Genomic DNA, 144,179 nt, shown 5'->3' with positions numbered 1-144,179 from the left:
CACAGACACACAATGAGAGGATAAGAGCTGAGGGCAGCGTGCTCATCGGCTTTTTGTCACAATAATGGGTTTTACCGTTTAAGAAAATTAATGTAATGATTCTGAGCTTATCTCCGTTGACAGAAAGGTATTTGTACACTGAAGGAAAAATATTTTTAATCCAAACACTGGAGCTCATTAGCGTGGCTAGTCGTCCGGGCTAATAGCTGGTACTGTGTTGAGAATGTAGCAGCTGCATGCTTTTATTTGTTTAAAGGTGGTTTTTAATGAACTTGCATGTTGGTGATACATTTATTGTCCATGTAATTAGTAAAGATATGTTGTTTGTGATGAATGAGGTGGAGGTACAAACCGGTTTCTAACCCTGTGTAACTAAAATACTGTGGCCAAGGCACTATTTTTCAGTTTTGCACTGTATGCTGCATCCTTTCATTCGGATCTCAGTAAGAGGAAGTTGTAAATAAATCTGTTAAGATGTGACATAGGCTGCACATAAAGCATGCTGCTGTAATATTGCTGTACGTGTGGCACAAAGCAAATAGATGGCGATCAAGGCTGGGGTTATGAGGCAGAGTTTATATGAGCTCTGTGATCACTGGAATGCATTTTTATACTCTGCTGTAAATAAACCAATGGCCATGGATAGATGAGCATCTGTAAAATAGCAGAATACCATTAATTTTTTTTTTCTTTAACAAAAGTGGCCATGTTTTATGAAGCCAACTTGACTCGTTATTATTTTCATGGTCCATTGCTTGGCTTTGGGATGTGTGTGGGCACAGCAGGATCCCATTACAATGTGTGTAGCACAGGCCAGTACAATAACAAACCATAGATCATAGGCTGCCTAGACATGTAAGCCAATGTTCTGCTGTCAGACTCTTTCTTCCTTTATCGTGAGCTTCCTGTCTCCTTTCTGTCATATCACAGGCCATCAGATGTTGTCTTTCTGTTGAGTTGTAATAGAATTTTAGAAAAATAATGTTATGGAGCTGGAGCCAGGATGTGGTAGGGGTGGGCAATATATTGAATATACTCAAGGTAACACAGTTTATTCCACCTGCGATATATAAAATGCAAACATCCAGTATTAATATTTATGTTGTTATTATAAGTCACCTGCATTTTGGTTCTCTTGCTCTCTTCTACTGCTCTCTGTCTCTCATTGACACACACAAAGCAGGGCTTTTGCAGAGCTCCAGACCGTGACTATTAAGTCATATGTTGCGACCACGATGTGCTTTAAAAATAAATATTAGTAAATATTAGCAATATATGTACTGGAGAACTATTAGTTTGTTGCACGCTCAGTTGCCCGATTGAAGGCGTCGCCCGGTCTGCTAATGTTAAAATCCAAGTTGACCGGAAGCTTCAAGTCCACAGCAAAAACGTTGACACTTCCAGCCTTGGACGAGCCAGGTCCTTCAAAATGAAAGATATGAACTTAAGTTTGCAACAGTGGTCTCATTTTAATTTATTTAACTCTAACAATACTTTTTAAAATCTTATATATGGTATGCATTAGGGCTGAGCAATTTAAAGATATTATAATGATTTGAGATATGAGACTATATATTGTCTTAGATATTGGATATTTTTATATGGTGACATGGAAGAAATTGTGTTTTTTCCCAATTTTAAAGGTTACATTACCAGAAAATGATGTACTTTTCTGAACTTATTAGACAGTTCTACTTGTTTTGAAACTTGCCTCAACCAACCTAGTCTTTATATGTACATTACTAATGATTATTGATCAAAAATTGAATTTTGTTAATATTTTTTCAAAGTACCAATAGTCAATTCTACAATATTCTCACATTAAATTAGGGATTTGGTAAAAAAATAAATAAATAAATAAATAATGTTTGATTCTGTCTCCCAGGTCAAGCAAAAATGACGTGCTTTTAAGGAGATTTAAAATATGGAGATATATATCAGGTATGGAGATATAGCCTAAGATATCATGGTATGCATCAGTGTTAGCACCAGCTTTACCAAAATACAAAGTGTAACCACCAGGAGTTGTTAACTGGTTACAAAATAGTTTAAATAGTTGATAAACATATGGGGCATTTCCAGCTGTGACTGTGACACCACAACATTTCCACTACATTTTAAAGTACAAATACTCCGTGTTCATGGTTTGCACAAATGAACAATGTCAGTCAAAGAAGACAAATGAATGTCCTGTCCCTCCTCAGGTGCCTACATGCCTAAAAATAGTAAATGCAACCTCAGCTGAATTTAAGCAGCAGCTGGATATAATGACCCGGTGAACAATACGGAAACGAAAACTAAATCACATAATGAGCAGCTACTGACGTGTCCACCTTTCATGCATATCCGTATGAGTTCAAGTGTGTCCCACACAATGAGCCCCATCTGTTTCTTAATAATTAGCTAACAGGAGTGTGACGTTATGGAAAACACACACCCTGCTGCAGACTTCATCTCACTGTAACATGCATATAATGTTTATTTGAAGCCTGCCTTATGGCTACACTGGTCCAACATATTGTTCAGCATATTTGTACTTGAATAAGGATTGCTGTGTAAAAAAAAAACAAATTAACTTAATGTTGTAACAGTAGTGTCTTCTTTTTCAGTATGTTTCTCCCTCAACACAGAACTCCATTTGCAGATGTCTAAAAATTTCAGTAATATTTACTGAGATCAGTATCATGACATTCAACTATGGATTTGTTACCTTGTCTATTTCAGCTGTTTTACAAATAGTAATGGCCTACTTTACTGTCTTTATCAGATATAAGTCACCTAAGTGGTTAGTTTGTTTATACTAGGGCTGGATGGTATGGAGAATTTAAAAAATCCCAATGTTTTTAAACAAATACTGTTGTATTGATATTGTGACAATATAGTATAGTTGACAAAATATATAATATAAAATATAGATTTTTGATAAATTGTATTATTTCCTAGATGCCTATGATTAAATGGGTAAAAGTAAGTAATGGAATAGTCTGGCAAGTTCAGAAAATTGCATCACTTTATTGTAAATGCAGCCTTTTGAACCAGGAAAACACTTATGATATCACAGTATCCAAAAGTGAAGACGCTATGTCTCATTTAGCTGATATAACATCCAATTTCTGAATTTGGAGTGTTTTGTGGGTGCATAAACACAGCACAGTTGGAATATTTTGGTTTTTTTTTCTTCTGCAGAAGTTTTTTGAGATTGAGTCTTTTGTGAAGAATTGATCAGCTGATCAGTTTGTGGTAAGATTGATCAGAGCTGACCTGATCGGATCAGAATGATTGATTAGAGGAGCAGCTGCTGCAGAGGCACGTGAAAGCAAGAAATGAGAAAACTAAGAAATGGAAGGTTCTATTCTTTTATGTTTTAGCAGTTAAGTTCAGTTTTAGATGCTCAGCTGCTCCATCTTTGTCCAGAGTATGCTCTGCGCTCCGCAGCATGCTCTGAATAATCAAACGATATATTCCAACAGTGCTCCGCATGAACGGTCCAGCTCCAAACATATAACATCAATGTGCCGCTGCAAATGCTGATATCATGGTGGGCCACCGCAAATATATGAATGTGTGGGGAAACCCTGGCAGGACTGGGAACATTTTTTTTTTTTGCCACTCGGTATGGTGGCTATTAGATGCTGTAACTTCAATTGCAGGACTAAAATTCAATTCAATTCAATTTTACTGTTTGTCACAGAGGGCAATTTGTGTTGCAGTAAATGTAAAAACATACACATTTAAGACATTTAAGCTCCACAGGAGAAGAATAATGAGTGTCCACCATAACTCAATAGGGCCTGTAATAATTCAGTGAGCTTTAAATTATAATAAAGCCAGGCAAGCTGCTTCCAGTCTTTATGCTAAGCTAGGCTAACTGCATCCTGATTACATCTCTGTACTTCACACACAGACAGAAGATTGATTTTGTGCTCTTGGAAGCATTGCAAATAATGTGTTTCTCAAAATGTTAATATATAAAATATATAAAACTATGGTATACAGTTTTTGGGCATCATTTATTGATTATTATAGTACTTGTAGTCACTACAGGTCTGTCTGTCTGTCTGCACTCCAGCCAGCAGGAGGATGTTGTGGGTTTTCCACAGCCAGTGATGCATGTGTGTACACAGCACACACGCTGCGCTTTCTTCACCGAAATAACTCCTGATTCGACTTCAGTGACTCGATGTTTGGCTGCTCACGTTGACGTGATTTACTCCAGGCCCCCCAGCTGATGCTCTCCGTGTTATTTGTCAACACAGCAGTGCATTACTTATTAACGAGTTCTTCATGCTTTATTAAACTTACTGTCATAACACCTCATCTGGGACCGTGGAGGGAGTTCGCTCGTCCCTGCTCCTGCTGGTGAAAAATAACTCTTTAAAGCTGAAACCTAAAGTTGTTTATTTCTCATATTTACTTCATTTTTTGCTCTGGGGGATGTGACACGCCACCGTTTACAGAGCCGGAAGGAGGTTAGATCAAACTTTAAAGGATGCCAACAGACGAGACCGTGTTACTTAAGAGGTGTTTTTGCATCCGTCAGGCAGGCAGGGCATTGGCTTTGGCCAGCTTACTCATCACCATTTATCTTTCCCGTTGATGTCCATTTACAGAGCGTCACGCCTGATGATTTCAGCAATCTAAAGTTATCGCCACCTCACCAGCGTGTACAGTTATGCCAAATGGGCCCAGTGCCTGCCAACAGGACCGCAGCTACCCCTGCCACTTCTTATCAGTAGGCGCTGCCGTCAACCCCTGAACAGCTTGGTTATTTTAGGGCAGGCCTCACCTCCTGTGTCCCCCCCAGCGTCTCCTGCAGGACCGCTGTCATCTTTATGGATGTCACTCACAGCAGGAGGACAAAGCCATGCTTGCCTGGGCCTGGAAGTTCTCTGGAGGGGGCATAGTGCCAGGGCCAAATTATCTGAAAACTTCCTAAAGAGCCCGCTGTGGCTTTACGGCAGCTCTGCAAAGTCATTCTGTCTTTGAGAGTTTTCTTTTCTTTATTTTGTTTTTGTGTGATCATTTGTAGTTTTTACCAAAAAGAAGAAAAAAACAGGTCTTTGGGCAATATCAGAAATGCTCCTTTTCATGTAAGCTAGTGGGAGAAATGTGATGATGTGGCACTGTAGGGGACTAGACAGTGCTTGCGTTAAACCATAGGGAACAAGAGCAACAATGTTACACCACAGGGAACACGAATGTGCAAATGTTAGACCCTAGGAAACAAAAGAGTGCTGATGTTAATCTCAGGAACTGGAGAGTGCTGATGTTATGCTATAGGGAATAGGAAAGTGCCAATCTTACATCAAAACGAAAATGAAACAAGAGAGTGCTGATGCTTCATAGGGAACAAGAAAGCACCAGTGGTGCATGGTCGGGAATTAGAAAGTGCCAGTGTTACTCTGTACGGAATGCGACAGTACCAGTGGGGCATTTTGAGGAACAAGACAGTGCCGGTGTTACACTGTAGGGAACGAGAGAGTCTCTGTGTTGCATGGTAGGAAAAAAAAAGCTCCAATGTTACAATGTAAAGAATAAGAAAGGACCTGTGTTGCACAGTAGGGAACGAGAGAGTCCCGGTGTTAAATGATGGAGAACGAGAGATAGCTGGTGTTGCACTGTAGGGAGCTAGACAGTAACGGTGTTACACTGTAGGTAACGAGAGGGGCCCATTGTTGCATGGTAAGAACAAAAAAGCAACACTTTTGCAATGTAGAGAACAAGAAAGTGCTGGTGTTAGACAGTAGGGAACCAGAGAGGGACGGTGTTACACTGTAGGTAACAAGAGAGTCCTACTGTTGCATGGTAGGGAACAAGAAAGCACCAGTGGTGCACTGGAGAGAATAAGAAAGTGCTGGTGTTAGACATTAGGGAACCAGAGTCCCTGTGTTACATGGTAGGGAACAAGAGAGTGCCCGTGTTGCACTGTAGGGAACAAGAGAGAGCCAGTGTTTGTTACAAGGTAGGAAAAAGAAAGTGCCTGTGTTACCCCGTAGGGAACTAGCGAGTCCCGGTGTTACACCATAGGGAACACGAATGTAATGGTGATGCACCGTATGGAACGAGAGAGTGCTGGTGTTGCACCATAGAAAACTTGAGAGTGCTAATGTAATGCTGTAGGGAACTAGAGGGTGCCATTGTTACACTCTATAAAACTAGAGTGTGCTGGTGATATGCTGTAGGGAAGGAGAGAGTGCCAGTGTTACACTGTAGGGAACTAGAGAGTGCAAAAGTTATACTATAGGGAACTAGAGACTGCTAATGTTATGCTGCGGGGAACTAGAGAGAACCAGTGTTACACTGTAATGGAACAAGAGAATGCTGGTGTTGCATTGTAGGGAACTAGAGAGTGCCAGTGTTACGCCATAGAGAACAAGAAGCTACTTTTCTCTTTTGAGACTATCTAACACACAACCCCGCCATTTAGTCCACTACAAAGTATTGTGGGTGATATAAGTTGATGTAAGATATCCTTTAAAGCATGTTTGTTATTCTTACTGCTGGGATCCTGTTAATCTGCGGTGCCACTTTGAAACACCTGGACACATAACGACAGAACAGATGCGATCTGGTCCTGATGTCTGCTTTTACACACAGACAAAGGAGATAATCTCATCATCACCTGAGTGTGGCACGATGTTGCACCATCTCAGCTCGGATGATCAAAGACAAGAAAAACAAGCTAATTGGCACTCCCTGGAGACTCGGAGCTGGAGGATACATCCAGCCTGTCTCAAAACAGCAAAAAATATTCTCTTTGAAATTATGCGCTGCTAAAGTTTGCAATGCAGTACAGTGTGTCATTTAAACAGGCAATTTAAAAATGAAACCAGACAGAAGATTCTAAAACACTCTCTGAACTCCCTCTAAGTTTTCACTAAACTGGGGAAAAAATGCCAGCGTTACAGAATTAAAGTTGCACTCAGCAAGATTTCTGTACATAAAAATACAGCTGTCTTGTTAGTTGGAATCACAAAGTGAGGCCGCGATGGAGAAGAATGTCTCGCCTCCCATAGATTCATCCAGTGTGCCCAAATGAAACTGTGTCTGGTATAGACGCTCATCAGAAAACTGCTGAATCAAAACTTACAGGGCCATACCGCATGTTTCCCCACTAACTGTACATTATAAACTTTAAAGTAGTGCTGAGTAGTTTCCAAACTATTTTTTCACATCTCCAGTTATTTCAATATATCTAGCTAAGTCCATATAAAGACCTTTGACCTTTGCTTGGTTTAAGTTGTACATATGACCATAATGTCCCACAAAACTGTTCAATCATCTGTTATGATTGTGTATGTTTGCTAAAGAGATGCTCCATGATTTGACTCAAGGTGGTACCTCACATTGCTGCTTTTGATAATCACCTCAGTCTCTGATTGGGTTCGACCGATACTGGTTTTTCAGGGCTGATACCAATATCGATTCTTAGTAGTTAATGAGACTGATAACCAATATTTGGCTATGATATCCATTTACAATAAAAATTAAAATCTTTCTGTAATTATTTAAATTATGGAATATTACAAACTCCAACACAAAGCTTTGTTTAAAAGCCTTTAGTAAATAATTAATCGAAAATGAAACATTCAACATCATATACAGCAAGTTTCCAGCAACTTTTTTTTCACTAAAGTCGTGAAATTTTAAATGAAAATGAATAAGTAAAAATATCTCCCTGAGGTTTTACAGAGTAAAAGTTCCCTCCATGCTGACATTTTCTTTGCACTTTTTAATTAATTAATTTTAAAAGGCTAAAAGACCAGGTAATAAACAGGGCCCATTTGAAGGCCTTTAGTACTTGCGATTTGCAACCCTATACCTTGCAGTAAAAAACACAGGATTTTGGGGGCAAACTATCAACTTTTCATTATAATAATGACCTAATTTACATAAACCCTCCTTTTTCACAGTACCCAATGCTTTTTGTGCAAACTCACAGACCTTGCATGTCTTTGCTCTGGTTCATTGATACCATGTTGATGTAGATTGAACAGACAGATGTTTTGGACATCTTGTGTCTCGTGTGAATTTTGGAGAAGGATAGAGGTTGTCATATGTCATATGTACCGATTTTAATGTCCACTGGGATGAATTTCTCATTTTTAATTTTATAGAATTGTATCTGCTGCATTTCCATGTGACGACAGCACAACTTCAAATAACAAACAACAACAAAGGCAATTCCATTTTTAATAATCATTCAAAAATATCATGATGAGTTTGGGCAAATGATCAGCAGTAATGTAGGTGTGTGTCATTTGAAAGAGGCAGTACCACAGATGTGGTCTATTATGACTCAAACACAGCCTCGCCAACTTTAGACCGTGCGCCCCATCGCCTCCTTTGATAACAACAGCAGATTCAATGAGCTTTGCTTCCCGAAAATAAAAACAGCAGATGTGCCGAATGTGTCCCTGTCATCATAGCTCTAATATCAGACTACAATCTGGTGTTGATCCATTAACAGCGCAACACTTCATACTCCAAGAAATAGAGGCAACAATGAGTTTTGATCCTTCAAACTTATCAGGTTTATTACCTTTAATGTTATTTCGTCTCTAGCACCCTTCATTTAGCCTTATTAAATGTTTGGTGTCTTGCAGGAAATTGATTTAGCGAATGATTTAATTACTGATTAATTATGATTTATATTTTTCTATTTTTAAGTGAAACTTGAGATCAAAGCAACAGTGCAGCAGCTCTGAGTCAGCCTTCACTAATTATAACTCCATGAAGGAGGTCAGAGCTCACGAGAAAGGAGGTGGAGCACAAGTTTTATGCAACGAATATCTGAATATCTGCCAGTCAAGTGGATGACATTTCAAAACTTTTGCATACTATTTCTGGTAACTTTGTTTGTGTAGTTATGACTTGTGACTCTGATTATCAGATATTTCCAGTGATTGTGCTAAAGAACTCTCAAAGTATACCAATAGCTCTCAAAATAGAGAAACTGATTCTCCCTTATCTCTGTTTTTTTCTTTATAAGAATTTCAAAGTACATTTCAATCAGAGCAAATACAAGCAGGGTAATCATGTTGGGGTTTCCTTTTAATTTTAAATTCTAAAACTACAAATGCAAATGTTGGCATTGCACCTGCTACTGCAGGCTATATGTTATGTATTTCAGACAGAAGTACCAATACAGAAATGACACACTGGTAAAAATTCAATAAAAAGATTTCTGTCATAGAGGAGGCCAGTAATTATTTAAATGGGGATAATTAAGCATCCTTTCAGACAGTCTCTCTTTGAAGGCCTTAATGGTGTTGCACTCAGTTGTACACACAAAAATGTTATGTGAAAAAGAAAGCTTGAGACAGACTGGCCCTGAAAAGTTACAACAGTTGTTGGATGCAGATCCTCAACTGACATTGGAAAGTGTGGGAGGAGTTGAAGTTTGACAGTCTACCATCCACTTCATCTAAATTTACCTTCAAGAGTTCCTCAAGGTTCAATCAAGGACATCTGTAATTCCACATTTACATTAAATCACAGTATGACAAACAAGGCAGTTTTAATCAGAACTTTCTATGGCACGGAATATAAAATGGTTTTGGTAAATGGATTTGCACTTCTATAGCTTGTATAGCACTCCACTTGTACAGCACCTTTGTAGTCTTCCAACCACTCTAATAACTTTTATCATTTCACAGTCATTAACTCATTACATTAACTCATTCACACACTGATGGCGGAGGCTACCATGCAAAGTGCCACCTGTTACTAAGTTTTTTTAACACACTCAAAATTTGGGATTCAGTATCTTGTCCAAGGATACTTGCATGCTAAAGGAGCCAGGGATCAAACCACCAATCTTCTGATTAGTGGACAACCCATTCTGCCTCCTGAGCCATAAGCTCAATCGTCTGGTCTGTCAGTTTAATCAAACTTGGGTAGTCACTATGCTGCACAGATCCGAGATTTCAGACTAACTTGTAAACTTTAAACCAAAACCAAAAATGCACAGATGACTGACTCTGATCTCACTACGTTTTCAGAACACTTCAAGTACACTCATCCATGTTGTCTTACAAGATTAGATTTAAAGTTAATTCCTGACATTAGAAAAAGTTGACATAATTATCTAACCACGCGGTTAGTCCAAAAATGTACGTTTAGCAAAGCTTTGAGCTCGCTTTTTATACCTTTTGTGTTTTCTTTAGTCTGTAATTTTTAGCCATGTTAGCAACATGGCTCTCTGGATGGCAACCTCAGTCAGTTGATCATATATCTGCTTTGGTAAAGACTGAAACATCTCAGCAACTTTGGCACATACATGTCCTGCTTAGGATAATTTTAATAACTTTGGTTTATGACTTAATCCCTGCAAACCAATGACATTCCCATCAGTCTCAGCTGCACTTTGTATTTATTACTAATAAACAAATGTTAGCATGCTAAAACCCTTAAATAACTTGGAAAACATGGTGATTATATTATACCTGCTTCATAGGCATGGGTGGTATCACAGTCATATGGATTCTATTAAACTCATTGTATCTAGTGCACAGCACGCACCACCAGAGCTTAGTCCCTGATCTCTATTGGTTGAACGGACAGCTGAGCTGACACTGTGACACCTAGTGGTGGAGGAATAAGTTACAGGACTGGCAGAGGGAAAAGACATGATTTTTACAACTTACTTGTTGAATTAAGGATTTATTTCGACCAAACCAGAGCTGGTGATTGTTGGAACAGGGGAAGGGTTAGCACTTAACACTTATAACTTCATATACCTTATACCCTGGTGAAATTTCAGGAAGGTGTGAAAAATAAGTTACCACCCCAGCCTACTGCTTAATGTTAGCATTTAACCTGTAGCAACACTGTGTCTAAATACAGTTGCAGTCTTAGTTACACTTTCCCATAATAAGAGTCTAGCATAGCTATAGACTTTGAGATTTGTTTTCATTTGTCTCAGTATCTAAAGCACTTTGAATTATCCTGTGCATGATATATCCTGTACAAATAATGTTGCCTTGCTTTGCCTTTAATATCAATGTGTCACTTCAGGTTTGTGATGAAGAATTTGTGTTTACTGCTCCCATTTTTCAGTTACCTCTCACCATCTTGTAAAATTGCCAGTATGAGCAGTGAAATGTATTTATACAGGCGCATTCGGATCGAGCGAGTGCCTCTCCTGCCACTCCAGACTTGTTGAACCACAGTTAAAAACACAGGCTAAAAAAGCACTTTAAGTTGCCACTCATTTATCTTCAGTGTGAGTGAAACAGGCAAACACAAAAGACCCCGCTGGCTTCTTAGTTCTAATGAGCCTAAATGGGTCTAAATGTCAGGGAACAAGAGCAGCTGCTGCAGCCTGGCAGGCCGCTGTCATACTGGTAATAGTTGACTGGCACATACAGTCTGCCACAGGAGCTGGGCAATTACGTGGGCAGACAAACTCCCTTATCTCTAATGAACACTTGCAGTTGCTTTAAAAGCTTTCACATCTGGCCTGGCAGGAGGGGTAGGGGGGAGTGCTAGTCGTCTCTTACCATCATGCAGTCTCCTCTGAAGTGCCTCTGCAATTTGTGTCTTTTTTCGAGAATGTGGGCAAACAGTTGATCGTTTGTGTAGAGGGTTTTGAAAGGTGAAACACAAAGTTTCGTTGGCAAGCTGTTCTCAAAATTATTGGCTTTTAGTCAAATAATCCTAAATTGTTTAAACTTGTCCTTTCACAGCCCAAACCTCTCATTACGACATCAACAGCAGCACTTCTATTAGATCAACCTGCATCAAAGATATAGCAGTTTCTGTGGTTGCAGAACTATGTGTGTAGAGAGTTTTGTAGCTGTATATCAAATCATGTGTGTGTGATTGGATTTATAAATGTTTTGAAGAATTTGTAAATGCATACTGAGATGCATAAATATTTACAGGAATCAGCAAACGTGAGAGCGCATTATCAGATTTGTAAATGTGAGAAAAAATCTCCAAATTCAGATTTGCAAGTGTATTGAAGACAAATCAGTCATCAGTTTTTAGGAATGTGTACATAGATACACAGATCTATGTACGCATTCACAGATTTGTCTATGTGTTTTTAAATCTCAATAAATTTGTAAATCTTAAAATAGTTTGGATTTTTTTTTTACATATTTACACATTTTATAATGCTCACACATATTCTAAATACATAACTGCAACTTCATGTGAACATTCAGATATCTCAGTACACACTAACTGGTTCTTTTACGCATTTACAAATATATGCACATGTGGCTCTAAATGACATCACCCTGGCAAGATGGCAATGCTCGTATCTGAGATATTTTAACCCCACTTCAGCATAGCCGGGGTAAGTGGGGGGGTATCGTCCATCTTTCTATACAGTCTATGGTCATGCACAAGGGAGACAGTTCCTACCGCCAAGCACATAGCCATAGCATCATGTGACCTATAAAAGCCAAAAAGCAGTTTTGCAAATTACGGCCTTTTCAAAATGCCTAAATAACACCTCATCCAACGAAAAACCTTTTTTGTGATAAATGGGAGTTTTTTTTAAACTGACTCCATAAGGCGTTTTTTTTAATTCACAATGTTAAATTGTGCAATTTTAGGATTAATGTAAACCCACCAACTGAAAACAGTTGGCTGCTGCTGGAAACCAGGTTGATGAAAGAGACTGAACCAGCTATAAAACAGGCCAAAACAATGGGCTTAAAGATGCTAAACCGCCATAAAGCACAGTGGAACTGCAAAAGTGGGTGATAATGTTCTGTGAGTTTATTACTATGAGCATCACAGACCTGTTTGCTCCATTGTAAGCATAGAAACTTTGATAAGTGTAGCTTCAAATCCTGGGCAAATCAAACTATGCAAAACCAAACACTGTTTGATATATGTGAGTTGCTGTTAATTTGGGTGAACTGACCCTTTAAAGAACAAGGCTGTAATTAACACATATTCACAGTATAATCAGGCTGCCAGTGTTATCTGATGCATGGGAGATGAGGTATTGATTTCGAAACAACAACATTCATTTATTCATCTACCACATCCTGATTAAGCTTATCCTCGCACGCACAGCCGCTAACAATGCTCCCTCTCCCTTCAAACCTCAAACCCTATCAGCATACACGACACTTGAGAATAACACTCGACAAACAAACAGAGAAAAGAGAAAACACATTTGCATAACTTGGCTTTGACTGGTCTCATCTATGTGCCTTACAAATTGCATCAGCTCAGATCGTTAGCATGAATCAGTGTGGTGGTCTGACACAGCAATATGAAAGGCTACAGAGAGGCTCAACACAAGGAGATTATATGGAATCTCAGAGCGCGCCTATCTCTGGCACACACACTGCCGCTGTACGCCGCACTGTCGCAAGACGAGCTGTTGCCAGTCAGCAGACAAGCGTGTAGACGGCGAGGAGACAGAGAGCGGCTGGTGTTTACTCTCCATGAAGGCGGTGCAGCCCGACTAAAGGCTGGGGCTGCTGCTGCTGCTGCTGCTGCTGCTGGTGACAGGGCAGCGTGACGTGATTGACTGCACGGCCTGTGGAAATTATCACTGGGGGCTGAGGAATAAAGCAGAATAAGCCTGGTGCTATCACATGTCAGCGTCCCCTCTGCGGAGGAATACGCATGTCACCAGAGTCTGACGGACTGTCTGGGCAAATGTAACGGTGCCGTCTGAGATAGCGAGGGATTACATTTTTCATTAAAGCTGCGCGAGGCAGCCTGGGATGTTGGCAAGCTCTGCACATCATGAGGTCACATTATGTGGTGTGATGTCAGTGAACTACACACAGTGTGCTCACATTTACACCGTCAGCTGGACCACAAACACAGCAAAAGGACAGGAGGTGGAAGGTCAGACATTGGTCAGTTGTGCTCTCAGTGAGCAGATTGCTCACCTGCTGCTGTTGTGAAGATAATTTTACTTTTTCCACATTTACTACTTTTGACTTACTGTAGTTGGAGAAGGTGTAGGTCTTCAATATATTTTGTTTATTATGGATCTGTGTGGGCACCAGCCGTGTCAGGAGGCATTATGTTTTTGGGTTTCCATCCGTTTGTCCCGGAATTTCTTCAAATTTGGCACAAATGTCCCCTTGGACAAAATGATGAACTGATTCAATTTTGGTGGTCAAAGGTCAAAGAAACTGTGAGCTAGTCTCTCTCATCCTTGTGAACGTGATATCTCAAGAACAGCTCAAGGGAATTTTTATTCAAATCTGTCACAAACATTCAGTTGGACACAATGAAGAATTGATTTATTTTTGGTGGTCAAAGGTCAAGGTCACTATGACCTCACCCTTTTCATTCTTGTGAATTCGATAACTCAGCTCAAGCCAATTTTGTTTTCTTTCAAATTTGGCTCAGATGTTCAGTGGACTCAACAATTAATTAATTTTATTTTAGTGGTCATAGGTCCAAGGTCAAAGGCCACTGTGACCTCACAAAACATGTTTTTGGCTAACTCAGTCATACACTAATAATGGCATTTCACACAATTGTCTAATATGATATAATGATAAAGTGATGAAATTTTATATTGGAAAAGTTAAAGGTCAATTTAACTGTGACATTAAAATGTTCTAAAACTTTTCCGGCCATTACTCAACTTCATAACTTAGAATCAGAACAGGAGACATTTAGTCAGATACTGATGATTGTGTACAGTAGATCGTCTGTGCTGTTGGAGGAAAGATGTGTGTGCTAACTTGCTATCACAGAAAATGGATGTAAACTGTTCAGTCTACCTCCACCGAATGTATCATTACACAGCTTGTGCTCTTGAGAGCATGAGATCTAAACATAAACACGAATGTGACGTTAGTCAGCTCAGTGGTGCTAAGTGAGCTAGCAGGAGATGCACTTTTCATTCTACGTGGTGATACGGTTGGTGGGTGTAGTTTGGAAGACAGAAAATAGTTCCTACATGAAAAACAAGGTCTGTGGATTATCTTGAGTAAGCAGGTCATGATTTCTGCAGAGACATATTGCTGTTGAGTTAATTATTTTTTTGGCATTTTGAGCACCAGAAGCCAAGTGCAATCTAGTTCCATACATTAGAAAGAAGGCAGACATCTCTTCAGCTGATATCTCCTAAAAGTTCAGATTGATAAATAGCACTACAGGTAGGAGAGACAAGATATAGTTTTGTTTTGAAGTTAACTTTCCCTTTAATAATTACATCTATTTACAAAACTGTTTATTTTAGGATTGTATAAGGGCAAATGTTATGGATGTCATGAGGCCTAACAACATTTTATGCTGAAACTCATGTAGCATCCAAATGTTTTTTAAAAAGTGCTGCAGAATGAAACTAGAGGACTACAGTGATTGGTGTCTTTGACTTCTACATCTTTGTTTTTGTGAGTAACAAAACTGTTATGGTTTAGAACTGGAATGACTGATCATGTTAAAGTTTTAACTGTAACTGGAAAAACTTCAACTCTTGCCAGGGGGTACGACAATGGCTTCTTCTTCTTCTGCAACCTGACTTGTGATCATTTTTAGGCCTTTGGGGTTGCTTTTGTTTTTCTCACAACAGATCCGTTTTCTCATAGTGGATTTTAATTTAGATCTCTGGAGCAAATACTGTTCTTATATAATAGCAGATAGTAGACTTGTACCTCTTCTGAAGGTTTAGACTCAGCAGAAACAGACCTAACAAAAACAAAACATTGCATAGCCTTTGTTTTGGATCACGTAGCCATTATAATTTAATTTTCAACTTTTGTGCCTTGATAAAGCAGTGTTTTTTGAGGACAATTATAGTAACAAAGTGAATTTATTTAGCACTTTTCCAAATGTCACAAAGTGACATATAATTAAAACCCAGTAAAACAGACAAAAAACAAAGATACACAGTGGATAATGAGCCCTCATGGGAAAGATACAGTCCCCTCTGGTTTTAAACCCAGACAGAGGAACAGCTAGCAGGTTCTCGTCTGAGGCCTTGATCCGGCTGTGCACAGTTAGGTACAGAGAGCAACTCTGAAATAGAATCTGGATCCAGGCCATAAAGAACTCGATAAGATTTTAAAACCGGTCCCAAAAGAAATGGGTAAACAATGAAGTGAGGCTAAAATCAGGGTTACGTGATCTCGTCTAGGTTTTATAAATCAAGCAGCCACATTTTGTACTAGCGATTTTTCACCAGATAAAAGACCACTGCAGTACTTTGGCCACGAGAAAACAGGTGTTTATGACAAAATCTGCATCTTTTGAAACTCAAATCCAGTTAAACCCTCAGATCATTTGAGATCAAATTAAAAATAAATAAATAATTAAATAAACATTTTTTGCAGAGATTTTGCATGCCACTAACTGTTACTTTTAAGTAAAAGTTAAGTATTTAAGTAAAATGTACTTTAAAATATAGTAAAATATTTTGTAAGGGGAGACTCCCCAGGTTAATAGATCAACATTTTTATTCAATTTAGGCATTATCTAGTTAGATTAGCACCCTTTGCATAAATATCCTGAACAGCAATCTGAACTATAACAAATACCTAAACGTGGATTTTGGATGTGTCTTTTCCACCAGTCTGAAAGATAACGTGTTGTTAAACTAAAATAGCCCAAAATCTCAAAATTGACCAGTGCATTAAAAAACTTGTAGTGTCTTGCCTTCAAAGAAGCTTGTATTTGAAACCTTTTCTTATTGGTGTATCATTGACTGGGGTCAGTTTAACAGCATAAAACATCCTGAACAACCAAAGGCTCTTGACCTTCACCAGTAAAGCTCCTTGACGACAGTGTTGTCTGAATACATAAATAAGATCTTGCACCGTTATATGGCACAGTGTGTCGTGGTTCAGCAGCGGCACATCAAAGTCCTGCAAGAGCAACATTTCTTCCTTGTGGTTAACAACTGCTCATAATTTCTGCTCCATAAATTAGATTGGACGATCCGAGTTGGCTAATATACCTGATAGGAATAGCTTGTAAAAAAAGATTCCAAGCACTCGCCTCAGTTACAGGGCATTCATAAAATTACAGTGGATCTTTGCTGATTGAATTTGCAGCATTTTTGTCAATGGAACCGTGATTTCAGCTTGGAAATTAAAATAATGTTGATATTGCGGAGAATGTCGATGTAGGAGCAACTGGTATTTTTCAAGATTTTGATGAACAAATTCTTTTGAGTCAACAATCAAATTAAAATGGACTGTCTTTGCTAGATTCACACAATCGATAGACTCTGGACTCATTAGGGACCAGTAAACCCAGTAACACCTTTCACCAGGCGCCACACAAGAGCAAATCACTCTAACGGTTCCACCTTTTAACTCTTTATGGAAGCTGCCAAGTAATGGGCTGCCCTTAGTTATGAGTCGTCTAAAAGTCTGCTTAGAGACTGACCATCTTTTATTGGCCCAACTTTAAAAGGCCCTCACATGGGACTGGGTCATGCTCCCATTTCAGCTGGCCAGACGATGGGACAGGCTGATAAAGTCGGATGGCGCTTTCTTGATGAAGCCTCGGCTGACAATGTTGAGCCGGACTGGGCTTTGCTTGAAGGCTGTCACTTTTACAGCTGACCTTGAGCAGAGATCCTCGTCGTAATTTATGGCAAATAATGTTCTAAGGAGTCCCATTTCCAAGATTCACTGTCACTTTGCACTCAACCATCACTCTGCCTCAAAAGACAATCTGCACTCCTGACAGGGAAGTCCCATAAAAAAATATTGCCAGCCACCTTGGTGTCCTATCCAATTACGTGAAGAGGGAATTAATACTTTAAAAAGCTGCTAGTTTCTAACAGTTATTGCAATTTATGCTACCTGTTTCACAGGCACATCAAGACCGACTGACTAGAGGCATCATTACTTTCCGTGTGGGCGCCATGATGTCTGATGAAATCGTTACTGAATATTCAAATCTTTCTCCAACCCAAGTTGGCAACGCGGGGAGCTGGAGGAACTGTGTTTATAATCATGTCTCAGCTTAGCATACTGTTGCTGTTGTTTGTTAAAAACACACAAACCTCTCTGATCAGTTTCTGACTTTTTTTGATCAGAGATGTGGGTGGATGTTGTGCCAGACTGCTGTGCAGAGAGGGAGCTGAGCCTGAGGGCGAAGCTCTTGATTTACTGGTTGAATCACATTCCAGCACTCATTTATGGACATGAGCTTTGGGGGGAGGGGGTGACCAAAAGAGGGAGATTGCGGATACAAGTAACTAAAGTTAGTTTCCCTTGCAGATGGCTGGGAATAAAATTACATTTTTGATCAGCTATGTAAGCTGTAGTGCTGGAGAAGGAGCTGAGCCTGAAGTCAAAGCTGTCAATTTGATCTACATTCACACCATTACCTGTAGCCATGAGCTTTGAGGGGCTGACCAAATGAGTGAGATCGCAGACACAAATAACTGAAATTAGTTTCCCTTGCAGTCTGCTGGGACTGAAATAACTTTTTTGATTGGTCGTGTAGATGTTGTACCAGGCTGTAGTGCTGCAGAGGGAGCTGAGCCTGAAAGCAAGACTCTCAATTTGATCTAATTTCTAACCCTCATCTGTGACAAAAGAACTTTGTGGAGTGACAAGAGAGTGAGATTGTGGACATAAGCAACTTGAAGAAGTTTTACTTCTAGTCAACCAGAGATGACATGACTTTTTTTTGACAATGTAGGTTTTGTGGAGGAGCTCATAGTAGAGCCGCTGCTGGTGGTTTGGGCATCTGATCAGGATGCCTCCATTAAAGGTGCTCTGGGTACGTCCAACTGGTAGGAGGCCCCATGGCAGACCCAGAAAATGCCAAAGGGATTACACATGTCATCTGGCCTGGGAACGCCTTGGGGTTCCCCAGGAGGAGCTGGAAAGTGTTACTTTCCCCCGTGCAACCTGGCCTCAGATAAGCAGACAACAATGGATGGATGGATGTAGGTTTTGTACCAGATTGCAGTGCTAAAGAAGGACCTGAAGTCAAAGCTCTCAATTTGATCTACGTTCCAATGGCCACCTGTAGCCATATACTTTGGTGAGTGACCGAAAAAAGCAAGATTGCGGAAGCAAGTAACTGAAATTAGTTTCCCTTGCAGTTGGCTTGTAATGACACGGCTTTTTGATCAGTTGTGTAGATGTTGTACCAGACCGTTGAAGAGAGGGCTGAGCCTGAAGTCAGAACTCTCAATTGGATTGACATTCCTACCATTACGTGTAGCCATGAGCTTTTGGGGGTGACCAAAAGTTTGAAACTGCTCATACAAGCAACTGAAACTAGTTACTTTCACAGTTGGTTGAGAATGAAATGACTTTTTTGATGCGTCATGTAGTTGTACCCAGACTGTGGCGCTAAAGATTGGGCTAAGCCTAAAATCAAGTCTCTCAGTTTGATCTACATTCCAAGGTGTAGCAATGAGCTTTAGGGTGTGACAAAAAAGTGAGATTGCAGACTCAACCAGCTGAAATGAGCTTCGAGGAAAGTGACAATGGCATATCATGACGAGTTGAGGTTCACGTTTTTGTGGGTTTTCATTTGATGGGTACGGGTGTTTGCCCTTTAGATAATTCCTCAGACATCCTGCGCACTAAGTAGACTTGCTTTTCTGCATGAAAGGAATCAGTTGAGGTGGTTGCACCCAATTCTCTTTAGAGGTTTTGGCACTGGGAGGAGAACCTTGAGGACATAAAAAGTATACTGGATTCACTACAAATCCCACCCAGTCCATCTTGGAATCCCTCAGGAGCAGCTGAACGACATGGCTCAGCCTGCTGCCTCTGCATTCAGGGCACAGAATTGACTGATAGATTTTCTGATCAGTTGTTGACCAGTAAGGGTCCTTTCAGTCAAAGAAATGCATGGTGCACTGAAAACACTCTGGCCTGCGTAAGAGGGGGTGCATCGTGATTGACTGCAGTGACAAAAAGAGCGGAGACACAGATCATTTACCTGGATCCATTGTCTGCAATTGGCTTTCCGTGTACGGGAAAACAGCAGTGTGTCTTTTCAAAAGTTTGAACTATTTTCAAACTTTTTGTCCTCGCAGTCACCTGGGCATAATGTCTCTGTGTGAACTGGTCCATCATTGTAGCAAGTAACCATCTCCAGCTGCTGAACACAGATTTTTTATCTTCTCTGACCCATTTTAGATCCCTTTTGTAACACAAAAAGCTGTCAAATTGTAAATTGCAAATTTATGCATTCTATTTAAAGAAAATGAGCAGTCTTAAATCAGTTATTAAAAAGAGCTAATGTATTTCATATATATTTAACCTATACTTAAAAATCCCCTGTGACTCTGTGTGCCTTTTAACCTTTTGAAACCTGGAGCGACATCATTTTCCTTGTGCGTCTTTCAGACACCTTTCATAAGTATTTCAAGATTTGAACTCTGAGCAAAATGGTTTGATTTCTTTCAAAAAATATAGGGAAAAGAGCAATTAGAAATTTGATAATAAATTAAGGAAATTAACAAACAAATTAAGAAAAAAAACCATAGATTTAGAAAAACATTCTTAAAAGGATAGGGAAAATATCCAGGGAAAGAGGAAAAACAATAGGGAAAACTATATTTATATTTATTATTATTACACACATAGACTTATTTACAAAATATGTGGGGTTTTTTAAACTTTTTTTTTCTTTTTTTTTTTTTAACTTTTTCATGTAATTTTCTTGTGCATCTTACTAATTTTGGGTAATTTCTTCTTTTGTTGCTCATTGCGTTTTTGCCATGATTTTAAAAGACATCATGCCAAATTGCACAGGTTTTAAAGGGTTAAGCAGCTGCAATTTTGACCAGGACCCCAAGGTTGAAAAAAAACATGTCAAGTACAGGGGGTTATGGTATAAAATTATCCAGAGTACATCAAGACTCAAAATCATCTTTTTCATTGCTTAAACTATATTTCCATACAGGCATATACAGAGATTTGTTTCTGTCAAAGTTTGAGGTTCTTATCTTTCCTTTAAAGATACTGTATGCAGCTTTTCACCCAAAGGCAGGATTTGTATTATTTACCCCTCCTTAACCTCACTTTGTCAAGGTATCATTGTGACACTTGATGCTCATTTTGATGAGCTTTCGACTTTAAAATAGCATCTAGCTCGAGGCTGAAGGAAGAGGAATCTGTAAAGACCCCACAGGTGTTTACTAAAATATTTCACAGAGCTCCCCTGTGATTTGTTCACTTCACATTTAGCTTTGCTTTTCTGACATTTCTTACCGTTTTCCATCATTCTTGTTCCTATAACTTCCTTACTGATAACTCAATGCTGGCTGGCCGACAGCAAATGCCATGCGTCCCAAAATGCCCTAATCATTGATTACATTACACAAATTATGTTTTTTGTGATTTATTATAGGATGTTCCTTGGCATGTTCTCTTGGATTTTCAAAGTGGTGGTTGTACATGGGCTATTGAGATCTAGATCTATATGATCTAATTCAAATGCAATTCATTTTCCACTTTACTTAAAAAATGGTCAGTCCAATGACAATATATTTTCCTGTGAATCAGTAAATGTCATTATTAACTCCTGATATTTGTAACATGATTGATTACAGCGTGATCAGATAATGGATACGGAAAAGTATTGTGTGTCTTTATTGTGTGTTTAAGTATATACATCATCTTCCCTACTATAGAGCTCCATTGTTGTCTAGAAACCATTAAAAACACACCAGTGAGCCCCACGGTAGCACCAGGTGACATGTTTTTTCATTGCTAAGAACGTTCACACTTGTTTATTTTGTTTCAATTTCCCATACACCATCCTGCTGCTGAATATACTTAGAAGAGTATTAGATGTACTATATATTAATCCATGGATAAAAATTGTCTGAAGACACCTTTCACACTACACTTAGTCATTTGACCCATAAAAAAAAATTAACAGAGCAGCTATAAGGCCACTATGAAATTTAGCATTATAAGTTAGCATCCAAAAAGTATTAGAAAGTAGTTTCACAGCTAATTTAAAATTTACTTTTGTGAACTTTCTGCATGACACAGGGTTTATGTGATGTTTTCTTGTGACCTTACAGGAATAAAGTTGCAAAACTAAACTTAACAATTAGTAAAATTACCTCATTTTAGCAAAGTTAATATAAATTAAGATTAATTGTTATATTTATTTACATTTTTCAAGGTAATCTGTATCATACTTTTTTTTTAAAAGTAAAATCAACATGTCATATTTTACAGTGTGCTAAATGAGTTGTGACTGATTCTGTCATGTCGCTGCGTCGTCCTCATGTCAGTCACTGAGACATCAAGCCTGCATGTGGCGCCCTCAGCTCACGCTTTGATGAAACCAGCAAGTTTCACCCATTAATAATTACAATCGGGCACACAAGGACATCTGTTTCCCGGGGCTGTATCAGCGCTTACACAGTAACCTGATGCAAGGGGGCTAAAAGTGGACTTGTGGTGACACTGCAGTTTTTCACACGACCAAGCTCTCTCTCTCTCTCTCTTTCTCTGAGCGACTATCTCGGCCCGCTGCCAGGTCATGTTATAAATTAATGCATTAGCAGTTTTGGTTAGCTCTCGTGGCCTGATAAAAACAGGTTGCAGAGGAGCGCGATCCCCACAGCTGCGGAGGTGGGATAAGCACTAGTGGACACGAAAGCTATTTGTCATTGTTAATTATTTGACTGCTATAGCCCCACAAAAGACATCCAAACTAATTAACAAACACAACTAGGGGAGCAGCAGGGGACACCGTGGACGCATTAACACAGGGGATTGTTTTGGGAGTTCTTGGGGAAGAGTTTGACTCCAGAAGTGAATGACTTCATAAAGTAAACTTTCAAGTACTTTGGGGGACAGATTTGGCCGACTTATAATCCTGCTATTTTCATCTCGAGAGAGCTATTTCTTTTCCCGCTGTAATACAGATAAGTAATCTTATGAGATTAAATGTATCGTACATCTTTTCCTACCCCTTTTTTTGTAATTGTTTTTGTTTCTTTCTATTAGAGATGTTTCTTAGCAACACAATGCACAATCACACACATGTACATCGTATGAAAAAGTACTACTTTAAGGATGATCTTTGTCAGAAGATGTGAATTTCTTCCTTGGTCTTTCTTCTATGACTCCTGGTTGATAACCTTTGACAGTTTTCAAGCTTGGGCTAGTTTTTAAGACACGTACCTTTTTACCATTCACAGATATGGCGATATGGCATCTGAGACAGCTCCATTCACTGAATGATAACTGTGAATACCCTTAGAAGCTCAGAATCATTAGGTGTACCTATGATCTTAGATTCTCTGCAGAGTGGAGGGCATTATAGTGAAACGTCAAGAATGAGCAAAAACATTGAGTGCAAAAGGTTGACTCACTGAGATCTTTGAAATGTCTGGATTACATTGGGATGGTCAAGGGCTCTGTTTGCTTCAATAAATTACTTTGCACGGATTGTCCGAACATGTGTAAGAAAAAAAGTATTTGTACTTGTTAAGAATGGCCATGCTTGAAAGCAGGCAAAACAGCCTGCTGTCACAGAGAGGGGTAAGGTTGTCAAAAGTATTGATACTTTAATCCTTTTCAATATCACATGTTTAAAACAATACAGTCTATGATAAATCTATATATGATCGTATATAAAAAGTACCAAAACTATGAGATTATGGATCTAAAATCCGAAAATTTATCATGGCTAAAAGTTTAACAACAGCAGAGAAGAAAATCCACTGGTCCTTAACCTGTGGCTGTTACTTTTTATAAACTATCACTGACGCCACTTAGGTCACGCCGCACACAGCGTTTGGGAATTATTTGCATCTCACATGAGCTGATGTGATTTGAAACTGCGGTTTGAATTAATATAGCCTGCTCATCGCAGTAAGGAGGAAACTGGTAAAATGACAAAAAGACAATGAAGTTTGTTGAATTTCCTCAAACTAGCCAACCAGTTGCACCCAAAGCAGGCCAAAGTAATTTCAGCGGATCAGCAGTGTGGACACCCCAGTGTGGTGATTGCAAAAGGACATAGAACTGTGTGAGACACAGGGAGCGAAGAAACAAGCAGGGGACAGGAGGCAGAGGGCTCTGTGGATGTTTTATGGGCTGGACAAAAAATGCATGAAAGTAGGGAGGACTTTTTATTGTTGAACTCTGCTGTGTCTGTGTTGATGATTGACACTTGAGTGTTGGTGCGGTGCTGTCCGTAGTGCTGAAACAGGATGGAGGCACGGACAGACAGATGTCAATTAGCCTGCTTGATCTTCGGGATTCTAAACAGAAAATTCCACCCCAATTCCTAATTTTCCCTCATTGTAGAAACCTGGCTGAAGGTACAAGACAGAGTTATGAGAGAAAGCATGCGCTACAAAGTGAACTTAATACAATGATTAATAAATAAAGTTTGTAATAAATAAATGTTGCTCTGTTTGTGAAGACGGTGTAGGTTTAAGTTTTAACAGTGAGCACCCATGCAGCCCAATATGTTGTAAACGCTGTGGATTTTTTTTTATGCGTTCCGTGAGGTGGACGTGCTCGTCGGATTATTGTTTTTGGACACTGGTGAAGGTATCCTGTAAACAAAAATGCTTGCACTTTGTTTGAACCAAACTGATGTCTTAAATATATGTATTATGATGCCATGTCATGTCATTTGACATGATTACGCTTTGAAACGGGCTAAAACTATGATACCTGGCTCTGCTAGGCTTAAGTATATTCATCCTACGTCCACAGTGTAGTCATTTTTAGGTACTCCTATGAAGTAGTTCTGGGGTTTATGTCTTGCCAAAGGATACTTCTATTTCCAGACTAATTATCTGTGCCTTGATAAACTACCTAACAGAAAACTGAGCTCTGCTTGGACACTTTCTGCCAATTATCAGCACAAGATGTGCGTTGGTTCCAGAGGTACTTACTGTTGGGAAATGCTTTGGGGACGCTCTATCAGCAAGTAAAATGTAAGAAATCCAATTGGAAAAAAAGGCAGAAAGGCTAGTTTGAGAATTTGCAAGCATTTCTTTTTGAAAACCATGACAAACATGTTCCATCTAACCCTTTGCAACTTAAGCAAAAGAGGAAATGACTCAAAAATTCGTAAGACTTTTTAAAAAGTATAAATGATTATCTGAAAATTACTTTAAAAAACAGAAATAAAAAACAACAAGGAAATGACCTTAAAAACCCAGAAAGATTATAATAATTCTGTAGCACAATTTTAATATTATTTTATTGTGATAACTAGGAATATTGTTTCTCCTGAGCTATTTTCTTTTTTTCCCTAGACATTTTTTCCCAAACTTTTTTCTTTTATTCCGTATACACTTTCTCTAGCTTTTTGCAAATAATTTTCTTCTGCTAAATCTGCTAAATTCTTGAGCAAAAAGGCTTGCTTTCTTTAAAAAACATGGGGAGGCGATGAGGAATTAAAGAAGAAACAACTCAAAAAAGTGTAAGTTCACTAAAAATTATAAGCAAACTACCTGAAATTAAAAAAAAGAAATAAAAAACAAGCAAACAAGGAAATGACCTAGGAAAAACGCTCAAAAATTCTGATCATTCTGTAACACAATTTAAAATGTGTAATTATGATAATTATAATTGTAGCTTTTCCTTAGCGTTTGTTCTTTTTTCCCTAGATATTTTTCCATAGCTTTTTTCCTTTATTTTCACTTGACATTTTCACCAGCCTTTTACAAACAGTTTTCTAAATCTGCTAAATTCTTGCATTTATTATCAAGTTGCTCAGTGTCTTACTACCAATATTTTTAGAAAGAAAGAAAGAAATTGCACCAATCTACTTAGGGTTCAAAGGTTTAAATCTTTGAAAAAGGCATCTGAAAGAAGCACAAGAATAGTGATGTCCCTCCAGATTTTAAAGAGTTAACCTGCTAAAACTCCAAAGAGTGGTAATTAATCTGGAAGGTTCACTTCTTTTTATGCGAGGCTGTAGGAAGTTGTGTAAACCACATTTTCTGGATAGTTTCTTCAACACTTAATATGATTACACGTAATAAAACTTTTATATTTTTACCAGAGGGAGACATTTTTTTTATAAAGAAAGATTCTTATCAGCACATCAAACAATAGCTTCTATTAAATGAATCCTCTAAATGAAGTGCCTTTGTGCAGCAGGACAACATGTTTGTTAGATTAATCTTGGTAATGCTTCTCATAATAATATAAGGCATGGGAATTTTATTATTATATTGTTAAAGTAAGCATGTTGTTTTACGAGGAGTCGTCTCTCAACGTATTGAGCATTCATTCATCATTTAGTGATAAAACTTCTCTCTCTCTTTCTCACCCTCTGTCTTTCTCCCCTACTCCCCTTTTCATCCATGATGTTTTGGCGTCAGTGAAAGTTCAGTTTGGGCAAAATCCAAAGGAACACACCTGGCCACTGAGACTAAAAGTTAAAGAGGACAAGTTTAGAGTCCCAGAAAGGAGTTTATTGCAACTTGTTTTATGTTTATGATTTTGGCTGACATTTATACTTGTTGTAACAATAGTTTACACATTTCTGAGATCTGCGACAATTCATTTAAATGACATAGTATGCGTTTCTTCATTGTTAACGTTAGCATATAACACCCTTTCAGACTTTTTATTCTCAGGAGATATTCTTACTCGTCAAAGCAGGGAGATCACTATAATATCAACAATGGCATTGATTCAAGTGTCCCGGTGTGACAGTGAGCCAGCAGGCACAATACCAGCAGCCTGAACCTGAAGCGGCTTATTGGTGACCCTTGTCATAATAAATAGTCAGGAATCTGAGCAAATACTGACTTCTGGTTTTATTTTCTTGATTGATCTTTCTTTGAACACGGCAAAATTGCAGCCTTTTAATCACATGAAAGGCTGACTGTATCGAGAGGAAATGTGGCAAAGAATCCAAGCAGTCGGGCAGGCTGCAGATTTATAACTTATTATTACTTTGCATGGCAGTTTTGTGTTATTTGTTATATTACTAATTCTAAATATTGTCGGAAAGATTTTCATTTTTATTTAAAAAGTGTATTGTTTACAAATATCGGTTATTGGTCTCTTTAACTACTAATAATCAATGTCAGTATCGGCCCTGAAAACACAATATCAGTCAACCCCTAGTTTGTAAAGAACTTGTCTTAGTGATGTCTTCTCATAACTCTGGAATTAACTAAGTGTGTACGATGATATTATGACTAATAGAATTGATGGACAGAACTAGGAAAATAAAACCCAAGCTGTAAAAAGTTTAAGCTCATCTGTGCACTTTGGGGAGCTTAAGATAGAGACAGACGGCGTGAGGGGAAAAGAGAGACAGACAGGAGAAAGCAAGAGAGAGCCACAAATCAGCCCAGCATCAGAGAGAGTAAAAAACTGTGTTATCTCCTTTTTGACTCACATTGTGTGCCAACCACAGGGAATCCTGCTCTCCCCCACTTCTGTTCTGTTTCACCGAGTACAAGTACAATGTTGCTGTTAATAATTAGAGAGGAGGTGTAAGACGCTGCCGATCCACCCGCAGAACAATCTGTTGCACACAGAGCTGTCTCATTTTAATAATTAAAATGAATTTACTCTTGTGCATATTTGCATAAAGTAAATGAATATTTGTTCTGCAAGGCTTGGCAAACACATTCCCTTCACCACCGTGTGTGTGCATGGTCATGATTGGCAGCGTCTGTTGTCCTACAGGAGCGGTATTCTGCCCACTGCCGCAGTGATACCACGGCACAGGTTCACTGCCTCATGTATGACCCTATCATGTGATTTACTGGATTTCCTCCTAATGCAGTCACTCTTTTACGTGATTAAAGTGCTCTGTGGTCCTCCTGGGTGCTTGAGCCGGTGGGATTTGACCCCGAAGCCCCTGACCTCCTTAGGTTCGCCTCCAGCGCTGTAATCACAATAAAGCTCTACCTCCTGGCTCCCTTTAGAGACGGGAGGAAATGAACTGAAGCACAATATAATTCTTATTGATTGCTACGTGCTTTGACTTCAACGTTGATGTTATAATATTCTCATAACTGGATATTGCCGCACTAAATTACCCCGCATTGGATAACTTATAGCCTGATTTGAAGCAGAAAATCAAAAGGAAGTGGCCTGTAGATTATTTATTTTGTCAGTAATTTCATTTTTTTCCCCTTAGAGGCAGCATTATTGCCTTAGTCCTCAAGTGGACCTAGAAGGCATAGATTCTTGTGATATTCTTCTTCTCAATTGCAAAAGACGTATCAGAGTAGGGCTGGGCGATATGGCAAAAAATCTTGTCATAATAATTCTCCCCATTTTGATCGATATCAATATTTATCACGATATATAATTCGATAATGCTGCTCTTTCCCCGCCAGGGTATTTTTCTTAAGTTGCCAGCCAGCGCCAGCATTTTTGGTCATATTTACTAATCTTTCAAGACCTCCAGAATATTTTGTGTTTTGAATATATAAACAATGAATACACTGAGATAAAGAACAGATTTCATACACAAGAAAACATTTAATTCTAGCTACTTCTGTTCCTTTTTTTATCAACCCCTGAATTTGTGCATTTCATCAAAAACCAACATTTCAAACAAAAGGCTGAGAAAATCGCATTTTTGTCAAAGAAAGTAATTATCAGGAGCAAATTCATTCATTCATTCATTCATTGTCCGTAACCTCTTGTTCTCGTAAGGGTCGCGGGGGGGCTGGAGCCTATCCCAACTGTCATTGGGCGAGAGGCGGGGTACACCCTGGACAGGTCGCCAGACTATCGCAGGCCGACACATATAGACAGACAACCAGTCACACTCACAGTCACACCTATGGCAAGCTAGAGTCACCAATAAACCTGAGCTGCATGTCTTTGGACTGTGGGAGGAAGCCGGAGACCCCGAAGAGAACCCACACAGACACGGGGAGAACATGCAAACTCCGCACAGAAGCCCCCCCCCCCCCCCAAGGTCCGAACTTCGCCCTAAACTGGATTTGACCGAGGACCCTCTTGCTGTGAGGCGTCAGTGCTAACCACAATACCACGAGCCCCTCAGAGCAAATTCAATTTCATTTTAAATTTTTTTTGTTTTTTTTTTCCCTATTTTCTTATGTCAACTTGAATTGTACAAAAATAATACCTAAAATAGTATTTGCCATAGGTCAAAGGTCAAGTTCATTGTGACCTCACATGTCCCATTTTCATAAATGCAACATCTTAAGAAAACCTTGAGGGAATTTTTTCAAATTTGGCACAAACACTCAGATTCCAGGATGAACTGATTAGATTTTGATGGTGAATAGTCAAGGTCACCATGACCTTGTACCTGTCTCATTCTGTTAAATGCAATATTTTAATAAGTCTTTATGGGAATTTCAAATGTGTAATTGGACTCAAGAATGAACTGATTAGAATTTGGTGGTCAAAGTTTACTGTGACCTCACAAAACATGTTTATTTGGCCAAAGCTCTAACACAAATACGTTTTTCATATCAAAAGGAAGAACAACAAAGGTCTTTGTAGAAATATCACAAACAGTACTTTTTCTTTTAACTTCTGGGTCTGGGCCTGTGTGCATGTTAGACAGAGTAACACCCATTGCTCGGAAATCCTGTTTCTCTAAAAATACACACAACCTGCAGTTAGACAACCTAGTTGCTAGAAAAGTGTTTGCATTGTAGCTTATGTTTATGTATGCACATTATTTTGTAGCGGATATGATAAAACTTTACAATTCTCAACTATGTTGTTGAATGTGTAGTTTTTGTACCACGCTTGGTGGTACAAAAACTGAAGGAAAAGCAGGAAGTGGTCATTGAAAAATGCTCGTGTGCTCAAACGCCACTGGAAAACTAAAACTAACTGCAGGGTGTGTTTATTTTTGGAGAAACAGGACTTCAGAATAATGGGCGTTTGTTTTTGGGATAACGGGCTGTTTGTTATTGGGATAACAGGCTGTTTGGTCCAATGGGGCATTTTTCCAACAAATAGGGCTTCGGAATTTGGGGCTGTGGGAACAATGGCAATAATATTGGCCCACCCACATACCAGCCAGACTCTAATTCCTATAAGCTGTTTCTGCTTCTGCAGCATGTGTCTTTGGGTGTATTCTATGCTCCAAAATGCACAGACTTTGCAGTACCATTAGGGTGCCCATTTTTAGCATAATTCAACCCGATGGGAATTCACCTCCCAACCTTTGCAGTGGTTGTGCTTTGCTCATCCCAGCACTGCAGTTACAATCAGCTCTCTGCACATTTTCCTAAAAACACAGGAGCATATATAACCATTACCCACACCTGGAGGAAAGCCCATGCACTTGCTCTGTGAGACAGTTAATGTGAGAACAGGGTTTTTCATCTGAAGTTTTTGCACAGCAGCGGTCACTGTTTACATAACCACTTTCTGACTTTCCAAATATAAAACTCGTCTCTTTCCAGAGCATCCACACACTCAGTGGGCTGGCTTTAATTAACTGAGGAGAGGCACAATTTTACACCGATCAGATGTGTTTTATTCTCATCTGTGGGTATATTTTAACCGAGCACGCAGTCTCCCGACTGGATGCCAAGCGCTGCATCCCATTTGTCATGCAAACTAGAAACTGGATGAGCCTTTCCCCGGGCTGCGAGCTGAAAATCAGTCAGTGGGTTTGTTCAGACATTTCCATGGTGTGATGGTTTGTAATTCAAAATGGGTGGAGGCAGGACATTTTTCATTTAAGTTTCTGCTCCATGAACTCCTCACCAAAGTTCTTTTTTTCCTTTGTAGAATGGATTTTTTAAAATAGTGATTCTCTTTTTGCTTTAGTCTGAATATTACTTTCTGTGTTACAGATACTGGATCTGCATGTGTGCTTGAAGAAGTATCCAGGTGCAAATCATCACCTCTGGCAGTCATGAGGAATAGAGGGTATGTACTGACATCTCTTATTCACATGATAAGACACCCTTCACTCCTTCTGAACAGCTAAACAAAATCATTTTCACCGCTATGAGAGAGAAGTAAAAAAAAAACAATATCTTGCAAAGGTAAATGCAATTAGAATTAAAAAAAAATAAATCTACCCAACATTTTAAAGTATGTAAAAATGCTTTGATATGACACAATATTTTTTTTTGACGTGGTTTTTCCCACATAAAAAGGAAATTGTAAAGGACTGGGCTGGAAGCAGATCTACTCTTTCTATAATACTGAGAAACTGGCTGATTATTGGGGCCAACGTTTGGCATTTTGCCAATTACCTGTATCGCAGTTTTATCTTATTGATCACAGATAAAATTAATTAAAAAGTGCCAGCATGGCAGGAACTTCTACTTTGTAAAACCTAAGGGAGCTATTTTTATATATTAATTTTTATTTAAATTTTCACTTGACTTTATAAAAAAAAAAGTTGCAGGGACCTTTCTGTATGACTGAATGTACGTATGATGTTGAACATTTCAGTTTTGATGCAACATTTGCAAAAGGAATTTAAATTAAGTTTTGTGTTGGAGTTATATCCCAAATTCTAAATATTGACAGAAAGATTTTCATTTTTATTGTAATTGCATATCAGTTCCAGGTCTCATTAACTACTAACAATCTGTATCAGCCCTGAAAAAACAATATCAATTAAACCCTAGTAGGGAACTGTAAAAACACCTCTCTAATGGCAACTTTACACAGATAGTCAGTCTAATGGATGTCAGACATTTTAGGTGACATAAACAGAATAAAACACATTTTTTAAGTGGAGAGGGACATTCATTTTCATATGCATAGGCTTGACGCTAAGAAAGATTTAGTTAAACAGTCTTCTGGATGCATTTCAACATCTCTGCATTTCAAAACAAAAACAAAGTCTGAGGATTTGCTGTTTTTCTGTTTTAGCACCAAACTGATTAAATTTGAATTATTGACAGCTGGATGGACAGAGCAGGCAATCTGAAGAAGTCACACTGTGCTCTAGGAAACTGTGATCTGCATTTTTCAATATTTTCTGGCATTTGTTGTGTAAACAATTGAACCATTCAGCAATTAACTGGGTGATCGAAAAGGGAGTAACTTGCAGATCCTGTGGATCATATTTGAGAGTTTAAAAACTGGAAAACATTGTGTTTTTTAGTCTGTTTGTTTTTTTTACAAAAGCACGTTCTACAGAAGTATCCTTTTCTTACAGTTGGACTGAATTCATAACCTCTTTTAAGGAAATAATAATAATACTAGTCCAAGTATTTTTCCACTATCTCAAGACTGCCTTGAGGGACTTTCTCAAAATGTGGCACGAATGTCCATTTGGACTATTCGATAAATTCATTAGATTTTGGTGGTCATAGGTCAAGGGTCAAGGTCATTGTGACCTCCTCTGTCCCATTTTTGTGAACACAATATCTCAAGAATGCCTTGCTGGAATATTTATTAAATTTGGCACAAACATCCACTCTAATTCAAAGATGAACAGATTAGATTTTGGTAGTGAAAGGGCAAGGTCACCATGACCATTCTCATTATAGCAAATGCAATATCTTAAGAAGACCTCGAGAGAACTGTGAGTGAATGTATCTGCCTATCTTTTACCAACCATTTAACTGAAGGGGTCACATATAATTAATCAGCATGTCTGAGAAGTAATTTATTCAGACAATGCACACTTTCTCAATGATTGCTAAGTCACAGTTTCAGTGTCAAAATACTATCATTTCCAGTGATGTACTATTGCTCTTTCCGACACAGACTCTGTTATAAATTTGGAGTTTCAGAACCAAGCCAAGAAAACCCTATTTTTCAGACTACAGACAGCTCCCCCTGAGTCACAGAAGACATTACACCACAGTATCTGCGGAATAAGTATTATTCCTCGTGATGAGTGAATTGAACTTCATGTGTAAAAAGGTGCCCCTGATGAACACTGGAGCAAATTCTATAAATTATACAGGATATAAATTCCTGGTCTTATTTTAGTGCAGGATTTTTTTCAGTCTGCTCAAAGTTTGCAGGAACAACTTCATACTGGTTCTTTACCTTAATCTTCAGCACTCTGTAAAAATACTTCTGCCTGACTTCTCGCTGAATCTGTTTTGCAGCTGATTGCACAGCAGCTCTTTACCACTTCTGTTTTCATGTTTACTTTCCATGTGGCTGCAGGCTGCCAGATGCTGGCTGTGTTTTTGCCGCTCAGGTGGGAGTGACTGTGGTGATAGGTATCTTCTAATCATAGAACCACAGCTATATTTGTAACCCTCGTCAGGGTTTAAAGGATAGTTCCAGTTTATTAATTTGGATTATATTTTTGTATTACTTCTACTGGTTATGAAAACATTGAAATTGTTTAGGTAAATGCTGGGATCTGGGAACACAGCAACATTGCAACAAAGTCCAATTGGACACGAAACACACTGGTTTAAGACAATCAGAAGCAAGCCAGTTTACAGTCGTCAAGTTATCGGTATGATCATGTATTTTCGACTCCTTCCATTCAGAATGCTTATACTGGCTTTTTCAGTGGTTTTATCCATAACACACAGTCCTCATCAACAGATGAAGTTTGCTTATTTGTCACTGAATAGCAACAATATTGACAGAAATAAACACGTTGGTCGATTTTGATGTTTCATCTTAAAACCAATATCTGCCGATACTGATGACGTGCGAATGTCATTGTGCATCTCTTCTTTCAACCATATCACACAGTATTCTCCAGATCTTAAAGGTTGCTGAGAAGTCATGGAAGTTGAGTCATTATCATAAACACTTTTAGAATTCCCATGTTGACTAAAATGTTATGTCAACTGCTGTGTCCATTGTCATGAATGAACAGTCAAGTATTTCCATAAAGGTTTACCAGTACAAATGTACAAATTGGGTAGAACAAGTTTTAAAGTGTTATATTTTCGTGATATGTTCATGAACAGTCCAAAAAGCCACATCATTCTGAACAGCTCAGACTAATGAATTGGTCTGCTTTTGTCTCTGGCTGGTATGCAGTAGGTGACTGTACTCCTCGAGCTGACCTTGGCTTTTGACTTTGCCCTGTTTACCTGCCCTGCTTAGCCGGCTGATGAGACGTGCCGCTGCCTCGCCTGGCACGTGCTGTTAGTTTAGTACCAACCTCAGCTGGATGGGGGTGGAATTGAGCGTAGGCAGGGAGAGCAGTAAATCCACACCGCACTCATCCATCAATGTGCCCATGTCGCTGCGCTCTCCCTCCCTCTCGCTGCCTCTTCCCCTCCAGCTTAGCCGAGCTACGTTCCTCCTTATACACGAACAGTGGCACATGATTAATCCCACCTCTCATATCTCTTCTCATGTGTCAGCACCTTCGCTGCTTTATAGGCTTATTCTGAAATGAAGTGACAATTCCGCTCTGAAATATCACCAAATTAAGACTGCTGGCATGTGTAAACAACGCAAATATACACCAAAAAGCATAAATCAAACAGAGGGCGCTGCCTAACTCTGCTGTTAAAACTTTGTTGACCCTGTACTATTGAAAGGTTCTTTCAGCCGATTCTACATCCGTCGTCTTTCAGCTGACTACTCTTTATTGATGATATTGATGTTGTGGGCAATTGTTTGTGAAGAATTGTATTCATGATGGGCATTCGAAAAACTCTAGATCTTAAAAGGGCCATTTCAGTGTTACAACTGCATTTATTTGACGAAGAATAATATAAGCCATGTAACAGAGATATCAGTTCAAAATACAGTGTGATACAAAAAGTAAAAGACAACAATCTCAAAAGAGTTTTTAGGTTCTTCTGAAAAAAATAGAGGACGGGAATTTGGTATTTTCTACCATTTCTGTACTTTGGATTCTACATTATTACCCACCATGTATATGATCATTAGTTTCTTCCATATTTGTGTTATTTTATGTTCTTCTGAGTACACCCTCTTTACATTTACTTGCTTGGAGTTAAAATGAAATTTGAATTCTCTTCACTTTTTGTCAAGGGAGATACAAACAATAATTTGGATTTAGAGTGTATTTTGTAGGCATTATTAAGACGTCTGTCCCTTTACAACATTAAACATTCAGGAAATCCTATTTTTTTTTTAAGTCTGTGTTATACTTGGAAAGTAGAGGCTAGTAATCTAGTTTAACTGGACTCCATGCTTTGTTGTTTGCATCTTTGTAAAACTGTAGAATAAATCAGCTAAATTAGACTGAATTATACACAGAATATACTGTTCATTTTTTCCAATAACGTCTGATTTCTGCACTATTTAGTTGTGCATATTTTTCACTTTTATGATATGATGGTCAATTTGAAAATTTATCAGCAATCAGGTAAGACTTAAAAATCTGCAGGGAAGTCTAATTTCGGTTGTAGCTCTGCCCGCAGTACAAGGAGCAAGAGTATCTTTGTGAATCAGTGATCAAAAACATAAAAAATCATATTTGTTTGAAGTTACAGTCCGGTGTGAGGCCTTCTGGGGGTTTAATCTTGGGTCAAAGATTAGGTTAATATAGACCTACAACTTTTAAGGTTAGGTTTTTTCCTATCTTATCAAAGACCTAATGAGATGACCCAATGTCAGCCAATTAGAACACACAGCGGACACACTAAACTCTGTGTGACACAGGATGTAAGGTATAGTGCATGGATGAAATATCAAATTTTTAGGGACTGCCCTAGGCTATGTAGCTTCCACTGGGAAAGTTGGTTGAGTAGCTTCCACTTTATGAGCGTAAGTTAACACAAATTCCAGATTAGCTTTATTTTTTATTCATGTTTTTTGAACAGTAGCTTTGTCATTGATAACTTCCTCAAAGTCATTGTTATGTTTGTCCCATATTAAGGTGGGGTGGTCTCGCTAGCAGTAGCGCTCTCTCTTTTATGGATGGCAACAAATTCACAACAATAAGTACTGTAACTTCAGCTCTCTGTACTTCCCAGTAATTAGAATCACTGCACAAAGTAAAAATTGTATGGAATAACATACAGAGTTCTCAAACCACAGCTAGTCTACAGACTAGCAATAACATGACCAGATTCCAACAAACCAAATTTGGCATAGACAAGCCTATATTTATATGGGAAATGGCAATGCTGAGATGTAGTCTCAAATTTTGATATATCTATCGAACTAAAAAAAAAAAAACACTCCTTTGTTGTACCCAGTTATAATTAAGCTTCTTTTCCAGGCTTTATGGTAGCTGCATTCCCTTTCCTTTGAGGTAGTTTCCATCATATTCTGCTTATAAATCTGCATAGCTTCATGACTTTGTGGTGACTCGCAATTTTCCCCACTGGGTGTAGCATAGTAGAGACGGTGACAGTTTAACCTGCATTTGACCCACGTGTGCGCAGTTTGATTGACAACAAACACAGCCCTGTGATGACAGTCTTCTCTGCCGTCTTCAAAGCCATTGGACAAAAGCCAGATTTTAGAAAAACGTCTGGCCTGCAGTGTTTTTTTTTTTTTTAAAACTAGAGCCAATCAACATGCGGGACATCGTCTCAATATGTGAGAAATGGGACAGGGGATAAAAATGTTGTGCACCTTGAAGAGCAATGGCTAACAGTGTCAGTCCCCAAGCTGACTCTACATTTAGCTGCTGGAAGTCAAGTGATATGATACTTGTGTCTGCCCACACAGTTATTCCACCAACAGAATGACAGTACAGTCAGTTGGAACCGAGAAGTCACGCTAATTGACCAGATAACTACATTAGTAAACAAACATCCAGGAAATATACTGCATAATGATTTCATAGTGTGACTTTAATAACAGCAACAGCTTCAAGACATGATTAAGTGTTATCAATTTAGTTTCTGTCAGAAGGACTGCAAAAAAAAAAAAAAAAAAACATCTAAATTTGAAGTCACAGAAAGTTTTGCAGGTTTATAGAGGAAGTGAGACATTTGTATGGAAAGGAGGAAAAATATCTCTGGAGCTGTGGAGATGTGTGTGTGCGTGTGTGTGTGTGTGTGCGCGTGCAGCCTGCTGGGGATGAGACAGCTGGAGAGCTCTCTGAAAACCCTTAACTGGCTCCTGGCTTCAGAGGCTGACTCGCCTGCATATGCATGAAGTCAAACGTTTAGAGCGGATGGAACTGATTGAAAGGAAATATGACAAGCTTCGTCGTACGGCCGCGTGTCTACAGGCTCAAGATAATGCACATGTACACACCCGTAGACACACAACTGCTCAAATGTACGGCTCAGCGCTGGAACCAGCTGTTCCACTGTGTTTAAATTATCACCTGTCAGCACAAATATAGCCTGCTTCTGAAGGGGCTGGAATTCAAATGTTCAGATCTGCCATAGAAATCACCCGCCACCCCTCCTTCCGCTGTCATCCATCATACAGTGCAGGCAATGGAGGCCTAGCCATCAATTTTCCTCATTTTCTTTCAAGATCACAGGGATTTAGTTCAGTCTTACTCAGGCAACTCTGCACAGCGACTGAAGACGGCGTAGGAAGAAGTTTTAAATTTCTTCAGACACAAATGCTGCATCTCAAATTGGGTACTTCGGTTTGTAAACTTACATTAAGTATACTGTAAACAATATATCCCTACTTGCATAGGACGCACATTTTGACAAGGTGGTGTTGCCTCAAATCGAACAAGATGTTGCACACTTACTGCTACTTCTGCTTGAAAACCAGACGGGGCATTATAGCCAATAACACTATGCACTATTAAGATCAAATTTGTTTCTAAATCTAATCCACTCACATCTTTGCTTTGACTTTGTATGCTAACACGTCACCTCTAAAATTTGCTTTGCGATCAGTGTGAACGCATGTTTATGCTCACACATTAGTCACACTGAATGTCGCAAGCTTGACAGGTCGGAAAAGACCAGTTAAAGTAAGCAAGCGGTGCATTTGTCCAATCATGTGCAGGGATGGTTTATTTTGATGTTTTGCTTTAAAAAGGGCTAAAATCAGAGAGGTGAAACTGTTCATTGTTTGCAAGGTAAACTCTCCCTGGTCATTTACCTCTTTACATTTCCTTTAGCTGTATTAGTGATTCTAATGAACTGATCAAGCGTACAGAAGCAGCCAGGCCATTTTGGCCATGAGGTGAGCGAGGCTTGCATCTTTCTCCAAGCAGCGCCAGAGTTGAAAGCACGTCAATAGCAGAACGTCCTCCGAGGAATCATCATTTTGATCTGGGTTGTGACTCTGACTCCTGCTTGTCCTCACTCAAACCTCTGCCTCCTGTGAAGGCCACTGGCAATGAGCAAGTGGTAATAACTATAATGATACAATTACCCCTAATTCAATGCAAATGTCGCACCGTAGACCCGCGGCGCTCCGTCTGACCCCAGGACATCAAAGATGGCCGTCATGTTGCGGCTTAAATGTTCCCGAGTAACCATAAAGGCCTGAACACTTACTTTTTCCACGCCTCCAGTCTGGATATTTCACCCCAGCACAATGCAAGATATTGTGTAGTCGGCTTATTTATGGATTGACGCTGTTCCTTTTTAGCTTGCAGGGCAGAGCTCTGCCACGGTCTAATGAGGCAGAAGACAACCTGAAATCAATAGCAGCTCCCAGCGCAATGCAATGAGAACAGGCCCAACAGAGGACTCCAGTAATTAAATGTATTTCACCATGTATAACGGCCGGCTGGTTAAAGGTTGGAGAGCAGGAGAGTTGTTTTGCAGAGTTTGTCAGAATGTAGGTTAAGTCCTTTTTTTTTCTCCTTGCTACTTTTTGCCAGCTGTGAGGTGCTTTTAGTCTGCAGGGTAATGTCTTTTCGAGCCTTGTTAGTCTTAATGCATAGAGGCCGAGTCCATTCCCTGCAGTTGACTACTTTGGCCCCCAATGTAAATGCTTGATGCAGTGCAGATGTCAATGCAGGGTGTTGGTGTTTTTTTAAGAGTATTTACCTTGAAAAATTCTCCACGGACATGTGTTAGCACCACCACTCACCAATCTACAGATAATAGTGTTGCAAAGTGGGATTTTCTGCAAGTGTTTTTCCGTAAATTGGCACTTTAAGTGATAACCTCAATATCCCTTGACAGAGAATTTAATGGTGTGCTGCTATAGATCAATGTTATGGCCATCAGTTTAATTATTTCCTTTGTTTCTGTGAAGTTTTTTCCGTCAGTTTGATAATGGCTTTAAAGACTACAATAAACATCAGCCTTATTGATAACTGTGCAGGGATAGAGACTAGTAAGAGGCACAATAAACATGAGAAATTCTTCATTGTTGCAACTGGGAAAAAGATTCCAGCTTTTTTTTCTTGTTTGCTATATTTTGAGTTTTCTGCTTGATTGCCTCTGAAAATGAGGTTGATGAGAGCAGTGCTAGTGAACCAAAACAGTAATGTTGCAGTCTGTTAAAAAAAACAATGAGTTTAAAAGTCCAGTGTATGTAATATTCATAACTCTGCTTTCATTCATCTGAAATCACCTGACAATAACAATCATGTTTTTGTTACCTTAGAATGACCCGTTTAATGGAGAAATCCAGCAATGAGTCGTAAACCTGGAAGTGAGTTTGCATTTCAGCAGGTTCTCTTGCCTCAAAGTCATTGGGTTTTTTGGTTAGAAACCTGAAATAAAGTCTGTAGTGAACACAAGCTGAAGACTTTCGTGTTTTGTTCTACGACATAATCAGTAAATACCCCACTGAGAACTTTAAAGCCCAAATGTGTCTTGTCTTTAGCCTTCCTGGTTGTACAGCTGCCTCTCAGAAAGTTTTGACTCACAAATAGTTCTCTTTTGATGCAAATTTTAGTGCTTGTGAATTTTGTTGTCCCCTTTGGTGTCTCTGTCTGGAACTTTGGGTTTTCACTGCTGACTGTCTTGGAAAAAGAGATTTTTAATCTCAATAGGATGGCACATGTCAGCAAAGTGCAGAGTTTGTAATAAGTCTTTCAAATCACACAATAGTCGTACTATGCATTGTCATGTGAAAATAAGGTATTTTTGTCGCTATGCAGTCCTACAACTTTTTGCTAACATTTGTGTTCAATCGTCAAAGAACAAAAATACATAAGTTGAACAGATGACATGATGAGCTAATGTTACAAAGCTGAAGTTGGCCATCACAGTAGTGACTGTTGACTAACATTAACTAGTAAAGTTTTCTGCAAAGTGACTTTATACACAATGTTGTCGACGTTATATATACTCGTGACTTTGCAGAAAATTTTGCCAACACTTTTTGCCTTACCAAATGTCAACATCCTTTTTTATCTTCTTTAAATTGAGTTTACTGTGTGGTCTGCCACACAGCTTAATCCAGAGGAGACACTTTGCTCTGTTTATGTGAGGTTTAGGGAATACGGTCAAATACGCTCCACTCTCTAGCCTCTCAGGATACCTTGTATCAGTGTTGCATTTAACCCATGCATCAGTTGACCATTTTTTAAGTTATACCTGCATAAATGTAAATAAAACCGCAGGAAAAGCAAAATGTTTGATGCTTTTCTATGATGGTCTACGAACAAGATGTCCGAGTGCATTGTGTAGATGCACAAAATGTGATTGGCTCATGGGGTTAGATGGCAGGGCTTAGCTATAGACAATTTGGACAATTTCGTTTTTTAAACTTTGTTTAAAAAATTACTACTAAATCTACCGTCTACCGTCTTAACTGGTCTTAAGATTGAACTGTGTCCCTGTAACCTAAGTCATAACCCCATGGACTACCCCATACACATATGTCTGGTATTTTCAAACTTTAACTGGTTAGTTTCAGTCAATACAGAGGGTAAATTGTTCGCCACTGTCACCAAGGTCAGCTAATCTGATATTGCTCTTTATTTCTTTCAAATCATTTATCTGTATTATTGAAGAGATAATTCACCTTGTGTAAAGTTGTGAATTAAGAGGCAGAAATACTGTGATGAAAGCACCACAAAAGCAATATGCAGGGCCGTTGCCTCTGGCTTTGTGGCTTTTTTTATTGCTGCATATCGCTGACGGGCAACTCAGACAAGCTGCTGGTATTGGGCCATAATTGAAGTTGATATTAAAAGACGGGAGCAATGTGTAAGTCATGAGAGGAACACAGCGGGGTCATCCCAGCCAAATGACACGGCGGTGTAACTGCAGTCACCTTCCCTGTATACTTGATAAACGGCCTGCACAGGGCTACACAGGGAACAAAACAGATACATAAACCACTGCCCTTCACACAAGCCCTTGACTTCAGTGATTTTGCATTATGGCATTGTCACCACTTAAGATGTGCTCACAGGACAATAACCTGAAGGAGAAAGTAGAATGACATCAACCTTACCTCAAGCTGTTTGTATGCGACGCCAAGGGTAACTGCTGCATTACCGAGACACCTGCCGGGCATGGGACACATTAGGAGCCTCACCCATCATTTTTCAGCAACATTAATTTTTGGCCGTGCTGATTTCAGCCTGCATTGTGCTGACGATGTGATTCAAACGCAAAACGGAGAGCGAGAAATGGCTCATCCTAAACAACAGGTGTGCAGCAACAGCGAGATGTAATGTCATTTTGTTAATGATGCGTAATGCTGAGAGTGACTCCACACATTCCCACTGCCAAAGAGAAAATATCTTTGCACTTCTTGCATCACATGCTGCTCTGACTCAGTCTATTTCTAGGATCATGTGCTGTAAGACAGGAGGCGCTGGTTCACAGTAATCTGTCATAGTGGGCTACTAATGTCACTGGCAGCAGCACAACTCCCAAAGCATGAGGCTGAGCACAAAATACACCCTGTACAACTGTTATTTATCTAAGAAGTAATTAAATTTTTAACTGTTTAAAAGTTATTTTTGTGAAAAAAAATGTTATGATCCCATTTCAGTTGTTTAAAACTTTCTTGACACAATTTGATTTTCTTTGAAACATTCAAAGCACTTTTTTGCAAATCAGATTAAAAGTACATTTATACTGTAGGTGGTTTCGAAATGTGATTAAACTTAACATTTCTAGAGATGCTGCATGTCTCAGACTGGCCTCTTTAATCAGATTTCCAGCCGTGCTTTATGTCACTTTGCAGCACTTAACGCTGACATCGAGTTCAGTAGTTGGCGTGACATAACTGCATCATCAGACTCACTCATGCAGTGTGGGCCTTTATATTTACCTCAACTGCAGAGAGAACCAGTTTTATTTCCATTTAGTTTGAAATGGGTTTATAGTAGATACAGGTCTTTTTTAACAGAGATTTTGCTAGCAAGCCTCAAATAAGTCCCCTTATTACGTCACCTTTGCTATTTAATTTTGTTTTTACACAGAACGAAACGAGGCAGGATAATGTCAACCTAGTGTGTGATTTTAGACAGCATGCCAATGTCCAGAAGCAAACCAGGTGTGACATTTAACACAACAGCATCTGCGGGTAGTGTGACGTACGGCAGCGTGTTCTGAACAATAGCAATGGCACAACATGGCAATAACAAAAATGTATCTTCTAATTTGTTTATCTATTCCCTTTCTTTGAGTTTTCTGGTAACTGGTATTATCGCTGTTTAAGTCTCCTTTGGTGGGTCACATGAACAACATGCCTTCAAAACGCTGCACCCGTCCCATCCATGGTCCTGTCCCACCAGCTGTCCTGTTTATAAATTCAGTGCTGTAACTACCTCTGCTGCCGGACAACTTTGCCTCCCCATTCCCTGATTGTAGCTTTTATAAAATACTGAAATAATGGCACAACACTCCTGCTTTTGCTGTTGATTCCATTTGCCCACAATGTCCTCCTTCCTCCTAATGATGAATACATTATTAGGTAGTACAGCTTTAATTCCATCTGTACAATAACAGAGTCATGGTGTACTCACAACTCTGCTGCTCTGAGTTACACACAACTACTTTTTTCATTCAGTAGTTAATTCTTATCACTTCTACTTTGCAATTCCCTGAGTATCCACAGGTGTGAATACTCCGCAGGCAAAACACATTGCTCGCTCTGAATAAAGTCACAGTAAGTTCTTCAGTGTGTGGTGGTTGACTTTGTTTTTCATGATAAATACTGTTGTTTGTGGGCCCGGGGCAAAGCAAGTGGAGTAATCTTGCTCAGTGTACTGTATGTCCACATTCATTTCCTATGGTTAAAAATTCAGTTCTTGTAGGGTTCCTTACACATTTACTTATTTATGGCCGGTTATGATTAAAACATCTGCCACCACAAAATAATTTTCCTTTTTTGGAGCTGGACTGTAGGAGCACTGTTGAAATATGTTTTCCATTCATTCATTAACACTTGAGTTTTATTATTAAGCCAGCTAGCGCCAGCTTTTTTAGTCATATTTACTAATCTTTCTAGACCCTCAGAATATTTTGTGTTATAAACAAGGGGTTAATCAAAATAAAGAACAGATCTTCTGATTTCATGTACAAATAATATTTATTCGAGCTTTTAACTTTTCTTTCCAACAACACCTGAATTTGTGCATTTTTATATAAAAAAAAACCAACAACAACATTACGGACAAAAAGTTTCTGAAAAGTTGCTAAATAGCAATTAAGCCAGCAAGTTAGTAGTCCTCTCTTCCTGAAATTTTGGAATCGTCCTATTTGTTGGTTTTTGACACGGAAATGTTGTTTTATTGCACAACATCCGTAACCGGGCCCCCAACAGTATAACGGTAAAAACACAGATTGACGTAATACCTCATCAATAGTGGGGAAGCGCTGTGTTGTAAATGATGGAAAAGCATACAGATGGAGCAGTTGAATGTCAGGTGCAGTGAATCTGAAAGTTTGCAGAAACACACAAAAACCACTGAATAAAGAGAGGGGGCACAGAACGATACAAAGGGTCATTGCCCTGCCACGCATGCCACCTGACACTCTCATCCTGTAGGAAACAGTCTTGTTATTAAAAAATTTCAGTTTACTGAGACACACATCCAGTCATGGAGGATGAGCAATCAGTGACGCATGTAGTGACACTTATATTTTTGCCCATAATCTTTAAACACCAGCTTTTGTTTGAGAAATCCTGGAAATAAAGTTCAAAAGACAAACCAAAGTTTAGATTCGCCATCTGACACCTGCTCCCAACCAGGTGCAGCTGAAAGCAGCAAGCTCTCGCAGTGATGTCACTACTGTGCGCCCTTAAAAATAGAAATAACCGGGATTTACATAAATAACCTTACAGCTTCAGTTTGCTTTGTGAACTACTTCACAGACTGCAGTCTGAGCAAATAGTCTTTCCATCACTTCAGTGGCAGCGGAAAGAAAAATGGGATTTTAGTATGCAGCACAGAGACGAATGATGTGCTATGATCTTATTTTTTGCAGCGGGGGGACATCTGTCATCGTCTCCTACTTGTTTATTTGAGGTGATACTTTGGAGATTAAAAACAGCCTATATGTATCTGAAGCATGTTCTGAGTGCCGTGTTGAAAACGACACAGAGAAGGGGGGACGTCATCATTCAACATCAACATACCCCATCTATTATTCATGGCTCATGTACTTGCTGCAGTCTTCATCGGCTTGTAACAAGGCTTTTCGATTCTGTCTCCCCCCAGCTCTGACAGTGGTGCCCCCGTGCACACACATACTCCACGGCTGCCATGTGAAATTGTGGATTTCGCCTAGTTAATGCAGCCATATGAATTATTAATTGTAATAAGTGGAGCTTCCAGGCTCTGTGTTTTATTGCGTCCTCCTTCACTGCTCTGTGACATTACAGAAATGGCAAATGTGTCCGAGACAGACTGAGCCCATTAATAACGGAGCGGAGCTTTGTTTCCTCCGTGACTCCAGACCTCACTCGCCTTCAATAAGGCTTCTGACGTCTGGCTGTGTGGGATCCGGAGCATTTTAATGGATTCCCCTCCAACCCCTGCATTATAATCTTATGAAGTATTTGTTTAAGGGCAACAAGGATGCTTTTAAGAGTACAAAGGGTGTTTGCACCAAATAAAGTGGGAGTGTGTGTAGCTTGAGCCAGTGCACATGTGTGCACCCCTTAAGATCTTTAAGGATGACACTATTTTCGCCTCCAGCACAGCTTTTATTGTCTTTTTTAAAAGGTGCATTATCATCAGTGGTGTCTTTCTTATTGTCACCAAGATAAATGCTTTCTCATAAGACACTCTAATTAAGTGGGGGCCCACACCTCATGTCCCGGCTAACCAGGGATCAGAGCACAAACTCTGATTTATTACCTCTTGTGATAAATGAGCTCTTGCATGCTAAGGTCTTCTGTTGCTCGTATAACCCCTACTTTCAACCTACTGACCAGAGAAATAAAAACTACACTCATATACCAGAGATGAGAGCAATCATTGAGTCACATGGACGTCTCTGGTCTTTAAACTCAAGTCCCAAATCGAGAATAGTATATACTAGGTCAAGTCCCAAGTTGAAATTGACAAGTCCCAAATCAAGAGACACAAGTCCCAAGTCAAGTCCCAAGTCAAGAAAGGCAAGTCCTTAGTCAAGTCCCAGTTCAAGAAAGGCAAGTCCCAGGTCTAGTCCCAAGTTAAAATTGACAAGTCTCAGGTCAAGTTACAAATCAAGTCAGGTCCCAAGTTAAGACTGACATGTCCTGAGTCAAGTCTCAAGTCAAGACAGGCAAGTCCCAGGTCAGTTAGAAATTTAGAACTGACAAATCCTAGGTCAAGTCCCAAATAAAGACAGGCAAGTCCTGAGGCAAGTCCCAAGTTAAGACAGGCAAGACCAGAGGCAAGTCCCAAGTGAAGACTGACAAGTCCCAAATCAAGACAGGCAAGTCAAGAGACAAGTCCTGAGTCAAGTCTTAATTCAGGACAGGCAAGTCCCAGATCAAATCCCAAATTAAGAAAGGCAAGTCCCGTGTCAAGTCCTTAATCAAGACAGGCTAGTCCCAAGCCAAGTCTCAAGTAAGGACTGACAAGTCCCAACTCAAGACAGGCAAATCCCAAATCAAGTCCCAGTTCGAGAAAGGCATGTCCCACATCAAGTCCCAAGTCAAGGCCCAAGTTCTAAATTTAGAGTCCTGAACAAGTCATAGTGTGCAACTAAGCTCTGATTGACTCCAAGTCATAACCACCAGATGAAATTCCATTTTAACAATGGTATAAAAATGTATTGAATTTACAAAAGTCATGAATGCTTTTTAAAAATTGTATTTGTTAAAACGAGTGTGACCAAACTTAATCATAAAAAGCGGTTCTGTACTGTTACCAGTTCCACAATTAGCTGATAGCATCCCATTAGCTTGCTAATTAGGTCAGACCAGTTTAAACAAATTGGATGTGGGAAACTAATTGTTAACGTGCATGGATTGAATTGAATGTTAATTCAATTATGAAAAGCATACTTTTTAGTCATGGGCTTGGGGGAAGTTATCAAATATTTCCAAGTCAAAAGGCTCAAAGCCAAGTGAAGTCATAACTCGTGGTGTTTAATTCCAAATCAAGTTTCAAGTTTTTTTTGATTTTGTAAAACTGAGTCTAAAGACATCACTGACTCGAGTTTACACCTCTGTCATATATCGCGCATGCGGATTTATACGAGGCAGAACTATTTTTCAAAAACACATGAAAAACAGTTTCAGGGTTCGGTAGACACAGCACAGACAGTGAATAAGTCTGGCTCCCTTGGCAGTTGCACAAACAACCAGGATGAATAAATATTTCATTCTTTGTTGAGTGGCATTCCAAGAAAAGCAAATCAAAGGTGCATCTATATTTGGATGCATTATTAATAAAGAATCAGTATTTAAAGCATGTAGTAACTGCAGGTTCCAGGCTTTTGTTGAATACAGAATGTGTCAGTTTTAATTTCCTGCTCGAGAATTATGTAGACATACAGGTTTGCATTTTTGTTATTAATAATTTAAAACATTTTTATGGTTTAGAAGATGATTTGCAGATGTGTACTCAGAAAAAATCTGGGGAAAAGATACCACATATAAACAGAATGTTTAGTTGACAAGTGATCAGCCATGAAATCTATTATTTTGATTCTTATCTTAATATTTATTAAAGATGTATCAAGTTTTTTGACTATATCTTGTTGCCTACAGTCATTTTGCTCCGGTAGACGTTGGACTAAATCCCTGAAGTCCCCCCAGATTCCTGTTAGAGCTATTTTAGTCTCCACCAAATTTCAGTGAGAATTTCAGCTTGCTAGCTTTTCAACATTTTTTTGGTTCTTGCTAACTTTGTATCTGATGTTTGGTGTAGTGGTCGACACATTATTGGCCTGGCTGATTATTTGGCACGTTATTTGGCATATTACCGTTCAGAGTTGATTGTTCGATGTGTGTTCATCACTATGAGTGAAACATTTCACATAATACATGACCATTTGATCCATTGTTAATATGAACAGCATTGATCAATGCAGCTTTAAACCTCACTCATACATCTTCATTTCATCCGTCTTCTTTTGATCACATCAAAGCGGCATGCTCTGGACTCTGATGCTGCCTTTCCTCTAGACTGACATCTCTCTGGACATTTAGACATGTCTGTTCATACTTCATTGCTGCCAGGCTGATGCTTTGGACGGAGACACAGTGAAATGGACATGTGAAGAGGAATGCGCCTAACCAAGCAGAGCTCGCTGCCCTGACTGGCAACAGCTGACTGGCTCCCTGAGCAGATGATGGGCAGCTCATCGCTGCTTTCTCCACTCTTACAGCACTGAAGTGGGATCCTGTTGAGTCCTTGAAAACTCTTTTTTTTGACTACCTTTACATTTCACCTCCTACTTAAACCATTTTAGACATAAAGTGCACTTCCAGAGTCACCTCATCTTTCAGGGACATCTTTAAGAGCTTTATGGGCGGAAAAACTGCTTCATCTGGGTAACACGATGCTGGTTTTGTCCCTTGGTGTTTTTGCCTAACACCCTTGTGGTGTATTTACGGCCATTTATCCATTCAAGTGCCACTCCGTGATAAATTTTCTACTCACTGATGCAGAGTGGGTACTGGCAAAGCGCACACACACACATCCTGACTTTGAGTGTCTTTCCTCCGCCTATAGAAGTCCTCATCCAGATGTGATCCACACTGTGTGGGGAACTAACTGCCAGTTCTCCCAGAGGATGGAGGGGAAGGACAGGACAGGACAGGGTCCTGTACACATCAGAACCTACATCAGGTCACTAATAGACTTTATTATGGTGCCATTTGTAAGGAACTGTCCTCTGAAACATTCCTCAAACTCTTGTAATATTCCAGTCATACATTATCAGGTATATATTTATATAATGACACAGCTAACTGTTTTTAGTTGTGGTTTCTGAGTCATTTGGCCATCATAAACCGTTTGATTCATGCAGATTTGATTCTAATATTCATGTACATTTCACAGTCATTCACTTGCTACTTTAGTGTATAACAAAAATAATTTTAACCCCTTTGAAATGCAAGCGGTATGACTTGATTTCTTAAAAAAAAAAATAGGAAGAAGGTGATGAACAACTGAAGAAGAAATGACCCATAAATTTGTAAGAAATTAGTAAAAGGTACCCCCCTGACACACACACACACCCCACCCCTGAAAAATATCCCCAAAAAGTGAATAAATTGATAAATCTGTAAACAAACAAAACAAAGCAGAAAGTAAAAAAAAAAGAAATTACCTGGGAAAAATCCTTAAAAATGATATTAATTCTATGAAAAATAATGAAAATATAATTATGATCATTTCAAATATAGTTTTCTGGAAATCTTTTCCTAGCTTCTTAAAAAACTGTTGTCCAGGTGTAATGTTTTGCAATTTGTGGGACATCTCTTGCCAAGTTGCTCATTGTTTTTTTGGGTTTTTTTTTAAGAAATCAAACTCATTTGCTCAGGATACAGAGGTTTAAATACTTGTGAGAGGCGTCTGAAGGCAGCACAAGAAAAGTAATAAAGGTCCAGCTTTCAAAGGGTTAATAACAGATGAAAAGCTACACCAGCTAAAGCAGCGTGTCAAACCTCAGTACCTTGTGTGTACTGATCAAACTGTGTCAGCAGCACTGGGTATAAAAATTGAGTTTAAAAATGTCTTAAAGGAAAACTACACCCACAAAATGATCATTTATAAATCTGTTGTATAAATCTCCCACGCTTTGCAATGAATGAACAAAGAATCAAAAAAATGGATAAAACTGTTGATGAATTGAAGCAATAGGGGTCCACATTTAACAAAACCAAAACCATATCAAAACATCTGTTTCCAGACTCACAAAACACTATTGCATACAAGCAGCACGCCTGGTGCATGCACATATTATTGTTTAATAGGAATTCTATCAAAATAGTTAGCTTTTAAGGAAAATGTGTGTGTTTGGGAAGTGCTGAGCAGGCGATTGAGACTTGGATTATACTGCACCAGTTGTTTGAGTTTGCAAATAGCTGTTTATTTTTGTTTTTTTTTAAACACAGCCCCCTTTTACTTCAATTAATCTAAAATTTTCTCAGCTTTTCTCCGATATTGGTCCTCTTTTTTGACAAATAGAATAAAGATGATAAAGACAAAGAATATAGGGAGAGCATGTGGGGAGATGTGGCAGCTGAACTTGCTTGCAATGGCGAATAGCTGCCAAAAGAGGAGTAAAAGTACTTTACCCCAAGTGCATTAGCTGATGATATGCTGTGGACATTATATTAAACGTGTCAGAAATTACATGTAGTCGTTGTGAGATGTATACTATACCTGACCATATAGGATAAGCGACAGCGTCACATTGAGAAATTTTAGTATTTTTACCAACAGAAGTCCTCAGGTAATAAATCTACCAAGCCCTATAAACCCAGTAATATAAGCTACCCATTATAAACTGACCTTGTATTAAAGGACATTATTCACAAATGCATACTAATAAACAAATTTGGACTGAGTGATGAAAACCAGTGCAATGAAGCATTCACACTCACACTTACAATAACATGATGTCACCGGAAATGTGACCATATTGTTATTTTTCGACATAGTGTCGCACACTTGGAATAACGAGCCAGTATTTCAGTGTGTGGAGCTGAGTGTGGGTTTATTTGTAAAAAAAAAAAAACAATAAAAAAACAAAAAAACAAAAAAAAACAAAGATGAACTGGTAATTGCATCATGGGGTGAACATTATTTGTTGGTGGAATGCACAAAATGTGAATATTCCTTTCCTGAAAGCAAACAATTGTCACAGATAATATTCTGAAATATTATTGTTTCGTTTTTTTCATTTCCTCCCCGTTCTGAAAGGGCCTTTTAACCAACCATTCAAAAACAAAATAGTTTTTGCACAACTGGTGAATTGTGACTCATTACTTCAGTGCAAGACATTGCCAGCAGTCAGGTACCATACCAGGGTGACCTCTCATTAGCCGGGATTGACGTCACTTTTCTTGTGCTGCATTCTTACACCTTTCACAAGTATTTCAAACCTTTGGACCCTGAAGTAAATCGGTTTGAATTCTTTCAAAACAGGCAAGAAATGTCTCGCAAACTGCAAGAAATTAGTAAAAACTGAAAAAGCTAGGGGAAAATGTCCAAAGAACTTTAGATTTATATTTATCTTTTTTTTTTTTTTTTTTTTTACAGCATTGTCATTTTTAAGAAGTTTTTTCATGTCATTTCCTTATTGTTGTTTTTTTCCTGTTTTTGTTTTGGGGGGGCTGGTTGTGGTGGTGGTTCTTGTACTTTTTACTTATTTACTTATTTCTTGCTCATTTCTGGGTCAATTCTTTTTGTTGCTCATTGCCTTTTTTCCATGTTTTTGAAATAAATCAAGCAAATGTGCCCAGGTTTTAAAGGGTTAGTACAGATATAGCCTGTAGCAAAAAGGTCATTGATTTGATTCCTGCGATAGACAGCATATCTATCACCAGCTGTGCACACTGTCATAGTGTCCTTGAGCAAGACACGGCGCTGCTTCCTGTTCACTTCCCCATACGTCTCCCTGGATCAGTGTCGGCTGAATGTAAATGCAAGCCAAAGGTGCAGCGATCGGCCTGGGCAATCTGTGACTGACACGAGACAATGATGGGACGTGACAGACTGTGATAGAGATGGAATAGCTCCGGTCTGGGAATGCATGTAGCCAATGTTTGTCTCAGTATCAATGTTATTAAGTGCAATATGGATGTAGTGTTCTATCAGGCAGATGCTGGATATTGAGTGTGTGGACATGACAACTACCTGGGAGATGTGTTGAATATGGTCAGTATCCTTGGGACAGAGCTCAGGGACAGAATGGAAATATTTGGAATCTATTTGTGTGTTTACAACAAGCATGCGTAGAATACTTTTATTGGTTTAGACTCTGTAGTTCTTTTGAGAAATGTATACCAACCTCAGAAAATACCTTAAAACTCAAGGTTCTCTTGGTATGTGAAAACCCAATGGCTAGAATATACTTGAAATACTTGAAAAGACATAGCATTAGTGAATCGAGGGACATAAACAATCCGAAAAAATGCTAATATCCATTTACAACCTCTTGTGTTCTTAACATAAATGCCAGAAAACACAAATAGCATATCCATCAATGGTCAGATGCTTTTACCAAGATGGTGCGGACCAAAATAAAAAAATGAGCTTGTGTCATTACGCAAGGGCTGAAATACTTTTTCAATTGATTGAAAAATTAATAGTTTTGTCTAAAACTGAAAAGAAATGTATGTCACAGTTTCCCACGGTGCAAGGTGGTGTCTTCAAATAGCATTTTTTGCTGAAGCTGGAAATGTAGTATGGACTATCTTCAATTAGCATTTAAAGTAGTCTGCGGTTCATTTTTCGTTGATCAACTTGTTGATGAATAAACAAATTGTAACAGATAATGTCTTGTAGGCATTATGTTGGGAAACAGGTGGCTGGAGACCAAAATACACTCCCCTGTGGTCTACATATGAGACCGATCCCAATTTTGCAATGATTCTCAATGACCATTGATCAGATGAAGAAGTGACACTAATGCCCAGTCTCATTTCTTTCTTTTTACCCCTAACCCTCGTTTTCTTCCCATGTGAAATGAGACAACCCTTCAGTACCCCGATACTTCATCACCTAGTCATCAGTGGAGTTTATGAAACAGGTCGAAATGGCTTTATCACAATTACATTTGCCATTTATCTGATGGAGATGGAAAGCATGGACCCTTGACTCAGTCGACTCTAAAAGAATTTCTGTAAACTTGCTGTATATGATGTTGAAAGTCTCAGTTTTCATAAAATATTTGCCAAAGTAATTTAAACAAAGTTTTGTGTTGGAGTTTATTATATTCCAAATTGTAAATATTGACAGAAAGATTATCATTTTTATTGTAAATGAATGTCAGTTACAAATATCAGGTATCGGTGTCATTAACTAATAATCGGTAGTAGCCCTGAAAAACTAATTACAGTCAAACCCGTAACATTGGCCCTTACATGTTTGAGTCATATCTTTTTATTGATTTGAACAGTCTCTTAAGAGAATCACAATCTGAGCAGTCTGAGTAAGGGTTAATTAGAAACCCAGACGATAGGTTTGTCCTGCTGAGCTCTGCTGCTTGCCAACAGTCTGATGGTGAAACGATCCCAGGCAGTGATAGGCCTCTGCTGAGGGAGGCGGATGCAATTTTAAACACCCACACCGGCATCTTTATGCAAAGCAGAGCTGAGGGCCTGTCACAGGGAATCACAAGGTGCTTGATGGCTGGAAACAGTTAAAAGGTTTTTTTGCATAAGCGCTGCGTGGCTAATTAGCTCCACGCATATGTCGACTCCCGCTGCAGGGCTGCCCGAACACCTAGAGCCACCTCTGGTCTATTCCCCCCCACCAATCCCCAGGACGTTCACACGGGCTGTCAAACCCCCGCTAACATCCTATCTGCGTCAGTGTCACTTACAGTCGAGCGCGGCTGAGGAGATGCACCCAGGCTCTTGATATGGTTTTTCGAAGGGCGTGCACATAAAATATCCATGGCTGAGTCTCTGATCGAAGCGGCGCAGCAAGGATGGCCCAAGGTTGCTGCATTTCAAGTCAACAAAGAGGAGCTGATCAGAGGGGCCGAGCTGACGGACCGGGAGGTGAATGGCGTGAGCTGGTTGTTCAGCGGGGAGATATCTCAGCAATCCCTGCAGTGTTTTCATGACTCAGAGCCTCATCGCTTACACATTACTCAGCTGTAACCTCTGCCTGCCACCTTCCTTCCCGCGCTCCCCCTCAGGGCCTCTGCCAGTCGAGCTATGAAATGAGATGACATGGTTTTTTCCTGTGTGGACGGGCTGTCCCTGCCTCAGCCTGGAAGGGACCAGGAGTGTTGTTTATCCCACTGTGTGCGTGTGTGTGTGTGTGTGTGTGTGTGTGTGTGTGTGTGTGTGTGCATAATGTGCTGATCAGATCTGGTCTTCTTATTACTCTTTCATCTGTGCGAACAAAAGGAAAAGCAGCCAGCGTGTTTGTCTATCTCCTGGTGGATCTCGGGGAAAGAGACGCTTGCTGTTCCGTAGGATGATCAGGTTTTAGTGTGCTGACTGAAACAGATACAGATATTTAGAGATGAGAAGATGTGGTTTATCTGCTCTAACCTCTGCAGTCAGATCTGTCCTCTGATCCGTTTTAAAGGAATAGTTTGAGATTTTTGTGAATTAAGGTTATTCATCACACTCTTTCCAGTAGTCGGATGAGGTATCGATCCATGTGTTAAAGGGACACGTCACCCACAAATCAAAAATGTGAATATAAGTTGTTATTAAAAAAGAAATTACTCTAGTCTCTGATCTAATCTCTAGTTCAAATTAATACACTGTTTTTAAAGTCAGTTTTAGCCAGTTGAGATAAGTTCCTGTTAGATTTCATTATTTTAAATAACATTTGCCCATATACAATCCAAAAATAAACAATTTTTGAAATAAATTTCATTCTGAAAGGGACAATGTATCCCAAAACAAAACATATTTTTCCTTTACCTCTAGTGCTATTTATTAGTCTGAATTGTTTTGGTTTGAGTTGCTGATATAAAATAATTCTCGAAGTGCAGAGCATACTCTGGGAACAGACGGTGCAGCGGAACACAAGTCACAGTGAAAGTAAAACTTAACCATTTTTTTGCGTTGCTGCGCTTCAGCAGCAGCTGCTCCTCTCATCCATCTACGTATTTGATCAGCTCTGACTGGATCGACAGATCAGTTATCCTCCTTGCAATTTAAACTCCTCAAACTGATACTGTGGTAAAAAAAGAACTCATGATGAGTTCCTTCTGCTCCGGGTTTATGGACTCACATAAATGTCTTAATTGAGAGAGGGGACGCAGGATGTTCAAAAGGGGCACACAAATGATAAAAACAAAAAAAAAAAAACAGGAAGTGAAACCAAATAAACTTTTTAGTTACTTTAAGGTACATATATATCTAACTTTACTTTCTAAACCGGACCTACGTAACTTCACATTAAGTATTTAACTTTATGTTAAGTACAAAACTGTGCTTTCCTAAACCTAACATCTGTAACTTTACATTAGGTATGAAACTTTAATTTCCTGAACCTAACCTATGGTATGTACCCTTACAATAAGGATGAAACTTTAATTTTCTAAACCTAATCTATGTAGCTTAATTTTGCTAAACTTAATTTAAGTAACTTTACTTTCCTAAAACTAACATATGCAATTTTACATTAAGTATGAAACTTTAATTTTCTACACCTCACCTAATGTATTTAATTTTATCTTAAATATAAAACTTTATTTCTGAACCTAACATATGTAACTTTACTTTAAGTACAAAACTTAAATTGTCTAAACCTTACCCTGAAACTAAACTTTCCTAAACCTAATCTAAGTAACTTTACTTTACTAAACCTAACCTTCGTAACTTAACTTTCCCTAACCTAGCCTACATAAATATACTTTCCCATACCTAACCTATGTAACTTCACATAAAGGACGTAATTTTACGTGAAGTATGTTATGTAACAATCCAACCATGATTCTTTTCCTAAATTTCACTGGTATCAGCGCTTATTTATTGTACATTAATTCATTAGATATCATATGAACCTTTGAGGATACATAGGATAATGACTGGACAGTGGTTATTGATGACAGCCAATCAGGAAAAAGTTCCACTCTGGCTCATTGACTCGAGTTGGTCGTAAATAGCCTTAGAGGAAGATAAATTGTTGAAAATGTAATGTGTTTTTATTTCACAGCTTGGATTAATAATAAAAAAAAAAAGTTCAGAGATACAAATAAGAGTTTCTCTAGAGTCACTTTAAAATGAAGAGCCACTTTAACAGAAATAGAGTCAAGCATCCATTGGATCATTTTGCTGTCAGCAGAAGAAACGGTTATCTGTGTGGGTGGTAAAATGTCCAGTATGAGTGCTCAGAGTACTTCACAGGGTCTATCAAAACAGCACACAGAGTCTAGACCACAGTGTGGAGGTTCAAGTGCTAACTCTTGAATTGAGTGAATTTGACTTTCTCCAGATATATCTGGATTTAGATGTTTTCAGCTGACAAGCCAGCGTTTGGAAGGATGCCCATCTTTGCCGCTACCTGTCCATAGTGAGGAGATGCAGCTGTGCACAGTGTAGGGAACAGCACGTCAGGGTAATAGAAGAAAATCAGATGAAGTGAAGCTACAGAGGCAAGCTGCTGCAGGGAATGCTGGGAATTGAGCACAGACGCGACAGGCAGTGCTCAGAGGCCTGGCAACACTGCCTGCCTGTGTGTCTGTCTGTCTGCCTGTAGGGCCAGAACCAGGCAGCAGCAGCAGCTCCCTGCTCCACCCAGGGCTGCAGGAGACAGAGGAGAACATGGAGCTGTTTGGTTGTTAGGACGTCAGCATCTCCTCTGGAGGGCGGGGGCGTCGGCTCAGCAGCTGTCAGAGGCACACAGCTGCTCTGGAGACCTCTCCACTGGCAGGTGTTTGTACCTGATGTGATTCAGGATTCTCCCAGAGGTGGAGAGAGCCCCTCCTATCACACACACACACACACATACACACGTCCTCTCCATCACCTCCCTTTTTCTCCATAACACATGCCCTCCGCTAACAAATCCCATTAGTGCACTTTACTCTAAAGCTAAAAACAGGCCTTCTTACTTAATCCTGTTAGTTGTCACCATGTACAGCGATACAGGGGCAGATGTGGCACGGAGCGTACAATCACAGCCTCAAAATAGACGGTCACAAGCCTGCTGGAAATAGCTGGTAAAGGATGAAATCTGACACTTGTTAGTCAGGCTTGAGTGGAGTTAATAGTTTACTTTTAGAGCCAAGTTCAGACGCAATTTTCAGAGCTGCATCCCACAAAAGTGTAGAATGCCTGCCTCTGTTTACTGTAAAACACACACTGCAAAACTGAGAAAGTAAGACAGTGGAACATTTGAAATTACAGCAGTCATTTTACTTGTAAGTGCAGGATTCACTGTAGTGCAAAGTCAGACTGTATTATCTGCATACAGTGATGCAGTATATTCAATCAAGTGAAAATCTGATCGAATTAAAAAACACTGGGGGTAAAAAAAACAAGAAGTCTTAAACTCCTTTTGATTATAATATTTATAAATATAGTTTTCAAGATATTTTTTCTGAGGTTTTTTTTGTGTGTGGATAATATCTAAAAAAAACACCCCATCCCCGGCCACAGCTTATTTTTCAAGGCATTTCCTTGTCAACCTACTTTTTGTTTTCAATTTTGCAGGTAGTTGCTCATTCTTTTCCAGGGTTTTGAAAAGAAATGTAACTTATTTTCTCATTTGTGAAAGCTTCCTGCAGCACAGCCCTTGATGATCTCTATGACAGACTTGTACCAGGTGAGGAAAGATGGCATTTTGTCATTTCGGTTAACGGGTAGTTGTCACTTTCCCCTCCACTTCCCTCTCTATTCCTGAACTTCACAGAGAGACTCTTCTCCTTAAGTTGGTGGAAAGTTTCTGACCGCTCATCACATGATCACATGTCCTCCTTGGACAAAATAAAAGCTTGATGTCTGAATGTATCTGCAGAAGTTTGGGACAGATGAGGCATGAAAAAGATTCCTCTCAGTGTAATTACGACACATGACGATGCTGTTTCAAGTGTGTTTTTTGCTTACTTCTCAGCCACTGGCCTATTTTGGGAGCGTTTGATTCCCTTTTGGCGTGTCCTCAAAAGCCGAGAGTAAAGAGGAGAGGAGATCATGGTGATGGAATAATGTTTGAAGTGATATGTACTCAGCTGTATGTTCTCACTGCTCTTCAAAGGATATATCCTGTCATTCATCTGAACCTCTCAAAGGAGCATCTTTGTGTTTGTCTTTGTGAGACAGGAGCCTGTGTGTGTGTGTGCGTGTGTGTGTGTGTGTGTGTGTGTGTGTGTGTGTGTGTGTGTGTGTGTGTGTGTGTGTGTGTGTGTGTGTGTGTGTGTGTGTGTGTGTGTGTGTGTGTGTGTAGGAGTTGTGTGTCAAAATGGAAGCTACACACAGGGCTGTGAGATAAAAAAGTAAAAACCTTGTGGGAACATCTCTTCCTGTTTGTCTTCCAACTCAAAGTTTCTGATTTTTGTCTCATTTGTTGTTTGAAGGTCACACGGCAGTCACGAGTGAGGCCATATATTGCTTTCTGAGTCTCTAACATTCACTCCGTATGTTGTGCTCGTTCGCTGTCATGTCAGAGCTGTCCGTGACACATTGTTAGATTTAGTAATTAACCACTTTGGGAATGAAAACAGGGTTCACTCTGGGATTACATGAGAGGTCAACCACTCTCACAGCAGCAGAGCCTGCAAACTCAGAGAGCTAATCAGGTTTGGGATTTCTAATAAGTGTCTGTTTACTGAGATGCTGCAGCTCTGAGTGTTGTGACGGCGCTCGCCAGGCTGCGAGAGTTTTGGAATCCGCACCAAGGACACTGAGAGGCAGTTTGATACACTTAAAAGTGTAGCATCGTACTTTGGAGAAGAGTTGTGTGACCTCTTTGATGAGCAGAAGTACTCTGATTTCAACTTAACCCCTAGGGACTGTTTGGCACACTTTACACACTTCTTATTCTTCATTTTTTTGATAATTTTGGCTGTGTTCATGCATATGACATACATTTTTGGCAAGATTGGGTATTTTTGTTCAATCTTGGAATTTCCAGCTCAGCTCGTACAATAAGTCTAAAATACACTGTGTAAACAAAATTGTTAATTCATACTGTTAAGTGCAAAAAATGTGCCATTGAAACCCATTTAAACTGCAGTTTTTGATCCCACAGCCATCAAAGCATAAAAACATGCACTGCGTTATTTCTGGGTGTCACTCTGGGCTTTTGCCTTAGAATTTGCAATTTCTGCTATTTTCCACCTGATAATGTAATTTTTACCATATTTGGCATATGGAGAAAATACTTGCTATTTACACTCAGTGCACTGTCACAATCAATATTGGTGCAAGTCACTGACAAATCCAATAATAATAAAAGAAATCTACTTTGCATGTAGTATATTAAAAATAATTATTTTTTTGTGTGTTTTTTTTCACCTAAAAACATCATGACATGGTATTATGACAAAAACCTGGCATTTAAAGGGTTAAAATTCTGAAAATTGATGAATTTGGACTGATGTTGGTTAAAGAATTAAACTCAATGAGAGTAGAAGTTTATGTTAATGTATAATATTTTTCATAGCCTGATTTTGAAAAGCGCATTTTGTTTACAGAACGGTATGAGTGTGACTATCTGACACTGCACAAAAAAGTAATAATGTCTAAAAAAAATCAGTGTTGCTGCTAATCATTGACATCTCAAGTCTTTTTTTTCTTTTTTTAAATCTAAATACATAGCGACCTTATGACAACAACCTAGCATTTAAAGGTTTAAATTCTGAACATTAATGGATATTTGATATGTAAAGTTATGGCTGATGTTGGTTTTAAAAAAAATTAACTCGATGAAAGTAGAAAATAATGTTAATTTTATAATATTTTTTAAAGCTTGATTTTGAAAAGTGCATTTTGTGCGCAGAGCGATGCGAGTGTGTGTAATATTAAAGCGGACCATAAGGGTTAAATAAAAGTAGCAATACCACGGTTTAGAAACTAACTAAAGGTAAATGTAAAGGAGTAAAAAGTATATTCCTCTCTGAGATGTTGTGGAGCTCAAGTGTAAAATAGCATGAAATGGAAATACTTAAGTAAAGTACAAGTACCTAAAAACTGTACCCAAGTACAGCGCTTGAGAAAATGCACTTAGTTACTCTCTACCAATGTGATGGCCAGGTATTGGACCCCAGACTGGTGTGTGTCTTTCTGTGTTTGTGTTCAAAACACTTTGAAGTGTAGGTAAAGTTTCGATCCAGCAGAAAAGTCTGGTGTAGTGAAGGTGTTTAGTGCATGTAGATTGTCTACAGCTGACGGCAGCGCATGTAGATGCAGCAGCCTGTAGCTCCTCAAATCCTTGCTACTTTTTTTATTACTTATTTTACTATATTTTTCTATTTTTTCAACTCCATGGCCCCTTCTCCAAAGTTGTGTGGAGTGTGGACTGAATTGCAGCAGACCGCGAGAGGATCCCCACCAATGTCAGATGCCGAGCGTCCAGTGAGACCTGAGGGGAGAAACGAAACCGAAAGCGCCAGACGAAGAGAGAGGGAGGAGAGCTGGCATCGGGGAGGAGCTGACCTGAGTTGGACCGAGAGCTGTTCCTCTACCAAGCATTCCTCTTGCTAATGTCCGCTCGTAAGAGAAAAAAGTGGATGAGTTGCGATTGAGGCTCACTTAACAACGGGAAATCAGAGACTGCTCTGCGCACATCTTCACAGAGACATGGTTAACCCCCAACATCCCAGATCAAGCTGTTGCACTGCATAGACGGACCTTGTTGGGAGCCATAAGGACACAAGACTCTGATGCAAATTCAAAAAATGAATTGCAGGAATTGTATGATGCCACCAGCATCCTCATCCTTCAACTCCAAAGATGAAGCAGGATCAAGGACAAATTAAATTTCATTTTTCAAACTTTGTTTAAAAAATTACTTCAACCATCAATAAATCAACCATCTACCTTGTATTTGCTATACTATCTGAGGCACATGTGCAGTCATACAAGACACGGACATGTATAGATACATACATGTACCTGTGTGCATTTCTTACCTCCGTGTTCCCTGTAAAGTGTGCAGTGGCAGAGGATAAGAGGACGCCAGAGCAGAGTTGGAGACAAAGGGATCTGCAGCAACGGCTGATAAATAATGTAGGCGTAATATCACAAAATGGACGGCTGGGTTTCGAGGAGCGAAGTGGAGGTCAGCGGAGGGCGGAGCTCTGAGCTGAACAGCAGAACGGTTCCCTTGCGCATAAGCAAAAGATCAATAACAATAATAAAGCACATCGTGGTGAATTATTCATCAACGCTCTCCCTGTCCTCCCTACTCTCTTCTCCCTCCACCACGTCCCCAGCTGACTCTCCTCTGTCTCCGTCAAACTTTGGAGAATTTATTTTCTCCAACAAAGAGCCAAAAGCACATTATTATTATTAACTCTGTCTTTTCTTCCATGTAAATGCCTTTAATGAGCGGGTGGCTTCGTCTTTGATCGCAGACAGTCTTTGGAGTGTGCACCAGATCTGTCAGAGGATAACATTTGTGTGAGGCAGACTGTGGTGACTGCCAAATTATAGCTGATCACTTAGCTGAATGTACTGTCCCCCAAATTCGGGGGAATTCAAATAGTTAAAGGAAAATCATTGTGGGAGTGATTATCTTTTGTCATGAGCCAAAGCTAAAGTTAGCTGCTTGGCTGGCAAAAGTCTGTAGTGTGCTTGCTTTTTGGACCCAACAATGCAGTTTCTGGGTAAATCATAGCCACGTGGTCGAACTTTATTGGCTTCATGAACCACCTTTTCGTAGGAATGGCTGCGGCCCTGCCTCCAACGTTGTATCCAGTTCTCTTTATACATCCATGACTGTAGCTCACTTTAACTCTCTGGATGCCTGCACTACCTGTTTTATTCATGCACACTAATTTGTTAAAGTCCACGTGTTGCTGCAGCGTCTGTGTTTTATGCAAATCCAAGAGAATTTTGTGCAACGGGGATCATGAGTCATTTGTCATTTTCCATTTCTCCCTTACTTTCTCCCCATCAGTGTTATGCATACTGTTATTTATCTTTTTCTTTTTTTTACTCATGCATGAATGTGAAAGCAGCACTTTGCCACTGTAGCTGGTTGAGGTGGACCTTACTTTGACCCTTTAAAAATGGATGTTGTTGTTCGCATGATTCTGTTTAAAAAGATCTAGCACGAGAACTATAACAGCAAGAGCATTCATTCTTTTTGCTGCAGGAAGCTAAGGCGCTCGCCTTCTGTTTCATCAGGTTGTATGCTTTTACTGATGTCACAGTGCTTCATCACTTGCGAGCAAAAATGTGCAATGCCTGAGGAAGGAATGACGAATCTATCACAACACCTTTGCACTCTGCTCATAAAAATGAGCGCATCTCAAACACTAAATGATATAAATAGTTAAAATAACTTTCCCTGCTTTTCAGAATCTATTGGATTGATATGTTTTGTGTTTTTATTTTGTAAAATTTGATTTTCAAAAAAAAGTCTGATTTTTTTTTTGCATTTTTCAATGACACATTTTCAATACTTTTATCATCTATTATGATTGACTTACATCATCCTTTAGCTTAGGTTGTACAGATTTTAGGGATATGAAGCAATCAAGGATACTCCAAGAAATGACATCACAATAAGCAAAAATACCACAGTAGGCACTTGGTGGAGCATTTTTGTAGCAGAGTTTAAAAGGTTAACTACTTTACTGTAAGGTACAATGCACCATATTTACATAAACATATATTATGAGGAAAAGGATGTTTTTAAAAAACTTTATTTGTAAATGAGATGTCAGCGTTTATGCCTTAATCTTGATTTGCGTAAGGTCCATTATTAACCCATTAATTTTTTAAGCGTAGAGCGTAGGGCGACTAACAGACTGTGTTTAAAATGCCGTACTGGACTGAGTTTTAGAGCTAAAGTGATGATACTGTGCGGTAGCATATGAAACTAACTAATGGCCCCAACCATGTCATCTTAGCTTCTCGATAAGGGGGCAGAATAATGCTCAAAAGTTAGGCTAAATTTTGGCGATGAAAAATCGCCCTGGTCATCTCACAGGGTTACTATAACTACTAAACGTGTTGTAAAAAGACTGATATTTCCCTCTGAAACGTAGTTGAGTGAGTTGTAATAAAAATATCAACTCTACTGTTACTACTGTAACATTCTGTAGTAAATACTGTTCACAAATTAGACTGATGCAGGCAGTTTAACTTAATACATGCAATACTGGAGTTGTCCTTTAATATGTGGTTAAAAAAAAATGAATACAGGAATAAAATGAGTCAGTATTAGAAATGCAAATCTGTCTAGATATTTCTCACACTTGATCTGACTTGAGGGATCTATGTGCAGTATGGCACAAGTCCCCTCAAAGGTTTTCCTGTCACACCACCTAACTGCTGCTGTCCTCATGAGTCCCCCGGCTCCGCAGTTTAAAGTGTCCAGTATGTGTGATAGTAGAGAGTGGTATTCTGAAGGGACAGACGGTACTTTTTATTATTCCAGCAGAGTTTTCAGTAACACAGTAAATCAACAGAATAGGAGGGAATCTAATGTTGTCTATTTTTACCAATGGCCTCATGCACACCTCTAAAAATGACAACGGAGCAGTGCAGATTATTACCACAGCAAGCTTCTTAATAACTAAACACTTTTTGTGCAGTGTCACCGCAAACAGACACTTTTTACATTTTTTTTTTTTTTTTGTTATCCAGCTCATATATTCCACGTTCCAGTATTTGGAAACTAATTATAGTTGTTATCAGGCCTGTAAACAGCAGCGCTTTTCAGTGTTTTAATTACACGCAAAAAGGCCAGTCAGCATTTCCCTAATCGCTTAGTGTTTTGTTTTTTTTCCTGAGTGTTTCTGCAGCGCCTATTCTCAGCCCATTAAGCTGAGGAGGCTGGGAGTTCACGTTTGATCGATCACTGATGACACATGTCGATCTAAAAATAAATAAATAAAGTGTGTGTGTGGGGGGGGGGTGAAGCAAATTACCTGCTCCTCATTTTATCCCATTTTTTTTGTGTGTAGTGAAGGTAGAGGATACTAGAAGGGTGATGTGAGACACAAGAGAGGTCAGGAACTGAGATGACAGCAGGGGCACACTGTCAGGAGAGGCAAAAATCTGGGGGCGCTCCAAAGAAAGTTTGGGAAAAGGGGCCCCTATTATGGGCACATTTAAGGCATTTACAGCTATAAACTCTCATGGGGCAAATTTATACTCCCTTTCACTGCCATCATACTTCCATATATTCTTTATGTTCCTTCATTTAAACGTGTGTCATTTGTATCGTACCTCTCGGACGTTTTTGCAAGTTCGGGAACGCAGCACAGGCAGAGCTATTCAAGAGTTCTTTATTTTCTCAGCAGCAGTTTTAGGAATTTATGTTGCAGTTTAGATAAGTGATCTGTTGAGAGCTGATCAGATCAGATCAATGGATGAGATGAGCAACTGCTGCAAGTGAAAGCAAACCTTTAAATCCTGCAGACAGAATGGTGAAGTTTCACTTTTACTGCACCTGAAGTTCTGCTGCTCCATCTGTGTCCAGAGTACACTCTGCACACTGAGAGTGTGACACAGTGAATACTCGTAACCAGAGAATGTGGCTTTTCTGACCATAACTCACCATCATACCTCAGACACAGAAGGGAAGACATTTGGTCAGACACTGAATTTTGAGTGTCTACCTTGAAACTGCACTGATTGCAGAGATTTTCTGTGCTGCCGGAGGGAAGATGTATGTGAAACATGGATGTAAACTGGGAAAGAAACTTGACTGGTGCATGTAGACATACAACCATGCGGCAGTAATTCCAGTCTTTACTTTAGACTTAACTCACTAGTCAGTTTCTTCTTGGCACGTAAACTGTGCAGCTGAATGCAGCTTTAGTGCACCTGTGAAACTGTAAACTAGGCTTCTCTTGCTCTTTTGCAAATCCCCTGCACTCATGTCAGCTCCCTCTGCAATCTTCAAAACTGTATTTTTTTTACCAGAAAAAAATTCTTTGCACAGTGAGAAACTTTTCAAGTGCTGTTTGATTTATTTATTTATTTTTTTTTTCTGATCAGACACCCTGTGCCCATGTGCTGCACGGAAAATTCCTCCCCAGATTGTTACTGACAGCGCGCTTCAGTCTAAAGCATCTCCAGACAAATGTTGTCTCCCTGCCCGACGATATCAGTGCTCGCTGCATCACGCTGTGCATTTTTCTGAACAAGACTGTCACCATTTTGTCTTCTTTCTCTCGGCGATGCTAGTACCCTCTGGTTTTTCGATCAAAACACCCCTCTGTCTTGAAGCCCTACAAGGAGAGAGCAGCAGAGTTTTTTTTTAGGTCACATTTTCACACTTTCCTTTTATGAGTGAGTGACATGGAGCGTTTTCAGCACTTTAGATTATAATGATACTGTCGTTTTTTATTTACATTCAGCAGGGAAAGGGGATTTTTATTCTCTCCGTATGATATGATTCCAACTGTATACTGCAGTTAGTCAGAGCCGCTGTAAATTCTCTTAACACCTCAAACAAAAGGTTTTAGCCAAGTACATAGGTTGTGAAAATAACTGCTCCATAATTGATAATTCTCGTATGGCCCCCTCTTGTGCTCCCGACCTGGCACAGCTCCTCGACAGGGCAAACAATTAATTTCTCTGTTTGCTTATAAATAAGTCATAAAGAATGCGTGGCGAGTGGTCCTCTCTATTCATTAGCAGAGCAGTGTAGTGTCTGCTGAGAGCTGCTGTGAATCTCTGAGGTCAAAGACTCGTATGAAAAATGGAAACTGTTTTGGAGTATCGACAGAGTTTCCATTTTTAAAAATGTTGAGTCGTACTCTCCCTCAACAGTAGCCACGAGTGGAATGGAGTCACACGATTTAAACTCGAGTCACAAATTTGATGACTGTAGGCTCAACAAAATAAAACTAAACTTGCAGCTAATCTCAGATGTTGATACTAATGACTCATGACATGCCTTGAACTGGAGCCTGTTGACTTGAAAACGCTTGATGCCTTACCCCAAGCCCAAAAAATTTAAAGTATGTTTTATACACAGTGTGCCAAGAAGCAGTTAGTTTACCTTCTGAATCAACAAGTCATTCCAGCAAGTCAGCAATCAAACAAACAATCCAGCAGCATCCAGTCAAGTTGCAGGAGGGAAGCATGAAGAACATTAAGTTACTGAGTGCAAGTAAGAAAAAAAAACTTTTTTTTTAAACTGCATGGTAGTCAACAAAAAACAATTTGCAGTATGCAAAAAATGCAAATAGAAAATTGCAGACATAGCATCATGGATCAAACCACACTACGGCAGACTTTTATAACTCCACTACTGTTTCAGCTTCCTCTCCTTATTTCAGTAGGACCTGTAGCAATGTACACTCCCTCCAGATCCAGTGTGTAGTTAAGCGTACTTACTGATATTGGGATGGACAGATATACAAGAGCATGTAAATGCTTAAGTGCACATATGCACATGTGTAAGTGAGTGAGCATATATATAAGTAGTGCATATTTGATTTGATTTGATTTTTTATTTATTTCGAACATGTAAAAAAGGAAATAAAGAAATATTGCACAAAAACAAACCAACGAAAAGCAAAGTATTAATTACAGTGAAAAACATAAAGCCAAAGAAATGTCTAAATACTAAATGACTCGCTTCACATATTCCAAAAGGAGTGAGAAGTAAAAAAAACTTGTTTTCTCTTTTAACAAAAAAAGAGAAAAAATGAAAGTAAGGGAAGGAAAAGCAATGCAATTATTCTGTAAACTGTACTATATTTACATTACACAGGCATTATAATTGTAAGAATATGGATTTTTTTTGTAAAAGTCACAAATTAAAAAAAAATATGTAAAATAAAAATTAAAAAACACTTGCATAGCCTCACTTTAAATCTTAACGGTAAAATTACAGATAATATAATCTCATTTGTCTCCACTTTTCAGTGTTACAGTTACAGTACACTCTGAGAGACTGGTAAGGCTGGTCTTGCCACTTAAAAATAAAAATTGAAAAAAAAAAAACAACTTGCATAGCCTTACTTTAAACATTAACTGCAAACATAATTGATAATATAATCTCATTTGTCTCCAAATGATTTTTTTAAACAAATGACACTCTGAGAGACTTTGGATTACTTTATCAGGCTAGCGTGTCTTGCCACTAAAAAATACAAAACAACAAACTGTATTTTCATCTGAAACAATTTAATTTATAGCTCCCGGTTGCTTCAGAGATACAGGCTATAATGAAAAACATTTCTTTTCTAAATGGGACTCCACAAACACAGGGCTGGCCCCTGGCTAACTGGCTTTATTCTTCTGCTTTGTCAGACTGATGAAATTGCTATTGCTCTGCTGGTCTCCGTTCAGAAGTCACCACGAGGCAATATGAGTGAAATGTTTTCCAGTCACACCAGGGTCAAAAGCTCTCCACTTGTTTATGAGATGCTCTGGAGGATCTGCTCTGTTGGTAATGGCAGGCAGTTTTAAAGGCTGGATTAGAGTGCAGTTGGCCCTTTCGTAATAATGCTGCGACTTCTGTATGGATCTGTTATTCCATAATGTGATTTAGCCAGTCACACTGTGATAAGCTTTTAGATGCAGAAAGGGCTCAGGTATCGATCTGTAAAAAAAAACTGAAGAAACTCTTTTTCTTTAATTACAGTCAGACAAACATTTCTGTACTTCATGTGTATGAGAGGATGTAGTGCCCTCTATTGGATAAAGACACAAATTCTTTCATTTTCTTTGAAGGTCAAAAGAGCCATAAACATCAATATAATGTGATCATTCATAAACTTTTTCTTCGTTTTGTCCTTATCTGTGCCTGTTGTCTGACTATGTGGATTAGGGGGAGATTTTGAGGTTCATCCTTTCACTGAGGCCAGAAAGAAAGCAAAACAAGAGTACTTCTAGGATTGAGTCCCCTGTGAAATAACAGATGGAGTTGAAAAATATTTTAGAAAGTGTATTTTCTCTTAAAATTACTTTTTGTTGTCCATACATTAACCCTTTCAAACCTGGGCAAAATGCTTTTATTTTTTTTCAAAAACATGGGTAGAAGGCAATAGCAATGTAACAAGTCATGGCCTTAAATTTATTTAAAAAATTTAAAAAAAAAAAAAAAAGTTTAAAAAGTTACAAGAAAATTACCTGAAAATAAGCATAAAAAAACAACAAAAAAAATATCCAAAAAAGAAAAGAAAGTGCTGACAATTTAAAAAAAAAAAAAAAAAAGAAATGTAGCAGAATTTCAAATATAAAATTACAATAATTAGAAAGTTTCTGGACTTTGTAAAAATAATAATTTCCACGTCATTTTCTTGTCACCATTTAATTTGCTCAGGTTTCAAAGGTGTAAATGGCTAGTGAAAACTGATGCTGATCCCGGTTTCAAGGGGTTAAAATTAAAGCATTTTTGCATTCCTTTTTTTCTGATATTTTATTTATCGAGCTTGTGATTTTGTCTCATTTGGAATCGACTTCCACCACTCCAGTGCTCAGCTTTCTGTAACGATAAAGCTGCACTAATCAATATTTATGTATTGGCAATATGTGAAAAGTGTTACTCATGTAAATATTGAACCCAAAGAAAATTATCACCTGACTCTGCAGCTCCAGAAGTGTTCAGTGAAAAAACTCACTTTACACTGCTCGCCCAACACCACCACAAAAAAATAGCTTTAGGAGAACTGCATTTCTCTGTTGGTTTGTCACTTCAGTAACCTCTTTTAGAATACAAATTGGATCTATCCTTAATATGGAGATATTGATTAGTGCAGCTATAACTTGTGCTAGAACTTTCAACTGGCACAGACAGAGTTGGACTATTGGCAAACAGTCAACTTAAAAAAACAAAACAAAAAACAACGTTACTTCGTGGCCATAATTCATTTTAGACATCCCCATAGCTGGGCCCTCACAGTACGCCGAAACATTAGATCAAGTCTAATTCTTGAGTTGTCAGAAATAAATAAATAAACGTAACAAAGTGGTGGTTGGTGGGTGAGCATTTCCTCTAATGGCACTGCAGCACTTTTCCGGCGTGTGTGTGTGGCTTAATCACTTGTAAGACTTGATTGAGTGTGTGTTAATAAACACTAGGCTGTCTCTCTTCCCCTGGCGATTAGTGGTTTATGTACTCTGCTCTCTGCAGGCTGAAGACGCAGTCCTGAAGATTGATGGAGGGCCATGCTATTCAAACAGCAGGCATTGCTGAGACAGAAGCTCTTCGTTCTGGGCAGCCTCGCTATCGGAAGTGTCCTCTATCTCGTGGCCAGGGTTGGGACCTTGGATAGGTATGTCATCACTGTTATAATGCAGCCAATTGTCCTCTTTATGAAGTTGGTTTTGGTATCAAACATGGTTTTTATTCCTCCATGCCAGTGATAGCTGAGACTCAGCGATAAGATCAGATCAGATCAGATCAGATCAGATAAGATCAGATAAGAAAAGGTACAGTTAAAAACAAGGTGCGGTAGTAAAAACCAACAAGATGCAATGATAGATTTTAATGGTCATAGGTCAAAGGTCAAGGTCACTGTAACCTCATCAGTCTCATTATTGTAAATGTGATATCTTAAGAAAACCTTGTGGGAATTTCTTTAAATTTGGCACAAATGTTCAAGTAGATTGAAGGATGAACTGATTAGATGTTGGTGGTCAAAGGTCACTGGCACCCTGCGTTCGTCTCGTTCTTGTGAATGTGATATCTCAAGAACATCTCGAGGGAATAACGTCAAATTTGGCACAAACATTCAAGTGGACTCAAGAATAAACCGATTAGATCTTGGTGGTTAGAGGTCAAAGGTGACAGTGACGTTTCATTGGTCTCATTCTTGTGAAAGGGATATCTCAAAAACGCCTTGTGTTCATTTTTTAGATTCGACATAAACATTCACTTGGACTCAACGATGAGCCTATTAGAGTTTGATGTTCATAGGTCAAGGTCACTGTGACCTTGCATCTGTCTCATTTTTGTTAACGCAATATCTGAAGATGGCCTTGAGGTAATTTCCTCAAATTAAGCACAAACGTCCACTTGGACTCAAGAATGAACTGATTAGAAGCTGGTGGTCAAAGGTCAAGGTCACAGTGACCTCATACAACACTTTATTGGCTATAATTCAAGAACCACCTTGAAACTGTGCTGACTGTATAGATCTACCGTGTGTGAAAGATCCATGTTTTCACAGACATAAATGTAAACTCTAAGTGCACTTTAAGCGGCGTGCAGAGGCATACAACAGCATGGCAGTAAATCTAGTTTAGTCTATCATATACTACAAAAATGATGACCTATTTTTTATTTGATTTGATTTCTTTGAAATTGCTTTCTTAGTTAATCATCCACCAGCTGTTGTTTAGATTGTTGTGGTTTTGGTCAATGTACTGTATATATATTTTTTTTAGTTTAGGGTAAATTTGTGGATAAAGATTTATAACTTTCTCTCAGACAGAGAGTAAAAAGGTTGTTATCACTCTCATGCCCGTGTGTTAAACATGCCGCAAGAGCAGGTTAAAATAAGAAATTAAAAATAGGCCTAACAGCACCTCTAAAGCCCTCCAGTTAACACTTTGCATCATGTTGTATGCATCATGTTATGTGCATATGCTATGTGGTGTAACTATTTTGAAAATGTCAAGCTACACCCTAAGGTTTTGGGAAAGTCTTGGTCTGTATGTGAAATCACGCCTCATTCACTATATAGTGCATTCTGAGGTTTTAACTAGCCTACAGTATACAATGCAGTGCCATCCACAATTCTATAGTTGAACAAAAAAGTATTGTCACACTGCACTACTTATGCTAACAATATCACATCATATTTTATAGATGTAAAGTACTGTTGTGTTGCCCAGCACCTGTCAGCAATGATGGAAATTATATTAAATCTCCAAAAGCTCATTTTACTGCTCACTGACTGGAGTTAAAGGGTATGTTTAATATTTTCCAACCTGGATCCTATTTTCCATTTGTTTTTGTACTGAAGTGAGTAATGGGAACAACAGTTCAAACAGCAAAACAGGCTGCAATGTAACCACTTGGGAAATGTTTGCAATTTACATTCACTAAAACTGCTTGTTTTGGCCACTAACAGGCTCAGATGATTATTCTAAATGACTGATAACATTATAAAAATGATCCCTACAGAGTTAGACCTTTTTGTTAAAGAGTAAAATCCTTTTTGTTTAACCAGATACAGACCCAACATTGTTATCGCCAAACACACCAGACCCCATATAAATCAACAGTAATTTCAGCATTTGTAGAATCAGCCCATTTTCATAGGATGGATTATGGGTTTAATTCAAACCAGCACTGGTGATTGTTGAAAGAATATTGTTGGAAAGACGAACCTAGACAGTTTTTGAGTTTTATTTTGTTTCTGTCGATTTTGTATGTTTTACAATCATAAAAGGACTCTTTATGTAAATGGAGTCTGGTTGTTTTTTTTTGATGGAGATTTTGTGATTGTTTCTGGTTAACAGAAAAAGATGTTACTCTTTAACCAAGACCTCGCCCTCTGTAGGAATTCTTTTCATAATGTTGTCAGACACCTGAAAACATAATCTCCCTCTGTCTGTGGCAAAAACAACCACTTTTAGTGGATGTAAATTGGCATTGCTGATTATATTACAGCCTGTTTCGCTGCTGCTGGCTGCAGCACTCAATACTGGACCAATTTCAAAAATTGTTGTTCTGATTAGTCACTTAGACACAGAAACATGGGGAAATAGGGCACAGCTTGAAAAATGTCAAAAATTACCCTCTTACTACTATTGTCTATGGGGAGTTGGAAAAAAATGAATGGAGTGATTTTGGAGACAGCCTTTGCTCAAGGTTTATCCTCCGAAGCACCTTCGTTGAGACTCTTCGTCTTATTAAGTCAGTTTTGTCTAATATTAAAACCTAATTGTCTCTGAAAAAACAAACAAGTGATGTAAATCTTGTTCCTGTAAAATGCCAAAACATATCAATTTGTATTAAGTATTTACTAGCTTCAGTGGCATTTTGCGTGACTTTAGTTTAACAATTTCCCTTTTGTCTCTTTTCATGATCTCATTGCACAATCGATTTTTTTTACTTGGTTTAAGAATAAAATACTTTTAAATTTCAATAATAGACAAACTTTTCTTCAGGAGATGGAAATTGTTGATATCAGTGTTGATATCAGATAAAACAGATGGCATGTACTTTTTTTTGTTTTAAGTTTTTTTTTTTAGACTGTGTTATTGGCTGTTGATGCTAAACCAGCAAAGTACCGCCCATAGAATCTCAGATTCAACAACATATACAAGGCACAGGGCACCTAATAGTTGCTCAACATTAAATATGTTTGTTTGCTTAACCAAGCAACAACCTCTGGGGCTGAAAGATGAAGCTCAGAAGTGCCAACATTTCCAGTTCCTCTAATGGTAATTTCAGGCTGGCTCCAGAAGCGAGTCAATCCCCAAAGATCTCAGTGTTAAAATGCCCAACCTTCCAGCAGAAATAACCATGTTAACAGCCTGCTAGGATTCTTGGTGAGTAAGTTATGATAGTGTTGAGAATGACGAAGTTTTTTTTTTGCTTTTGTCTCTTTCAGGCTTCAGCCCATTTGCCCCATTGAGAGCAGACTGCCCCCTCCTGAACCCGAGCAAATCCCTCTCCGCACCCTGCAGTTTAAGCGTGGCCTGCTCCATGAACTACGCAAAGGCAATGCCACCAAAGAGCAAATCCGCCTGCACAACCTGGTCCAGCAACTTCCTCGAGCCATCATCATCGGGGTGCGCAAGGGGGGCACCCGTGCCCTGCTGGAGATGCTCAACCTGCATCCAGCAGTGGTCAAGGCCTCGCAGGAGATCCACTTCTTCGACAATGACCAAAACTACGCCCGGGGCATCGACTGGTACCGGGAGAAAATGCCCTTCTCCTTCCCTCATCAGATCACCATTGAGAAGAGCCCCGCCTACTTCATCACAGAGGAGGTCCCTGAACGCATCTTTAAGATGAACTCCTCCATCAAGCTGTTGATCATCGTCCGCGAGCCCACCACTAGAGCTGTGTCCGACTACACACAAGTGCTGGAGGGCAAGGAGCGCAAGAACAAGACCTACCACAAGTTCGAGAAGCTGGCGATCGACCCCAGTACCTGTGAGGTGAACACAAAGTACAAAGCGGTGCGGACCAGCATCTACACCAAACACTTGGAGCGCTGGCTGAAGTACTTTCCCGTGGAGCAGTTCCACATTGTGGATGGGGACCGCCTCATCACAGACCCGTTGCCAGAGCTGCAGCTCGTGGAGCGTTTCCTCAACCTCCCCTCGAGAATCAGCCAGTATAACCTGTACTTCAACGCCACCAGGGGATTCTACTGTCTGCGATTTAACATTGTTTTCAACAAGTGCCTGGCAGGCAGCAAGGGACGCATCCATCCAGAGGTGGACCCATCCGTGGTGACGAAACTGCAGAAGTTCTTTCACCCATTCAATCAGAAGTTTTACCAGATCACTGGTAGGACATTCAACTGGCCATGATGATCTTCAGACTCGTCCAATGAGATCCTTTGGATTGGTGTTTTCTTTTTTTTAAACGCCAAGCTACGAGAACTCAAAAAAAAAAAAAAATTAATAGCACTTTGACTGAGTTTAATACAAGAATGACAGTGTGACCAAATATAAACGGGACTTGGTGTTAAGATTGTTTTTACGTGTGTGAAAATAAAAACTAAATAGTTTAATGGTTTGACTAATAGATTGAGTTAAAAAGCACTTGATCTTGCAAATGAATTCACCTGTCTATCACTGTTCCCCCTAAAGAGAAAAAAAATGAACTGTGTGATTACCTGAAGAGATTATTTTTGTTGCTCTTTAAAAGACTATCAAACACTGACATTCATGCTGTTAAGATAAGCTTTAAGTGTGATGCTTTTCTCATGATGAAAACACCTTAAAAGATGACAAAATGACATTCGATAAACGATGAAATTGTTCATCTGCTCCCCCATCATGTTGTTTATTTGATCAGAACTGCATGTGCAATCAAGATGCCATTACAACATCGTACACTCTTGTATTAGCCGTCTTCTGTTTGTTTAATACTGGTTTCCACCACGTTTTATTTTCGATTCATGCTGTGAATCATCCATTAGAAGGTGACCTCTTTTAATTCTCGACACAATGCCCATTTTGAAGATCAGAACAGGCTCATCAAAGTAAGATCTGTTGTTTCAAGCTTAACTCATGTCCAAACCCCTCAAAGCATTTAAAACTCAAGCTGGTGTTTTTAATGTGAGTATGTTGGTTCTTCCCCCACTTACAGCTTTTTCATTGGTTCGCGAAACACCCGCCAAAAAAAAGCCATAGTGGGGAAAAAAAAATGTTGTCCTCTGATGATTGTTGTCAAACCAACTGTTTATTCTATGATGATTAGCAAAATTTGTCTGTTTCTGTGCAAATATTCATTCTGTATCATAAGTGTGTTGTTAAAAAAAGATTAAATTAAAAGAACATGTAAACATTGGTCTGCTCATTTGATGTTTACTTTTTATTTTATTTTTGCAATTTAGGGAATAGTCTAACATTTTGCTGTTGCATAGTGTTCAATTCACTACCATAAGATTACTCCAATGTTGTTATAGTAAAATTTGGCAGTACATCCAACCAGCTGCACTGGTGTGGCTGCATGTGATCTGTGGTTCTGAGGCTGGTTGGATGTACTGCCAAATTAACAGAAATTACTTTGGAGATGGCTTATGGTACTGAAATGAACATTCAGTTCACAGACAACAGCTGAGGTGGATATTTGTGCTGATTTTAACACATTTCTGACTAAAATTTGAGAGAAATATATCTACTGAGTGCATAAAAAGTCTTAGACCTTTAAGAAAAATGGGAACAAAAACAAAAGTGTTCATATTTCTGTTCAGTATGTGCATATACCATTACAGTGCACTATAAATTCCAATGATGGTGGAACTACAGGCTCCTGCATTGTATACTGAATTGTGAGGCCCTGTCTTGGGTAGGGGCCCAGTGTTAAAATCTAGTTTTTAATTTACCTGATGGGTAGCCTACTTGTACACAACAGGATAAATAAACAGTGTAAAGACATGGGGAGGGTGTCAGTGAGGGCTCAGAGACTTTTTTTTACCCTAGCACTTTCTAGCAGGTTATTACAGCCCTGGCCTTGTCCCAGGATCATGAGCAAAACTTTACCTGCTTTGGGAACATTTGCTTGGAGAAAACCGGGACCGCCTATAGTTTTTCAAGTGGACTACTGGTTATTTATGAGGGGGTGATACAAAAAGTGGGAGGCATGTCAAATTATTTTTAAAGCACTAGGGATGGATTTATGTTTTTTGTCTTAGGGGAGGGGGCATACAAAATTAAATGGCTGTGTTTTGTACTTATTTTAAGCCTTTTTTTTTTTTAAAGAAAGCATGCCATCATGTAAAAATTGGCAAAGCTACACTATATATCATGGCCAAAAACTTTAAAAACATTAATTATTGCTGGCAGTTTAAATATCTGTCTGCCCTTGAAAACATCATGTGCAACAATACTTCCCTTAGAAAAAGAAAAAAAGCATAATCTAGTTTAATATAAAATAGTGGTATTTTATCAAAAAATATTTTATTCTGTGTCTCATTTAAAATTTGGCCAAATTTTAAATGAGACACAGAATCAAAGGGTAAGTTTTAAAACCCCAAAATGTATTTATGGTGGGTGGAGGGTCACGCATTTTCTGCCAGTCACTCACTATGTAGCTTCAGGGAGGGTAAAAACAAACAAACAAAAAATACGTCACATCCCAGCCACTCCTTCCTCTGATAAATAAAGAACAGTCCCTGAAATATTTAGGTAAATAGCGAATAAAGAAACATTCTTTGCACATAGATGGATGATTTGGGCATATAGTGTTCGTTTGTGGATTAAGGTAGAAGAGATTGTAACAAAGATGATGCTGACATCTAGTGTTGCATCAGTAAATAAACCAGCATTGGTGGATTCTTGCCTTCTTTTTTAGTCAGATCAACTGGGAAGTAACAGTTGTTGTCAACATAACCACGGTGAGTATATTTTGATACTTTGTGTCTAAATAATGCTGACTAGCCTACTATGTACAGTTATCTGCATCCCCCCATAGATTAACTGTCTTCCCGTATGGTTAAAAAAAAAAAAGACATGTAATGTATACATGGAGTTTTTACAGCAGCATAAGGCAGTATCCTTGGTGCTGTGTGGGGCCCGGGGCCACTCTCGTACTGACCGCCACGCCCCGGTACAGTTGCGCCTCCCATTCACAGCCGCACGGCTCCGTCGTGTGTTCATTCTCCTGTGTTGATGCCGTCCATCCCACTCTCCATCCGTGAAAGCAAATTTAAAGCAACTTTTTGAAAAAGTGCCCCAAACATGGCTTACACGACAGCGGGAGGGACTAAGAAGAAGGTCTGCTACTACTATGACGGTATGGGACATCCCGAGTGTGTGAATGAGCAGCCCGAGTCACTGAGGCAGCTGGCAGGCTAACGCTGTTAGCCGCGGAGCTAGCCGGGTTAGCTGGTGCTGCTGGTGAATGTATGGTGTTAACCACTAGCTAGCTAACCATGAAGCTAACGACATCGCTTGAATGGCCTTCGTGGTGCTTATTTAGTAATACCCAGCGCGTTAACTGGTTAAAAAAATCATAAAGCTCACATATATGCACATTATCTGGTGAGAGAGCAAAACTGAACGTAAGGTAATGTTAAAGTAAATGTGTTTAATTAGCTAGACATGAATGTGCTTTTACATTCTAATCCCAGCACTCTTTATTGGCTCATTGTTTGAGTCATATCGGACACCGTTGGGCAGATTTTGAGCACCGCTCTATTCATATCAACCTCACAGTAAATGAGAAATGGCAAACTTTAGATTGAAATAGTCAAAGTGGAAATTTTGACTCCTCAAAGCGAAATGTGCAACTATCTCACGCACAATGTGCACAGGCCCTAATTGTTGCGGAAGGTTACTCAGCGGAATGAGTGTTTCCGCCTGTGTGGGTCCAGATGAGCAGAATTAACAGTACAGGAAACAATTTTGACCCTCAAAGTTTACCCGAGTCCTCCCCCCAGAGGAATCACTTATTTTTAACTCAGCACTTCAGGTCAGTGAGGACATAATTAGTCACAGTATCTGCTGAGCTGGCTTTCCTATTCATTTACAGTGGTACAGTCCCTAAAGGTGTCACTGTGTGCCATCACAATGGACTGGCTTTCTGTTTTGGGGCTTCTGGGTAGAGATATTGATGTACACTAATATTCAGGGTTCCCGAAATCATGGAATACCTTAAAAAAAAGTCATTTTATTCCACAATCACATTTTCCATGTCTGGAAAAGCCATGGAATCGGTAAAAGTCATTGAAAGTTTTGGAAAATTCATGAAAATTTTGTTGTGTGTAATAAAATTGATACAGTAGTCATCAGGGCAGACACTGTTTATTTGTACCTAATGAAATCGATGACTGATCTTAAGAACTGATATGCATTTTTTAATAACAATGACAATATTTCTGTCAAAATTTTGAATTTGGAATATAACAAACTCCAGCACAAAACTTTGTTTAAATGCCTTTGGCAAATTTCATATCAAAACTGAAACTGTCAACATCATATACAGCAAGTTCCCAGCAACTTTTTTTTTTTTTTTTACAAAGTTAAATGAAAATTTAAATTAAAAATGACTAAGTAAAAATAGCTCCTAGAGGTTTTTAAAAGTGAAATTCCAACCATGCTGACACTTTCTATATTTAATTTAATTTATTAATTAATTTAATCAGCAATCATTAAAGAAAATACCAACACTGATACATGGCAAAATGCCAGATATCAGCCCTAGTAATCAGCCAGGCTGATAATTTGTCGACCACTACAAACGCAGTATTGAGAGACGCATGAACACTTTGTCGGTTTGAGTATTTTCTTAGGATTTGCGGACAAGAAATATACAGAATAGTGACACCCTCTTCCTTTTATGATCACCTTGAGACTGCATATGGAAAAGGTATTTGGTTACTGTATGTAGATATTTGAATCTGTGAAGCATGTTTTGCATTAATGATGTGTTTTTGGATACACAGTTGAATTAGTATTCAATACTGGTTTATGGCTGCTTTTCTTAGCATGCATTTGTTATTAATGGCCCAGTTTGAGGCCATGGAGATGCTCATGAGCAATAAAGCTCAGTAGCATCAGGATATGTATAAGTATTGTTATATGAAGCTAGATAGCATCAGGGATTTTGGTCACTTTAAAATGTGTTATGATACTTGATTTGTATTTGTGTTCTATTGCGCTAAATGTAACTGTTTTTCTTTCCCTGGTCAGCATATTATCATTTCTCAAAACTTTATTACGTTTATATATTCTGAGAAGTCCACTAGACATCCCTAAAATGTTGTAACAGCACTAATATTGAGCATTTGTTAAAAAATAAAGCCAGTATTTGTCAGGATCCATCAGCCATCTCTGTTAGACTAGTTAGTACATGACATATAATATTGCTTGTGAATTAACTGGTTATGTTTCCCTTTGCAGGTGACATTGGAAATTATTACTATGGACAGGGACATCCCATGAAACCACATCGTATCCGAATGACTCACAACCTGCTTCTCAACTATGGACTATACAGGAAAATGGAGATATATGTATGTTTCTAATCACTTCATTATTTAATTACACCCTGTGTTGTCTGCTGCGTGTTCCAGCACAATGTAAAATGCAATTAAAACATAGCAGTAGTCGTCTTCGCTTCCCTAATTTTCACGCAGCTGCTTTGTTTTGTGTTTCAGAGACCGCACAAAGCCACAGCAGAGGAGATGACAAAATATCACAGTGACGATTACATCAAGTTCCTCCGATCCATACGGCCGGACAACATGTCCGAGTTCAGCAAGCAGATGCAGCGCTGTGAGTAACGTGCACGCTCCTTGCGTGGGGGTTCTCACTAATGCTGCATTATCTACTTATCTATTTTTTAAAATTAATTCTTGGTCTTATACATTGTCACAAAACACCCTCACAATGTCCCAGACTCCAAGAAAACATCTAAAAAAAAAACTCATTTTGTCTGACAGACCCACATTCGAGTACTAAGTATTTAGCATTTTTTAAAATTTAGATTAATAATTATTAACAAATTAGTATTAATTAATTATTATCAAAATTGCACGTTTGCTTTGTGGTGATTAGACCAGCATTGCACTATGTCTGGGGGGAGGTCTTTTCCCAACTTTTTCCAAGTTGGGAAAAGAGATTAATAGAAAAGGGGTTGTTTCCAGCACATCACATAGGTGCAAGGCGATTAAAAAACAGCGTACGTGAGGACAAAAGTAACACCTGCACACTTACTGCATGCTGCACAAGTTTATTTAAGTCAACTTTTTGATCCTGCTTGGCTCTTCGTCCGGTCAAATGTTTAAAAAGATGAAACCACACCTACAGTATATTTATACATAATGCACACAATTAGGCTGACGAGCTCAGTGGTGGAAGGTGTGGTTAACCATCTGAAGCACAAAAGGTGGTAAAACAATTGATAATCAACAATTAAAGAAATTACATAGAAAATACAGAGAAAAAGCACATAGGCAAAGAAAAACAGTGATGTCAACGCTCTTTCACAAAACATCAAACATGTCTCAATTATTAAAAACAAGATTCTTTCAGCTTTAAAGCACTTCCAATAAAGGACAAAGGTCAGATTCCAATAAAGGCTGAAAGGGCATACTCCAATAAAGGAATAAAAAATCTAATAAGGGAAGACACGCAGCTGTTAGATAAAAAAAACAGCCCTGTCATATTAATAAGCACATTTTCAGAATGTCTGTTTGAATTTATGTCTAGAAAAACATACACAATCAGAGCTATTATCATTTAATTTAGAGAAAACGTTTAATTTCATTCTCTTCGTTTCAACATCTGAGTGTCAAGTTGGAAAAAGAGATGAAGGCCTCAACCGGTCATATTCTGGAGGGATGTATATGTGAGAAAAAATTCACACGCAGATGAAAGGAGGCAGTTCTGCTGCTCAGACAGCACCCTGAAGATGATCACTATCTGTATGCGTGTTTTTCCTGTCGTGGTCTGCATTGAGTTTAAGATTAAAGTTAGAGACCAAAGCTCTCTCTGCTCCTGAAACACAACCTTTGGTAAATCCACAAATTTGGTAATCAGCTTCATTCTCTGACCGTCTTTACACTTTGTGTTAAAATGCATCTTGTATTCAGACTATATCAAGGTGATTTTAACCTGACCGCTCGATTTTATCCCAACTTTGTCTACAAGTGTCTTGAATATACATAAACTGTCTTGCTGCTTTCTTGTTTATCGGTATCAGAATCAGAATCCGGTTTTATTGCCAAGTACATTTACAAGGAATGTGACCAGATGTTTTGGTGCAAAACAATTAGAATAAAGGACGTAATAAAAATAGTGAATTTAAACAGAATAGAACATAAGATACAAATGTAGAAGCAATTTGAAAAAAATAAAAGGAAAAAATACCATATAAAGGACACTATGTATGTCCATGAGGTGAAATGGAGGGATTGTGCAGTTTTTCGGATGTAAGTTTAGCTTAGCTTAGTTTAGCTTAGCTCACTGTCAGGCTAATTGCTGCTACCGCTCTGGTCTGCTACAGCCTTGCACTTATAGTATGTATTTGTTGTGCGTGAATCGACAGCTCAGATGCATTAACACGAGTGTTCAACATGGTCGCAATGTGTCCCGGATCACCTCTGGAGGTGAATCGGCCAAAATCTGTCCTCAGTGCGATGTGGGTGTATTAAACGTTCATGTGGTCAAGCAATATACGATTGCAATCTGATCACCCAAAACACACATTAAAGCAAGCTTTAAAGGGGGTCTCTGAACACGTTTTACAAATGTCTACACTTCAACTGCACGCTGTTTCAGTATGAAAGTCAGGGTCAACTCACTGATTTTAGTGGTGTTGCAGTGGGAACCCTGTTCATCAGTAACTGAGTACTAACAAAAAACAAACACGGTCAGTATTCCCTCGGATAACGTCGCGTACAGGTATGGAATGATAAAGTATGTGTAATCAAGAGCTCATCATCTTGAAAAGAATTTAGAAGGAAATTATCATTACATTTAGATCATGATGTTGAATTATTTCTGCATATGTACACACACACACACACATATACTTTTTTCCTTTGCACTTTGTATTGTAATCTATGTACTTCTTGTTTTTTATTTGATTAATATCTATCGATTGGTTATTTTCTCTGCTTCATGCCGTCATTTATCTTTTGTATTTTTCTGTAGAAAAAAGTCATTTCTGTTTGTTCATATGAACCTCTGGCTTCTTGACATCTCCTGACAAATTCTTTTTTAATTTATCAGGATTTCATGCAGTTTTTAATAGTGTGCAAATAAACTAAACTAACTATTGTCTAATTTTGCAGTCAACGTTGGAGAGGACTGTCCTGTGTTTGATGGCTTGTTTGAGTTCTGCCAACTCTCTGCCGGGGGCTCTGCTGGTAAGTTACAAGAAAATGGATTTATACAGGACATTTGATTGACTTAATCACCTGGAAATTATGTAACCTAACGTCAAGCACACTTACGGATTGCATTTTGCATTAGACACTGCGTGCTGAGATAGACCTCGGCATGCAGGGGATGAGAGGCACCATTCACATGTCCCCAGACCATCAAAGGGTTAACATATGCAGAAAACACAGTGTCACCAGTTCACCTGGCCCTTGTGTGTGTGGACGACATCTTGTATACAGAGACGATGTCAAATCCGTGAGCATATGAGACAAGCTGACGACGCACTTTATTACAGATTATTAAACCACATTTTATTAATACACTCCTGTCAAACTTTTTCAAATAGCATGTGTTACATTTTACACCGAGTCATTAGTTATACAAGTGAGTGTAACATTATTATAACAGGACCATTATTTATAGTGTTCAGACTGTTGTATAATCAGTGTCCCTGTTTAGAGAAAAGTGGAGAGGAGCTGGTGCTCCTTTCAGAGGGGCTGCTGAAGCGTCCCCAATTTGTCTCTCTGTAGCTTTCAAGAGTATCTGCTTTTTATCTCTGAATCTTTTAGAAATGTTGACATTTCCAAAGCAATCTTTGTGTTTCACTGAAGATTTTTTTTGATATATAAGCTATAATAAAAATACTAAGAGAATAATTTCTGCTTAAAATCGAAAGTTTGTCTTTCTAACATTCAGTTGTTATGACTAGATAAACAAAAAAGTTTTAATTGGGGGAAAAAAATATAATTTTTTATCATATAAGAGTTTTTACACCCAAAGTTAGCTAAAGTGCACAATCACAAGTGTGTGGGTGTGATTTCTTCACCTGGCCATTCAGCAAACAACCGTCATCTAATCCTAATTAATGTGCCAGTTAATGTGAGACTGACAAATTTTGAAATCCCTTTGGGAAATGAGTACAGGAGGCCCCTCTCTGTCTTTCTCTCAAACTCAGACTGAAATCCAATCAGACAGTAAAACTAGGCAGTGCCAACTGGACATAAATCAAGATTATGTCACTGCACTGCTTATTTCTCTTCTAAAATGTTCTCAGAAACGTATTTCAGTGCCCCGTTTTGCCGTAGTGGTGAGCGTTTGTGAACAGGAAGTGGCTCCCACACTGCTTCCTGCACAGTGAAAATGGAGGCCAAAACAAACAAACAGTAAAACTAAGTAGCGCTGATCAAATATAAACCGAGAATTATTATTGAGCTGCATAATTCTCACCTCAAATGTTTTCAGAAACATGTTTTAGCTCACTATTTAACTGGAATACCAGATCCGGATGGCCGCCATTGTTTCACACGGACCAGTCCATAAGGTGCATTGCATTCTGGTAGTTGTAGGTTTTCTACCTCTTGAACCAAAACAAGCTTTTTTTCTATTCCCTCTGGTCATGTAGTACCAATATAACCAATTTATAAGTATTATGTGAGGGGTCTTCTTTATATCAGTGAGATACTTCTTTAAGTATCAGACATGCGCATATTTATTTAAAACTAAACCAAAACGTGTGTTTTCTTCGCTCACAGCTGGTTCGGTGAAGTTAAACAGACAGCAGACTGACATTGCCGTGAACTGGGCTGGAGGACTTCACCACGCAAAAAAGTCTGAAGCCTCCGGATTCTGCTATGTCAACGACATCGTGCTGGCCATCCTGGAGCTGCTCAAGTGAGTTTTACAAACAGCTTGAAACGCCCTTCGAGTAATGTTTATGCATGTATGTAAATGAAAGCAAGCACACAGATTCTTCATCAGAGCAGAGGTAATGTACGTCTCAGAGCTCTGATTTGTGGGTCGTTTCTCTTGAAATTCAGCATCAATCAAACAACAGACTGTGAGCACTTATCCCAGCTGTGTCTGCGTTGTTCCCGTCTCCCAGGTACCACCAGAGGGTGCTGTACATCGACATAGACATCCACCACGGGGACGGAGTAGAGGAGGCCTTCTACACCACAGACAGAGTCATGACTGTGTCCTTCCATAAATACGGGGAGTACTTCCCTGGAACCGGAGACCTCAGGGTGAGCCACAGCCTCTGTCCTCACTTAGATCTTAACCCTTAGGGCCCACTTTGATATAACACACCCTCGTGTAGCTCTGCACACAAAACGCCCTTTTCAGAATCAAGCTTGAAAAAATGTTACACATTAATATGATATTATAAATTAAGACGATTTTCTGCTTTCATTGAGTTTTTTTTTTTTTTTTTTTTTTTTTTACCAACAGCAGTCCTAATCATAATTATCAAATATTCATTCATTTTGAGAATTTTAACCCTTTGAATGCCAGGTTTTAGTCATGGTGCCACAATGTTTTCAGATTTAAAAAAAAACACAAAAAATGAATAATTTTTAGTACACTACATGCTAAATAGATTTTTTTTCTAATTATCTCAGCCTGAGGTATGTCAATGATTTGCAGCAACATTGATTGTGACGGTCCACCTTGTGGAAATAGCATGTCTTTTCTCTCATGCAAAAAAATGGTAAAAAAAAAAATGTTTTTGTCATGATACCATGTCAAAATGTTTTTAGGTGAAAAAAAAACGCACAAAAAATAATTATTTTTAATATAGTACATGCAAACTAGATTTCTTTTATTATTATTGGATTTGTCAGTGACTTGCAGCAACATTGATTGTGACAGTGCACTGAGTGTAAATAGCAAGTATTTTTTTATATATGGAAAAAAAATACATCATCAGGTGGAAAATAGTAAAAATTAAAAATTCCAAGGCAAAAGCCCAGAGTGACATCCAGAAATGATGCAATGTGTGTTTTTATGCTTTGGTAGCTGTGGGACCAAAAACTGCAGTTTTAGTGGGTTTCAATGGCAGATTTTTTGCACTTAACAGTATGAATGGAACATTTTTGTTTACACAGTGTATTTTAGACTTACTGAAGGAGCTGAACTGGAACAAAAATCCACAATTGTGTCAAAATGTGTGTCATAGGCAAGAACACAGCCAAAATTACCAAAAAAAAATGAAGAATGAAAAGAGTGTAAAATGCACCAAAGGGTTAAGAACAAGCTGGAATCTGTGCATCAGAAAAGCAATACATTCAACTGCTTGTGCTAGAAGGTTTTATACATTCAATTAGACCTGAAATGAAAGAAAGGAGGCTTTTTGTGTTCGTTTTCTAAAAAAAGCCTAATAGGCTTGTAGGTTTGCTGCAGCTAACTTCTCCTCTCTCACACTGATAAAATGTATGCATTCAGAAAATTTAGTGATGTATCTATTTTCTCTGTCTTTTTACGCTGTTGTCCTCTGTTTCAGGATATCGGAGCTGGAAAAGGCAAATATTACGCTGTCAACTTCCCCCTGCGCGACGGCATCGATGATGAGTCATACGAGCAAATCTTCAAACCTGTGAGTAGGAAACTGTAATCATAAGCATGACCTGACGTCTTTTAGATTCCACTGCACATATTTTTAACATTTTCAAAATCCACAAGATCTGATTTTATAAATGATAAATTAATAATAAAAAAAAAGAAGAAAAAAGATGTGATTCAGTCGTGACTTGTCTGCTGTGGTCCTGCAGGTGATGGCCAAGGTGATGGAGATGTACCAGCCCAGCGCCGTGGTGCTTCAGTGTGGTGCAGACTCTCTCTCAGGAGATCGCCTCGGCTGCTTCAACCTCACCATTCGAGGTACGGATACACCGTAGCAGTGTGAAATGACTGATAAATGGAAGTCATGAACCCTGCTGAAAGTGATATATTGTGGGTCTCATGTTCACCAGGTCATGCCAAGTGTGTGGAGTACATGAAGTCCTTCAACCTCCCGCTGCTCATGCTGGGTGGAGGAGGATACACTATCCGCAACGTGGCCCGCTGCTGGACCTACGAGACAGCCGTAGCTCTGGACACGGACATCCCCGACGGTTTGTCACAGATTTTTATGTCTAATATCTGCTATTGTGAAGGATGTCAAAAGTTGCACTTTTGTCTGTGTTGTGTTGAGCGATAGACAATAGTGACAATAGTGATGGATCAGAGAAGGAGCTGTAGACCTTTTTAGCTTAGAGCACCTGAACCCAACACTACTGTTGTTATCCTTCATGTGTTCAAAAATGATGTTTGTACACCCCTCAAGTGCTCTAGAAAGAACAATTTCAGAGCACAAATTACTCTTCAATAGAATGGGAGTGAAATCAAGGAAAAGTTCCTAAAATGATGAAATGTTATGTTTCATGGTCAGTCAGATTCATGCTCAATCTCTTAAGAGAAGAACAGGAAAGATGTAGAGCTGATGTAGGATGTATATGACTTTTTAATGCCTCTGCGTCAGGGACAGCCACAGATGGAAGCATTATGTTTTTGGGTTGTCCGCTGGTAAATCCATTCCTTTCTCATGGATGGGATATCTCAAGTGCACCTTGAGGGTATTTTTTTCAAATTTGGCACAAACGCCCACTTCGACTCAACAATGAACTGATTAGATTTTGGTGGTCAAAGGTAGAGGTCGCCGTGACGTTGGGGTCGTCTCATTCTCGTGAATGACAATATCTCCAAAACACTCTGAGGAAATTTCTTAAAATTTGGCACAAACATCCACTTGGACTCAACAATGAAATCATTTGAATTTGGTGGCCAAAGGTCCCTCTGGCCTTGTCTGACACTTTCTTGTGAATGCAATATCTCAAGAACGCGTACAGGAGATTTTTTTTCAAATTTGGCACAAACATCCTCTTGGACTCAAGAGTGAAAATTTGGTGGTTGAAGATCATAGGTCAAGTTCTCAGTGACCTCACAAAACATTTTCTGGAGTTTATTCGCAAATTATGACAAAATTTTACACAAATGTGTAATAGGATAAAAGGATGAAGCGATTTTATATCCAAAAGGTCAAAAGTCCTCTTCACTCTGACATCATAATGTTCTGCAAAAACACTTTTTGGCGATTTTTCAATGTCATGACTCAGAAACAGAAGGGGAGACATTTGGTCGGATGCTGACTTGGTGACAGTGATCTCGATGTGCTCACCTTGAAGCTGTGAATAGTTTTTCTGTGCTGCTGGAGGAAGATGTGTGTGACTTGATTAGTTCACAGAGGCACACAACCCCCCGAGTGTTAATTCTAGTGTGGCATCAAGTTAGTTTTCATTATACAAAAGGAGGAATCAAAACCATCTCAGAATTGAAGAACTGGAAGTGGAAACTAGAAAAAGCTGGTCAGACTCCTGCAGCACCTTTGCTTGTCCTTACGTTCTTTTTCGTCTGTGGTGTGGGGGGCTGCAGGATGGGATCTGAATGGCGATCTGGGGTCAGTGGTGAGCGAGTGTTATATGACTTGGCCTCTGTGAAGGGACAGCCTGCCTGCTACCTCTCCTCGCAGGGAGCTGACTCAGCAGACTGCCTCCTCCACTGAGTGTGTGTAACATAAAGAGCGAGGATGTAATCACAGGCTGTCGAATGGGCCAGCAGTTCTCTTAATGGAATTTCAGGACATTAACTGAACTCCCTGCTCATTTCAATCCATCCTCCATTCAGCGAGGATCAGTGCAGGTTCTAAAGGCTCAGTAAATCATATTAACAGGTGTGTTATTGCTGCTTTTTCATTCCAAACGGCTGATAATTTGACACTTTGTTTTATCTGCAGCGTATAAATCTCCCCCAGCCGTGTTCATCTTGGCTCCGTTTGCTTGCTTTTCTCATTGATGTTTCCATTGCAGAGCTGCCATACAATGACTACTTTGAGTACTTTGGGCCTGACTTCAAGCTGCACATCAGCCCCTCCAACATGACCAACCAGAACACACAGGAGTACATGGACAAGATCAAGTACGTGCACTCCTTTTCTGGAGCTGTTTCTTAACAAGGCTGAAGTGGGTTTTAAAAGTGTCAAGAATGTTTTTTTTATTATTTATTCTGATGATCTAGACATCGAATCTGATTATGATAATATATGTTTTACATGTAGCTCTTTTCTTGTCAATTATGCTCTAAGATAGCCAATCAAAAAGCTTTTTCTGGCCACCATCATAAGGGTGTGAGGTGTTTACACATTAAAATATTTTAAGCCAAAATGTTCTTTCTTGAGATGTTAACTTTGGGTCCACTTACAGGCTTTTTCCAAAGCTTTCCACTGTATCTCACAGTCTTCTTCAGCAGATGGATTTTTTTGTTTAAGCATAAGCATACTAATAAACAGTCAGTACTGGCTCCAGTCCATTCATTTCTGCATGTTCCTAAATGCAGAACCAGAGCATCTAATGTGATGATGTGAAGTATTGGGGTGTTATTGGTAGGAGCAGTCCGAGGAACCTGATCAACAGATTTTGGCCTTACTTTGCTGGGTTATAATAGTATAGAAACCAACGCTTCCAAGATCCTCTAAGTTATGATATAGTTATTGAAATAATAACTTTGTATCTCAAAATAATGATTAAGTATCTCAAAAATTATATCTCAAAATATATATATATATATAAATATGTTAGTATCTTCAAATAATTTCAAACATTTTCAAATTATTGAGTTATTATCATTTCTTAGTGTCGATACTGAGTCATTATTTTGAAATACTACCTCGTTTGTGAAATTCTAGCTCATTTTGAGATGCTACCTCATTATTGTTAAAAGCTAAGTCAGTATTTTGAGATAAAAAGTCATTGTTTAGTGAAGCTATCTTATTTTGAGAAAGCTTGTCATTATTTTGAGATACTTAGTCATTATTGTAAGATACTACCTCAGTATTTAGATATAGAGTCAATATTTTGAGATATAACCTCATTTGGAGCTACTACCTCATTGTTTCTAAAATACTACGTCAATATTTTTGAGATACCACCTCAGTATTTTGAAATACAAAGTCAGTATTTTAGATATCACCTCATTATTTTGAAATGCAAAGTTAATATTTTTAAGATACCACCTCGTTATTTTGAGGTACTAACTCCTGGTTATGCTCATTTTAAGAAAGATTCTCATTATTTTGAGAAAGTTTCTTATAATGTTGATGAAGTTTCTCATGACTTACAGCATCTTTTGTCATCGCACCGATGGAAATGAGGCTCTGTTCTTCTATGTAATTGCAAAATATATCGTTTTTAAATGTAACGGACATGAATGAAACAGAGGAACAAATCTAGCTTTCTACATGACATACATCCTGTGTCCATGTTGATTTGCTGCTTGTTATTTAAATGGCTCCAGAGTTACCTGAATGCACTGACGCTCTGTGTGTGTGTGTGTGTGTGTGTGTGTGTGTGTGTGTGTGTGTGTGTGTGTGTGTGTGTGTGTGTGTGTGTGTACACATTTTTCAGGCAGCGACTGTTTGAGAACCTGCGCATGCTGCCTCATGCTCCTGGAGTGCAGATGCAAGCCATCCCTGAGGACGCCATCCCAGACGACACCGTGGATGAGGACACAGAGGACCCTGACAAACGCCTGTCCAGTAAGACTGACGTCCATTCTCACACAGGACGACAAATGTTAGCATGCTAATGTGCTAAAAGGGTGCAGATGGTTAGCAGTATACTTGCTAAGCATAAAAATAACAGTAGATGACACACTGAGACAAGACAAATGTCCAAACTGATGAAGCGTCCCGACTGTTTACACAGGGAACTGAGGTCTGTCTGCAGGTTTTCGTCCTGTACCGTCATTAATCAGAGTGTGTGCTGTGATTGCAGTCCGCGCCACAGATAAGAGGATAGCCTGCGACGAAGAGTTCTCTGACTCTGAGGACGAGGGCGAGGGAGGCAGGAAAAACGTGGCCAATCACAAGAAGGGAGCAAAAAGGCCCAGAGTGGACGAAGAGAAGAAGGAGGGAGAGGAGAAGAAAACGGGTGGGTGTCCTTAACCCTTTAACATCCTGATCAACGTCAGTTTTTTTGTGCTGCACGCAGACGCCTTTCACAGTCGTTTTAACCTCCGAAACCTCGTTGATTTCTTTCAAAAAGGCGGAAGAGAAGATAATGGGCAGCTTGGCAAGAAATGTCCTGCAAACTTTTAAAAAATTGGTGACAAGAATATTAAAAAACAAGAGAAAAAATGACCAAAAAATTATATTTATAATTCTCTTGATTTTATATTTCAAATTATGTTACAGAAAAAAGAAACATATTTATTTTTTAACACTTTTTTCTTGGTTTTTTTTGTGTTGTTTTTTTCCTTTTTTTAAATCTTATTTTCAGTCATTTTCTTGTTACTTCTTACTAATTTTCTGCCAGTTTTTGCAAGTTGCTCATTGCGTTCATTACGTTTTTGAAAGTTATCAAGCAGATATGCTGGAGTTTCTAAAGGTTAACTCAAACAGAGAAATTTTTCCACAATGCTAAAATGTTAAATTTATATTTTTTTTCTGTGCCTCATCCTCTTCCAGAGATTAAAGAAGAAGAGAAAACAAAGGAGAGCAGCGCTGAGAAGACTGACTCAAAAAGGTGACGCATCTCACTACGTGTTTATCCAACGACGACTTCACACACACACACACACACACACACAGATATCCGTGCAACATTTCTCCTCTGTAATTCTGAATTTAATTAACTTCCTATTAAGGTCCAGTTCACAGCAACTGAATGCTGTTTAAAATTCATATATTCAGTCACAGCCTGTGTTTACAGCTGACTGTGCTTTAACATTCACTCACATTCACTAACAGACACAGTTTCTGTGGGCTTCCTGCAGTAAAGGTCTCTATAAACCTGCTTTCTGTAATCAGGGAAAGAGATTAGAGAAACCTGATCGGTGGAACTCGATTTTTCTGCCATGTTTAAACATCAGCTTTTCACATGTGTGCATGTGCATGACAAAGACAAGGGGAGAGCGCGTCGCTGTGACAGCAGAGAAGCAGCATGTGAGGAAAGATCATTACACATAGCATGAATCCTTGTATTCCAAATAATTCACTTCAAAGTCTGATTAAAAACCACACAAAGTTACCTGTAGAGGTCAGCTGAACATTAGACAACCTGACAGCTCCAGAACTTGTCCTCATTGTATCAGTCGAAATGCCCAGACGCACACATGCACACAAAAAACAGGGAATCTTGTATCACCAAAACACTTTTCAGAAGTAAGTCACCGTTCCTTAACTCTTAGAGACTGTTGGGTGCAGTTTACGCTCTTTTCATTCCTCTTTTTTTGTAAAATTATTTTGTCTGTGTTCATGCATGTTGCACACATTTTGCCAAGATTGTGCATTTTTGTTAAATTTTGGAATTTCCAGCTCAGGTCCTACAAAAAGTGTAAAATACACTGTGTAATCAAAATTGTTACATTCATACTGTTTTGTGCAAAAAATGTGCCATTGAAACCCATTCAAACTGCAAACTGCAGCTTTTTAACCCACAGCAATCAAAGCATAAAAACATGCATTGTGTTATTTCTGGGAGTCATTCTGGGCTTTGGACGTCACTCTCTACATGCCATTTCCATTAGGTGCACTGTCACAGTCAATGTTTCTGCTAATCATTGACGTATCTCAGTCTGTGACAATCCAAAAAATTGTCTAGTTTGCATGTAGTATATTGACATTTTTTCATTTTTCATTTCATTTTCATTTTTTTAAAGGGTTAAAATTCTGAACATTAGTGAATATTTGATATTTATGATTAGGACTGATTTGGTAAAAAAAAGTCAATGAAAAAAGAAAATCATATACATTTATATGTATAGTTTTTTCTAGCCTGATTTTGAACGGCGCAGTTTGTGAGTGGTTTGAGTGTATTTGACACTGCACAAAAAATAATAATGTATAAAAATCAATGTTCCTGCAAATCATTGACATATCATAGGCTGTGATTATTGAAAAATAAATAATAATCCACTGAAAATGCAGTTTGATTTTTTTTCATCTAAAACTTAGTGGCATGACAAAACCTGACTAATATATAATATTTTTTAAAGCCTGATTTTAAACGTGTGTTTTGTGCGCAGAGAGGTATTTGTTTGTTTAACATTAAAGCAAGCCTCAAGGGTGAGAATGAGGATGAGAATTTGCTGATGAAATGTTAAATTTGGTCAATTTAAATTTTGTCTATTTCTACTCACTTTGCATAATGCAGTGCACTTTTACCCTATAAACTTTAAAATAAAACTTCAGCTTACATCAACTTTTATGTTTCTCTTGCAGTGTGAAGAATGAGCAGACCAGCAGTGCCTGAAATCTTCTTTCGATCCACAGACACACACACGCAGTGCTGTCCCCCCTGAAGGATCTGTCTCCTCACTGAATCACCGTCAGAAGCATTATATTTATTATGACTCTCTATTTTCTACCTGTAAATCTCTTGTGAGTTGTGTCTTTTTTGTGTAGTATATCAGTGGATTTCTTGGATCCACCACTTGAATTTTTTTGCCAGACTCCAGTTTGTCTTTTGATACCCTTTGAATCATTTTATTCCAATGTGCTTTATCTTCTGAAGGGAACCTTGACTTTACTTGTTTTTAGGAAAGTGTTGGTGAACCTGTAGATGAACCCCTGATGACTTCATGTTTAAAATTTAATATTTTGTATTTGTCAATAAAACTTTTATACTAATTCGTTGACGTGTATTACTTTAAACATGGTGCTCTTTTTTTTTATATCTGTGTAATGATAATCCTTAGCCACATGGGGGCGCTGCAAGCTAACAGATAGCATCTCAAGCTACGCGCAGGTAGAGTGATTACTGGGGAAGCACGCTGGCGTAGATACATTAGCTGATAATAAAACGTTTTTAATAAGCGTTAATTTATCATAAAGTACAATAAGAGATACTTATAATACGATCCCTTTGTTCTGGAGAATTCGGCGTGCAGAAAACTCCCCCGAGGACGACACAAATGCATTAAAATGGCATTAATCGGTGAGAAAGCTCCTTGCTCCTGCCGTCCACCGTCTCTGCTAACACCAGGCGACTCAAAAGTGAAGTTGAAATTACTCCAAAGTTATTTCTTCTTTGTCCTTTTAAGACATGCCGACTTGAAAATTGTCCCCTATTTATTCGAAAACTGTCGTAAAATGGTCCCTATCCGGAATACTCACGTCGTAACTGCCAACGAAACTTAAAATTGATGGCGTTTTGAACGGAGTTTGGCCGGTGTTGGGGACAGCCGCATGAAAGGCCCAAAGGGAATGCTTCCAGGCTAGAGACATGCAGTGACTGAGAGGTAAGCTAACCAGAGGAAAAGCTAGCAACCTTTCATTTTAGCCACTAGCTTAATGTTATTTTCTGTTTCCAGAGACTCTTGCTAAAGCAGCATTTGGAAGCCACAGAGGACGAACATGAGCCATGGCTGAGGTAGGGTGATGTTTGTCCTGGGATACTTTTGTTTGCCATGAAATGATGCAAGGTGAATTCAGGGACTGGGATAGCTTAGCCCAGACTTCTGGCTTCAGTCTGCTTTACGTGCTGACTGTAAATCCTCACTTTACTCTCTATAATCAGCATTACTACTTTCAGCTGTGGTCATTAATTTGAAATACGCCACTCTTGAGGAGAATGGCACTTTGTTTTTTGGTCTTTCGTTGATCTTTCATGCTCTAGAGAGAGTTTAATTTGACTCTGGAGTTTAAGAAAGGATTGGTTTTGCAGGACAGAGGAGAGAAGTTGCATTGTCAAGGTCAGTGGGTCCCTGAGTTTTATCCTGGTTCGTAATTGTGGTTAAAAGTTGGAGCATTGGAAGAAAGGTAGCCTTTTATGGCAGGGTTACTCCAGTTGTTTTGCCTGGGGGCCCACTTTTGCAAAATGACAGGAGGCTAGGGGCCAGTCGTAGCAGCCACAGTGTTTCTTGAGGACATTCAGGCTTTAGCTCGGACCTCTTTTTTGATGTTTTGTATGTACTCTTGTACCTTATTTAAATTCAGAGTACAAGAAAAGATTCACTGTGATCAGTTTACTTTCATTTTGAATTAGAAAATGGTAGATGGTCCACCCAGTACCCAGTATAAGGCCCACTTCAAACTGGATTATCACTGCTGTACTGTATTATTCTTGCTGTCTCGTTCTGTCCTGTCAGCTCTATTAACAACATTCTCAGGTAAAACATCAGGTGTACTCGTATTATGTTTAGGCTCGACTAAAACATTTTGATTTGGAGGTCTTGGCTTGCATTACATTGAGTATCTCAGGTCTGAGATTAAGACTAGAAACATTTAGATCTCACAAGTCTGAGTTTATAACCCAATCACTTTGCATCTTATATCATTTAATATTTGAAAGTTCTAATTTATATCTTCTGTGTGTTGTACTTATTAGGGCATGTGCTCAGTTTTAACATCAGTCTCTATCGTCAGCATGAACTGCCTTTCAGTGAATTTGAGCTTGCAATGAAAAGATTGCAGTAAAGTCTTTAAGAGGTTGTTTACTTTCCTCTTTTGAAACTTGTAATCACTGACGATGGCTCATGGTTGCACTTGAGATGCGTGCTGTAGTAAGAGGCTGGTGCTGACTGCAGTAAGCTTTTGTAATCAAATCGTAGTCAATATGTAGTCACATTACTCTGTTGTGCTGTTATTTGTTTATTTCCAGTAAAGCCCGTAACAGTCATGAATGCAAGTGATCACTGCGTGTTTCACTGTGTTGTCCATCTTTGACTGCAGATGTGCACGTTCGGCAAATAGAAGCACTAATGCTGTTTATGAATAGACGTGTTATTATGGTGGCGATTCTAGTGACGTGCCTTGTTTTGTACATTTTTAATGCCAGACTTTGAAGTGCATCATCACTCTCACACACTGTTCACAGTTTGGGATCGCTCCAGTCACTAATTTCGTATTATGGGACTATGACATCACACCCTTTTTGGGGGACAATATCATTGTACAGCCTTAAAACCAGCTTGGGTGCAATTTGTCAAAATGAAATTTTGTCACGTTGACATAAAACAGAGCTTAGATTGGTGTGTTAAATAGGTCTGTCACAGTAACTTCTTTTGTTAGAGGATTTATTGTCCCAGAAATAATAACAATAAATGGTATTATTCGCAGTTCACGAGCAGTGAGTGAGAGCTGTGTTAGATACTCCTCGGCCTTTGATTGGTTGTTTGGTTGTTGTCAGTCATGTATGTTGAACAAAATGCCATTAGAAGCACTAAGAGGACAAGGATGGTTTTTCACAATGTGTCTGTTTCATGCACTACTGTCAGGATGCAGAAACAGAATATTGATTCATTTTCTATCAACACTGACTAGTTTAACAGTTTGACCGCAGTTCACAAACAGTGATTGACATGATTGACAGTTGCGTGATTTCTCAGCTCTGATTGGTTGGTTTATTAAGGCTCCGTGGATTCCTGCAAATGCCTTTAGAAGCACCAAGAGGAGGCAGACAAAGATGATTTTTTCACAGATTACCTTACTCATGAACTACTGTCTGGGTTAAGTACCAGTTTCAGCATATATGATAAAAAGTTTTTTTCATAAAAGATACCAAATGCAGCTTTAATGCTGTTTTAGAACATGTTCAACAGTTGCACATCATTGTATTGCTGTTGTCCACATATTTTTGGCCATACACTATAGAGCTTTTATGTCATTAATCTATCTAACCCCTTGAAAGCTGACTGACATCAGATTTCTTGTGCTGCTTTCAGACACCCTTCACAAACATCCTTAAACTTTTGAAACATGGGCTCATTGGATTTCTTTCAAAACATCAGAGGAAAAAGAAATAAGCAACTTGGCATGAAATTACCAGCAAAATGTTTTGTAAAAGGTGACAAGAAATGACCTCAAGATTAGTTGTTTGTTTTTTTTTAAAGGAAAGAATTAATACAAAATTATCAAATAACTAGGAAAAATAATCAAGAATTCTATATTTGTTATTATATATTTACAATTAGGCTACAGAGAAAATCTAATTATTCATATTTTTTTGTATTTTTGCACTTTTTTTGGGGCATTTCCATTTTTTGTTCTTGGATTTTTTTTCATGCTAATTTCAAATGATTGTCTTGTAACTTTTTATTAATTTCTTGCACATTTTTTGGGGGGGTCATTTCTTGTGACCGTTGCTCATAACCTTTCCATGTTTTTGAAAGAAATCAAGCCAGCTTGTTCAGGTTTCAAAAGGTTAAAAGCCTTGTGAATTAAAATGGCACTCTCCCGCGTACACAAATAACGACAGATGCGGCTCAAATTTTATTCACATTTATTTTTGCTTTTAGTGTGCTCACAGAAAATTAGAACACCTTAAGCAGAGGAGTTTAATAGCATTTTTTTTGTAAGCAAAGTTACATTCCATCTCTAAGTCAAACTGGTCAAAGCTTCTCCAGTATTTACAAAAGGAAAAAGAGGAAAGAGAGAGAGAGAGACAAGATGCTACACAAACATTTGCATCTGATAGATTCCTTAAATTTTTGTCAAAGACCACTGAAAAAGCATCGCCTGCTGTAATCAAAAAACATACCACAGTATATAAACAGTTAACCATTCCACTTATCACAGCTTGGTTTTTTGAGTTCGAAAATTGCTTGCGAAGGTCTTCCGGGATGACTCTGTGTGTATGTGTGTGTTGTTATCTTACAAAAATGAGCGGGTGGAAAAAAGAGCTGCAAACTTCATGTGCTTCTCGAGATCAAGATTTTTCATTTTGTACAATAATCACAGTTAAAAACACCCCGCCTATACATACTTACATTTTTATTAAGGTCATAAAACCAACAATAAACAATAAAGCCTATACAACTTGTATTCCTACTGAATCACTGACTGGTACAGCTAATGAGAAGTGAAAAGCTCCTATGAGTTTATATGACTTTCCTAAAAAGCTAACTCTGGGACTTCTTGGATCGTAAAAATGACTTAGTGTTGTAAACCGCATGGTGTGTGTGTGTAGATGTTGGTCTCATAGTTTTTTTAGACTACTCTTTCCGTTAATAGTCTGTGGCACATCTCCCAGGCCCCTTCCTGACCCGCCCCCTGCCCTCCCTGAACTCGCCCCCCCCCTCGCTTCATTTACAACCCGTCTCCTTCATACCATGGGCATGTCCATACCATTTTTGTTTACATTTTGTATAAAAATTCCCAAAAAAAAGGAAAAAAAAGTAATACTGATGAAAAAATATATGGCAAAGTGTGGATGTATTTAATCTGTTGTACATATTGAAGCCACCCACCTCCCTCGCCCGCTGGAATGGAGATGGGTTTTGTGTAAGGGGGGAATGGAAACCAAAAATTAAAAAAAAAAAAAAAAAGAAAAGCTTTAAAATATCCCTGGTTGTAGACAAGTTCTTCAAAGCCACGACCTGGCGTCACTCCACCATACAAACAGGGAAATGTTCTTTGATTATCTTCTTTTCTCCTTTTTTTTCTTCTTTTTTGTTTTTTCAAATTTCTTCCTCTTTTCTGAAAACTTATTCGGCAGCCTCTGCAGCTGGGGCCTCCGCTGATGCCGCTTCCTGCGAGGCCGGGGCGGCCTCCTCTGTTTTGGGCGCCTCCTCAGCTGGCTTCTCCTCGGCCGGCTTCTCCTCTGCCTTTGGCTCCTCTGCGGGCGCGGCCTCTTTGGGTGCCTCCTCAGCAGGCTTCTCCGCCGCCACCTCTGGCTTGGCCTCTACCTCCTCCTTCGCTGGCTCGGCAGCAGGTGCGGCCTCCCCCTCAGCCGGCTTGGCCTCCTCATCTGCAGCCGCCGCAACCTCCTCTGTGCCCTCAGCCTTGGTCTCCTCTGTGGAAGCTGCAGCCGCCTCTTCGTTCTCTGCTCCCTCTCCTGTCTCCTTTTTGGTCTTCTTGAAAGAGAACCCGCTGAGCTTGAACGACTTCTTGAAGGAGAACCGCTTCTTCTTCTTCTTCGGGGTTTCGGTGCTGGTGGAAGGCGTGGCGCCCTCCTCCGTCTTTGCCGCCTCTCCCTCGGCAGGAGCAGAAGATGCCGCTTCTACCTTCTCGCCATCCGCAGCTTCCTTCTCAGCGGGGGCAGCCTCGGCCTTCTCGGCCTCCTCCTTTTGGCTCTCCTCGGCTGTTGCGCTGCCGTTGGCCTGCACCTCCTCTTTGCCATTCTCAGCCGCTGTAGGAGAGGCATCCCCGTTCACTTTGACATGACCGTTTTCCTAAAGAGAGAAACAGTGGCTGTTAATGCCAAGAACAGAGCTGGCACGGCTTCAAGACTCAGTCCGTACAGTGCCGCTGGCGGACACCAGGGGCAGCAGACACCAACAAATCAGCAGCGACAATAGCTCTCTGACTCCAGCCTGGACTCAGCTGCTGCTTTCACTCTTTTACAAACTTCACTTGGACATAATCAAACCTCAAATAGCAGCCGCGCGCTAGACTAAAAATGGCAACGTGTTTACTCATCTGTTCGCCTGAATTTCAGTCACTTTTAGGGTGAGAGGGAACGCAGTGCCCAAACTGGGTCGCAAGGGGTCGGTGCGCGCTCGCTCCAGCAGCGGAGCGCCAAAGCAAAGCAGCTGCTCATTAAAACAGCAGATGCTCATTAGTCCTGCAGATCACAAAGAGCACAGTTGGGACAAATTCCTCAAAATGTGTAAAATCTAAACGGTGTTCTGAAATGTATATTTTTTTAAAAAACTCTAAAAAGGAATAACGAGGAGCAGAAAAAGCCTCACTCTGTCTCTCCCTCCCTCCCTCTCCTCTCTCTCTGGGGCGCACCGCTGGCTCCGCGCCTCTGTCTCTCCCCTCCTGTGTGATAGCAGGCTGCCATCTCCACTTTCTAGTCGAGCATCTGTAACAAAAGGAGTGTTGCTCCGAGCGAAAACAGCCTTTCTGGATGTCGTGGTTCTCGTTTTATTCAGCAAATTCCAAATTAAGAGGCGACTTCATTCAAAGCAAAAAATATGTACATTATGATCCTGACATTATTTTTTGGAGCCCATTTATCAATCAACGCATGATTTCACATACATTTTACAGTTAATAGTGATTTGTATCTACAAAAGATCTAATTTGGCATCGTCTCCAAAATGTAAACGCTTGTTTTGTCGAATTTCCTCCAAACATATGCATGATATTGCGCCCTGTTTTATATAAAAAAAATAAAGTGAATTTCAAAAGATCAACTGTTGCTCATGAGCTCTGATCAATTCACATTTAAAACCGAGTCTTTCCATTGAGTTTTAACTCTCTCACCGCGGATCTCCATTCAATCTATCCACAATTACGCACGGATTGCGCCCTCAGAGCGCAGCCCCCTTTCTCCAGAGCGACCGGTTTCTCCCGTGATGGATTCACAGAGCTGGCTGATAAAATATCATTTACCTGTCCGTTAGTCTTGGTGGGTGAAGCAGCAGCCTCTCCGGGCTTTTCAGCCGCGGTTTCAGCCTTTCCAGCTGTCTTGGACAATTGCGCTCCCATGCTTTTTCACTCCAACAAAGAAAAACCCAACCGATCCAAAAAAAAAAAAAAAAAGGACAAAGACCCACAAGCCTCTTTGTTGAAACGCAAAGCTCCTGTGCTGTCTCCCTGTCTGTGCACGAAGAAAAAGTTCACAGGGAAAATAGAAAGCAAAGTCCAGTCAGAGTGTGGAGGATTTTTCAAAATCGCAGGAAAAAGCGCAGGGCTGAGGAGGAGTAATAAAATCCCAGATTGGTGGCCGTGTCGCTGTAGACAGGCTGCAAAATGGAGAAATTTCCCTTGTTGCTAATAAGATGCGGAGTCCAACGCCCAAGTGAAGAGATGAATGGGCGCTCCGAGCGATGACGGCACCGCACTCCGATTCGGCCAATCAGAGGCTCCGCTCACAGCGTGGGCGGGGTTTGTGAAAGGGAGTGAACAATAGATTGTAGCGCTGCGTTCAAGGGAGGTAGGGATAATACAGCTTAAAAAAAATTCAAAATCATTTAACTAAATCACTTGGGTGATTTTCCCTAAACCAAGCGAGTATTTGTTCTAATTTCTCGCCTGAGCATAATGATCATATATGACAGTTTTTAAAAAAAGATTGTAAAAATCTTTTTTACTTTCTTTTTACACTTTTAAATTGTGCTATCACAGTCAGGTCAAAGTCTGTCTACTGTAGTACGTTTTTTCAGCTATACGTCAAAGATAATACATTTTGCACGCACAATATGAATCTTACACACTACAAACTTGCTCTGAAATTCAAATACATCAATTTCAATTATTGATTTATTGTTTTTTAGTATTCATATTCGGTAATTGTAGAGCTAAACCGACTTTCCCTGACAAAACCTTGAAAACGTTCTGTTGACAATGCATCCACTCAGTTTACAGTAGGTGATGAAAGAAACATGTCCAGAGGTCAGTTTTTAATTGGGTTGAATTTTTTTTTACTCGAATGCATAACTGCAGGTTCTTTTTCAACGGGGGAGGGGCTGAAAAATTTTGAGCATTAAACACTTAATTTCCTGTACTCCTAGTTTTAATTTTTTTCGGCATTAATTTATGGTAAACTTTTTTTTTTTTTAAAGTCCTCTGCTACTTTTATGTTTACCTATAGAAAACATACCACAACCCTAATATGTATTTGTAAATTAATGTTATTGTTTTCTAAGAGGGACCCGATCCAAAAGGGTCACAAGGATTTGAGAATGATTACACCTGATCCATAATGCAGCGGATCTAATTGGGCTAACTTTATGACTGATCACGTGATCAGAGCCGATATACTGAGACCCCATCCAATCCTTATCAGACAGAATATACAGTCATTTGGACCTGACCTGATTTGAGTTTTGGATCGGAGTTAGAAATGTGAACTCATGAAGATCTCCAGAATATGTGTAGGTTTATATTTTGCATTAACTTATGCAGTGATAATATGGCAAATCAGAGTCAAAATCAGGGTTTCACATACAAGGAATTTGTTTTGGCTTTTTAGTGTGTAGCATAAACATCCTAAGAACATTTAATAAAGTGATGTGAAAATCAAGAGACATAAATATAAGTAAATTAGGTTATAATAAAATATGAAAAGCAATATAAAAATGTACAACATATTTGAATTCAAATGAAAGAGCTTTGAAGATGTTTAAAAGTGTTCATTTTTCTAAGGAATGTGCAGAGGTTCTCAGAAATTGTTCAGAAATTGTGGGATGAATTGATTTATTTTACATTTTGATGACATAACTCAGCAGTGCGTTGAGTAGTTTTGACGATATTCATCATTTTAGAAAAAGTTGTCATGATCCTTATTCCCATTGGAACTTAAATGTCCAATTTTTTTTAGTGTGCCTTAAACACAGCACTGACGACTGTAGCATCTACTTGTGGGCTCAGATTTTCTGCCTCAGAAACCTTAAATTTAAATGAAATAGCCACACCTATCTGTATTTTTGTATTTATTTTGAATGTTTTCTTGGGGGGGGGGGGTAGGGTTAGGGTTAATAGAATAACCTTTATATTTACACAATTATAGGATTTCCTGTAATCACTGATGATGACATTATTACTTGTTCTAACCATTCACCTGGTTTTCAACACGGACATGTTAGTGACTGTTTAAGCCACCATCTACCTCCACTTCTCCAAAAATCCCTTGCATTAACATTCTATCAATAAAACAAAGAAAATGACAAACACAGACGGAGAAAAAAATAAAACACTGTGAACCGCTGCAGTTTCTGTTAAAAGTGAAATGATTACCGTTTTCTCAACTCATCAGTAAATCAGACACCTCCTGAGTGTGCTGTTTGTGTGTGTTTGTGTGTTAGGAGGCAGTTGAGGGGTTGGAGGGTGGGAGCGTACCCGGTGCAGTCGAGTTGACGACCATGTGATGTGCCCCATGGGGAAGGTTGTGTGTGTTCAAACAGGTCCCTCAGCCCACATTTGCAATGCAAATCCATCACACAGGCAGAGTCAACTGTCCTCTGCAGCAGCCGGAGAGACACAGCACTCACTGAGGTGAGCTCCTGGAGGAGTTTCACTCTGCTGCGTTTAAATGTTATCAAGTGCAATGCAAATTCAGCCGGGCCGCTCGCAACTGGGATGCAAACTACAAAACGTGATTCACTTTTAGTTAACCAGCTGTGTTCTAGCTCTACAATGATCTGTCCCGCCAGTGATGTCGTGCAAGCCAATACCACAAAGTGTGAATCAAAACCTACAACAGGAAGACAGACCGGAAAACCAAACGAAGAAAAGCTTAATTCAAGATCAACTTACTTACTTGCTACTTTTCAAGGTCTTTCTCCAACGTAACTCCATTTACTGTATTAGGGACATTTTTTTTTTATTTCGTTTTTTTATACTACGTTCAAAATCTGTGTTTAAAAAAATGACAAATAAATATACCTTGTACTTTGTACCTTGAATGATACCACTCAGTGAACTGAGGAACACGGAGATGTGGTTTAAAGTCACCAACAAAGTCAGTAAGTGGACTTTGATTCAGATTTTTATTTATTCATTGTCAAGAATGAACTTTCATGCGCAGTACCACACAACTGTATCCCACCATCTCATAAAGCCATTGATAGTATGAACAATTAATATTTAAAAAAACGCCAATAATCAGTAATGTCCTCAGTCTGACTTGAGATTTGCACATAACAGAGAAAAACGAATCTCAGTTGCATTATCTGAGTGTGTTAGTCCAACTTCGAGAAATTTGATATAATTGGATTAACATGTTCACATGGATTTTAGTCCAGTCTTAGTTCAGTCTAAGCCCAGTTTAGTCAGACTAACACAATAATTTGACTTTTTCTAACATTGTGTAAAGACACTGATAGTACTACTACAGCTAGTACTACTACTACGACTACATGGACCTTCTATGAAGAAAGTTGTCTCTGTAGTGTTTCCAAGGTCAAGGATGAATTTTTATGCTAAATTTCATATTGTGTATTCATATATTTGCTTGTCTTTCAGATAGTGTTTTGTGTTGACTTTACTTTGACACTAAGCTGAATTTTAAACCTTAAAATTGGCCTCTTAGCTATTTTTTGGCTGTTGTAGTAAATTGTTTTTTTATTTTTTTTTTATTGTAGTGTTCCTTTTATTGTTTTCTCAGTTTGAACTTCTTCCATATTGCCATCGTTGGATGAATACTTTTTGCTGTACAGAGTTTCTACTTCCAGCTCTCAGAGGGTAGAAAGCTGATTTGTGTTTGGCAGTTTTAGCTCTCGCTGATTATCACGAGTCCACACGGGGCTGTTGTGTCTCAGAGTTTTGGTGCAGTTACGCACACAACTTGCTTACACAAGTGAGGCGGGGCAGTTTTCAAAGAGAACGCGTGGATAATGATTTTATTGTTGTGCTAATTACAGGATATTCAGTTTCAGATGGAGAGGAGCGTTTCTGTGATGCTGAGACACCTGGCTGTCATTGTGCAGTGATGACGCACTTATTACTGAGATGAAGACGGTTAATGATTCCATGAGACTTTCTCTCTTTTACAGACTGATATCATGGGTTACTTGTACTTGGTGCTGGTCAATACTGTATATATCCATATAATATTCATATAATGATATGAGATCAGATGCCTGCTTAGGTTTTGGGTGTTGTAATATTGTGTTTTCTTTTACTGTTTTTAAAGGCTGCATGATAGGAAAGTGATGTAATTATCTGAAATTAGCAGAAAATGTCATCACTTTACTCTAATATATGTAAGTATTTTGTGAAAGCACCAATAGTCAACCTACAGGGTTGTCTCAGTATCGATATTGAAGTATTTGGACAAAAATATCATGACAATGGATTTTCTCCATATCGCCCACCCCTACTTCTACTTGACACAATCATTTTGATGCTCCTTTATACATTAAACTACACTACGCCACAACATATCAGAGACAAGTGCTGTTGGACAGTGTGTCAATATATACCACTGGATGTGCAGTATTTGTTCAATGTAATGAAGAACCTTGATTTATCGGCTATTTTATCCACTTTATAAGCCCCAAAAAACATTTTCTCAATTGATAATCAAAAAAGAATTGTATTCTAAATGTTTCTGACTAAACAATAACTAGTTACTTAGCAGGTTAAGATTTTACCAGCCCACTCTCATTGCCAAGGTGTCAAATACGTCAGCTAAATCAGTGGCCGTTGGCATCTGATTCTGATGCAAAAGACCCCTTTTGCATCTAGAGAATCCGCATCGGGAGGAGTTGTGGATGAGTCCAACAGCTGTTTGTGTCTCATGTGAAAACCAAAAGTGAATGTTTCACTTTAAAAACAGCATAATGTAGGTACCGCTGTGTGAAATATATTTCACTTTACATACAGGTCACATTTGTCATGTAACATACTCGTTTACATACCTGTGTAAGTAAAGTTACATAACAAACATAGTTTTTTTTTAACCCAAACCTTTTTTTTCTAAAACTAACCAAGTACTTTTGTTGCCTAAACCTAAAGTAGTTCTGGTGACAAAACCAATGTTTAATGTGATAACACAAGTTTATTTTGAGAAGTAACTTTGCATGTTACAGGTGGAAATTCATTTAACAACCAGTTTATTCAGTGAAATTGTTGAAATGCCCCCTGCCCTATCAGCTACAATATTTAAACTTTAAGCTTGAATAATAAACAGTAATGTTACTTCTGTGCTTAAATATACAGTAAGAGGGCAAGTCTTCTGGATAACAAGCACTTTTACTTTTGATACCTTAGGTAATGTAGCTAATGACACTCCCCTTTGATAAACTGACAGCAGGTCCTGCTGTCAGTTACACGATAACAATGTTGTGTTGACAAAACACAGTTTGTTAATTTGCCAGCTGACACCAGTTTGGTAAACACACCTCTGTGCGCTGCATGTGAATATCACGAGTCTCAGGAGAAGGAGGCACCCTCAAACCACAACTCACCAGCATGACATGCATACTGTACAGTCAGAGTCAAATTTCTATTTATGGTACCTGACTGTGAGAGGTATTCACATGTTTTTGGACAAAACATCCAACTCACAACATGAAAAAAAAGGCATTTTGAGCAACTTGGCAAGAAATGTCCTATAAATTTCAAGAAAAATATCCGTAATTGCAGTTAGATTTTTTCAGCCAATTTTCCCAGGTTTTAAAGTATCAAGGAACAAAGAGCTCAAAGTGTAGATAGCTAATGCTAGTGTCACGTTTGGAGGCTATAAGGCTCTGTATTCAGTGGCACACAGTGGAAGTCGACAACACGTTTTCACTCATTTGCAATCATAGAAAACAACGTGGACGTTGTTGACACAGATATTTTCCTAAAATGCTTCCATCCTGCTTTGAAAAACTGAAAAATACACATATGGAAAATGAGGAGAAAAAAATCAGTTTAACTTTGGGACATTTGTTGGAGATGAACCTCTCAGCTCTCAAACATTTTCAATAAAAGTCTCAGAAAAACTCATCAAGGCAGTCTTTGCAAAGTTGTAAAACCGTCAAATGGGGAGTAATGCATCATAGAAGAGAGATGCATTTCTTAGTTAGAGGTGTCCTCTGTGTAGCAGAGTGCCCAGCAATCAGGTTGTGTTCACAGCAGGCTGCCCGGCTGTGATCAAACACTCGATTTTCACAAGAAGGTGGCTAACTAGCTGTGTTTACAGGATGTTAAAGTTTTACACAGATCGGCGGTTGAAAGCAGTTTGGTGAACATGCTTTCCATGATAGTTGTTGTCTCTCTAGGAAGAGTCTCCCAAGGAAATCACGAGTCAGCTAGGAGCCACAGGAGCTGACAAAACTCTTTATTTAAAGAAGTCTAAGGATAAACAGAAAAGCCTATTTGTGCTACTCCTTCAACCATAGACATCACCGCCACCGTGCCATTCAAATTATGTATTGACCAAACTCTCGAACACATGATATGTTGACAAAACTCAGCTTGTTTGAAGAGACACGGGCCCCAGGTTGTGTGCTCTGGTGAAATCTGATATAACTGATAACATCACATTGAAAGAAACTGGAGTGGACCCAAACAGCACAGGTGCTAACTCCTTGTGATAAAGACAGGGAATGAGTAACTTCAGGCTGTGCACTCTATGTTTTGTCACTAACAGCAGCATGTTTTCAGTCCAAGCAAATTTTCTTTCAGGATTTATATCCCGAGGCAAAACCTCCCTGCTGCTTATCTACATTTGCCGCCTCGTACCTTCATTTCCTGGCTCGTGTGTTACACCTGACATATCAGCCCCATATAGAAAAAGGAATTAGGCCTGATAAAACAATAAAACAGAAAACCTTGTCAGCTACAAAAGATGTTTGGATGTTACTAATTTGGTATGCCCATTATATTTTGGAGTAAATGTAAATTCTACAAATATTATGTTCACCTGCAATGTGTTTTTTTTAATCCCGAAAATATGATATATGATTTAAGTCATAATTTTTCCTGCTTTGACCATAATTTCTACTAGTTATAATAACATGTACTCGCCAAGTAATTGCGTTAAAATTTTTGCAACAAACCTGTTGCCGGAAAAAAATGTTGGCAATGTACGTTTATGCAAACCACAGATACATACATTGAGAGTTTACTTTTCAACAATACTGTGGCTAAGGTGTGGTTACGTTTAGGCTCAAAATCTTGGCTGTGGTTATGAGAGGATCATGTTTTGGCTTAAACTACCAGCTTTTGAGGGTACAGTCATGACAGGAAACATAATGATGTCTCAGTAATAAACTATCCCAGCTGATGGATTGCTACAAAACAACACGTTTGGAGCCTGAAAAGTAGATGAAAAAACACTGATAGGTTGCAACAAAAAAAACACACTTGGAGCCTAAAAAGCTACAGTAAAAAAAAACGCGTTTAAAGCCTGAAAAGCCAATAGGAACAAACCGACAGGTCGCTACAAAACATCCATGTTTGAAGCCTGAAAAACCAATGGAAGCACACTTACGGGTTGCTTCAGAACATCCAGGTTTGGAGCCGAAAAAGCCAATAGAAAAACTGAGATGGGTGGCTACCAAACACCCATATTTAGAGCATAAAAAGAAAATGCAAAAACGCAGATGAGTCGGCACTTAATGCATGTTTGCAACCTAAAAGGCAAAGCTAAATACACCTACATTTGGAGCATAAAATGCAGAGGAAAAAAATATGAACAGGTGGCTACATAACACCCATATTTTGAGCCTGTAAAGCTGATGGAAACATGCCGACTGGTCGCTACAAAACACCCTCTTGGAGACTAAAATGCTGATGGAAAAACACAGACGGATTACTACAGAACACTTGTGTGGAGCCTAAAAAGCAATGCAAACACACCAACTGGTTGCTACAAAGAACCCATATTTAGAGCATAAAAAGAGGATGGAAGAACACAAGCGACGGCCATGTTTGGAGCCTAAAAGTCTATAAAAAAAAAAACAAAGACAGCTTCAAAACATACATTTGGAGCGTAAATCAATGATGGAAGCGACAATGACTCATTAGAACGTAACAGGTTTTGTTGTTAGTTTCGAACAGTCGTCTGCAGCTAGTGAGGCATCTTGCCTTACTGACACTACAGCCACCGTCTCTGTCATTAAAGACATTATGTGTCCTACAAAACACAGATGTCAATGCATATTAGTTGGAACATGATCATAATGTTTTGGCGACAAGGGTTGAAAAAGGGTTGTTAATTTGTTGCTTTCCTAAACATTTTGACATAAAGTTTAATTTTCCCTCTCTACTTAGGAGTGATTTACAGCCCCAATGCCTCGTCTGAAACTCTTTTCGTTTGCGGAGGAATGCCAGAGTTCATTTGCCCATGGTCAGTGTTGTCTGAGCGAGCAGGGGACAGGAGAGAGTTGAAGGCACTGAGTGATGGAGCGCTGTGAATGGCATTGCACAAAACACCAGGGAGGAGCCCACTGACCTGTCTGAATGGAACAAGAACAGGAGGAGAAAAGAGGCTCTTTAAAACTCAATCTGGCCAACCGTAAATGTTTGTCCACAGCTTTTCTGCTGCCATTACAGGAATGCTATTAGCAGGGTCCATTGTGCCTTGTGGGAATAGCCTGACTCAACCTGGCAGCTAAGACTGGAGATTTGTCTCCGTGCTTCCTATACAAAAGGTATAGGAACCGAACACTCGGGCCCACACAAAAGCTGCGGAAACGTGATCGTCTTTCTCAGAGGGCTGAGTTTTGTGTGAGAGGGAGAGGTAGGTGCTTCCGCTGGCTTGTATAATTGCAGGTCTCCTCTCCCCACTGTGGATCTGGCCCCGGTTCCTGCTCCCGTGGCTTTGTTTCTTCCTCAGCTCAGGTCCCCCGCCCTGGCTGGAAGCGTTGAGGGAATATCTCCTTCTGTTTTGGGTGTGCCTCTGTACCCACACAGATGGCGATTCAGGCACCCCGCGTGTCAAACACCACGCTGGGCTTATCGCTAACGGTGACTTCACTGCCAGTGACTTCATGCTCTGCACGGCGGGCTTTTATTTGCATATACCACATGTTTGATCAAAACAGGGGCTGTTTAGCAGAGGGGGGAGAATCTGATAGGAAACTGGAGGATTTGTCTTCCTGCTCTACCTCTCTGCTGGTTCACTCATGAGCAACCAGTCAACAAGCAGCCTCTCAACAGCCAGCTCGCCTCACATCTGTCAACCAACCACATCTGTAAAAGTCAGTCAACTTAATTTGTTTATTTCACACATTCAGAATCATTTCACCACCTAAAACACGTTCTTACTCCCAACCATCATCGTAAACATCAGTTTAGTTTACGCTCATTACATGCATAGTGTCTTTTGACAATAAACATCTGTGTTTACAGGAAACATGGGAGGTTAGGTTTAGGTAACAAAAATACTTAGCTTTAGGAGAAGATCAGGGTTTGGATTAAAATCACAAACTTTTTGTTTCACTTGAGACCTTAAATTAAAAAGTTAAAAAACCTCTGGGTATGTTGAGCTTATTTGGGAGCGAAAACTCAGGTAAATTACAAAAATAAAATGTGAAGTCGTAATAAACCGCAGTTTACCTTTTAGCAAGCGCTCTCGTCATACAAAGGCATTTACCAAGCCGACGCTCCCTACATGTGTGAGTGGGAGCAACCACATCCGTATGAGACACTACATCCATTTACCACAGATAGACCTCTTAAATCCACCCTCTGTGTCAGTGTGTGTGTGTGTGTGTGTGTGTGTGGGAGCATGTATACCAGCGACCATCACCTGGAAGCAATAGTGGGCCAACATTCCAACACTGTTGTTTAGTGTTTCTCATTAGTGAAGGGAAAAGTCCCTCACGTTCACAGAATGGGCACGGCCGCATTCCTCCAGCCCATCCTCAGGCTGAACTTCAGCGTTACCATCCACTCAGCAGGTCATTGAGTGTGTGAAAGGGATCCGTGTAAATCTGTGCGTTGTCGTTAAGTGATTTAGGGTGTTTCGGTTTTGAAGGAACTGATTAACAGCAGGCCTACAGTTGGAGAGAGTGAAGAGGCTGATCTGAGAAATGCAGAGTAGTGTTTAGATAATTGTGCAAAGTGATTCATTGTTCCCCTTTTTAAAGATGTGATTTAAAGCAGGCCCACTGGCAGACACCGGGAGTGAATGGCGGCGTGTGTCTGTTCTGTTGGGTTGCGGGGGGGTGGGGGGGTCAGACTGTTGTTTGTGCGTGTTGATAAGACTTTTGTCTGTGCAGATTGCTGCCTCAGCACAGGCTGCAGCCACAGGGATGCCACTGGCTGACAGATGCAGCAGAAGCAGCATGTGTCTCGCAGAGTGGATGTTTAGTCTGCCAGTGCACCACATGCCGAGCTCGTACGCTGCGAAAATAAATCCACTGTGTGCACTGTGTGCTGTCAGTCTCGTTTTTTTTGTTTGTTTGTTTTAAAGTAAATAAAAATCTGTCAGTTTGACTCAGTTTGTTGGAACATGGCAAATTATTAGTTATCCCACACCTCTCAATGAATATTTAGGCGGGTTTCCATTAACCCTCAAATTGCGCAGATTGAAATTGCAAATATAAAATACGCCTAATGGAAACACATCAATTTAAAACGAATACTCATTTAGCGCAAAAAAGTTTTTATGCTCGCATGCGGTGGTAGCCAGGAGGCTGCAATGACATGACCTACATATGAACTTGTCATATGATCTGGCGTGAAGGAAGATTTCAGGTCACATCATTTAAAGAGCGACAAAGACAAATGCAGGACTTTGACCCAGGAGACAGGGGTCTGTGTCCTATTTAAAACCAAAAGTCAGTGTTAAGTTATTCAAAATTATGTATGTATGTGACATCATGTCACGCTGTCACCTCATGTGCTTAACGTAACATCTCAATGTGACCAACCATCATTCTTTCCCTAAGCCTAACGTAACATAATTCATATGATGTCATGGTGCTAATTTGGAAGATATCATATGAACTGTTGTATGTCGATCCATCTCTACAAACTGATCTTGTTTGGTCAAGCATTATTCAAACCCACAAACCTTTATTTAACATTTCAATAAAGATCACAAGAATTTCAATATGTAGAATATTTCAAGAAATTGGTATTTTGATTTACAAAAACGTCTTGTGGTCTTCTTGCGAGGATGGAGATAGCTCAGTTGTCGTCACAATCACATTCTGTCTATTGAGAAAGACTGAGATTTAGCTAAAAGCTTTGAAAAAACTAGTAAAGGAATGTTAAATTTACTTTTCTTTTATTAATCTATTTATTTTTGTCAGACCCCTGTTTCCAAGGTCATGAAAATCCATGTCATTTTGTGTTTTAGATTTACTCAGTTTTATCATGTAGCTTCAGCTGACATTTAAGAACCAGAGATGAAACAGCGGTGTTATTAAAGAACACCCTTAAAACGAAGCTTCATCTGTCAGTTTTCCAGGGTTTTGAAAAGTGGCTCCTAAAGCCCTTGATTTTACATGAGGTCCCTGAGATCTCGAAGTGCTGATCCAGCCTCACACAGCCTCAAAGGCCTGGACAGTGTTTACACGTGCGCAGCCGCTCCTTTGATGGTCCTTCCGGCCAATTAATGACAAACGCGTGGCGAGAATCTCTGAGCTCTGGCCTCAGTAAACAGGACTGCCGCTGCGTGTGCTGCTTCAGATCGGCAGCATTTAAAGCTGGAATTTAAGAGGCAACAGGAACTAGTTCAAGATCACAACTGTGAAGCCCCCGAAGCCTCGGCCATTTCAACTACAAGGCATTCTTACAGCCTCAGACCATCAGTCAGAGCGGTTATGAGATACTTTAAGGACCTGCTCCCCTCGACTCATTTGATTGATATCTAAAGTTGCCACATCCATCACTGTTGACGATCACATTAGTCTTATTAATGAGTTGCATTTGTCAGGGGGTCATTTGGACCACATTTGCCTGTGTAGAGATATCATATATCAATGTTGCAACATATATTTTAAATGTTTTGGTTTTATGTGAATTCTCTGGCATATCATAGGTTTTCAAGTCCAGGTTGTGTTGGTAGCAAAGAACACCAGCATCCTTCAGCTCATTCTACACAAGCCATTTCCAGGCCAGCTTGGTCACATCAGCAGTTTTCAACCTTTTTCATGTCAAGGATCTCAAAATTCAAATGCATTAGGTCACTGATAATGATCACAGGCCCCTGAATTGAATCAAATCATAATTGCATCATGGCAGACTGTGATATTAGACAATGCGGTGCCATTGTCCAAAAAGTATTGTATTGTAATGTGATGAAACTCCCTGAATTCATACTATTTCATCCTGGGGTCGGAGTCGGGCGACATCCAAATGATTCTTGATGGGATCGAGTTGGGCAGGGTTGTATTTTAAATGCTGCAGTGTTGGTCTGTTGATGTCTAATAACCAAGTAGATCCAAGGTGACCCACTATTAGCTCTAAATGCCTGATGAGTCATGACAGAAGAGAAGGAAGACGTTATTTGATATCAGTGTGAACTGAGAACTAGAAGCTCCTCATGGTTCACATGACTTGGTATATATATCACATCAGCGGCAAAACCTTGATGGGGACAATTTTATTCGCAATGTGAATGTGACTCGAGTCAAAATGTGTTATTTACTCAGCTGTTTCATGTTTTGATGCTTGGGGTCTCAGATCTCACACACTAGTGAGGTTTAGCGATGTAAGACTGGATTGTCAGAGCAAATCTGCAGCAGGTGAAGCTACAGGGACACAATCACACAAAGCTGGATTTTTTTTGTCTCAAATATTTTTGAGTAAGTTCAGAATTTTAGCCTGTTGACACAGGCATTGTTTGTTATCAGGAAAGGAACGTTAACTCACTCTCAGCACTGACTCAACCACATGTATCTTTACATAGTGTGTATTTAAGGTGTCTGACGCATGACTGGATCAGAGATTATCTCCGTAACTTTATTCCAATGTGTGTTCTGTAACTGGAAAAGCTGCATTATTAAATTCAGTATAGATACAGTGTACAGCTTGTGAGAATATTCAAGAATAGAAAATGTGTTTCAGAGATTGTCACCTGGTATAATACCACCTATTGTCAAATAGAGCTGTAACGAATAAACAGTTAGTTGTCAAATACTGAATTAATCAGCTAATTTGAGAACAGTTTAAGGTTTGAGGAACATTTTCAAGGGAAAAATTCTTTGATTCCAGCATCTTAAATGTGAATATTTTCTGCTCTCCATACTCTATGACAGTGAACTGAATATATTTGGGTTGAAAACAAAACAAGACACCTGAGGACGTCATCTTGGGCTTATAGAAAGACTGATCAACATGAAAATTATTGTTAGTTGCTGCCCTATTATCAAATGGTCAAAAAGCACCAAAGGGCATCTTATACATTGCAAGACCTGGAATTACACTGGAGGTTGTTTTGTTGTTGTTTTTTTTCTCTTTTTGTCCACCTTTACGGAATAGATGTACACAGAAAAAGCACAGATCGAGGTTTGTGATATGAAACTAAAGCAAGCATTAGGCCACCAGGAAGCATCACTAACTGGTTCTTCTAAATTGGTATTGATACCACATACATATCAAACTATCCTTGACTGTGCTGGTTAACGCGTTTAAATGCAGTTGTAGGTTCTGGCTTAGATTGTGGCCCCTGGCCCTCACCGTGCGGGCTATAATTAGCTTGAAGTTGAAGTCTGACTGCATTTTTATTTGTTTTTTAGTCGTTATCTCAACACTTTACCTGAAAGTAATGACAAACAGAAGAACATTCCCCCGTCCCCACCATTAAAGACAGATGAACGTTGTTGTTCTGCTCATGCCCCTGCAGCTGTTTACAGTGAAAGCACAGCTGGTATGAGCAATGGTCCACTGCTAAGCTGCACATACTGCTTAAATGATCCTCAGAAAGAGGCTCTTTCTTGTTAAAAATCATTTGAAGCAGTGGTGCATATATACATAATCAAAGCTGAAAAGTGAATGTAATTTTCCCCCCTGGCGGAGAACAGCAAATAACTCTAATGATGATGATCTTCATGATGTTGGGAGAGAGAGAACCGGCTGCTTTGTTATGTTGTTGTGTTGTTGTCTTTGCGTGGACACAGCAACAATAAGAACAGAAAGCAGATATTCTTTTATCATGTAAAAGGAAGTGACCCTTGATTTTCATTTCAACATGTTCACTCTGATAGTTTCGTGTTTCATATCCTCCCACACGGACAGTGAGTATAAAAAACATCGAGGCCATCTGATTGTTCAATTTCCAGCTCTGGATGGAGGCGCAGATGAGGAAGTAACAAGTTTATTTCAGCCCGAAAACACTGTAGACATGTTTTTCAGTGCTCCAAAAAAAAAAAAAGAAAAATTGATTTAATTTTACAAGCATAAATGTATCATCATCTGACATTAACAGTCTTTGTTCTGGCCATGGGGACCGCCTCTGCTGTAAAACCATGCCAGGTTGGCAACCTTGGTTTTTGCCTTCTCCAGCTCAGAATTTGCAAAACGATCTGTCTTAGGGTTTATGCTGGTCCGCATGTCCTGAAAGATTTAAATGTCCTGGAAAAATACAAAAAAGGAGAAATTTGGGGAAATACTATCTGTATTTATTGATCATAAAAACAATTGATTGGCAGGTTATATGAAGATTGTCATCATAAAGACCGAGTGGACTCACATGCATTATAACAAATTAAAAAAAAAAACACATTATAAAAGTTTTAATCTGTTCCCATTTAAAAGAAACAGCAATTATCAGATAAAAAAAAATAACCTATTTTAAGTATTTATATTTCTGGCTTGATGTTGGTTGCTTGCATTAGCTTAAAAACCATCTTCACATCGAATTTTGAACTGTGTCCAAATGTTATTTGCCCACCATATTGAAAGCACTGTTCCATCTTATAACCAGCGCAGTCTTGAACTTGTGAGGGGGCAACTGCAGTAGCCTTTGCTTTTACGCAGTGGAAGAATCCAGTTAGTTTTGATGCATCTGTAACAGCCCGAGGCTTCCTTATTTACATTTTTATTGGTGCGGCTTTGACACTGCACCTGGTTTGTAGAGCACAAGACTCAAACTGCTGGTCAACTGTAGTATAGTAATCAGTGAATGTAATAAATCACTGTCTTGCTCTTAATGTTCATGCATCACAGGTGAGTGCCACTCTGGTGGCTTTCCTTAAGCTGCCCTGTATGAGCACAGTCTCTCGTCAGCGTTTTTTCTTCTGGCTAACGGCTACAACTGTAAACACTTATATTGATAGTATCATCAAAATTCTTCACTTTTACAAAGTCTGCATATTGTTTTAGCCATGTTACAGTACTGCTTCTCTACGATATTGTAAAATTCAAAATGTACCCAGAGGCACCTATTCTAATCACAAGTCTTATGTGATTCCAAAAATCTGGGGTTTTTGCTGGAGTGTTTTTCAGTTGTACTTTTTGGATATTGTGCAGTCTGAGCCAATAATGCTAACAAAAGGTCTCCCTCGATTATACTAGCCTGTCTGGCTTTTGGAGTATATCCAGTGACCTGGACAGGGGTAGTAGATTGATCTTATCCAGGTAGGTCAGAGCAGGGAGCGTCAAAGCTCCCGAGCAGGTCTGCGTACTCTGCGTTTTTTATCTGATGCTGATAATCGCAGAGAGGCCAGCTGGGGGGATCTGGGAGGGAAGGGAAGGCTGTGTGGCTGCCCGCCAGCTGGCAGAGGACTGACCTTAGAGGGGTTGTTTTGGGTGTTGGAGGCTGGAGTTCCTGGATATCTGCTCTAGGCCACAGCACTGCCCTGGTGCACCTGGTATTTTTACACCAACAGTGATTGTGGCAGTAATTCAGCTCAGCCCACACTGCATTCACAGCACATTGTGTTGTTAGGCTTGTTCTATTAGCTAAATGTATGACAGAGTAAATGTTGTAATAACAAGGATCTCACAGACCTTTAAGCTGCTATCTGTTGTTGACATCACTTCTACTGCCAGAGATTTTGAAGAGGATTCTACACAACAAAATTCTTCGAAATGGTTAATTGATAATGGGCTGAGTTGGATGCAGCAGATTAAAATGAAAAGTGGATGTCATCTATAGCCAGTAGGAAAGGTCAGAGCAGCTTCTCTTTTTTTCTGACCTTCTCATCTATTTTATCACCATAGAAACTGAGAGAGGAGGCAGAAGTCAAGTCAGGCCAAGTGGTCTTGTGCAAGGCGCAAAATGACAGTTTTTTTTGTTTGTGCGGTTCAAAGAATGGTAGCATAATACAAATGTTTTCAGGAATGGACATTCAATTAAAAGAACTGAGACAATTCTCTGTGTTTACCTCTCACAGCTGCTACAATGGTCGAAGGCGTCAAGGATGCAATGATCATGTAGTCACTAAACACATACCGGAACAAAGCACTTGAGCCTCCCTGTAAGTCAGCCAGAATGGAGGCCTTTCCTGCAGCACAGAGCAGGTCAATTTTGGTATCCCTCATAGTGAGGACACTTGCTATTTCAGATGCATAACTAAATTTAACAGACTAATTTAGAACATCGGACACAGATTATTGTATTGCGTAACTGTCAGAGTTTTTTTTTTTTACTTTGCAAACTATAAAGTGTCCCAATCACTGACAAGTACTTGAAGGGACACCAGACTCTCTCTCACCTAACACTGAAGCTCCGTGGGGCACAGTGTCTTCCTCTCTCTCCTGGCGCTGAGAGAGACACCGTCTGGGGTTGGGATCCCATCTCTTCCTCACCTAACAGTGAAGCTCTTGAGCGCAAGGTGTCAGTGTCTTGGGGTACTTGAAATTTTATATAGTATGATGTGTAATTTTAAATGTGGGGAAAAAGACGACACTGGATGCGGAATCGGTATTACACACAGAGCAGTATAGGGATGGACGGGATTCACCAGGTCCTTAGATGGTAGCTTCGTAGAGTTGTATATGAATGAAGAAGTATAGAATTTATATCTGAGGACTCTCCTATACAGAACATTTTGTGAGACTACATCTAAAGACCTAGATTTGAAGTCTGCTTGCCTTAACATCGTATACAATGGACTTATGCAGATCCACGTACTTCATTCATGTCTTGACTTAATCATGAAGCATCCTGGTTTGTTTGAAGTATACTGAAGCTTCAACCCAGCGCAGACGATCTGAACTTATACTTCATTAGAAAGTGTGTCTCATTTGCTCATTTTACATGAATGTCTTTTTAGCTGCTGCTGCACTTCTTGGTAGGATATGCTTTATGCTAATAGTGCTCTGGAATCTGTCTGTCAGGAAAAGGGGGGTTGGACCTTCCAAGTGTTTGATTTGTAACAAACTTCTAGGTTTGTCACTGACCTCTGCTCTTATAAATATATGATATTCTGTGCTTGAATGCATTTTCAGCAATATATGTTTATATTTTCAACATGTAGAGGTGAACTCCAACCTTGACAATGTTCTTACCATGAACTATCCATTGGACTACAGGACAGTGCTACTCCAGTGGCTCATATATGCACACCAAGATCAAAGAATGGTAAAATTGGCACCAGCTTCCTGTCAGCACTGCTGATGCAAGTCAGTGGGAATGGAAACAATTTGTTTCACCGGCTCGTGCAGTGTCATTTATCTTCATGTGGTTTGTATTGTTTAAAAAATCCTTGAAATGATGTGTAGACAAATGGTTTTATTCTTTATCGCCAGTGCTGACACATGGATAGACAAAAACTGATTTCTTTTAAACAAAAACACCAGCGTGAAAACAGGCTGAATGTCTCGTTAGTGATCCACAGTGTGTTTCCCGATTTGTTTTTTTTTTTTCCAAGAAAAACCTTCGTCAAATTCTTTAGAGATATAGAGTGACCAAAGTATGTCTCATAATACAGTATATATTCATGCTTGGTTTAACACATTTTAATATGTCTGGATGTAGTGTCGGGATGTACAGGGCTCACCAGCAGAGCGCCTGTCTGTCGATAACATAAATAATGCATGTAAAACCAAGATTAAGCAGAATTGTACATAACAGCATTCACCGGAGGAAATGGTTTTCTTCCACAGACAGAAATCAATATGCTTCTCTGCATTAGGTTCTGCTCAGGGATTTTGTTTAGATGTGACAAAATGAGATTAAAGATACAACTGATGAATACTGCATAAGACGAGTTTTTTGTGTTTGGCACTGTTGAATATCCAAGTTTTCTGTAGTCGGTGAAATAAGGTTTTTAGTAAGGAAAGAGCAAAAGAAAAAAGCCTGCAGATAAATAAAAGAAGATTGAAAATCACTTTACAATCAGGCTGAGGTTCCAATAGCTGGTTTTATTGTGAAAAAAAGACATCAACAGTTTAGAGGATGTGCAAGACATGACTAAATTAGAAATTCATTACAGCATCACCAGTCGGTGTTTTATTTAACACATAGTTATGGCAACATCCACATTAATGTGTTTTCATTTGAACTGTTCATACAGTTACATCAGTCGTGTTCGTCCACATTACTCGGGCATTTTGGAGACCCTAAAACCTAAAATCCTAAAAATGAGACCCTTAAAAATGCTGCTGATGCCATTTTAGTTTGAAAACTTTGGTTCAAGACTAAAACATTGCTCCAGAGACTTTTTAAAACAATTATGCAGAAACCCTCATTTCATCTGACTGAGTCTTATCAGTCAAACATTATACATTATACATGATAGCTAGGTCTACATACCTGTGATTTTATACTTTTTGTGTCGTTTCTCCCTTCCCATTGCCATGGCTTCCTCCAAAGATGGATAATGTTCCTCCTCGCTCTAATAGGTTGTTGTATTTGCTTTGCAATGACTCCCAATCAGTTTTCCACCGCCTTTATATTCGTCTCACTGAAACTAAGCAACCAACTAAAGAATAGACAGTCTGTTTCTTGTTTATATTAACATTGTTAAATGTATGTGACTGGTCACGTGATATGCATTTTTTAGGTGTGTGAGTATGAACAGAAATGGTGCTGAAATGTTTGTGTGTACAGAGGTTGGCTACATTCTAAAATTTTAAAACAATAAAGTATTAGTGAGATTTGACCTCATGCTGCAGTACTGATTACAATCTACAGTGGTGTTATTATTTTAGTAGTGGGCCAACAAGGGTCAATCCTTTGTGGACCATGAATGTGCTCAGGTCTTCATGGCATCTGCATATCTAAATTCTTTCAGATTTCTTTAATATAAGGGGACAGTTTTGGCCTAATGTTAGTGAAAGAAGAACGGTCTGGGGGGTCATCAGAAACCTCAGGAATCATCCTGTGGGGACCACGAATATCACAGCAGTCTTGCCTGTTCTTGTGTTAAACTGCCGTACAGACATCAGCATCTTTAGGGCGCCTCCATTGGTGTGACGCATCTATATGACCTTTAAGGCCAGTTGACTTTCCCATGTTCAATGAGTCAGACTGGGGGGTAACGCTGACAGAGGGCTCAGAAAGAAATGAATTGCTTTTTAATGAGCCCTTTTGTTCTCCTGTCTGTTTGGATGTAGAAACACTGAAGGCTTCTCCTCCATCCACAGGACATAGGCTCATTTATCCAATAAAATGTGTAGCGAGTGTGATAACACTAGCTTGTTAAAGCAGACACAATCAGTCTTCAGTGCATACCAAACTTCAAATATTTGTTATCTGTGAGCTGTTCATTATTCATGGCACCTGGCTGCAGTGATTCACACAGTGTGGAACTGGCATGATGTTTAAGGTAGCCATCATACAGTTTTTGTGTGTGTTTGTTTGGACATTTGTTAATCCTTCCAAGCCCTGCACCGAAAAATGCCAAATGTAGTATTGGCCTGGAGTGTGATTTGGACATAATAGATGTAGAGGGGAGACTCATTTGAATACAAATTTTGGGGAAGCATGGAGGCTAGGATTGCAATTTGGATGGGCTCACAGATAGAAATCACCCTGTCATTTCACTGCAGTGAACTACACTGAGATTTAAAAACAAGAAAGGTGTCACCTGTTATCTTTGTCCCACAGATCCCTGATTTGATAAGTCTGTCCTTGTTTTTTTGTTTAAGATTGTAATAAATAATCATGACAGTGTCAGAAGAGTAAAGGGTGCTTTAATGGTATTGTATATTGTACATTAATGGGTTTCAGGTGCAGCTGTATGAGTTCTCTTGTGGTAAAAATTTCATGTTATATCAGGTATGGATATCTAGATTGAAAAGATCAGTGCCAGTTTGCCTGAACACAGCATAAAAAGGTGTTGCTTGATCACCTGAGGCATCATGTTTGACGGATTTACAGTGACAGTCCAATCCATACCCCCACCACCACCACCACATTCCCTCTCACTGGGGACAAACACACATCAGTGCAACTGCAAACCTTTACGGTAGCTTCCCCAAAGCCCTCTGCGGCATTCCCCTCTCGCTGAAGATAAGAAGGGGATGCTGTAGAGCACAATGAGCACATTATGCCCCGTCACGCTCTTAATTCCCTTTGACGGATGGAAGGAAATTCTTCGTTATTTGACACACATGCACTGCTACCCATGCCTGCATATAATCCCACGTCTGGAGCTTTTTTTTTTTTTCTGTGTCGGGTTTATGGGAAACAGGTTGAACATGTGCCTTGTACGCTACAGATCATCACAACCGAATGAATCAATTGGAATTAAACAGTTAATCTCAATTGGGCTTTTTCATCCTTGACAAGACCTTTGGACCTTGCTCTGTTGTACTCCATCAGGGGCTAATTGTGATCCCCGTAGACTGGGAATGTGAGCTCTCCCCCTTCCTGCTCCAGGGCATATGTACATATTCTCTGTGGAATGCCGGAAAGGCATTGTTGTCGTCTTTGGAAAGGTCTTCCGAGGTCTACGAATGTTATGTTCCCAAGCCCTCTGCATAGTGTAACTCACAGTCCACTAATTGCTGGAGTTGGAGTTTTCATTGAAAGAATGGCGAGGATGTGGTCACAGTTGCTTGGGATTTGTCTGGAGGGATAAAGGCATCGGTGGGCACGTGAACAATGTTGGAGAGGGATACAAAAGGAGCAGCTATGAATTAGGGACCATTACTAAATACCATGGCTGCTGAGCTGAGAGTCATTGAGTTTGTCCAGGAAAGTCCTCACTAAGGGTGTGACTTCTACATGTTAAACATTGAGAAAAAGACAATCATATCCCTCTCTGTGGCACGACCCAGCCATACGTACTGGGGGGAAAATATGTTCACTGGAATCAGTGGCTTTTAAAAGGGATTCACAAGTTAAGTGACCTGTGGATTGTTTATGTCTTCTTCTGCAAAAATATAATCTGGAGTATGAAGGTAATTTGTAAGGGTGTTGAAATGAATCGTTTCTAACATGCATCCAAATGCGGGCGTGGATGATTCTGCATCAATGCAGTGACAGTACGTAGTTGATGATAACCATGTAGCATTGCATGTTGATTTTCAAGGCTGCCGCTGGACAATAAAGTTCTGCAGTTCAAGAGAACTTCCTGGTAGCAACCGAAGACAGTATATGAAGATGGACGACATGACAGCTCCCCTAAAGCAAGGTTATTTAATCTTGATCGCCCAATGCAGGTCCTAACCATGTTAGTGAATGCCGTAGGCTGGCCTAAAAAAGTCAAATACACGCCAAATAAATTTTTCCCAAAGTTTTTGTTTTCATGATGTTTGTTTTTAATGAGTTACTTCAGCAATTGCGGGGGGTAAGTGGGGGCACTTTGTCCATCTTTATTTACAGTCTATGGTAGCAACTGCTGCTGTATGGTGGCAACATCACATTGAATTGTGGGAGAGAGAAGAGTGAGCTAAAAATTAGTCGTGTATAAATATAGAAAATTGAGGATGCAATGCATCATGGAATTAAATCAAATGGAATCATTGACGTGCTAATCGAATCGAATCATGAGACTGGTGAAGATGCACAGCCCTATTGATTTGTACTTACAAATCAGAGACTGTATCGCTACGGGCCAATTCATTTAGGATAAGAACCCAGTATTCATTTTTTTTAATTACCTGGTCTAGCACAGAGAGCAGCTATGTTCTACAAAATCTTTAGTGGGTTACAAAAAGGTATTTGTAAAAATCTGAGGATCATTTAGCAGAAGGAGTGTGAATAAGCAAAGAGGAATGGTTGAAAATACTGCCAAATACTGGGAAATATATAAAGGAGGCAAGGGGGAAAATTTCTTCAGTATGAATTCATCCTTCTAAGTTGGTATAACAGGTGTCATAATCCTTTGGTGCCATTAAAATATGTGGCATGAGACTCTCTCCCTCCCTCTCTCTCACTCTCTCTCTCACTCTCTCTCGCTAGTGATTTTAGCAAATAAAATTCCAGTTACTTGATGTTTTGTAATGTTCAATGTGAGATTCTGGGGCGCTCCAGCAGAGAGAATCTATTTGTTGCAAAGCGAATGTTCTTGTTGCTTGTTTCAATAAGGGAACCATAATGCATGTTGCCTTTTTAAAATATCACAATGACTTACAACCCATTTTCACACAACCCACTCTTTTCTATTATCCGAGCTCTCGCAGGCTCTCGCCTTAAATAGCAAAATGAGCCGTTACATCATATCCAGAGTGTTTTGATGTGAGGCAGCAAACTAACCAGGAGAATAGACGCTTTATCTCAACTAATTTTGTTTTAGCTGCTCTTTTCTTATGGAGAATAAAAGGTCTCCAGGTTTCCCCAGTGATTGGCCCTTCACTGGTTACACAGTCATCTTGTGTAAATGGGGAATTCAGTTACAAGTGACAACAGTGCTGGCTGAGAGTCTCTGGCTTGTGCGTCAGCAGCGTCTTTGGAAGAGAAAAGGCAATTTCAAACAGTAGAAACTGCCTGAGGTGGTCACAGCTGCTCATACGTTGTCATTACTCAAAAAATCCATCCTACACTTTCTCTTTTTGGTCCTGGTGTATTTTGCCGCACAAATCTATAGCTTTAGATTCTGTAGCCAGATTATTTAATGCTGTTCGGTTTAGCAGTGTGTTTGTTGTAACCATGGCAACAGCATGGGCTCGACATATTCAAATGTTGTACTTTGTCACCTGTTGCTTTTTACGTTATGCAAATCCCATTGCTGTGGTGAGTGATGTCAGATCAGTGGTTTTGCATGTTTATCTCTTTGCTGCATATCACATGCACTTTACATCAATGTGGCCGTTTTTCACAGTGTGTGAGGAGTGTGTAACCAAATGTTGCTGTTGTTGCCACACACAATGCCCCGCATCTGTTAATAATACTGTTGTGTTGCTTGCTGTGTGATAATGTATCTGTATCGTGACAGTGTTGCCAGCAATAACTTAATACAGACACGATGTTCACTCTGATGAATTACTGAGCTCAAGCCAGTTTCAAAAATAAATTGAGATCGCAAACTTCCTGAAAGATAACAAAACCAAACTCAAAAATCTAAAAAAGAGTAAACAATAAGGAAAATGGATATATTTTTATATGAGCAACAATGATCCTTTCAACTGTCTGCCAAACAAGGCTCAGATTTTTAACTATATACATAAAAAAGACACACATTTTAATTTTTGTTCATTGTGGTTGGTTCCATTTATGGACTGTATAAAAATAATGGACATAGCCACCATGATGTCAGCTGTTAGCTGGTGGAGTCCCATTTGGAAGCCTCTAATTTTGGCAGTCAGACGTCACTTCTTGGAAAAAAATCTTGCATTTTTTGGAGCCAGATGTGACCATATGTGGAAAGCGCATGGAGCTGTGGAGGAGCGAGGGGTGGACCAGACTCATAGACTTTGGTGACACCTTGCAGACAACCTATCACTTAAAGCAGCCATACCCGTAAAAAGCAAATAGCTTTAAACTTTAATAAAATATGAACAGGTGAGGTATGAAAAAAATTCACCCCCTAAACAGTATTCAGGAGTGGGGAAATTAGCTATAGAGATGAAAACCATTTTTTGCACTAGGCTGTAAACATGTTTATTTCTGCTGTAAAGTTGGACATTTTAACATATGTATCCATTGGGATTGACTCTGATTTGGAGCCAGCTTCAAGAGGCCATTAGAGTACCTGCAGTTTTTGGCATTTCCACATTGGCTCCATTTATCAGTCGCTGGAGGACGCGATCTTAATAAAGCTTTTTATTAAATTATTTACTCAGCTATGATAATACAGCTGCTCTTTCTCTCTTTTCAGGCAATCTTGTTTGCAGCAGACCAGTCATTGTGAACACTTTGCTGTAACGAGGTCAGTTTTGATTTACAGACACTTCCTTTTGGTAGAGAAATAACCTTGACCTTGCACAAAAATGTTCATTCGGGCTAAACACAAAAACTAACGCAATTTAGTATTGGACTTCCATAAAGTATTTGGAGAGACAGAATTTTTTAAAATAATCGTCGAAATCAAACCAACAGCACCTGGGGCATTCACGACTACTGAAATTTAGTAGTCATCATCTAGTCCCGAGCCATCAGAGTCATCAGAAGGCTCTGAGAGGCTGTTTACAGATGAGCTGTAATCTGATTACATGAAACCCCAGCAGGCTTGACTGAGAAACTGCAGTAACAACACGACTGCTTTCTTGTAGGAATAGCAGGAGTCTTTCCTTCTCTGAGTACCTAAATTCTTCATTTTACATGGCATAACGATAAAAATGATTGTTCAACCAAATGTTGTAAAAGAAAATAGCTCATTTGGGAGAAAAGCAGAGCCAATATGTGCATTCATGCCAGTTACTGTATATAAAGATGGACAGCGAGTCTCTACTTCCTCCTACTGTACAAAAATCAAGCCAAAGTATCCCTGATATGGCTGCCTCCATCTTGCGCTGGCAACATCATACCATCAATCAGGAACATACTAAGGCTTTCATGGCAGCATCGCGTCACTTCTATTAAACCTGCTCAGTGACTCAGTTATTCCTGTTCAGAAGATAGTCAATTATTTCTCCTGTCAAGGTTGTGAATCACAAAGACAACTGCTACACCATGCCACTTCTGCTGTTTCCCCATTTGCTCTCCAGCACCTCATTAGCATTCCCTTTGAACAGGCGCTGCTCAGAAGGAAGGGATGGCAATCCGTCTCTCCTCAGGGGCTTTAGTGTGTCTTTGGTGCTGCAGGAAGAATGGGAGGAATCATTTCGTACTTTGTCAGAGATTCAGCAGGGATTTTTTTTTAGGTTTTGCTCATGCAGGAGATCGAGATCTGTGTTGTGTCTCCGAGTGGTTTGGAAGACTTCTCTGTCTGCAACTTCAGACAGAATTATGACCACAGTCTTTACTGTACAGCACATGAGCACAGGGCTTTAGTATTTGAAGATGGGGCTCACTTTGACTGTTTTGCCAAAGAAGAAACTGATTTCTCAGCCTTTGATTTCATGAGAGATGTATTTGAATTGCCTTTGGGTGAACTCTTTAAAAACCTTGTCTTCTTGAACTCAAATAGATGAGTTATATGGAGTTGGATGACGCTTTAGCTGAACACATTTGTGTATGGAGGCCTATGCTTTGGCATAAATGACACTGTCACCTCTCCATGCAGACACACATCCTATCATTTATGCTTTCTTTTTTAAGCCTGCGCGCTGGCAAAAGCTGTGGTTGGAGAAATCACGTTTTTTCAAGTTGTCCATCCATGAGTCTGTGCTACGCCCTTATGTGTGTACATCTGTTCATTCACCTGTTCCATTCTTGCGACATCTCAAGAACGCCATGAGCGAATGCCTTCAAATTTGGCACAAATGTCCACTTGGACTCATTAATGAATTGATTGTCTCATTTTCGAGAACATAATATCTGAAGAACACCTTGAGGTAGTTTCTTCAAATTTGGCTCAAATGTCCACTTGCACTCAGTAATGAACTAATTCATTTTTGTTGGTGAAAAAGTCAAGGTTAATGTGACCTTGTGTCTGTCTCATTCGTGTAAGCACGGTTTCTCAAGAAGTCCTTGAGGGAATTTTCTCACATTTGGCACAAATGTCTACTTTGACGCAAGGATGATTAGAATTTGGCAGTCAAAGATCAAGGTCACTGTGATCTTGTATCCATCGCATTTTTGTGAATGCGATAGCTTTAAACAGCTGTAGAAAACTGTAGAAAACTGTAACAGCAACATGACTGGTTTTCGGAGGCAAACAATCACAAGGCCGTAATTCTACTTTGTTCCTTGATGGTGGCGCTAGATTAAAAAAGCAGGGGATCACCAAAGTTAGGTAGGATAGTAGGATTCATCCTCTGGAGACCATGGTATTTCATGGCAATGCATAAAACATTTGTTTTGACATTTCAGAGGGGGTCCAAGTGGTGGACCTACTGACAATAACTCATGAAATAAAACTGATCATATTTACTTCATTTTAACTAGATGTTTATTTCTTTCCCCTTTTTAACAATTTGATTTATTTAAAAACTTCATATGCATATGCAAATGCCATAATTTGAGGTAAAGACATATTCTTGTAAACTATGTGTTGTAAACTATTTTATCTTTTTTTTTCTTTTAAGATTATTTTTTCAGGCTTTTTTGCCTTTATTGACAGGACAGCTTAAGCGTGAAAGGGGGAGAGAGAGAGGGAATGATATGCAGCAATGGGCCGAGGCCGGAATCGAACCTGCGGCTGCTGCAGCGATGACTCAGCCTCTGCACATGGGACGCCCGCTCCACCAATTTTAATTTGCATGCAAAATCTGCATGATGTGGCAGGAGAAATTGCCTGGTATTCCCAGGAGAAGCTGGAAATGTTTTAGAATAAACTATATTCACAGGTTATTTTGTCAGGAGTAAATTGACTCTGCTTCTCCAGAGGTGGAATAAAAAAGGGGGAGAACAAGGAAGCAAAAAAAACAAAAAAAAACACAACAGGAGTTCCTGAGAGGTTAAACAGTAACCAGTTTGAGCTGCCTCACACACATCCAAAGAGTCCACACACGGAGTGAGTTCGTGTGGTTACAGCAAATATTTCAAAATGTCCATCGGCTGTTTTGTGTGTGTGTGGGGGGGGATCAGACTGCCAAAACATGTCACAGTCAAATTTAAGCAAAATGAAGCTAGAAAAAACAAGCTTTCTCTTGTGTTTGAATGCACCATTGGAAGAAAAGTTGACCCTGAAATAAACAAAAGAAAGAAAAGAATTGCAGCTTCAAATTCTACAGCAGAAAGTCCTAACTCTGATCCCCAATCTGATTTTTTTTTTTTGATGCAGTGGGTTTGTTGCAGCAATCCAGTTATGTGTGAGCTGGTATTCCCCAGCCCTCGCTGTCACCCCCCTTCCTCCCCTCTCCCACCTTCTCGTACCCCCTCTGCAGTAACTTGTGCCTCAGCCTGACTCTGCTCTGGAGAATCCCGGTGACCTAGATTCAGTCGAAGTTTACTGCCGGCTCCAGCCCAGGCTGTTTGCACTGCGCTGCCAGCGCCAAAATCCACGCTGCGCTCGCACATCAGCGCTCTGACCCACATCTCCATGGCAACAGCTCCACCATGCCTTGCCGATGCAGCAGCGGCGGCCGTGGCTGGCAGAGGCCATGTAGCTCCCTGACCTGCAGAGTGGCAAATGGTGGGGCAATACCCCCCCCCCCTTTTCATATTGGTTTTATCTCCCATCACCCCCTTCACTCTCACTCCCCAATCACTGCCCTGCATGCTGATGAGTGGATTACCAAAAACACATATGAAGATGGAGTGGTGTGTGTTTTTTCTCCATTTGTACTTTTATATCTTCTGGTAGTGATAAAAGTGATAGGTTTGTCTTGTCTGTGTCTCCTTTAAGCCTGTCTCCCGTCGCTCCTCCCATCCTGTGCCATATGCTCCCATAATTCACTGCCAGTTGCTTTTTTTCACCCCACGTGTTGAGTTGCTCTGTCAGCGGTCTCAGCCCTTTCTCCATCTTGACTATTGTTGATGTTCAAGCCAAACAACACTCTGAAATATTACATTTTAAAACACATCAACATGTTTTTTTTTTTCAGATATTTATCCAGAGGTAGGGATTGGGAGTGACTGCCGACAGTAACAGGTTTTGCTGCTAGCTACAGCAGTTTTTTTGCAGCTCACACAAAGGGGAACAGAGCAGTTTGGGTTCAGCTCTCATTACAGAGTTGGCCGGTATCGGTGTCCTCGTCTCTTGCCAACAGAACGGCCTGGAATAAGACTGGCCCCGCTCGATTTTATCACAATAACACACTGTCACTTCACATTTACGTTGGGTGAAACCCACCCTGCCAACTGCCACCGTTCGGCTCCGATAACACCGGTGACAATCAGCACTCTGTCTGTGCGTCTCTAGGTACCCGCTGGGGCAGTTTGTAACATGGCTAATAGCCACATGGTGGCTGCCAGGCGGACTCTCGGACAAGCAGATTCCACCCCATCTCCATGTTCACCCTAATAATCAGAAAGCCCCAAAAACCTAAGCTGAGTGTAAAGACTTAATATATATAACAATAATAGTCTTGACAGTTAAATCTACATGTTGCAAGTGCAGCCATCCAGGATTGAAAACTCTGAATATGTTAGGTTGAATCTTAATTTGCTTTACTCATCAGTTATGTCCCTTCCTCACAGGATCAGTATGTTTACATGCACAGTAAAGTCGAGCTATGGTTACAGCGCGATTAGGCCATTCAGTTGGACAGTTGTCCTTGTCCCAGTATGCAAGCACCGGGCGACATCTAATTTATTGACGAAAGTATGTCCAAGTCCGCCATGGTAGGTGGCGATATGACCCCTTTCAGCTAGTTGCTATTAGACCTTTTACAATACACACCAAACAAGTGACGTGTGGGTTGCATGTTGAACATTGAAAACAGTGATAACATGGATAGCACTCGCCATCTTGATACTTCTGTCTGGTTTTGTTTTCTTCCCTTCTTCCTCTGTTTTTTTCAAGCTTTCTTCTATAAATATGTGCTTTTAACTTCAAAGTCCAGAGCGGGGACTATGGAACATGAAAGCCTAGGTCATTTCAGGTACCATTGAGGTGTATACGTGAAAGAGTAAATGGACCCCCAACAGCATTATCTAGGTGTGTTACTCGTACTTTGAGAAATTTGACTTAGTACAAAATCTGTGCAACTAATATTTTTACATGTATTTGAAAAGTCCAGTTTTCGTCGGGCTAAAACAATAATGTGACTTTATCTAACATCATGTGAACAAAGTGAATGAAATACGATCCAGGAAGATGGACTGGCTCCATTCAAAAGCACAAGATGGCTAGGCTTATTTAAGCAGGGCTTCTATAATTTTAACTGCAGGTGCTGTTAGCGAGGTCATTCATTTGGTTGCATCTATCTTGCTGTTTCTGCACTATATGCAAATCTGGACGAACCGTACTTCAGAACAGGGGGTGGTGAAAGTGCACCAAGCTGTTTGGTAACTGCCAAAATACAAGAATCAATAAAGCGAAGCCTGCGCACTAGTTAGAGCTCTGCTAATCTCACATGACGTACTCCTATGACTAGGACATAGGGGAAATGCACCCTTTAAATTATGGCAATATATGGGAAACATATTACTGTCACTCCCCAAACCCAGCTGTGCTGAATTTAGCGTATTCTTGTGGGAAATAATGAGGTCAGAATCTAGCCGCCAAATAGGATCTCTGTACATATTATACATATTATCCATTCTCATGATAATCCATTTCACATAAGCTGTCTTCCTGAACTTGTGCTAATTATGTTACGCCCTTTTCCCACTGCTTGAGAGCTTAATAATAGACAGATGCATTTCCACCTTTTCAACATCTGGCTAGAATGTGGTGGTTGAAAGACAGATTAAGATCTGTTTATTGATCATCTCTAATGCTTCTTGGTTGTATGTACAGTTGGCTTTTTGGTATGAAATGCTATCTGGAGCCCCAGGGAACCCCTGGGGGTGTCCAGGTGGTCCCAAAAAATGGGGAATAATTTATTTTAAATCGCTATAGAAGTGAGCTCACTTTGAGTAAGAATAATAGGACTGAGTATTCTGATCACAAGGTTAATGAAAGAATTCTGGTCTTAATCATATCCAACAACCAAAATCTTTTCAGATGAAGGTCCCTGAAGTAAAATCTTTTCACACAGGGGTCCCTGACCTAATGTGTATCATTTTAGGGGTCCTTTACACTAAAAGAGTTTTGCACCACTGCATTAGACCGCTTTATCAACAGCATACACCATGTTGAAATTCCATTGAGATGGGGAATGGTCTTTAACTTAAACTGAAGTGGAGTGGTTCCCAACTGCTGGGTAGCAGGTCCATTCTGACTGGACCGCAAGTGAATCATGAATGTGTCAAGTTTATAATGAACACACTTTATTTTTTAGTACAGTGAATTTCTGGCACAGGGCTTTTATTTTGAAGTGCCAAGTCTGTTTATTCTTGTAATGGGTTTTGTTGCTTTGGGTTTTGAGCCATCGTGTTGTTTACATTTTGTGAAATAAAAATGGACCCCATGGCTGGACCAATTGGGAACCACTGATTTAGAGTAAAGTGCATGTAACCCAAGTCTTTGGTGGATGATGACATTGATTTGGATTGCAGATGATTATTCATTTCTTTTATAAGTTTTTGTTTTCAGTAAAATGGTTGTAGTTACACTCTAAATAACTTGAGAGTGTGCTCACTTTTGTGCAAGTGGGCAAGAATAATAGTAACAGCGACAATCTATTCAATTCCAAGCTGCATCTTAGATACTAATGGACCATGTTCCACTTCATTACATCATAGTACATTGAAACTGCAGCTAAATCTTCTTTTCAGAACGATCCCTTGGTCTTATAGCGTGTCAGGAAAGTCCCAAAATAATGATTTTCCATCCAGAAACTCCTGCTTATCTCTATCTTATGGCCAAATGAATCCCAGATTGTATCCTCTAAAGAAATGAAGTGGCCGTAGGCAGAATGGTACAAATATTTACCCACAAATTGAGGCAATAAAGAGCTGTTAATGTGGTGGATAATGTGATACAGTCTGTTTGTACCGGCTGACAACACAAGCGCAGCTGTTTGCTTCAGTCATCGTGTGAAATAAGATTCTTCTCACTCTTGTAATGCTGAATTCTCTTATCCCTGTAACACTTCACACCTGTTTTTTTTCCATGTCCAGGGAAATCACAATGAGTCATTATGAAAGACCATCACACACACACACACACACACACACACACACACACTCTCTCTCACACACACACTCTCACACATGCCCTATCCTTGGCCTTAGGGTCATTGGTCTGATATTCCATCTGAGCTACCTTTCTTTGCCCTAAACAAGCTTTTCCAGTTTGTGAGCCTTATTCCATGGCAACCAGAGAAATAAAAGTCTGCTAAACAAAGAGTCCAGAAAACCTAATGTGTTGATCACAAATCTTCCCCCAGTGAATGCAACTAAATGCCTTTAGTTGTGTAAGAAACCCAATAGGGAGGTTCTACCGACTCCATTTTCAGTCCAACTGCTGAAACTGATCCTGAAGACTAAATTTCAGCCCAAGGCCTCAAACAAGGTCTTGTAAGGTTTTTGTCATCTTTCACACACGTATTCACTTTTGAAAGGATAATTCTAGTTTCAGTGCTCTGCCATGCAAGTATTTTAGTTTGCATTTGCCCTTAAAAATACCTGTGTGAACATGAAAAAAACTGTACGAGCACAGTTTGGTAGTAAAGATTACAACCTACTGTAAGTTTATAATTATTTAAAAATAATAATACTAATCCAACAGTTTGACAACCTGCAACTTGCCAATCACAGTAAGGTTTTCCCCAAACAAGTAGCCAGTGTCAAGTGACCATCGCAGACAAAAGTATTGGTACGATAGATTAGAATTCAATGTTTCAAGAGGAGACATGGCTAAAAACGAAGCCCATTCATTGTTATTTTGAACAAAGTTTTGCATTAACTGAAGTGGCTCCAATTAATGTTAGGATGGCAGCTAGTTACAACAAAGTGGCTATAACCATAGATGTATTAAAAGACCTGAATAACCGTTGAAAAACCGTTGCTGAATGAGCCTTAATTACATCTCATCCACTTTTCTCTCCCGCGAGTGGACATTAGACAGAAGAAGGCTTGGAAGAGGAACAGCTCTCGGTCCAAGTTGGGTCAGCCTCATGCTGATACCGGCTCTCCTCTCTCTCTTCGTTTAGTGCCTTCGGTCTTGTTTCTTCTCTCTGCTCTGACTCGCCGTTCAGCACAGGCCACTGCTGGTGATTCTCTCACGGTCTGCAGCATTCAGTCCAAACCCCACACAACCTCTCTGGATATTGATAAGTATCTATCGTAGAAATGTGCTTCAGCAGAAGTAACTGAAATGGGGATGAAATGATTTATTCATGCGGCTTTTCTAGACTTTCGAATTGTTATTGACCGAACTGATCAATTCCTGATCAGGAATCGAGTCATTTCACGGGAGCTGTGACACTAAAAAAAATGCATTCACTGATTAACATTCTTTTTCACAATCTAAGTCTATGAGGAAAAAGTCTTTTTAGGCCCAACCACATCCCATGACAGACCCGGATGGTGGGTTCTGGGGGCTTGCTTAGAATAACTTTGAAAAGGTACTGTGACCCCCACTGTCACTTCAATGTCCACTGGAGCCGGGGGGACAAAGAACATAGATTTAATACGAATTAGACCGAAATGTTCCCATGAATAGCGTCCTCCAATTCTATGTCCTTAACTGGTTTTCACCTTATAATTGCACACAAGTAGTGGTCAAAGAAGTGCTCAGATATTTTTCTGCAGTAAAAAAAACTACAGTAAGTGTAAAACTACAAAATCATGCATTTAAAATCATATTCAAGTAAAAGTAAAAAATCATTAGCATCAACATATACTTAAAGAACCAAAAGTAAGAGCACTCATTATGCAGAATATGGTCTATTTCAGCATAATGTGTGCCAGATTGTCACAATCTTCCTGTCTGATTGTATGACCGCTGACATTTGCCCCACATTTCTGCCACATTTCAAGATCTCAGCAAATAACCTGGCGAGTACCACATTATTATTATCAAAAAGCATGATTGCCAAAACTATAAACTGCTGTGTGTGTGTGTGGGGGGGGGGGGGGTTCTTCTTTGGTTTTTCAATGGTCCGACAAGCTCTTCCTTTGAAGCAGTCTTCCCCTCTTTTCTCTTTTAACTGTCTCTGCTTATTTAGGAGGACTTTCAGTCTTAGACTGATCTCCCCCAACCCCCCTCCAGCTCCAGTTCCCAGCACCTCTAAGCCATACAATAAATCCAGACTTGCCAATTGTAGTCCAGCTGTTGGGTACGAGTTGTGCCATGATCACAGACTGATGTGTGAGTTGATGTGAGCACAGGCTGGGGGCCGAACTCACCGCCTCTTCACACAATGAACCACCCAGAAGCCCCTTATGAGTCTAATCCTTTCCCACCATTGTCTACATATTCCTAACTACAAATGGCAACCGTTATTCATATGATTGCATTTGTGGCTTTTGGTGATGTAGTTTGAGAGTTGTGTTGGCCAGTCTGGTTTGGTTTCCCTAGTAGTGTTGTTTGTGCCCCCCAAAAAGGCTGGCCTCCTTCACCCTGTGCTGTTTTTGCAACGATTTGGGTCTTGTCTTGATGTGACTCACAAAAAGCAGCTTGGGTCGCAGTCCTTTTCTTCCAGACTCTGTTCTCTTTTTAACAGGTTTTTGACTAACCCTTGGTGCCACCGTTGCCAGTGCCCAGACTTCCAGACAATCTAAAATGTGGCCTACAGACTCGTTAACTCTCAGCTCTCTTTGTTTTGCCAAGTAGTTCCTTTTTAGAGGAAGTCTCATGTATTTGTCAACTTGTGTCACTGTTCAAATTAACCGGCTTAGATAGTGGACAGTGGATCCATAAAGATGAGCTCATTGTTTGATTTGGGATTAGCCCGCTCACATCATTTTCCAAGTGGATGATTTTGACCAAACAGGAGCTTGTCACATTGGATAACCGCCCAAGATCACAGAAGGCTGTATTAAAACATTGAACAGAGTTATTTTCAGCACAGTCCATGAATTATTTCTGCAGCTGTCAGACTTCTTTCTTTTTCATCTCAGACAAAACATTTGCTGTTGTCTGCTTGTAGCTAACCCCCAAAACACAACCTTTTCCTACCAGACAGATGTATCAGGCATCGGTCCTAGCTTTTGTTGAGAGACGTGCGTGGAAAAAAGTGTGAGGGGAAAATGAATCAATTGAAGAACGCTATGTGCCAGCCGTAATAGCTCCAGCATTGTATAGTTTTGTCCTGCACCATCACTGCCTTCAATGGTGCAAAGTTAATGTGAAGAGGCATTTGGCAGATGGCTGCCTCCTCTTCATGAAAGGATGTGAATAGGGATATTTTGCCCCTTTCCTTTCTCTTCTTGTGATTTCTCCACAAGGCACCAGAGGCACAGAAGGAAGCAAGAGACACACAAGAGACAGAAACAGAGAGTCCTCTAAACTTGTGTTTTGGTTGATTAACTTGTATTTGTTCCTCCACACTTGCTCTGGGCCATGAACAGGACTATGTTGTCTTTGGTGTTCCCAGTTTGGGAGTAGTTTCTGAAGGTGTGTCAGGTTCAAAAAGCTCAATATTGTGCAGCATGATAACGAGAAGTCAGATGATTTCTGATATTTGAGAGCCTGCTATGGGATATATGCACCCTGATGCAACCCCCCTAGCTTCAAAGAACTGATGCGCTGCCAACATTGCTTCCGTACAATTTTTGAGTCTTATATATAGTTATATTTTTGAATGCGCCACAAAAATTAGCACCCGTTTTGCATGTTTAATAGACCTTATTAGTGGTTATCAGCCTCATAGATCTTATATGGGGTAGATGGTTCCTGCTATAACAACTAGTAGGTTCAGAATGGCGTTATCAGCCCATTTCATCGCAGTGTTTGTTGTTAAAAAATATATGTGAAAAATTCCACATAAGGAGGTGGCTGGGGTGATGGGCGGGTCAAACAAAACCAGGAGACCAGGGCTTATGTTCCCTGTGAAACCAAATATCAGTGTTATGTTACGACAGCATAAGACATGTTATGTTTGAAGTTACAGAAAAAAAAGAAAATAATACATTTTGGCATTTTATTGAGGTTTTTTACTTTACTTTTTTCTTTTCCTATTTTCCAGTAATTTTCTTGTGATGTCTAATTAATTTCTAGCTAATTTTTGGGCCATTGCTTCCTCACACGTTTCAAGGGGTTATTGGACTGATAACAACATTCTGAACCTACTAGCAGGTGTAGCAGCACCCTGCCAACACATATTTATGAGGCTGATAACCACCGGTAATCCCAATTGAAAGGTCCAGTGTGTAGAATTTAGAGAGATACATTGGCAGAAATTGTATACAATATTCATAACAATGTTTTTATGAATGTAGTCAAATGAAATGAAGAATTGCATTTTCATTAACCTAGAATGAGCAGTTTATATCTTTGTATAGAGTCCGCCATGTTGTTTTTACAGTAGCCCAGAATGCACAAGCCAAACACTGGCTCTAGAGATAGCAATTTACATTTTCACACTGGTCTCGTACCTTTTTGGAACATGGGAGAAGTTCCACTTGGTTGCAATCTATAATCTCACCATTAGATGCCACTAAATCTTCCACACTAGACCTTTTAATTGAGTCATTACAATCAAAATGGGCGAGAATGGAACCATGATCACCAATGTAAATGCACATTCTGTGCCCGTGTGAGAGGTAATTGCTTGTCTTCTGTTCTACTAATCAATGTGGATCTCACTTAAATGTCTCATCACATGCTCAGAGTTGTAACAGGCACTTTTAAAGCTGCTTCAAGAATTTGTTTGGCCTCTTTTGGGCCACACGCCAGAACAGTCGTCACAAAGATCACATGTGGTTGACATAGTAAGTTGGGTATGACTGATTAGCAAATTATTGCCTAATTACACAGACAAGTAAAACATAATGTATTTTCAGGCATGTTTTTAGCCACCTGATCGATGCAGTTTCAGTATGTACTCTGTCTAAATTTAACCCTGCTTTTGTGTCCAATAAGTTGGTAAATGCTCTGCAGTGTTCACCTGCAAGTTGCTCACAGTGTGTGGAGCAGGACAGGTAGTGTACAGTGGTTTTATTAGGGTTTTTTGCTGAATTGAGCTGCCTGATGTGGCTGGAAATTGGACTGATGAGAGCTAGCAAGACAGCAAAACTGCAGTCTGTTGGCCCAATAAAAAGACAATGAGATGAGAGACTGAAAAACTTTATAGAGGGGAACTAGAGGGTTGGAGATTATTCTCTGCAGGTTAATCACTTTGGGTGACCTCTATTACACATGCTAACTTGATCCGGTGTTTATACAAAATGTTGATTCGTGCTGCTTTAATTTTTTTGAATTATTTATTTTAATTATTTAGAGTTATTTTTGGAGGAAGACAGCAAGATAACAAACATAAAAAAAAAAGCAAAAGTAAACTGTTAGTTCAAACTGCCAATCAGACAGCTTTTTGTCAATATTTGCCTCTTTATGCCAGTCAATGTTGTGACTCAACCACTGATACAGGCTGACTAGTGCAGTCCCAAACTGCAAAAATGGCAGTTTGGGACACATGGCCCAACAGCTCCCAATGTCCGACTGACTGTCTGGTGTTGTGTACCAGAGCCCAAAAGGATAGCAATGACAGTTGTCTGCAAGATGTCTCCCAGTGCTATTTGTAATCCCAAGTTCTTCTAGCAGGGCTTTTTGTTTTCCCAATTTAACCCTTTAAACCCCGAACAAATTGGCTTAATTTCTTCAAAAAACATGAGCATTTTATGCCTAAAATGGTCTAAAAATCAGCAAGACATTCATTTTTTAAAAAAGTAGAAAAGAAAATTAGACGAAAATTACGTGAAAATCTGTGATAAAAATCAGACGAAACAATAGATAAATAAATTAATTAATTTCATAAAAAGACATTGAGACAAGTGCTTAAAATGATACTTATTATATAACATAATTTTAAATACATAATTATGATAATAATGTATAGAATATCTAGTTTTTCCCTAGCTTTTGTTTTCTCATTTCTCTTTATATTTTTCCCAGCTTTTAAAAAAATATTTTCTAAATCTAGTAATTTCTAGCAATTCATGGAACATTTGTGACCAAGTTGCTCATTGCCTTTTTTCATATTTTTGAAAAAAAATCACACTCATTAGCTCAGGTTTCAAAGGTTAAAATACAAAAGGGGTCTGAAAGCAGCACAAGAAAAGTGATGTCACCTCAGGTTTCAAAGGGTTAAGGCCTCAACAAGCTATGTATGAATAGCATCCTAATTTAGTTGGTTACTGGAACATGTACTCGGGCTAGAGTTTAAATCCCTTAGTCATAGCTAGCAATGTGTAGGTTATTACAGTACAGGTATAAAAATTTGGGCAGTGCCCCAGAGGAGCCATTGGCTTTACCGTATCCCAGCTGTCTGCCTTTATGAGCCTATCTGACTAATGACTGTTATTTGCTCAGATCTACTCTAATTAGGCCTGAGAGGAAGGATGGGAGCTGTTCCACCTAGTAATGTGAGAGAAAGAGCAGACAAGGTCAAAGACAGCGGGCGCACCTCGACCTGCAACAGGGAACCTGATTTTCCCACATACACAGGGACTTTATTAGGATTAATGCCGAGAGCTGCAGAGCCAGTGAACTTTCTAGTGTGATATTTTCGATTTAAAATACTTTGGGTGGATGCCCTGCTTAGTTTGAGGCATTAATCATCTTGAAAATGTATGTGTGGTTCACCTGAGTCATTTAATCCAGTCGTCTGTAGTTGCTGACCTTCCTTGCCAATGGTTGACTGAAACAGACCTCAGTGCTGATTGATTAATTGATACTTTTGTTAAAGGAGATTTGCAGGCATTAACCTAACAGTATCCATTAGTACCTCTTTCCTCAGCTTGTATTCAAGTGTTAGAGTTTTTCGTACGAACTTAGGTGCTATATTGCACTGTTGCACATTACATCAGTACAAAAAATATCTTGTGCAGGGCTGCTAACTCACGCATTTACTCTTAGACTCACGCAATTCACGCTTTTCACACATTCTTTGGGCACAGGTCCATTTTCTCACGCAGTGAAAAAATCATTTATAACTGATAACATTGCAGTGAAGAACAAGGACAGCACATTGACAGTCAAGAGAGATCTGCACAGCACAGAACAGCACACTGTGTAAAATCAGATCAAGCCACTGCTTGGATTTTGATGCACGTGCATTTGTGCTGTTAAGATACTGGTACCTGGAACAGCCAAAAAGGACAAAGAAAGACTTGTGTTAGAGAGAAAGAATATAGTACAGATTAGAAGTTTTGTTCATGTTGTCTTAATGGATTTCTGCTCAGAATATTCCTATGACCATATACAGTTTAAAGACGCAAGTTTTAATACACATTACAGGCAAGTACAGACAAAGTTGGCTCAAATGATCACTGAATTCTAAAAAAATAAATGAGTAAAGATAATTTTATGAAATGTTCAGTGTTATCCTGTTCAGGACGACCCAGCTGAAGAGCATGTCAGATATGAAGCTATTTATCTGTACAGTTTTTGAGGAAAATTAAGTGGAAAGTCAGATCGAAAGAAAAAAACAATCTGTATCTGTTGCAGTTGGATTTCTGTAAGTCTGTTGTGGTCCCAGCTGTAGTGGAAGTGCAGAGAAAGAAGGACAAGTACCCCAACGTCTTCAATACAACATCTGTTGGTGCATGTACTGTAATTATAAAAGTTACATATACCTGTGTATGTACACAGAAGAAAGTATTTTAAGCTGTGCTAGGGCTGAGCATGATGCTTTAATTTTAGGAGTTTTGATAAATACTTGGATGCATAACTTTGACATTACACTCTATACAATTAAACATAGGTACCGTTGTTCCAGGCTAAACTGCTATAAATAATTAGCTTTAATTTTTAGCTCATTCATAACAATTTGCTATTTTCCCTGAAAAGCTGAATTTGCAGTAAGAAAGGACTGTGAGTGGACTGGGCAGAGAGCGGTCAAGAACGCCACGTTTCTTTAGATGCATGCCCTTCTTTTTCTACAGATATTCACTGAATTGCCTCAGCTGCTTATGAATATTGGCACATTCTGGCAACCAGCCCTTACTCCGGTACAACGTAACCACAATTTAGACCTTTCCGGTCAGTCGGTTGTGGCCTCTGCTCTGCTGCCCACTGTGTGTATGTGGAGGCTGATGTAAGGTCCGAGCCTTACCCCCAATGCACAGACTGAGAACGGAGTATAGAAGACAGAAATGAAGAGGCAAGACTGCTCATGTCATCAAAACCTCCATCAAAAACCAAGCTTCCCTGTAAAGCTAATAACATTCCCTGGTGTCTTAAAACTCAAAATATAGCTTTTTAAGTGTAAAATTAATCCAAAAAATCAGAAGAGGTTTTATTGGGTTAACTCTACGATGTCAAGGTTACCTGTTTATGCATTATGAGGATATGGAATAAAGGTACATTTTTCAATACTTCCAAAAATGGAACCCAAATAATGGGTTAGGTTACCCAGCTGGAGATAAACTGTTTTTATGATAAACTTATTTGCCTTCATCTGTTGGTCAAGTGTATTGGAAATTAAATAAAAAGGTACCTGCAAAAAATGTAGGAAGAGGAAAGAAAATAGAAGAAAAAGAACAAAAAAAGTAAGGAACTTAGACATCATTTTTACAACTAAGTGGATTTTATTAGTGTGTCTTTATGTTTGCTGTAATAATTTGTCACATTTGGTGGTTATCTTTTCCATCGTCCAGTGTATATTGCTGCACATAAGTTGCTTAGTCAGTCATTTTCCAGAATTGGTTTAGAAACGAATTCCCGCGCCATGACGAGTCATCGTCTAGTAGCAGGACTCCATGATGCGCCTCATGCTCATGATCCTCATACCGCTCATGCCCATGCTCATGTTCATGAAGCTCCTGTACTCTCCGGGCCTCATGTACATCATCCTTCCTCTGAAGTTGGGCTGCTCATACATAAGCCAGTGGCCCTCCATCACGTTGCAGGACATGCAGTTGGGCATGTTGAAGCGGTCCATGATGTTCTCGCAGTCCTCCATCATCTCCTGCATCTGACCCTGGAAGTTCTCCCTCTCGTAGATCCTCATCCTGTAGGACCCTCTGTGCATGGGGATCATGCGGCAGGATCTGATGCAGTCGGTCATGTTCATCATGGTCATGCAGTCGGCATACTCGCCCCTCCTCATGAAGTACTGGTTTCCCATGAAGTTGCTGCGGTCGTAGACCATGAAGCAGCCGCTCTCAACCCTACAGGAGTGGCAGCGGCTCAGGTAGGAGGTCATGTCGGGGCAGTCGCTCATACACTCGTAGGAGCGGCCCTGGAAGTTCCTGTCCTCGTAGAAGATGATCCTGTTCATCCTGTTCATGTTGCTCATCTTTGCCAGATGTTGTCACCGGAAGAGACGCTGCTTCTGCTGCTGGAGCTGAACTGCTGGAGCTGAACTGCTTGTCTACCTGTTGGAAACCTTCCTTTTTATACCTGAAAAAGCAGAGGTCCCCTTTGTGAAAACAGCCTGACCCAGCAACATGCTATAGAAAACCATAGAGCACTGAGGGTTGTCCATATTTAAAGCTGTTCACCCCAAAAGACCTGACGAGTCCTGTCAGACAAAACCTTTTTTCAAAGGGTTAACACCAAACAATAGCACCTTTGTAACTCCTGCAAAGGCTTACATCACCGTAAAGCACAAAACCATCCTTAGCTTTGGAATTTTGCTTTGTATTGTCGTCTCAGTTTGCCAGATCATCCTGTAATATTGTCAGAGAAGGTTTGTTATGTAAAGGGTTCTCATATTTAAAAAGTCTGGCATTATTTATAACCATATGTTGAATATTTTATAGCAGTCACTAAAATAACTGTTAAAAAGAATATTTATTTAATTTTATCAATCAAGTTGCTATTTCCACATGTATTACGTACTAACAACATGATATATAATTTCAGCGCATCAGAATAATTTAAATGAGTTTTTCGTGGAAGTAAATCTGTTACATCTGATTTTGAAATTAAAAAGCAATATTACACTGAATACTCATGCATTGAAATTATGTGTAATTTTTTTTGCCTCTGAATTCAATTTTCAGTTTCAATTTTTTTTTTCAATTTTCAATAACTAATTTTCACCTTCATTTTTAAATGTCCACAAATTCAGAATAAAAAAATTCACGTTTTAAAAAAATGTCAAAAAATATATATTGAAGTTGCTCAAATTCAAAAGGCCAAATTCACATGTCAAAATACCAGTATAAAATTCAACTGATATATTTTCAAGTTGCTCAAATTCGATATGCCAAATTCAGAGGCCGAAATAATAATATAAAATTCAAAATAGACATCTGTGAACCCAAGGAAAAGCGGTCTGTTGTAGATCGAACCAAAATCTGGCTAATCCAGTTACACTCCACTGGTCACATGACCCTAATGCCAGAAGGCTGTCAGCTCATTGCAATTTTTTCAAATTTGGCACCAACCATTAACTATACTCAAGTATGAGCTGATTAGATTTTGGTGGTCAAAGGTCAAGGTCACTGTGACCTTGCATTTGTCTCATTTCTGTGAGCACATTATCTGAAGATGGCCTTAAGGTAGTTTCCTCAAATTTCCCACAAATGTCTGCTTCAACTCATGAATGAACTGATTAGAATCTGCTGGCCGAAGGTCAAAGGTCAAGGTCATGGTGACTTTATTAAACATGTTTTGGGCCTTAACTGAAGAACCTTGGGTGCCCACCTTGAAAGTGAAATTGTATAGATTTTCTATCCATGTTTTCACAGACATGGATGTAAACTGTAAGTACAACTTGACTGGTGAGTGGAGACATAGAATCATGTGGCTGTATATCTAGTTTCCAATATGAGATAAGTTAAGTACAATAAGTCAGGATAGAAACCGGTGTGATGAAGTCGAGTGCAGCATAGTTGAATTCAGATGCCACCAACATAAATTCATTAAAAATAATATCCATTCAGAATAGTAGAAACCCTGTGTAGACAAGCTATCTACAGACATTAGGCTGCCATTAACACAAAAGAAGTTGTGGGTAACTGACACAGACTTCAGTTTCGTCTAAACTGTGACCATATCACTTTCACTTCTTATTGGTTCCAGTATTGCTTCACTCAGAATACCACTCTGTTTTGTTTCTCTTGAGCTCTGTGGCTTAGATGTTTGCCTCCCTCAGCCATGACAGCGAAGATGAAAGCGTTTACACTCTTGTTCATGCAGGACTTGCAGCAAATGAGGCCGATCATGTTTTTACATAAATGTTTTACTTAAAATGAAGACTCCCCGAAGCCTAGAAAGCTTAGCGGCTCAGCTGTATGCGGGGAAGGAGATGTTGCAATCAGCTGACTGAACCATAACAGTGGATGTTATCTCACTGCCAGCAACACTTTGCTGTGTGGCCACTCCATTAAACTCAACATGGTAGTTAAACTGAGTTATGGCATCTCTGACTGCTGTTCCAGGTTGAGCAAACAGCAAATGTCAGCACTAAGCACTCATATTCTCCTGCGGTGTTTGTCCACAGAAAGTATAGGGTGTGGAGGAGACGGAGCCGCAAAGGAATTCCTGTGCTTTTGCTTCAGGGAATGTGCCTCGACTTCTAACATCACTGTAATATACAGTAAGGTTTGTACTGTACAGTAGGTTCAGTGCTGTGAATGGTGGCAGAGGGACAGTGGTACAGAATAGCTTGATTACATAAGACTGAAACCTGAAGATTAGATTAAAAGAACAGTTACCTTTAAATAAAAAATTTAAAAAATTGTCCTTTTAGTTGTAGTGCTGTTCATCAGTCTAAATTGTTTTGGTTTGAGTTGGTTTGAGTGTTGGAAATATCAGCCATTGAGATGTCTGCCTTATCTCCAATATAAAAGAACTGGACGGCACTTGGCTTTTGGTGCTTAAAGCGTCAAAAAATACATTTGAAAAACTCAACAGCAATTTCTCTTTCCAGAAATCATGACACAGTTACTCAAGATAATCCACAGGCCTTGTTGTTAGCAGTTTCATGTAAGAACTATTTTCTTTCTACCAAATTACACCTACTAACCGTATCACCATGCAGAAGGAAAGTGCTCAGTATGGGTATTTTTGGGGTTTTGTTTGATTTTAAATAAAGCCTCTTCATAGTCTTTCAGGATGTAAAACTCTTATTGCCAAATTCAGACAATAAATACAATTTTGAAGCTTCTACGGCACAATGACAAGCTACTCTCCATCCTTGAAAATATGAATAAGAGGCTTAATGTTACATTAACAATGTAGGGTCAGTGACATTAGGTTTTTGTGTGATTTTTAATTTAAAAAATGGCTTGGCTTTTAGAATATTAGAACCTCATAAGACCCACCGTGTCATGACCCATTTGAGCTAATATAGTTGTTAGCAGCTTAGCATTGCGCATTAAAATATGAAAATATGGACATGCTACTCATTGTTAACTTGGTTAGATTCTCCACAAGAGTCAAGGAGGAAAAACTAGTGACTTCCTACCTCAGAAACTAGAAAGTGAAGTAATTATTGTTTGTCACTGTGAGCCCTACCTTGGCATGTAACTCGTACAGACATATACCTAAACCACAGATCTGTCTCCAGCATTTCCACCGCGGACAGTAGTCTTAAATGTAGGTGCTGTTCTTGTTACTCACAACTCCATCCAGCTCTCGCTTCATTTTGTCTTCACCGATGATGCAGAGAAACGTCTGCACCTTGGTCATTGTCCACGAAAGTGGGTTGAATGCAGACATCCCCAGAACAAAAAAAGAACCGGCTGGAGTGTTGAGAGTTACACAATCAATAGGATGTTTATAAATAGCCGGTTTGTGCATTGAGTTCTCGTCAAGCAAGAGTGACTATTCTCTATCTACCAATCATCGGACGATCGATCAACCAGTTCATTGGATATCAACTGATCAATAGGATATCAACCCAATGATCGGATATCGACAATTGTTGATATATCAACCCAATGATCGGATACCAACCAATCAATGGGATATCACCCCTTTAATTGGATATCAACCAATCATTGGGGTATCAACCGACTGATGGGGTATCAACCCATTGATGGGATATCAACCCATCAATCACAAATAACCAATCAATGGGATATCAACCAATCGATGGGATCTTTAAAAATAGTGTGTTTGAGATTTGTGCATTGAGTTCTTGTTGAGCAAGAATGATTATAATATCTTGGCCAACAGACTGCAGTGCTCCACAGACCTCAGTCTGAGGTCTGGTAACCTGACATTGCGTTCTTTAGCCGCACACATTGCTGACCTTTTTTGACACACAGCATAATCTGCCTTACCGTCATGCCTTTTTTCCTTGCTCTGATATATTATATATCAGTATTTTTCTGCATTCCAGCATAGGGCAAGACCCAGGATTAGACTTCCATTTATAGGATTTCATTGACCATAATGTGTTGAAGGAATGCAGGAAAACAGACATCCAAACATGTGGTCCTGATAAAAAGTCTGTTATTTCAAGTCAATTATTTGCAGTATGTCCATTTTCCTATCAGGCAGTTCATCAAAGCCTTCAAATGTGCTCATTCAGAGTCAGGTAGGTCTTTCCTAATTTAAATATGTTATCTACAACACAAGAGAAACAGATGTGTCAGGAGAAGTCAAGAGGCCACAGGCTTATAATGGACTTCCTCCAAAACTTTCTTCTCTGGGAAAAATCCTCCAACTCTCAAAAATTGTGTTTAGTAACAGCTCCATCATTCTCAGGAATAATATTGTCACAATTGTGACAGAACTATTTAATTGCCTAAAAAAAACTGGAATGACGTGTTTCCACTTCAAGATAACACACATTTGCGGTCAAGGAAAACAACCAAGTGAGCTAGCCTGCATGCGGAAAACGAAATCCCTGAAACAAACTGTGTGTTTTAAGGCCAGCCGCCAAAAAAGGTTGAGCAGCGCACAGCTGTTGATACACAATCGGTTCACTGATTAACTGAGCTCTGATAAGAAGCCTTCAGCTCGAGCCCTGGCTCACATCCTGCGTTCTCAGGGCAAACTGAAAGCGCAGCAGTGGCAGCAGGGGACTTAATGTTACCTTGTCATACAGAGTAATTGCTGCTCATTACACTGCACACAGCTGGAGACCAGCCCGGCGACAAACCAGGAACATCTACTCCATCTCTAGCGGTTAACGTCAGTGAACAGCTGTTAATCTTCTACAGGAAACTTTAAATTCTACATTTATGTAGTGTACGGAAAATAGAAGTGAGTGTTCATGTTCATGTTTGTTTGCATGTGTGTTTGCAGTTATATATAGCCTAAAAGGAAGGGAATTCAAGAGCTGTAGTTATGTTATTGTCTCTGTCTTGACTACTCATCATGTTGCACAAAAAAGGAACTTCAGTGCAGTGAAATCACTTCCTCTAAATGATGATTTGTATACTATCAGAATCAGTTCATCCTAACATGAAACTTAGGTTAGTCCCTTTACACTGCTCACTTGTGGTCAGGGTACAAAAAGGCAAGTTTAGAAAATTTGCAGGTAGCTTATAATAATGCCATGAGAATATTACTTATGAGAGGTTGTGCAGTACAAGGGAAATATTTGTGGCTGCAGGAATCAAGACTCTGCAAGCTGTTTTAAAGAATCTCATGTATAAGTTTATCTGCCGGCTTAATAACTCTAAGAATGAAAAAATAAAACTTCAGTCCAACAAAAGATATAGCACTGTTATTTCAATTCCTACACTGGTATAGTTGTGTCTTTGTAAGACATTTTTATAACATGATTTCATACTGTGTCTGTGTGTGTCTCTGTTGCTTGTGATGTTTTGTCTTTTTATATGGACCCTGAGTCTGAAGTAAAGGATGAAGCTGAATTTTAAATAGACAAGTCATAAACAAAGTATTGATAGGCTAAAAGTTTTCTTTTTCTTCAGCAAGGTACGCAAAACCAGTTTTAAATCTGAGAAATATTTTGCCGTCTACTGTCCATATGATTCCATGTGAATGCAGCATCAGTCCCGTGGCTTATATATGTGGTAAAGATTACCTTTTTTGGACTGTGTCTTGCTGCAATGTGAAATTTGCAGAAGCACTCAGAAACTACCACATGCAGATAATTGCGTATGTGAATCCTTGGCTCAACTGTACTGTTTCCATTTTTAATGCCTAGTCTGCATTATCAAGACCTTCCTGTGTAGCTTCCACTGACTGTTGCATTTTTAGTATATACAAATGATGAAGGAAACAGTGGTTTGTATTTGGAAGTTTGTAAATTGGCAGCATTTCTGTCTGAGGTGCATTTAACTTAACAGCCTATGACCTCGAGTTGTTAATTATGTCATAGTGATCATTTTGCATGATGGAAAGGAATGACTACAAACAGCACATTAACTTCAACACGATGGAGACCATATGGGATTGCACATTCATCCTAACTACAATAAACACACTGATTAATTAAGCTTAACTGATGACTTTTGCTTCAGGCGTGTACTTTAGAGATAAATTACAAACCAGAAAGTAATATACAGCAAAGGGAGTTCCACCATAGGAGCAGACACCATCATTAACTATGTTAACGTGCGTCAGCTGAGGCTAAATTCTGACTGCAAATAACTCCTTTGCTTAAGACGAGAACCGTTTGCTGCACTGTTGAAATTTTAATGCTCATTTTAAGTCTGCCTGCACTTCAGAATAAGATGCCTTCTGCATTCAGTATTTATCATATTGCATCATCTGCATAAAAACATGAATCTCTAATGATGGACTCAACATATATATATGTGATGTGAGTACTCC

General features: G+C 39.4%; 4 protein-coding genes across 4 annotated transcripts; 2 read left to right on the top strand and 2 right to left on the bottom strand.

Moving 5' to 3' along the window:
• Positions 1–30,690: 30,690 nt before the first annotated feature.
• LOC121955628 (heparan sulfate glucosamine 3-O-sulfotransferase 5) lies at positions 30,691–73,073 on the top strand. Its single transcript, XM_042503664.1, has 3 exons — positions 30,691–30,758; positions 67,906–68,047; positions 71,339–73,073. Exons 2-3 carry the CDS (start codon positions 67,941–67,943, stop codon positions 72,267–72,269), a joined length of 1,038 nt encoding a protein of 345 aa, XP_042359598.1. The 5' UTR covers positions 30,691–30,758; positions 67,906–67,940; the 3' UTR covers positions 72,270–73,073.
• Positions 73,074–75,035: 1,962 nt separating this feature from the next.
• Positions 75,036–90,453, top strand: LOC121955313 (histone deacetylase 2-like). Its single transcript, XM_042503201.1, has 14 exons — positions 75,036–75,201; positions 77,310–77,422; positions 77,567–77,684; positions 80,207–80,281; positions 81,830–81,968; positions 82,180–82,321; positions 83,578–83,670; positions 83,846–83,954; positions 84,047–84,187; positions 85,979–86,087; positions 87,572–87,702; positions 87,941–88,096; positions 88,633–88,690; positions 90,388–90,453. Exons 1-14 carry the CDS (start codon positions 75,147–75,149, stop codon positions 90,416–90,418), a joined length of 1,470 nt encoding a protein of 489 aa, XP_042359135.1. The 5' UTR covers positions 75,036–75,146; the 3' UTR covers positions 90,419–90,453.
• A 3,917-nt stretch (positions 90,454–94,370) lies between these two features.
• On the bottom strand, positions 94,371–97,846 carry LOC121955984 (myristoylated alanine-rich C-kinase substrate-like). Its single transcript, XM_042504082.1, has 2 exons — positions 97,447–97,846; positions 94,371–96,278 (listed from the first exon to the last, which is right to left on the bottom strand). The coding sequence occupies exons 1-2, from the start codon at positions 97,540–97,542 to the stop codon at positions 95,592–95,594; spliced, it is 783 nt and encodes a 260-aa protein (XP_042360016.1). The 5' UTR covers positions 97,543–97,846; the 3' UTR covers positions 94,371–95,591.
• Positions 97,847–137,217: 39,371 nt separating this feature from the next.
• LOC121955456 (gamma-crystallin M2-like) lies at positions 137,218–137,775 on the bottom strand. Its single transcript, XM_042503421.1, has one exon. The coding sequence runs from the start codon at positions 137,770–137,772 to the stop codon at positions 137,218–137,220; it is 555 nt and encodes a 184-aa protein (XP_042359355.1). The 5' UTR covers positions 137,773–137,775.
• Between the last annotated feature and the right edge of the window lie 6,404 nt (positions 137,776–144,179).

Source organism: Plectropomus leopardus, chromosome 16 (assembly GCF_008729295.1).
Source record: "Plectropomus leopardus isolate mb chromosome 16, YSFRI_Pleo_2.0, whole genome shotgun sequence".
Lineage (NCBI taxonomy): Eukaryota > Metazoa > Chordata > Actinopteri > Perciformes > Serranidae > Plectropomus > Plectropomus leopardus.
This window is presented reverse-complemented; position numbering and strand designations above follow the sequence as displayed.

What these genes read in the sequence shown, in the direction of transcription:
- LOC121955313 (XM_042503201.1), top strand. Translation starts at nt 75,147, where the DNA reads ATGGCTTACACGACAGCGGGAGGGACTAAGAAGAAGGTCTGCTACTAC. An exon ending in GCCATCCTGGAGCTGCTCAA is followed by an intron (nt 81,969 to 82,179) that starts GTGAGTTTTACA and finishes CCCGTCTCCCAG; the next exon opens with GTACCACCAGAGGGTGCTGT. An exon ending in ACGAGCAAATCTTCAAACCT is followed by an intron (nt 83,671 to 83,845) that starts GTGAGTAGGAAA and finishes GTGGTCCTGCAG; the next exon opens with GTGATGGCCAAGGTGATGGA.
- LOC121955628 (XM_042503664.1), top strand. Translation starts at nt 67,941, where the DNA reads ATGCTATTCAAACAGCAGGCATTGCTGAGACAGAAGCTCTTCGTTCTG. An exon ending in AGGGTTGGGACCTTGGATAG is followed by an intron (nt 68,048 to 71,338) that starts GTATGTCATCAC and finishes TGTCTCTTTCAG; the next exon opens with GCTTCAGCCCATTTGCCCCA.
- LOC121955456 (XM_042503421.1), bottom strand. Translation starts at nt 137,772, where the DNA reads ATGAGCAACATGAACAGGATGAACAGGATCATCTTCTACGAGGACAGG.
- LOC121955984 (XM_042504082.1), bottom strand. Translation starts at nt 97,542, where the DNA reads ATGGGAGCGCAATTGTCCAAGACAGCTGGAAAGGCTGAAACCGCGGCT. An exon ending in CCACCAAGACTAACGGACAG is followed by an intron (nt 96,279 to 97,446) that starts GTAAATGATATT and finishes TTCTCTCTTTAG; the next exon opens with GAAAACGGTCATGTCAAAGT.